Source organism: Populus trichocarpa, chromosome 2, assembly GCF_000002775.5.
Source record: "Populus trichocarpa isolate Nisqually-1 chromosome 2, P.trichocarpa_v4.1, whole genome shotgun sequence".
In the NCBI taxonomy this organism is placed as follows: domain Eukaryota; kingdom Viridiplantae; phylum Streptophyta; class Magnoliopsida; order Malpighiales; family Salicaceae; genus Populus; species Populus trichocarpa.
Genome location: NC_037286.2, coordinates 4,691,189 through 4,797,125, shown reverse-complemented (window position 1 = coordinate 4,797,125; position 105,937 = coordinate 4,691,189). Strand labels below are relative to the sequence as shown.

The following is a 105,937-nucleotide window of genomic DNA, read 5'->3' as shown; positions in this document are numbered from 1 at the left end:
TCTTCCTCGGAGAGCAAAGCGTTTTGCTTTAGTTGTCTGAAGAGAATCTTTGCCAGAATTGGAACTGGGATTTGATTAAGTGTTACGGTTGGGCAGGAAGGCTTGTATTCATGATGGATTTATAACCATCGGATGTTAGAGTGTTTGAGGACGAACGCTTGATGTTGATTGCAAGTCCTTGAGGTGGAAGAAAGTCTTTTCTTGTCAATGCGGGGCAAGAGGGATTGAGAGTAGACAATGGTAGCCTATAAAATGGATTTGAGCTTTTCTTTTTCATTTTGTAAAAGAGAAAAAGAAAAGGACGTTTAGGATGGAGAGGAGGTGGAAGAACGCACTGAAGTTGCCGCCCATGAATCATGAATGAACTCTGTCTGTCCATTTTAATAAAAGCCCACGCACAAGATCTTTCACATGCTGCTGCAAGTCGCCCTCTCAGGCGAAACGTTATGGCTAGGCATATTGATGATGGATCTGCTATTGTTAGCCATCCTTTTGATCCAGTAATCCAATCCGACCCCGCCCAGACCACTAGGACAAGCTCTGAAATAGCGTTTTTGCTGTGAACAATATTTATATATATATATAGATCACCCTAGCTACAGGCCGGTACAAATTTTTTTAATAAAAAAAATAATATTCATCATATGAAACAAATTAAATTAAATTTACTAGGTTATAAAACTAAAACAATCTGTAAAAAAAATATATATATATATATATAAAATTTAAAATCTAATAACTTAATGTCAAAGATGAAAAAAATCAAAAAATATAATGTTGAATAAGAAAACTCAAGTCAACTCAACGTAACTTGACAAACCCACAGTTCATTATATGAGATTAGGATAAAAAAAAATCAAAAGAAGTACCTAGTAAGAAAAAAAAACAAAGTCCAACAAAAAAAAACTTCAAAAAAAATCCTTGCTAACCCAAGTCAATAAAAATTAATTTAAAAAAAATCAAGTCAACCTAAATTAAACTCAACTAATTTGCAATCCGATATATGAGATAATGATAACCTAGTAAAAAAAAAGCAGAACAAATCATGAAACTCAAGACTCAATAATTCAATGTTAAATGATAAAAAAATTTAAAATTTTAAAAATTTAAAAACTGAATTTAAACTAAATTTATCATCAAATTGATAGACCGAATCATGAAAAAAAATGAGAACCAACAATGGAAACCAAATAAAATTCAATTCGACTTTACCTCGCTGGCAGGACAATTAGGAAATGTAATAAAGGGTAAAACGGCTAATATGCTGTCTGAATGTTTTCACTCAGAAAGCATAGGAAATAACTGGGCTCATTTAGTTTTTTTTTTTTTTTTTGTAATAATCTTGATTTTGCTATTGCTGAAAACACGATCACAGTTATGACTTGCCAAAATCTTCGCAAACAGCAATTTAATACCAATATTTGAATCAGTATATTTATTCTCTTTGGTGACCGCCAATTGAGAATATTTATGCTTAAAAGCTAAATACATAAACAGAATTTGTTTGGAAAATACAGCTATTTGTAACTCTCTAAATTTAATTAAATTCAAAAGTTTAAATGAAGTTTCATGTTTGTAATCATTTTAAATGTCAATAATTAAATTTTAAATGAGATTCAATCTAAAAAAATAATATAAAAGTAAATTAAAAACCAACCCCTCTAATTTACTACACTAAATATAATAAATTAATATTAAAAATAAATTCTTCTAAGTATCCATCTACTCATCTTTTCTTTTATTTTTCACTTTTATCCTTCTTGACGATATTACATGTGCACCACCATTAAAACTCAACTACACCATCAGCAAGACACTATTTACTTCTCTTCTCGTCACATTCTTTGTGCTCAATTTTGTAACTTGTATGGTCTTGAGAAAATAAGACCTTAGGAAAAGGTATGTGAATTTAATTTTTTGGGTTATTTGTGGTGATTGTAGTGGAATAGATTTGGAATAAAAATGAATGTGATAAAGTAATATAAAAAATAAAACGAATTAAATTTGGTAATATAGTATTTCTTTAGATTTATTTACTGATGAATTCAATTTTAATGCTATAATTTAATTTAATTACAGTAGATAATTAGTTAGAGGCTGACGAAAGTTTGTTTTGAATTTGAATTTTTCTTTTGAAATAATAACCTTTGGCATGTATTGCACTGCCATGTTATGGCATACTATCATCCCCTTTCTCATTTTCTTATAAGCATGTATTTTTTCAACTCTCGTGACCATGGGTCAACGGTTGTGCCTTAAAACGTTGGAAAATTTGAGAAAAATATCAAAGAATATCGATATAAAGGGGTTGAAAATTTAAGATCAAATTGATAGAAATTGTAGATTTAGAATTAAATTAAAAATAAATATATAAGTTTGGAACTAAAACAAGTTTTTTTTTTCAAATATTAAAATAAGCAAAGTATGTCAACATTTAACATGTTATCAATGCAATGAGGTGACATTCACCTTCACTATGAAATAAAAGGAGCGACGCGAGTATGAAAATATAAGCACGCCAAGTTCTTGTGCGTGGTTGATTCTTAAGAGTTAAGGAATGGTAAACGCGTATGGTCTCCTTTATTTTTCCATGACGACGCAAATGACATCTGACTTATGAATGTATACTTGCTCCTTGTTTCTTTTAATGAAATATGTGAATTTCTCATGACAAATCAAAGATTTTTTTTTAAAAAATCCATGTTCTTGTATTTAAATTAAAATAATTTAGAATTCTAGTTATGGTGAATCCCATTTATAGTGTTCCAATCACATAAAAGCAATTCAGTAGTAAACTATTAAAAAAAACTAAAAAAACATGATAATTTACCATTCGTTGTTATAGCTCCTCTTTCGGATTCATCTAGCCAATCTCCCACCTGCAATCTCTTGTTTTTGTTTGGTTTTGCTCTGAGCTAATCGGTGAGGGTAGGTTGTAATTGTTGGGCTGGATGGGAAATTTGCCTTGTTCTAGGATTTCAAATTCCTTGTATTATTATAATTATAAAGAAATCTAAAAGATAAATGAGTGGATTACGTGTTAATTTTGTTGTTGATTTTTTTTTTTATTGAATTCACGAGGAATGATTGGCTATATGTTGTGCTTTTTTTGTTGTTGTTGTTAAGGTTTTCTACCCAGTGGCGTAACTAGGGGTGGCTAGAAGGGGCCGGGCACCTGGAAAAAAAAAATTCAATGTTTTGACTTTTGAGACCCTGTAAGAGTGAGACCCGGCGGGTTTTTTTTTTTTTTCTTAGGAAAACATCGACGTTTTCCATTAGGGATAAAAATCCCTGCTTCAAGATACAACAGTCACGCCCACGCCAAACAACAAGTTTCACTTCAACTCTGTTCCTGTCCCTCTCTCTGTCGAAGGACAAGAGATAATTTCTTACAAGAAATAGACGATAGTACTGAAAAGGAAGCTAGAGAGAGAGAGAGAGAGAGAGTGGACAGTGGAGGGTTTGTGTCTGAAAATTCAAGTGATAGTAATGCAAAGAGAAGTGCTTGTGGTGGGAGTTTGTAGTTCATAAGTTCTTCTTGGTTTGCATCAAAACTGGTGCGATGCATTTTTATTTTAGTTCTTAACTTGTAGTATATCTTCTGTTTGTTCTTGATCAACTGATTTCAATGATTGTTTATTCTTTTATATAGAATTTGATTAATGAGTAATCTTGAAATTAATTTGTAGGGTTAAGACTTCTGATAATAGAAGCAATAAAAAGGATAGATCACTAGATATTTTTATGTGTGAAAAAAAAAAAAGCAATGAAGAAAATATATAACTTCGGCCTTCGGGTTCGCAAACAAAAACCTTTGATGACTGCATGAAAAATTACTTACAGTGGTTTGGCTCCTTAGTTCACCCAGGCAGAATCTTTTTCAAGCCTGCACTCTATACGGTCATGAATGTCCAATAATCAATCTGTCTCCCTCTGGTACCTTGCTGGTCATCTGCATTTTCATGAACTACTGTAGGTTGTTAGCTTCCCAGATCATGCAAGATGTTTTGGCTCCTTACTATATATTACTATTGTTACTCTTATCTTCATTGTCGTTATTATTATTGGTATATTATTATGACCATCGTTACTAGTTTTATTAACATTACTATTATTACCTTTATAATAACATATTACTTCATACTATTATTATCATTATTATTGTTATTGGTATTGCTATTACTGCTGCTACTATTATTACTTTTATTTATATTTATATTTTTATTATTGTTATTATTATTATTATCATAATTGCAATTACTGTTATTATTACAATTATTATCTTTATTATTAGTATTATTATTGTCGTCGTCATTGTCACAATTACTATTACTATAACTATTACCATCGGTGATATAATTTCTATTATAATTTCTATTATTTTTACTACTGTTGCTGTCGCCGCCGCCGCCGCTACTAATATCATTACCGTCATCATAGCAGTTGTTGTTTTTATTATCACCATCCTATCCTCAGCAATAGCATCATCATTAGCATTGTTATTATTATTATTATCATAATTAATATCATTATTAGCATTGTTATTATTACTATTACTATAATTAACATCATTATTAACATGTATGAACATTATTATATATGACAAATAAAAATAAAAATAAAAATAAATAAAATTTTAATACAGGATAAAAAATGATTAAAATAAAAAATCAAAACCAAAATAATGGAACATCAATAATAACGAGGATCAACATTAAATTTTCAGGTAGGAAAGAGAAGTAAAGAAAAATAAATTAAAATAAAATCTCATGTGTTAACCAGACATTTTAAGCTTATACGCGTCATCCATAAAAGGAGAAGGAGATGCTGGAGAATCAAATGAGACGATAAAAGTTTATTTTCCACTACTAGAAGGTGCCGTGCGCAACTTCTCCTACTTAACATCAGCTTTTCTAATTTAAATAATATTAATGAAATATATAATGCCATTATTACCTTGACCAAATGATAATTATAAAAAAACTCGAGGTAAAAAGATTCATCTACGGATGATTACATGGCCAATATTTTTTGCCTTAAGGATATATTTGTAATTTTATTGCATGTAAAAAAGAAAAAAAAACTACTTACACTTGCCTATCAGTGTTGGATTTTTTTTTGGCCAGGGAGGCATTTTTATTATTTTACTGTTTATTAAAAAATTTAAAGTAAAAAATACCTTTAAATAAACCTATAATAATTAACAATGCGTCGAGTGAAAAAAAACAACAAAAATATCCACGATTTAAAGACAATCAAATTTTTTTAAGAAGGCTATAGACATCATTTTAATTGTAGTGAGTAGTAAAATGATTCTGTTTCAGTAAATTTCTTTTCCCCTTTAGCTTTTTTTACTACCACGTAAAAAAAGGCAGTTCAGTTGACAGGAAATATAAAAATAAAAGAAAATGAAATAGGAGTACGAGTACGGAAGCTAAAAACGACCTCCAAGTGCACCACGACCTCGTCATCCTCAAAACACAGACGAAACAAAAACCTCATCACCGTCGAAATCAGAGATAGACGACGAAAGGTGTTATCTGCAGTGACGGCCACACACTCAGTCCCTCACGCTCCTGTCTCCACGTGTCATCCGAAACTTCCGCTTACTCCAGATAGCCCCATCCCAGTCCCCTCTCTCTCCTCGCTCTGATCATGCATGTTTATCTCCTCGCCCCACATGCACTCGCACAGGTATATATAATCCCCCTCGAACTATAATAAAAGACGGGTTTGTTCAAGTTAGAGAGAGAAAGATAAGTAAAGAGAGAAAGAGAGATGGATCACTCAGCAGATGCTCACAGAACGGATTTGATGACCATAACGAGGTTCGTGTTGAACGAGCAATCCAAGTATCCTGAGTCTCTTGGTGATTTCTCTATTTTGCTCAATCACATTGTTCTTGGCTGCAAGTTCGTTTGCTCTGCTGTTAATAAGGTAGGTCCCTTTCAGCGTGTTCGATTCTTTTTAACCGAACACGTAAACGTGACTTCTTCTTTAGCCACCTTTGATCGCCGGCGAAATGGAAATGAAATGAAATGAGAATTCTTTTTCTTCTGATTCTGCGCCCCTACCAATACCAGTTAGTGGATTTAATTTTTTAAATGGAAGTAAAATTTGAGTTTTATTTGGAATCAGAATCAAAATCTTTTTAAAAAAAAAAAACAATTCTATCACCCGTGGTGGCTGAATAAATTATTGAAGAAAAAATGAAATGCTTGTCTATGAATTTATAAGTCCTATAAGTAAGATTTATTCATCTCCAATTTTTTACTCGTGCAGGCGGGTCTAGCCAAACTTATTGGACTTGCTGGGGAGACCAATGTTCAGGCAAGTTGTTGAGGGCCGGGTCCAAACTCAAAACTCCAAGCTATTTGTTGTTATATAAATACAATGGCTAATTCGATTATATTTCACTTTTTTGGAAAAAGGGCGAAGAGCAAAAGAAGCTTGATGTTCTGTCAAATGAAGTGTTCATTAAGGCCCTAGTAAGCAGTGGCCGAACAGTAAGTAATGGAGTAATCTACTTGTATCTATGAACTGAATTTGTTGGAATTCGTGTAAGATTTTGGATCTTGGGGCAGTGCATCCTTGTCTCGGAAGAAGATGATGAAGCAACATTTGTGGAGCCTTCAAGGCGCGGGAGGTATGCAACTATATATTCTCCTTTCTTCGCTATTTGTTACAGCCTGTTCTGTTTGGATTGTTAGACTAACACATGGTATCGGTTTTGATATATGAGCAGGTACTGTGTTGTATTTGATCCATTGGATGGATCCTCCAACATTGATTGTGGTGTTTCTATTGGAACGGTATCATGTCTAATTCTGAAACATGACATTGTTCTATTTTTTGAATTCAAATACTTAACTGACAAGATGAAGAGTGATTGTTGTTACAGAATAACTGGATATTGCAGTTATATATTGAATGCCTTCTCCTTCATCTAGATTTTTGGGATTTACATGGTGAAAGATGGCCATGAACCAACTCTAAATGATGTGTTGCAACCTGGGAAGAACATGCTTGCAGCCGGCTATTGCATGTATGGAAGCTCTTGCATGGTATTATAAATCACCTTTCGTATAGTTAAAAGGCTATTCTTCTTCTTCTTCTTCTTTTTCTTCTTTTTTGTTTTTTTCTTAAATGTCATTTGGGATTTTCAAGACGACAGGTCGTATATCCCTTTACATCACCTTATTGATTTGAGAAGTTTCTTTATGTATAATTAGAAATTTGAATTCTTTTGATTAGGGTATGATGATGATGGTTCACGAGGTTCTTTGTCTGCCACCATGACTTGCACTTTGATATGTCATCTACTGATTAATCATCGTATGATTTGGCAGCTTGTCTTGAGCACCGGATCTGGTGTTAATGGTTTCACCCTGGATCCATTCCTTAGGGAGTTCATACTTACTCACCCTGAAATAAAGGTAAATCCTGTTTTCATCAGTAAATTGCGGAATTGCAATCAGTTTAATTACGTGTTATAGTTAGCTGCACATGCCAAGAGTTCAATCCATCCTCTTTAATTACAAGAACCGCATGTTTATCCTTAACCAAAACTGCAGTTAAGTGTATCTTTAGGTAGTGTTTGATTTCTGTTTTAAAATAAAAAAGATAGAGATAATGAAAATAAAAGATACAAGATAAAAAAAAATCAAAGACAAAATTAAAATTATATAAAATAAAACAATTTATTTTTATATCTTGTTTTATTATAATATATAAAGTAAAATAAAATATAAAAAATTTATTTTATCTTTAATATGTATTATAATCAAATTTATATATTTTAAAAAATAATTAGATTTTTTTTCAGTTTATATTGTTAAAATATAATAACTCTAGTTTTATAACGTAGACTGATCCGATGAATTGACTCGGAGTCTAAACTAGTTCAGGTTTTAGAAAAATAAATGGAAGATTGACCTCACCTAATTCAGTAAAAAAACCTGAGTTAATTCACACAGGGATAAAACAAGAGTTAAAAAAAAACTAATTTTTTTTGAAGTTTTTATTTTTGTCAAAATAAGGTTATTTTAATTTATTTTTTTTTAAAAAAAATTTAAGGTCAACTCGTGGCCCGAACCTTGTCTCGGGTAAACTCCCGAGTCAGGTTTTAAAATTATAATAATAATAATTTTTTATCTATAAATATTATTTTTAAAATATAATCTTGAAAGTATAAAAATCAACTTTAAAATTATTCAGGAATAATTTTTTTTTTTAAATCCTTGTACTTTCAAGAAACTATCTCCATCGTGAAATAACAACCAAACGTTAATTCTTTAGAGGCTGCTACCGTTATATCTTCTTTTTAAATAGTAGAAAACTGGTATTTAAAATAACACCGATTCAGTTTATTATGGAGGTATTTGTTTCTCACATTTCTTTCTGGACAGATTCCAAAGAAGGGAAAGATTTATTCAGTGAATGAAGGAAATGCAATTAATTGGGATGGTCCAACAGCCAAGTATGTAGTATTCATTATGATCATCTATTACATTTCCGGTGATTATATGCTGTTGTTCACCGGTATTTTACAACTCTAGGTATGTTGAAAAATGCAAGTTCCCCGAGGATGGATCCTCAGCAAAATCTCTAAGATACGTTGGAAGGTATCCTTGATTATTCTCTTTCTAGCAACTACAATTTTATGTTATTTTGATCAGTCAGTCATTTAATTACTGCAGTTACCTTTTGAGGCTATCTACTCCCCAACAAAATGCACACTTGATTGTTGAACGAAAAATATAAGTAAAATGAATCACATGCCTTTCTACTTAGAAATCTTTTCAGTCCAACCCGAATCTGAATTTCATCCCATTCTGGTGCATTCAAAGCTGTAAGGAACAGGATTGAAGTTGGAAAATATTGTAGTCTCTGTATTTAGGTTATGGCTACTGCTCCAGCCTCTCTTCAGATTATTGTATCTGACTTCCGAGAACATCACCCATTTCATCCTTCTGTTTGGATACTGTCAAAAGTTAGCATATCGAAGATGTTTTATTAGCAAAGCCTCAACTCCAACTAACTAATTATTTTGTTGTTTGAATTCCTTCATGAACAATTCATTATTTGGGTCATATATTCCAGGTTATTTTTACAGGAGTATTGATACTCAGTTGACGACTACTACTGTTGGTCATGAAATCAAATATTCCAGTGTGATTATTTTCTGCATATAGAAAACCGACAATATCTGTCTCTTTTCATATGGCTTTGCTGTCTTCAATTTGAGATTCTTAGTTTGTTTATGACATTTTCGTATGATACACAGCATGGTAGCTGATGTCCATCGCACATTACTTTATGGGGGTATATTTTTGTACCCTGCGGATAAGAAGAGCCCCAATGGGAAACTGCGGTACGTTTATGCACTCTTGGTGCTGGTATTTCTCCTAAAATGTTTGATGAAGCCTCTGGTATAATGTCCTTTCGTCTCTACCTGTTCTAATTTGGGACTCATTTTGTGGATATATATGTGTAAACTAGTGTTCTATATGAAGTCTTCCCGATGTCCTTTTTGATGGAACAAGCAGGAGGGCAGGCTTTTACTGGCAAGCAACGGGTACTGACTTCGTTGTTTTTGTTGTTGAGCTGTTTCGCTACTCAGATTTATGAAAACTTAGTATTCAATGTGCTTCAACCACCACCACCACCGTTATTATTATTTAAAGATATGCTTCTATTTAAAGTTATCAAGCTGTTTCCTTGCTTGTTTGTCCTGCCCTCATGTAAAGGGACCATAGACTATATTAATTATATTGCTCTAAATTTGATGCATTGTTTTTCGAACTTGTATGAGGTTACATGGTAGTTTATAGTTGAAGCTGCATGGAATTGGTAATATATATATTAATTTCATATGTTAATATGCAGTACGATCCAAGCTAGCTTCTGCCATTCCAATAAAAAACAAAAAGAAAAAAAGTTAGTTAATAGTAATTGGGAAAAAAAAGAATGACCGGGGGTGATTGACGTTCCTTTTCTATAGCGTCTGATGTAATCATTTTCCTCGGCAGGCACTGGATTTAGTTCCAACGAAGATACATGAGCGCTCTCCTATATTTCTTGGCAGCTATGATGACGTCGAGGAAATCAAAGCACTCTATATATAATGCTGAAGAGAAGAAAGAATAAACACCTATATATACTGTGGCTATATTTGTTATGGCGCTGCACCATGCCAGAATGCTCGAAATTCCGAAGGGGGTTATTTGTTATTACTTGTATTATAGTACTCATAATATTTTCATAGCCTTTAATTGTTCTATGGGCATTTGACCTGTTTCTGATAATCTATTTCATCAGAAAAAGCGTTTTCATTTCATCTGATGTGTGTTCATTGATGGGATAAACAAACCTTTCGGCTGATACTGGAAAAATGAGGAAGGATGTGATCATACACGATTGATACATCGTGACCACATAGGAAGCTAGATCCATTAATTTCTCCATGCGGGAAAACGTTGCATGCAACTTGTTTGTCTTGGACAGCAAGTGCACATAATTAAGCACGCTCTGAAGTTTGCAGTTTTATAGATGCTTTTCAGCCTCGCAAGGGCCGGGGTACTGCTGTCCACAGGAACGTGGAGTAACGAATACACCATGGCACGCACACGGAAATGGCACGGAGTGATTTCGCTTTACTTCCGGGGCAATTGCTTGTCTTTTTCCTTTTTGTGCTTCCATGAGTGTTTCTTATCATTTTCTAATTCAAAGTTTCAAAATCTTCATGCTCCAGATGCCATGTGGCGCATCATGCAATGGGCCCTTTGCTAGCACTGCATGGTTCGTTTGATTAGTCTTTTTTATATATCATTTCATCCTGCCAAAGCTATCTGTTTCACATTCGTTCGCAATGATGACAAAAATCTGCAATCATGCTTATTTTAAACCCTTTTCTTGACGTTTGGTCGAGCAAACCGCATTACATGAGTTCTTTTCCATGTTCAATGCATGATAATGCTTATCACGGGATAAAAAGATTTATAAGAAGCAGTGTTCGGGAACATGGTTCACACCATATTTTTTTAAAAAGTTAATTTTTTTTATTTAAAATTAATTTTTTATATTTTCAAATCATTTCAATGAATTAATATTAAAAATATTTTTTAAAAAATAAAATAATATTTTAAAACAAAAAAACATTTTAAACTACAAATATTACCAGTCTTCCGATCACCATATTCGCGCGATTACAAACGCTCGTAGAAAAAGCAACGCCTTTTCATTGAATTTTCCTAGCAACAACAATGTTAAGAACTCTCGGAGAACGCGAGTTTACTTGCTAGCTCGAACGTCTAGAAGTTTAAATCCTATCCCTCCCTGTCGGCACTTTATTTTTTCTCAATCTCTTTTAATCACACCCCTACGCGCACAAAGGAAAAGAAAAGGAAAAATAAAAATGTTTACATGATCGCAATTACTCTCTCCAAAAGAGCTAACCTTTCCTAACAAACTTTTAACCATCATCATAACTCCACACTTAAAAAAGAAAAATGAAAAAATGCATTACAAAAATTAAATAATTTTAGTTAATCATGTCAATTATAGAACACCAAAAAGAGGGAAAGAAAAAGAGCTACCTAATAGAAACGGTCCTCCTACGCACCTTTCCTTCTCAAGCGCCACTTGTCTTAAAATCCACTCACTCATACCAAGCCGTAAACTACACCAGATATATTCTCCTCTTCTCCTTCTCTCTCCCCCTCGAACGTTCAATTAATACCAAATAATCAGTCATAGCAGACCAGATCTACCCCCAAACAAAAAACAAAAAACCCCTAAAACTCCATTAAATTACGAAAATGTCAAGCGATAGCGACGATGACGACGAGCTTCTCCAGATGGCATTAAAGGAACAATCTCAACGCGATCTCAACTACCAGCGCCCGCCGTCGAATCAGCGCAAGCCGGTTGTCAATTTCGTCCAGCAGCCAAGGCAACCGCCTCCCCCGCAGAGGCCGGCGCCGACGAAGAACATGGCGAATCAGACGAAGAGTAGGATAGCAGTGGAGGATGATGATGATTCGGAGGTGGAAATGCTGAGCATATCGAGCGGTGATGAGGAGGTTAGTAAGGACCGTGGCGGTGGAGGAGGTGCGGCAGCGAGAGGGAGAGGTGGACGTGGCGCCGGAGGGAGGGAGGAGGAGAGAGGGTGGGATGGCGAAGAGCCTGATTGTTGGAAAAGAGTTGACGAAGCTGAGGTATACACAGAACTCTCTTCAATTTTTATCAATGTATCTAATTTTTGAATCATAAATGTGAATGATTATAGAAACCCTTGGTAATTATACAGTGTTGAGTTGATTCTTTGTTTTGGAGAATGATATGTTAGGCATTACTGATGATGCAGGAAGAATCATAATATGTGAAATTTAGTTTAAAATGGTTAGTTTATTGAAGGTGCTGAAGCTGTGCTCTTATGACAGCTTGCTCGTAGGGTTCGTGACATGCGAGAGTCGAGAACTGCACCGGTGGCTCAAAAGTTTGAGCGGAAGCCTTCAGCATTGGCTAGAAAGGGGCTCAACACTCTGCAATCATTTCCCCGTGGCATGGAATGCATTGATCCACTTGGATTAGGGTAAGCTTCTCGCATGCAATTTTCATTGATAAGCAACATTTTTCAGTTTCTGAGGCTTGTTTTGGCTCATGGATTGCGCTAGTTGATTATTTTGAGGATTCCAAATTTCTAGACATTTGTCAAAGCTTGAAGAACAAGAGTTTATGATATTTCAAAAGTGGAAATGCTAATAGATTCCCTTTCAAACATAGAACTATAAAATCTTATCCTTTAGGAGACTGAAGTATAGGTTTCCTTGATATTTTACCTTTCAAAGTCACTTATGCTAAGTGTTATCCTGAGTTTGTTGTGAACTTACAGGATTATAGATAACAAATCATTAAGGTTGATCACTGATTCATCAGAAAGCTCTCCATCAAAATCTGATAGAGATCACTTGGACAATATCCTTCGTGGTATTCCTCTTTTCCCTTTCTCTCACTTTTCCTCCATTCAATCTTACCTATTTGGTTCATTTTATATAACTACACATCATTGCTCTCAATAATATACATTTCCGCATCACCAAATAATTTGTTCTCTCATTATAGTATCATGTACTATCATCAGGAGCTGAATACTCTTTAAATTAGAGCACAGCCATTAAGTCTGCATATTAAGCGGGTGCTCTTATGTGTAATGCTAAAAGGGATAATCATAAATACTTGTTAAATTAGGGCTATTCGCTCATCAAAACTAGCAATTGTAAGAAAGTTATTTAAATTCAGCGCTGATCTTCATGTTTTCCTCCCATCAGCAATCAATAAATGAAATGACATTCTCAAAGCCATGAGAGAAGGGGCAAGGTCTTAAGATCCTTAGAGTTTCGTTGATAGAATTTATCCTTCAGCAGTGATATTCCTATTGAATTAATCAATGGGTGTATTAGCCGCTTGCTTTTTGTCTTCGACGAAACTTTTGCTCTAAATTATGCATAAGCCTTTTTGAGAACTTGATAGATTTAATTCACAGGGCAGCAATAGATGTTTATTTTTTAGGCTATTTATTTTAGTGGTTATGATGTCCGGTTACATCTTTTTAATGTTTATATTTGCAGAGAAGTTGTTGTATTTCTCTGAAAACTTTGATGCAAAGCTATTCCTATCCCGAATACATCAAGATACAAGTGCAGCAGAGTTGGAGGCTGGTGCGCTTGCTTTAAAAACTGATCTCAAAGGGCGGACTCAACAGAGAAAGCAGTTGGTTAAAGACAATTTTGACTGCTTTGTCTCTTGCAAGACTACAATTGATGGTATGCAATCATCATGTTGCATTGCTTGCTAGATTTACTCTTAACCATGTCAAGTGAGCTGCAGATTTTTTGTCTACACCGAGCTTTCAGTGGGCATGGTTTTTGCTATGCAAGGTTATTGGAATTGTAGCCTGTAATGATATGCTGAGTGTTGTATTGATCTTGATGTTGGAATTGTTAATTCATTTACAGATATAGAATCAAAATTGAGACGGATTGAAGAAGATCCTGAAGGTTCCGGGACTTCACACCTGTATAACTGCATGCAAGGAGTAAGCTCACTTGCTAATCGTGCTTTTGAGCCTCTATTTGAGAGACAGGTTTGTGAGAAATAACATTTATAACTTGGTTGAACTAGATATCTTTTGATGCATCACAGGTCACTTAGCTTGTTTTGTTTCTAAAACTAGGCCCAAGCTGAGAAGATAAGATCTGTGCAAGGAATGCTTCAGAGATTTCGAACACTGTTTAACTTGCCTAGTACAATTCGTGGAAGCATTGGTAAGGGTGAATATGACCTAGCAGTTCGGGAATACAAGAAGGCGAAGTCAATTGCTCTACCCTCTCATGTATGCAAGAATCAAGAGTTAATTTACTGTTATATTGTTTGGTTGAGGCAGATGCATCAAAGTATAATCTTTAGGCTTCAAGGGTTTTACTGTTGAACTTTTATTGTACATGTTTATTGTTCTCCTGATTTATGGTAATGCTGAAAGCTTTACTGTTAAAAGACTTCTGTTATGGAGCATGTTCTACCATTTATATCTAATTTGACACGCGTAATCTCAGTTATTGTTGATGCATTGATCATCATACACTCCTCTTGCAATTGCCAGTCATTGTATTTTCCCATTTGGTATGGTAGAGCACAGTCATCCTCAGCCATAATCTTCATGCTGCATTTCATTCCAAACTTGATTTGTTATGAACTATGAAGCAAAAGTCAGGAAGTTTTGGTCATTTGTGAAAGATGAATGAATATTCTTCGGCTTAATCATTTCATCATTTGATCTGCTTGATAAACTGTAAGAACTATCTGATATCTAAGAGCTGTGGCCTTAGTTTTGGGAGGACCTTTTTGTGGGATAGGGTCTACAAGGTTGAGCATCTTCCGGGTGAGAAAATGAAATGAATTTGTTGAGACTGTTGTTGACATCCATGTTTAAACATGAAATGTCCTCTCCTGTTGATTTTTCACATCAATAACAGTACCTTACTCCATTATATCTAAGTATGTCCTTATATAGTTCTATTTTGCATCATCTAAAGATCTTAGATACAGCTAATTCCCATAGCATGTGTTTTTTGACAGAACATCTTTAAAACAATGTCTGAATGTCCCTATTCTTTTGAATCAGTTATAGAACATTGTTCTTTTCCTTCTCGCTTTTTTTCCCTTACAAATTCTTACTGTTTTATGTCAATTTCAGGTGAACATACTAAAACGTGTTCTAGAAGAGGTTGAAAAGGTGATGAATGAGTTCAAAGGAACACTTTACAAGTCTATGGAAGATCCACAAATAGATCTTACAAATGTAAGGTTACTAACTTTACAGTGTAAAGTCATCTTTTGTACAGGAAATTACAAAATCAACATTGATCCAAGGCTTTGCTTGTTCTAGTTTATTGATACAGTAATATGGTAATGGGATTACCCACTAACATAAACCTTTTCATATTGACGCATAAGATCATAGTTTGTTGTTTGTTTTTCGGTTTGAATAGAGGAAAAGTATAATTATATACTGGATAGTTTGTTTGCTTTGTGTCTCCCCGTGGTAACAATCATATATTGGAAAAACCATTGTGCAATAGCAGATCACATTATAATCTAGTACACAGTGATGATCACACCCTTGACCACTAAGCTTACGGACTGTACTATATGTGCTTTAATAGAAATTCATTTAAGTGAAACAATTCAAGCGGACATGTTGCCTTAGCTGTGGATACCAATTTACGTGGTTGGGTGGTATGTCTGGTCTGGTTAAGCATAACCAGTAAACAGACCATGCTGTGCCTGAGTGGAACTTCTGGTTGTATGAAATTAATTATTCCTATTTTATTTTTGTGGTTACTGAAGTATTTGTCTTGTTTATTTAGCTTGAAAACACAGTGAGGCTGTTGTTGGAGCTGGAACCTGAGTCAGATCCCGTGTGGCATTATTTGAATGTACAGGTCAGTGAATCCATAAACTAATCTTCATATGACATGCAATGCATGTAATTGAAAAGTCCGATTAACAGAAATGTACAGGTTTTGTAACTTCTAATTTAAACACAATTGGAAGGCCAATTTATGGATTCTCAAGCTTTGTCCCTTTGGCAGAATCACCGAATTCGTGGATTGCTTGAGAAGTGCACCTTAGATCATGAAGCAAGAATGGAAACCTTGCATAATGAGATGCGTGAAAGAGCTCTTTCTGATGCAAAGTGGAGGCAAATTCAACAAAATCTGAATCAATCTGTATGTGCATTCATTAGAAATTATTCTGTTACATTTGTGTATCATGTAACCCATGGGTTGGTGCTGAACAATGATTTTACTTTGTATTATCTCTTATTACTGGCAGTCAGATGTTGACCATTCTCTTATGATGGGGAACATCCCTCCACCAGTAGATTCCCAGCCAGTAGATTTGAGTGGTGAAGAAGTTGATGCTCTTAGAGGAAAGTACATCAGAAGGTTGACTGCTGTGCTTACACATCACATACCAGCCTTCTGGAAAGTTGCTCTGTCTGTTTTCAGTGGGAAATTTGCAAAGGTATTTTGGATATTGTCTTTCTTCTTGGATACTAACTTGTATCCGTGGACTTTAATTGTCTTTGATGAATGCTTTTTAAAATTAATAAAAAAATGGAACATAGAGCTTTTATGACATCTGTTTCATGCTGACACTTACATTCTACCATCTACACTTTTAACATCTCTCAGTTTTGTGTACTTTTTTTGGTACCATTATCATGAAGAATCGATTTAGATATTCTAATGTATCATCTACTGGCCATTTGTATGGACAGGGAGAAGCTGAATAAGCCAATATTTGGGTTAATAATTTTGGTTATGACATATAGTCCTTGACAGTGTCGTTAGGCTCTTTGCAACCTTATATTCAGCGTGTGCAGATCCACCATTAATAGCAGCAATTTATGTTGTAGCATCAATGTTATATCAAGAAATTATAATAATCAGATGACATTGAGGAGTCGCTCTAAACAGAAAGTAGCCTTCTTTTAGAGTCTCACTGAACATTACACCATTATAGTATTCTTCCTTGACAACCTTGATTTCTCTTACCCATATGTAAATCCAATCCGAAGTCAAACGTCATTTGATGTTTTATTTGAGAATTCATTCTTGAAATCTTTTTCAAGCTTAGTAAGGAAATTTTGAAACATGGGTACAGGACCCTTTGCATGTATTGTATGGCACCATTGATAAACACCAAAATAAGCGATATTTGACAACAAAGAAATTTATAGTAAAGAAAAATCCATGGACGTTATAAATTGCGAGGGTTCAAGTCCCTCTAACACGACAAGAGTGCCTATGCTCAGGGAAAGTAAGAAAGAAGACATGAAGCAGAATCTAATAATTCTACTGCTACTAAGACAATAGTGGTTTTGTTGCTAAGATGCAGGCATTGGCATCCCCCCCCTATTGGAATTGCTTGCTATAATTGCTTGGCTTTAAAGGTCTTAAAAATGTAAAACAAAGGAGCAAAATGATAATTTTGTTATCTCTTAGCCTTGATAAATGCAGTGACAACCTCTTCTCCAAGCCATGCATTAAAATAATTGTGTTGGTTTTTCTATCTTTTAAAGCCAGTTCTGATATCATATGAAGATCTGTTCATTTCTTCTGTAAAAGTTAATTTCAGCCTTGGTTTTGATCTTGTGGATCTTACTTTTCCAGTCTTCCCAAGTTTCTGCTGAATCAAATGTTAATGCTTCAGCAACTAAAAGCGAGGAAAAGGTTGGAGATGGGAGGTACTCTGCTCATTCTCTCGATGAAGTTGCTGGTATGATACGAGGTACCATATCTGCATATGAAACTAAGGTGAGTATGCATCATGCATTCATTTAATTTATGGTTGAACATTGTTTCTTTAAACCTTTCTAATTCAGATAGAAGTGGTTTGCATTTTATGGAAGTCATTTGTTTTTCTAATCTGATGCAAGCACGGTTTCAAATTTGTCCCAGCTATGGAATTTGATAAGGGAGCAGATTAAGATTGAAGGTTCAACTGAACTTAAATCAGGATTGCTAAGTAAAATGTATAAATATAGTGAATGTTCTATAAAATTAGAAGAAAAAAAACAGAGAGAGCTTCTTAAGCTTTTAGAGGTAACTGAGGATCGAAGTGCAAGCAATGAGGGGTATAAGTGGAGAAATTTTTCATATTTAATCCAAACTGTAACTTCACAAACGGATCACTTATTGATCTTTAACCAGATCATGGCCTGTTGCGTCTTTTTCAATCAGGTTAACTGGTTCTTCAATGTGCCTGACCACCTCTGGGTTTGAGGGGTCAGTCGGGCTGTATGCCTGTATCCAGACGTGTTCCCAGTTGGTCATGTGCCTGACCACCTCTGGGTTTGAGGGGTCAGTCAGGCTGTAGGCCTGTATCCAGACGTGTTCCCAGATGATCATGTTTAAAGCAAATCTGGTCAGGTTTTGATAACCTTGGTTTGCTGGAAAGACTTTATTTTTGAAAGTTTTATGACCCGTGTTTTAATGATACTGCTGAAATTATCTTTGGCAGATAATCAAATGAGGCATTGATAATGCATCTGCTTGGCAATTTTGACCTTTTTCTTGATTTTGTCAATTTAGACAGTTAGTTTGGCAGGTCATTTCAAATGACTTTCCTTCTGTTGCAGGTCCATAACACATTTCATGATCTTGAGGAATCAAACATTCTCCAGTCTTATATGAGTGATGCTATAAAGGAAATATCTAAAGCCTGCCAAGCTTTTGAAGTGAAAGAATCGGCTCCACCTACTGCTGGTGTGTAATCTCTTTCATTAACCATCATTTCTTCAGTTTCCAAATTCTGAGTGTTTCATCTTTTTGTGACAGTGATGGCACTTAGAACCCTTCAGGCAGAGATTACAAAGATTTACATAATTAGGCTTTGCTCTTGGATGCGGGCAATGACAGAAGAGATATCAAAAGAAGAAACTTGGATTCCAGTATCTATTCTTGAAAGGAATAAATCTCCTTACACAATTTCTTTCTTGCCTCTAGCATTCCGCTCAGTTATTGCCTCTGCAATGGATCAAATCAGTCAGTAAGTCGTGAGAGCTTACCTTTACAAAGAATTAGTTATTGTCTTTGGAATTGATTCATAGGCTAGCAGAAATTTATGGAGCTTGCCAATAGCCTCAATGTAAGGTTTGAAGTTAAGAACGTCTCGTGTATCATGCCATATTTTTAGTGTAGGTGTTTCGCACTATTTTATTGCTAGATAAAAGTTGAAAATTGTTTAACCCTTTTGCAGAGCTTGATTGCTGAAATCCTGTAATTTGTGGACAGTGGTAACATGTTTTGGGTGTGAGAGCCACATTGTCTATCAATCATATTTATTGTAATTCATGCTATTAAGTACCTTCTGCTTCTGCCTCTCTGAATTCTTGCTTTTCCTTATTTTTTTTATAAGGATATATATAGGTTTAAGACTTTTGAATGCTCCGCTCTTTAAACTATCTTGTGTTCTTAATATACGTCTTTTGAATTGTCTTTGACTCTTGGGAATATTTCTTTTCAGAATGATTCAATCCTTAAGGAGTGAGGCTGGAAGGTCAGAAGATATGTTTGCTCTGCTACAAGAAATTCAAGAATCTGTCCGACTTGCCTTCTTAAACTGTTTCCTAGATTTTGCTGGTAAAATGAATAACTTATTCCAATTTTATATTTGGAAGTAGGACTAATCCAGTTATTAATTTATAATGCTTTGTCTGTGCCCCTCATTGGCCAGGCCATTTGGAACAAATTGGGAGTGAGCTTGCCCAAAACAAATCAAGCAAAGAAAGTTTGCATTTACAGAATGGATATTCTCATGAATCAGAAGAAAAATTATCATCTAATCTCCAAGGAAGTGTTGTTGATTCACATCAACAATTGTTGTTAGTGTTGAGCAACATTGGATTTTGCAAAGATGAACTTTCATATGAGTTGTTCAACAAGTATAAAACCATTTGGTTGCAGTCCAGGTAGTGACCTCTTTTTCTCTCTTCCTCAAAAGTCAGAAATATCATGTATGTTTGAAAGTGCATATGCATTCTTTTATGCCACCTGTTGCTTACTATTATGAAGGTTCTATCTTTTATTTTCTAATCTAGGGAAAAGGATGAAGAGGGCAGTGATATTCAAGATCTTGTAATGTCTTTCTCTGGACTCGAAGAGAAGGTCCTTGCCCAGTATACTTTTGCAAAGGTATAACTTAGCATGGTTTTAATTTAGTATTTGTTCATACACGAGCACAAGGAGATTAGAACGTCTAGCTATGCTGCTGCAAGGATATTAATATAGAAGGTAGCTCTAGCTTACTCTTCCTCTGTCTCTTTTCTGGACCAGAATCACCTATTATTTGGTTAGTATACAAACACGAGTACTTCATAGCTATGCTAGTGTGAGGAAATTGATTTGGGAGTATCTCCTACTTTTTTTTCCGTGGGCCTTTTGCTGGACCAGTTACCTTTTAGGTGGTTAGTACTTAGTACAGTCGAAATATATGAACTTGGGACTCCCAAGAGTGGATGCATTTATGTTTGGTGGTACTTTATGGAATTGACTCCAAATGTGAGTGCAAGTCCTTTCATTTGTTTTGGCTTGATAAGTAGGTAATTTTGTGTCTTCCTGACAGGCAAATTTGATCAGAACAGCAGCTATGAACTATTTGCTGAACTCTGGTGTTCAATGGGGAGCAGCACCTGCAGTTAAAGTAAGAATTTATGGATTTTATAATTGGTTATTCGCTTCGCTTCTTTCCAAAATAGCTCCGGGGATAACAATTTTGTAACAACAATACATGGAATACTAATCCCTTGTAGGGTGTACGTGATGCGGCTGTGGAGTTATTGCACACTTTAGTAGCTGTGCACTCAGAGGTACATCATCTTTATCCCTGGAGTATATATGCTTTATATGTGCATCAATCTTGTTCATATTTTTCTAGCTGGATCATTGAAATTGAATTTATGGTTTTTTTAAATTGCTCATTTATATTCAACTGTGTTAAGGGGCTACACTTCCACGAAATCATGACAAGTTGACTGCTTTAGAAATCATGTACTTCGTACCCAAGACTGTATTTTGTGTTGATAAGGTTTAGGGAATGGTCTTGTTCTTGATAACTAACCTTCATTGTTATTGCCCAATCAAATGTATCCTGAGATATATTAATTTGCTCATCTCAGGTTTTTGCTGGTGCTAAGCCCCTCTTGGACAAGACGCTTGGTATTCTTGTTGAAGGTCTTATCGATACTTTTCTGAGCCTTTTCCATGAAAACAAAAGCAAGGATCTTCGGTCACTTGATGCAAATGGCTTCTGTCAGCTCATGCTTGAGGTAAAGCATAGTTTTTTTCCCAATGGCAAATTCTTGAATCCAGCAACTTTCTCTTGAAACCATATAATTGTTGCAGTTTTATGCTGTGTAATGAATGATATTTCCTTCCAAGTTCCCTTGTGGCTTTTATTTGTTGAACTTTTCTCCTCCACTAACGCATTCAGAGACACAATATATAATACCTATAATCATCTTGCTGGCCCCATAATGCCTCCCATCCCAAGAGGGAAAAGGGACTAAAAAATCACATAGGTACATGTGTATAAAAATAGAAAGAAATGATGGTTGGAGTTGTAATTTTTTTGGTGACAAAGTTTTAGGATAGACAATAGAATTGCTTAGTTCATCTACTGGCTGCAGCTTTCTCATCTAGATGTCATGTCTTGCACAACTGGGTAAACATTTGTTTCTTTGACATGTTTCTCTGGCAGCTGGAATATTTCGAGACCATATTAAATCCCTATCTCACACCCGATGCGAGGGAGTCTCTTAAGTCCTTACAAGGGGTGTTGCTGGAGAAAGCCACTGAGAATGTCACTGAAGCTGTTGAAAATCCAGGGCATCAACGCAGACCAACTCGTGGGAGTGAAGATGCACTTGCAGATGATAGGCTGCAAGGAATGACTGTGTCCCCAGATGACCTCATTGTAAGAACTGTATTTTTCGTTATACCTTTTATGCAGTGTGTTTTGCGAGTCTAAGTTTTGAAATTACACTGAATCATTTGAGTGCATTGTTATGCTTATTGGGATTGATTTGGCATGATAAAGTGATGAGCTGATGTTTGAAAGCTCCAGAGCGAAGAGCAATGGAGCAATTATATTTCATTTCAATGGAAATGGTGTCTATGCAGACTAGGAAATTGGCACTATAGGATCCTCACTGTGGGAACCCTAGTCATCCAGTCTGTTATATTTTGCTCATTCAGTTAAACTCTTCTAATTTTTTTTTTTGGGTTTTAGGCTCTTGCTGAGCAGTGCAGCTCTGAGTTGCTTCAATCGGAGCTTGAGAGGACTCGTATTAATACAGCATGTTTTATCGAGTCGATTCCCCTGGACTCGGTACCAGAATCAGCTAAAGCTGCTTATGCCTATAGAGGATCAATGGATTCCCCCAGAAGCTACATGGATTCCCCCGGAAGAAACTATAGAGGCTCACAAGCAATGGGTTCCCCTGGTTTCTCTCGCCACAGACGTCGATAACCTAGTCAGGAGTGGTTGGTGATTACAAGTTTTGTTTTTCAAATTTTCTGTGCATGTGCAATTGATGTATTGTAGTTGTAATATATTTAGTAGAAAGGAACCCTTATTCTTTCCATTTGTAAGTTCCTCATCATGAGCTTGTCTTTCCCATTTTCTTCTTTATTTCTGGGGTGGGGTGGGGTGGGGTGGGGTTGTATTGCTCTGTGAATTTTCTGACATTTCGCAACTCCTAGTTAAGTTTTGGATTATGATTCTTTACTACTATTGAAAATAAAACCATGGTTATTGCTATTTGACTTCAGAACTTAACGTTTTTAACGGAGGAGGACGGGTGTTTAGAAAGGTGGCTGAAGCCTGAAACTGAATGTCTTTTCTACCCTTTCTTTCCTTTCCTTTTTTTCTATTCCTTTATTTTCTCCTTTTTTGTTGATTGTGGAATGTCTTCCCTTCCCTGGCTTGCAAGATAGTAAAATAAGCCCTGTTGCCATTCTCTCTTATCTCGATTGAATTCTTTTAAATTGTGACCAGTGACTGAAACCCGGAGCCTTCAAGAACCACGTGTCAAAATCATCCTCCACGAATTATTTTCAAGTGAAGAAGAAAACATGTAGAAAACAGGTTGGATATGATCGAATATTCGGGGTGGATATTGTTATCAACCGGATCATAAAGGTGTTCCGACAGGGAATCAAATTAAGGATTGATTGTTGGTTTTGTATCTATAATACTCCTTGAATAGACTTATTGTTATGGACACAATCACTGTCATCGCAGTGGATTTGGAAAAATCCAGTTCAAGCTCCATTCAACAAAAACCTGAGGATCTTGCATTTTAAAATAAAAGGACGCAGCGACATTGGTGGAGACGGTTTATCTTTTTGGTCCATCTATGCTTTTTTAAAAAAAAAAAAATTAACTTTTTTTAATGTTTTTAAATCATTTTAATATATTAATATTAAAAAATAAAAAAAATATATATATATTATTTTAATACATTTCTAAATAAAAAATACTTTAAAAAACAACTACCACCTTATCACCGAACCCTACCATGGAAGTATCTCTACTTGGCTTAAAAATGCGGGTAACCGAGACCATAAACAGGAACAGAAGAAAGAAGACCAACCGTTGGGCATCTGATTCATTCAGTCTACCTGAAGTACAGTTGCGGCCCTATTCCTAAATCTTGGTAGCCAGTATGCTCGTCAGATCCACTGAATGATGGTCACTCAGCTTCGAGTCAATGGAGTTAAAACAGAGTAGCTAGATTCTGACAAAGTTGCTCCATAATATATATTTCCCTAAAACAAAGTTTCAGCTTGGCAACTCGTACAAATCAGTCCAAATTTAGAAGTCATGTCAATTACAAAACGATCTAAAATTGTAAGCTATTCCGCAATCTTTACCCCAAACAACGTTAATAATATGATGCAAACTAAGCTTGGGCAGGTTCTAAAGTACAGCAATGGCAGTGTAAACAACAGATATGAAGGTAGATTTCTCTTCCTGAAGATTGCACATTGAATTTCATCCAAGTTAAGCTGTCCTCAATGGAGGAGAGACCAATATGACACCATCTCCTCTAACGAATAGGAAAGGCACTGTGCGCCTTGTAGCCTGAAACAGAAGATAAAAGAAAAAAGGTAGGCACCTGAATAAGTATTATAATAGCAAATAGATTACTTGCAGTCAGAAGTAGTGGCCCCTCATTGCTTAGTTATACTTCATTTTATAAACAGAATCTTCATATGAAATTGTAATATCATTTTTATTTTTAACTTTGGAGCTCCAAGTTTCGCTTAGTTTCCTTTGAACCAACCCTGTTTCTACATCTTTTGTTTTCTTTAAGATATTCCAATCTTTAGCGTAGTTCCTACAATTTTTCATTCAAAAGTCAACTTTTTCCACTTCTTTGGGATGTGCGCCTAATGGAGACTTGGTGTTTCTACGATTACCCAAGGTTGCTTTCTATGATGGCTATTAAGAATACCAGTGAGCTGTAAAAGCTAATAAAGTGGTATCAAAGTGCCTGTGCATAGTAGAACAGAAAATATGAGATGCTTTCTGATGAAGAATTTGCAGGCGTCCTCCAAATACTAATAACAATTCTTCCTACAATATGAATCTGTAACTATAAGATTCATTTCATATCTGCCTTCTCACAAATCCGATAATGCATGTAAACATTTATGATATACAGGTACATGCCTCCAATCTTCAATGAAAAGATGTGATTCGAAGGAAAACTTTATTATTTGATGTAAAGGTAGCAACAGACATCGATAAACATCCAGTAGCCCAGTACCCTATATAACTTGCAAGCCTTCGAAATATTAGCCGTCGCCACCACTTAGCCAAGCCATCATCATTCATATTTAAGTGAATCCTATCATCTTTACGCAATAATAGCTGCTTCCCATAAAAGTCCTAAGTTAACAATTCGAGTTTCCAATGCTCACCATAGTAAGACCCCTTCCACTTATTCAATACTAGACACTGAGGCATGCAGGTTCTGCGTTTACTACCTAACAAACATTAAGGGGGAAAAAAAGCTTTTAAAAGTGAAATCATAGCATACCCGAACAATCTCTTCATAGGTTTCATCGTCGATTTCGACTGTAGTAACAATTTCTTCAACATCCCCAAGAATCATATTCAAATGCTGATCATACGCCTGCAAAATCAGATTAAAACATGTAGCTAAAACCCTAAGAGAAACACCACAGTCCACGCAGCAACACAAAGAGAATTGAGAATATGCCGTTGGCGTTAAAAAGAATCGAGAATCTAGGTTTCTTGTAATTAAATTCTCCAAAACGACATTGTTGTATAAAAATAAATAAATAGAAATGGGGGTACATGTAGAAGAGAGTTGAGACTCATACGTGGAGTTTTCCGCGAAGTTCACGATCAGAGCGGAGCTTGACGTAGATACGCTCGTCCAGGCTAAGTCTGATGAGATCCAATGGCTCTTTTACCGCACTCTCTTCTTCGCTTGCCATTCTTTTTCTTTCTAGCTCGCTCTGTATTTTTTTAGGTCTAGCGCTCCAATTAATGTTTGGGCGCCTACCCGTTTATTTCTTTGAAAGGTTTTTAATCCTTCTTTCTCTGGGGTTTCATTGGGTAGCCTTTCGGCCCTTCACCCACTATGCTTCCAGGTTTCTCGTTCTCCTTTTTGGGCTTATTGCCTTACAAATCGGGCCCAGTATCCTCGTAAGTAATTTTTTATTTTTAAAGAAAAGAAAAGAGGAAAGAGGAAAAAAAAGTGACAAATTGAAATGTTTTCGGTAGAATCTGATATTTTAGCAGTTATTATTTTTTTAAAGTATTTTTTATTTAAAAATATATTAAAATAATATTTTTTATTTTTTATTTTTATTTTAACATCAACCTATCAAAACAATAAAATAACAATAAAAAAATTAACTTTAAACAAAAAGGAAAAATTGCCGGTTGTTTTTTTTCCTTACTACTGAGCATGCTTCTAGTATTGGAAAAGTTATTTTGACAAGAAAACTATTAAACTTTGGCTGCTGGCTTGAAAAAAACGTGAGGGGTTGAATTCTCATTCCAATAATAGCAGCTGAATTGGAATGAAGAAATTAACAAGAAGAAGAATTATTCAAGGAGTAACCCTAATAATTTTGAGATCCCCTTACCCTTTTTTTATGCAAAGATTTTATATGAACAATGAAATACCTCATATTTTTCTGTTGATTTTTTCATATATAAAAATGATCCTTCGATTTCTTTCTCTTTCTGATTTGGTGCCTTTTTTAAACTTTTTTTTTTTTACAAACTGACTTTTTCCCCTTCTGATTTGATATTTTTAGACCTAATTGCATGAGAAAAAGATTATAATTTAATTAAAAATTATTTACTATGCTAAAATAATTATCAATCACTATATTAGAAGGGTTTGACATTGTGATAGCGGTTATTTTTTAAAGTATTTTTTAAAACTTATTTTTAATATCATCACATCAAAATGATCTAATTTAAAAAAAAAAACATTTGAAACAAGAAAAAAATCATTTTTTTTTTTACAAAAACACTTTCAACAATAAAAACAAATAGGCTTGAAAAAGTTGGGGTTTTCCCACCAGTTTCATTGTTCATAATAACTCATTTAAAAGGTCGTTTGACATTGTGATAATGGATGTTTTTAAAAATACTTTTTACTTATAAATGTATTGAAATAATATTTTTATTATTTTTAAAAGTTTATTTTTTATATTAGCACGTTAAAACAATCTAAAATTACAAAACAAAATATGAAGCAAGAAAAAAAATTATTTTACGAAAACACTTTCAACATAAAAAAATAAAAACAAATTAGGTTTTAAAAAGTTGGGTTTTTCCCACCAACTTCATTGTGATCGGAGGTGGGCTCCTCTTCTTTTTCTCTCTCTTTTGTCTCTCTTCATGGATACAAATCTATCTTCTTCTTTTTTTTCCTTTTTCTTTTTTAATTATATTTTCTAAATTTTTATTCTTTCCATTGAATGCTTATTGAATTTTTTTCCCTTTCAACTTAATCCACTAATATTTTGTTGATTTTGAATTAGCTGTTATAATTTGTTTTGCTTCGGGTTATCGCAGTCTCAAATAAATATCATGGTATTTAGTTAATATTTGATTTTACAAGAGTTTCCTTTTGTTGTCATATCATTAGAAAAAAGTAGTTTAACAAATAAAGTTTTTAAATTTAGTGGAGTACATGGTTAGGGTTGCAAATTTGACAAGCTAAACCTCAAAATTTAAGTCAATCTAATGTTATTTTCTTAATACCTGAAGAAAAAAATATATCATTTTTAAATTTTTTTAGAACCAAACTATGCTTTTAACGGTGGTCTAAGTTGCTATTGGTTATGCCATGTCACGCAAGAGCAAATCCCACGTAGTTAATTCTAAGCTCGGCTTAGGTAAGAAATCAAGTCGAAAGATTTAAAGTTCGACCTACTGGGTGGAGTTTAATAACAATGCCCAGATAATTCTTTTATTTTAAAACTTCATCTTCCTTTTTTTTTCTTTTGATTGAATTCTATTTGGGTTTTTATTTTAATTTTATCATTAAACATTTAATTGATTTCAAATTAAACTTCATAATTTGTTTTAATTTTTTATGAGGTTATTATAGTTTTTAAATAAACATCGTGATATTTGATTGATATTTAATTTTGCAAGTGTTTATCATTGTTACTATATTATTAAGTAAAAAACAATTAAAAAAATAAATTTGTTAAACCCAGTGGAATCTATAATTCGGATAACAAATTTGGTAGTTTAAGCTATGAAAATCGAGTTAATATAATATATCAATGTTTTTATAAAAAAAACGATGTTATTTTGTATTTTTTTAAATCAAATTATATTTTTTATTAATTATCCCAGTAATATTTGGAGATATAAAATCAATTAAATCATATAAAAACATATTGTAAAAACAGCAAATAGCTTATTTAATAACAAGCCAAGTAAAAAAAAAATTAAGATCGATTTCAATAAAAATAGCAAATAGCTTATTGCAGCATAAACAATATTCTTACAGTCAAACTTTTCTTGATGTGACCTTCGTACTAGCGTGGGGCAAAAACCAGGTGTTTTGAATTTTACCATAACTACTTTATTAGGACATAAATAAATAGTATATCTAAGAAACTATTTGCGAAACTCTATTTTTTTTTCTTTACATATATTGTTCATGAGTTCATCTTAAAAACTGGATGCATAAATCTCTCGTACGTCCAATAAATGTGGATGAAATATGAAGATTTGTGCAACTTTAATAAATTAAAATGTATTTGAATCAAATAAATATAAATTAATTTGAAATAAAAAATAAAAAAATTTAAAATTTTCAAAAATATTTTCAAAGATACTAATAACAGCTATTTTCCACCTTTCCAAATAGTAGAAAAGAATGGTCAATCACAAGCTGCACGTGTAATAAAATTTATAACCACACATGTAATTTCCTTGATGCGTGCTCCAGTAAATCATGGTTTGATAATATTTCTTTCCATTGCCACAGGATTACTGAGAAGACCTCTATGTATTCTTACATTTTTTGTTTTGTTTTTTTCCAGCGAAAGTAACGTATTTTGATCTTATATCTATTTTCTTGTTCTCAAGAAAAATACAAAGGAACCCACAAATCCCTCCCTCCCTCCCCTGGTAGGGTACTGGTAGTTCATCTAAAGACAAGAGTTAATCATCAATCTTTCAACACTTTTGTGTCATTTCGTATTAAAAAAGAATAGGTTGCCCCATGAATTTCTCCAAGTTGCATGTCCTCTTGTGATTAAAATATTTAGGATCCAATTATGTGGCATGGCTTACAATTTTGTTGTCTCTACTCTCTTTTTTTTTTTTTTAAATATAAAAAAGGACACATGGTTTTGGCATCGATCATCTTAGATTTTGTTTCCACTTTCTCATTTTGGGTTTAATTATAAGAATTTTTTTTTTATATAAACACGTCTTTGATGGAAAATATACGACAAGTAACAAAAACAATATACAATATACAATATACAATATACAATATACAATATATATATATATATATATATATATATATATATATATATATATATAAAAAAAAGGAACATTGCTGACTGTGACACGAATAAATAATACCCAAAGTATAATTCGGTTCTTTGAACCTGCTTAAAACTTTTTGGATGCAAACTGGACGCATAGTAGTAGCATCGTAAACAATGACACCTCGAGAAAGACAGGAGGGAGGTTTCTGAGATCTAAAGTCCTGGATTCTCGACCTGGTTTTGGGACAACATACTCTCTTGCTTCACGGTTTTTTTTTTTCCCTTATCGCAGATAAGTGGCTTTGCTTCTGATAAAACTTAAGCGTGGCTTTCTTTTTTGTCTTGTTTTGTTGTTCTTGAATGCCCCGGTGCTTTTTTATTTCATTATTTTGAAATTTGGAAGTGGTTATCTTGATGAGTATTTCAGTTTTTGTCTGAAGTTTTTGAGTTCTGGAGATGGGTTTATGATTCTGTTTGGCTTCTGCGAATTGAAGATGCGTGCTTGATGATCTAGGTAGTTAAAGAAGGCAAAAATAAGAATTGGGTTTGCTTTATTTTGGCTTCCTCTAGGTGAAAACCATTTACTGTTATCAATTATTTTTTTTGCATAGCCAAGGTGGTGATTCAAAAGGGGGCAATGGTTTTATAGTTGCGATCTAAATTGTTGTCGAAAAAAACATGGAAGGGAATTTGTCACAAGGAGGTATGATTCCAGGCGGGGCTCCTTTTGGAGGCCTTGACTTGCAAGGATCAATGAGAGTTCATCATCAAGCACAGCATCCACACACTATGCACCACCACCAGCACCCTCTCCATCGGCAAGGATCTTCAACCCTCACCTCAGTTGAAGAAGGTTTTCCACTCACGATGGGGTTCATGCACAACTCTGATCAAAACATTTCCATGAATGATTACAATAAAGGAGACAGGGGAAAAAATTCAGTCAGTGATGAAGATGAGCCAAGCTATACTGAAGAAGGAGCTGATGGTCACAATGATGCAATCACAGGGAAAAAGGGGACGCCGTGGCAGCGTGTTAAGTGGACTGATAAGATGGTTAGGCTCTTGATAACTGCCGTGTCTTATATAGGTGAGGACGGGACTTCAGATTGTGGTGGTGGGATGCGTAGGAAATTCACAGTTTTGCAGAAAAAGGGAAAGTGGAAATCAGTTTCAAAAGTCATGGCTGAAAGGGGCTTCCATGTTTCTCCACAGCAGTGTGAGGATAAATTCAATGACCTTAATAAAAGGTATAAAAGGCTCAATGATATGCTTGGGAGGGGCACTTCTTGTCAGGTTGTGGAAAACCCTGCACTTTTGGATGTTATAGATTATTTAACAGAAAAGGAGAAAGATGATGTCAGGAAGATATTAAACTCAAAGCATCTTTTCTATGAAGAAATGTGTTCCTATCACAATGGAAATAGGTTGCACCTGCCTCATGATCCAGCTTTGCAGCGTTCCTTACAGTTGGCTCTAAGAAGTAGAGATGATCATGATAATGATGATGCTAGGAGGCACCAACATGATGATCTTGATGAAGATGATCAAGAGATTGAAACTGATGATCATGATGAATTTGAGGAGAATCATGCTTCACATGGGGATTGCAGGGGCATACATGGGGTGTTAGGGGGTTCTGCAAAGAGGCCCAGACAAGGCCAGGGCCATGAAGATGCTTGTTTTTGGAATTCATCTCAGGAGCCTAATAAAGGGTCTTCTTCTTATCATCCACAGGCTGCCCAGGTTGATATGAATCAAGTCTCACCTGAAAGTTCAAAAGCAGTTTGGTTGCAGAAGCAGTGGATGGAATCCCGCACCCTTCAGTTAGAAGAACGGAAGCTACAAATTCAACAAGAGATGTTGGAATTGGAAAAACAGCGATTTAAGTGGCAAAGATTTAGCAAGAAAAGAGACCGTGAACTAGAAAAGTTGAGGATGGAAAATGAGAGGATAAAACTTGAGAATGAGCAGATGGCATTAGAGTTGAAACGCAAGGAAATGGGCGCTGATTTTAATTGATTGTCTGGTCCTGTTGATTTCGTTCATCATAACAACTGGACTTGCAAGCAAATCAATTTTGTGTTTATGGTAAGCTGCTTCTGGAACTGGTGTATCGTTTAGGAGGGGCATCTATTGAGAAATTGTTACTCTGTCTGCATATATTGTGTAAACTTAGGATAGTCACAATAATGTCTCCCATCGCTTTGTTTTGACACTGTAGAATTATCGTTGCCTATGGTTAAAGATATTGTGGCAATATTATTTTCCCCTGTCATGTATTTTGGTTTCATAGTTGAAGTTTGAATATCTAGCATCAGCTTGATGATCCAGCAACATATTTTTGCTTCAAGTGTTTACCTTTGAGTATTGGCTAATGATTGTTGCAAACCGTGTTCAATGAAGTCTAAATTCACAGGGTTTTGTTCACAATCCCAGGGTCAGAGGCTATGCAGTAGCGGGTTTTTACTTCAATAACTGTTTTTCCTTTTTTTTCCTGTTCAACTACACTTCTCTTCTCTGGTTCTCATTATGATGGACAAGTTCTTTAAGGTCCTTTCATCATGGGAGATATACAAGTAGTTGTCATTCACTAGATGTGACATGTCCTGCCTCCCCTCTTAAAAGTATTTTCTCAGCTTGCTGGGGCAGATCTTGTTACTAGAACCAAGTAGTTGTCAGTTAGGGTTTTTCCAGTGATTTGTTTAATGGGTGTGTTAACTTCTGTGAGACAACAACATTGTGCTGTCTAGTATTTTTATTTTAGTTCAGCAACTTATCCTTTCATATGCTATCCTATATCTTCTGAGAGATAATAACAGAGTTTGCAACTGATAGCTACAAATAAAAAGGCATCTGTGCTATAAGTATGCAATTATTTGGGATTTTGGTGGGATTAGACAGATAGTTGAATGGTGGAAATTTTGGCTACCACGAGGATGTTTTTACTTTTTAAAATGCTCACAAAATAGTCATTTTTTGGGCGTGATGGTGGAATACAATATTTGAACATCATCATTACCATCACTTTTGCTGTTGCTGTTACTGTTTTCAGTTCATATTCTTAGACATTGAGGCTATTATAAATGTTGTTTATTAACATGGTGTTTAAGAATATCAGCTATCAAGTTTCAGTTTAATATCATTAAGCTAAAAAACTTGCTATTGCATTAGAAACAGCGTCTTTTTATGGACAGAAGAACCAGCAGTTTTTAACACGTGTAGTATTATTAACTCTCATTCTACAAATGAAGCTCTTGGGTTCCTGAGAATTCTAAGTGAACAGTATAAACTAGGGACCATTGTTTGGTAATGGTAAAAAGTCTTTAGTTTGCTACCATAAGACTGCAGGTCTGAGTCTCAGGGACAGCCACTTGATGCAAAAATCTTGAAGGTAGGACCATAGCTGTAATGTGATTGCCTTTTAAACACAATGTGCTTCCAAGTAATAACAGTGTTCAGTGAGTAGAATTTTCTTTGGATTAATTTTTAGTAAAAGTTCGTGTTCTAAAACAATTCTGTTTTCATAGCTTCCTGGCAGGGAACTAACGCTGGGGGTTATACATCTAAACTACTGTAGAGAAATTTAGAGAATTTTCTCGTATTTTATTAAAAGTCTTAATAATGCTCTTCTCCAAATAAATTAGACATCTCTATATATATTAGACTTAAAATCCTTTATAAAAAATAATTTCTAATTAAAACTTATCTAATTAATAGAGTCCATGTATTCCTAAATACTAATTAAAAATAAATAATTAGAATCCAAAATTAATAGGAAAATAATTAAAACAACAACTTCAAGCTTCATGCATACGGGTTTCTTCATGGATTTTTCTTCAAGCTTGGTCTTGTCTATCTAGTTTATAAATATAATTGTAACAAGCTAATTAAATGTTCACATCCTTTGTTTGATGAGGAATATTTATGTATGTAAAAACTGACTGGATATGCTGAATTGACCAATATTCCTCAAAAGGTGGTTTAATACATCTCAATGTGATCAAATGCTTATTCATATTGATTTGGAGGCTGCCTTGTGTTTCTTTCTGTGACTTGATAAAATTTAGTTTCTTATCTATGTGTGTCTGCAAGCATGCAAATTCCAACTTGGATTCTAAAAATCACAACGTAAGTTGTAATCTTCTGTAATGGTGTTGCCATACTCTTTTAATGCTGGTGAAACTGTCAAAATAAAAGGGCAGTGGTAGATTGTATTTCGCCACTGTGAATTTTTGTTTGAATGATATAGAACTGAAAATTGCTGACTTGAACATGACCTTTCATAAATGAAAGAGCACCCACAGAGTTTTGTAGGTCGTTCTGTTTGAACGAAAGGGTTAGTATTGGATGGTTGTATTGTTTATACATGTGGTTTAAAAGGCGGCGACCTAAGTATGCACACAATTTAGTTAAGATACTGCATGAAATGATGATGATTGAATGATTTTAACAAAGTATGTTTAAAGTAGTGAGCTGCAATTGGTGAAGGTGCTCTGGTGTGCCCTTTAGGTTGCTTTTTGGGTAGTATATGACACATGCAGTTGAGTAACAGTAAGAATCATGCCAGATTAGTGGATGGCGAAATTTCTTAGTATTCCACATGGGACCTGATTCTGAAAACGGGACTTCAATATTAAGATGATACATTTTCTGTTTCGGCGAATGCTGGAAACTTCAGTATTTAAATTCTTAGTTAGAATCTCAGTTTGTGAATTAAAGTATTGACCTCTGGCTGGATTTATCCTTCTTTAATCATATCTAATGAAGTTTCATCCATCATGTAGAGCATGCACTTTATCTTCTTCAGGCTTAGAGAGAAAAAAGACTTTTCACTCTGGGAGAAGCCAGAGGGTGCAGGGCCTGACCTTGTTGGTGAGTAGTTGGCAAAGAGCTGCAGCTCAACTGCTTATTAGTACAAGATAAATTGTTCATTCATGGTATCTAAATTTGCCTAGTTTATTTATTTATACAGCAGATGGTGTCTAGTCTTGCTTGATACCTGCAGATTATGCTTTAATGGTTCACCAAGTGCTTGCAAGGAAGATATGTCAAATGATTCTGGAGGATTATCAAGTAAAATCTTGTTCTCGCCACATTTTTATTTCTAATGATTAACATTTTCTTATCCACATCAGGTGCCGCGTGCCTTCTTTCCGGTAGTGCCTTTCTATTCAGAGGAAAGGATATTTTGGAATGGCTTGAGGCTTTCAAATGTTTCGATACTAGAGTTCCTTAAGACCTCGAATCTTGATGTTTTTTTCTTCGCCAGATCTTTCAAACTTGGACTTTTTTCAATGCTCAACTATGGCAGAGTATTGGTTGCTTTGTAAATAGAATTAGTTTCACGGCCTTTTTCTTAATGGAAGTTTAATGGTAGCATTCCACTAGGCCAATGCAATGATAGACCATTAACTGCAGCTTTCATCTAGCTGTTTCAAATGTTCACCCGGGAAACATTACTACTATGACCCACTACTGTTTTGCTATGAACTGCAACTAGTAGTTGTATGGTCTTTTCATGGCTTAAAGATTGACAATAACTTCGGTTTATCTTGTGCAATCAGACGTATGGAGATGGACGTCTTAATGAGTTGTAAACAGATGAAAATGAATAGCAGTGCTCTTAGCATGGCAGCCAAGCTCTGCCTTTCTTCAAAATTTTCTGTAGAGCTTACGATGCTTACAATGTATTTCATTATTGTGCGTGTCTTAAAGTGCCTTTTTATATAAATCACTACTGCAACATTTCTCCTCGAATGAATTTATGGAGATTTTAAAGGCATCATGGTGTTCTCCAATCATTCTTGTGGGGAGAATATAACAAAGGGTATTGGTCTGGTTCTGGGAAATGGCACACAACCATCTTTGAGGAGCTTACTTGATCACTCAGTGCCCTGAAAAAAGCCAAGATCTTGGGTTGCGATGTTATCTGTAGTCTTTCATTTCTCTTTGGGGTGCAGAGTTGCAAACTAGTGTGAATGCTTGATGTTTTGGTGCAACGATGCTTGAACCTCTGTTTATTGACATAAAAACTTCCTGGAAATCTTAAATTTATTTACAGAGTATCTGAGACCAACAGTTGGTCGAATGACCCCCCCCTGAAATCTAGATAGATGGAGTTTGTGATCCTGGATTGGGGCCTCATGTTCAACATCAACAGGGGGTGTGGGGGATGGAGGTGTCAAAGAAAGCATGTAGGGAATAGGTTTTTTGGCAGCTACAGATCACTAGTTTGTACTCTCCTGCTTGACTTGCTATATTATCCATAGTTAAAATTTACTATATCATGAATAATAGTAGATCTTAAAACAAATTTTAAATTAAATATGTTTGTAAGAATGTAGATAATATATACTTATGGTTGAAAATACAAGTAGATGAAAGAAAGAATAAAAATGGAAGAGATGCGCAGCAGATACAGCGAATGGAAATCGTAGCGTCATGAAACAGAAAAAGCTGACGGCAGCGTGCAACGGGGATGATAAATTAACTCGATGTAAATGTAGGCTCTCGAGGTAAGTTGTTTATACGAAGCCTTCCGTCACATCGGCAAAAAGAGCTCGGATAATCTTGCATTCATGGCGCAGCTGAAGAACCCATTTTTCTTGCCTTTTTTTCTCGGTACGAATCATTCCTAGTACTAGCTAGTATTTGCAACACCATCTGGCACCTTTTGCCGTGCCAAATAATTAAGGGCAGAGCGTTAGTGCTCGCTTTTGAAATTGATGGAGAGGTAGCTACTAGCTAGGAGCCTAGGATAATATCTCGGCTTGATTGTGAGCCGTTTGGAAGTAAACCTACAGACAATTACAAAACACAGTAGTCTCTTAGCAGAGCCAAGGCTTATCCTGTTATCCAATTTGTTCTGTGTCCCCCTCTTCACGTCAGAGAGAAGTGGACGTGGGAGGAACGTGTTTTTTTGTGCTCGTACTCTTCCCCTTCTTCCTCCCCATTGGAGGTCGTTTGTGGTCACATGGGGGCCTCCACCCTGGTAAGGGCTTTTTGAGTGCTTTCTTTTTGCCTTCATGGGGCCCATCCACAGTGACTTCTTTTACAAAACAAATGTCTACTTTTCTGGTTAATTTAATTTCTTTTTTTTGGGTTAATAACCATGCTAATAATTAATGCTTTTATTTATATTATTATTGGCCTAGGGATCATTTAGGTTTTACCAGCAGATGCACATGCTTTCATGTTCCAATGATTCTACTTAAGTGGCGTCAAGTACTGAGGCATTATTGTTAACCACGATGAATATCTTTGCACATGCCAGTGAATATTGCTTGTATTTTGCTCCTCTTTTTTTTTAAATATTGGTGACGGTGTTTGTTTTTGTGATTTAACTGTATTTTTAAATAAATTTATTTATTTTTGTAATTACAAAACACTATTTTAATGTTGAGATTTACTCGGGGCGAACCCTTGTTGGCAGGTTTTCTTGGAATGAGAGGGGAAAATAAATAATGGAAAGAGGTAGATGAACATGTTAGAAGGTTCGGTTAATGCTGATTAAATAACAATAATCACCAAGTTAATTAACGAAGATGATGACCAATCAATCACTAATAAATATGATCATTGTAATGTTTTTTTTTTATTATTATTAAAACAAGTAAACCAGAGCAGTACAAGGAGGAGGAGGAGGAGGAGGAGGAGGAGGAGGAGGATGGGTAGAGGAGTCATTGTAGCATTATTTTAGAGCTTGTCGGGTGTCATTCAAGTAGTGAATATCGGCTATTAAAAGGAGGAAAAAGTTGTGAAAATGTGAAAATTCTCCCCGTGAGAATATGTGACGTGGATTACATTACTAATTGCATTTAAGGAGAAAAGGGGAGGGAGCGCGCCAAAAAAGAATCAACTTGGTGGTTGCTGAGCTGGTGACAGATAAATGGAGAGGTTAATCCACATGGTAGACAGACAGGAGATGTGAGTGTACATTCACATCACATGCCTACCCATGTGAAGTAAACCTTTTGTCTACTTGTAACTTTTTCATATGGGCCAGTAAATTAAAGTTAGCCATCTCTATCCCATTTCTTAATATCCGTGTTCGGTTCACAATCATTTTCATAAATAAAAACATTTAAATACTTATAAATTATTAACCAGTTTCGAGAGTATTTATTATCTATTAATTAATAAAAAATAAAATAGTTAATATATATTTGAAGTATAAATATGTATATTAAATATTATACATACATAGTTAATATATATTTGAAGTATAAATATGTATATTAAATATTATACATACATATATGTATGTATGTATTTTATGCTAATATTAAGATATAAATATATCATATTGTATTAAAAAAATCTTAATGTTTTACAAATATATTTATATAATATAAATATATATTTTGAGTTAGGTTTGATAATATTCATACCTTATTTATTATCCATCAAATTTAAAAAATACTTATATATAAATTTGATCAGTATTCATTAAATTCGGATAAAATCATCCTATATATTTTTTTTTTTTATGTAGACAAATGTTAGTGTATTACTGTTTTTTTCCCATCTCACTAATTGAAGTGAAAAACTTCTCAATTCTTTTTCTTTTTTAATCAAGATTTTTTCCTCTTGTTCCGTCTTATAAGAGAAATTGTGTGGACTAGGTGAGTGGTTGAATTTTGCTACCTTTCAGTGAGGATAGAATCTGATGGAATTAAGCAACAAAAACTAGGCTACATGTACATGCCCTTCGCTTTCCTATTAAGTAATATTAAGTAATTAACTAGTTTAAATATGAATAATTAATTACCATATTAATCTTCCCTTCATATTCAAACATAAGAACAGCAGCATCTCCAAACATTTTGCACCACATATATATATATACAAACATCATTTATTGATATATTCCCCTGCTTAATTAAGACAACATCGATCGATCAGATCTCTTGCTTAATTAAGAGCATGACGACGTTAAATACGCAACTTGTTACATGTCGCCCCTCTCGACTTTCATTAAATTCTAAATCACAAGCTCCACTTTGTACCATGTGGTTCTTTTTTTTTTTGTTTTTTTTTCCTAACAATTACAAGATGCGGTAGCCTGCTACGGTACCTTTTATATATATATATATATATATATATATATAAAGAGTGGATTTTAGGCTGTAAATAATAGCCGAGGGGGGGCAAATTAACATAGTGGCAGGCATCTATCCAGCTAGGGAAGTTCTACAAGGCATCTAAATCTTATTATCTATCTATCAATCTATACCATCCGAGCTAGAGAAGTTCTTGCCAGCGAAGCAATTGCAAGAAAACAAAACCAGCAAGTATAAAGTCTATCTTGTGAGATAAGCGAAAAAACTCATAAAACAATACGCACCCACCATGAAAAAAAATACAAATATACTATAATTACTTTGTACAAATTCAGCTACCGCTAATTATTAATTCGAGAGGCCATTTCTATAATCTATCTTATAATTGTAAACTTAGTGTTAGTTGTTGTTGCGGTACCTGAAACCGTATTTAAACACGTTTTAAAAGTATATTTAACTGAAAAATTATTGAGTTGATATTTTTTTAATATAAAATTATCTTGAAAGATTTTATTTTCTTGAGTTTGCATGTGGGAAGGAAAAGAATATAATATATAATTACAATTCTCACTTTTTGGAACACCATTTGATGAAAGAATAGAATTCCTGCTTTTGGGAGAGCCAAGTATACGAAGAATAATAATATAGTGTTATATATAATTAATTAATTGAAGGCGAAAAGGCAAATGTGAAAAGCAAAAACAAATTTTAAAGGATTGTGTAGTACTCCTCTCATTGTCATTTATCATGAAGATCTCTAGAATATAAATTATCAAATAAAACGGTGCCATTTTTTCTTTTCGATGCATGCCTTACCTACCTATCATATTCACCCCGTTTCCCCCTACTTCTTTTCTTATTAACTCATAGCCCCCTGTGTTTCCTTTACTATTACAACTACCGTTTATCGATTACTACATCCCTATCACTTGATTTGTGCACACGTAATGATATTGGAGTACTTTCTTTGTAAGAGATTATTATCTCAGATTTTTTATTTTTTTTTGCATTTAATGACCAATTGATTAATTGGACCCACCTCTTGCATTATGTCTTGGGCATCGCTTGTTTCTTTTGACTCAATAATTGAGTTGCTGAGTTAGATATGTAGAAGAAGAAGAAGAAGAAATCTCTCTTGTGTCTCCCCCAATTTTCTTGGTGATTAATCCTACCCTGTTTACTAGCTTTAATTATATAACACACAGAAGTTCTCCTGGGTTTGACTCTGAAGAACTTCTTCCCTCGAAATCACTAATACTGACAAGAAAAAAGCCCATGAGAGTCTGAGACCAAGGCTCTGAAGATCATTTGTGGCTGCTAATTCAATAATAAACAATCCCTCTTCCATTCGTTTTGATTCGAATACATGTTAGATAGAGATCCTAGGGATTTAATCTAAAATGCGGTTTTAAAACGAGAAAAAATAAGCACAGAGTGTGATCTTACTGCAGATTCATAACAGCAACATGGCTGCAAGATACCATGCTGAGACCAGAATTAGGCAATTAAACCACAGATCACCAGAGAGGCTAAAGGTCCCAAAATTAACCAAGCCAGTTGTTTTCCGAATCATGGGTGATTTTGTATGATCACAGTCATTAAAATCCTTGCCTCCCAATTAATACGGTTGGTTGCAAACCTAACTGAAGTGTCCACCATTTACTTCCATTCATAAATGGCCTGGCCTCATAATATGACCTCCATCGACTAGTTTAATTCAACAGTGGATCCCACTTCATAACGTCCCTTTTTCTTAAGATAAGTTTAGGGGCAACATTTTCTTTTAACAATTATGAAAACTAAAATTTGTCAAACTACACTCGTCATTATCACAATTAACAGTAGGTCCCTTGCACCACAGGCAGTGCACTGTATCACGCACAGTCTCGGCCAACAAAAGTTGAACATGAATTTTTAAACCCAGGGCGTTTCTGGCATAACAGCAAAAATCCCACCATCCGGTATAGAAAATCCTGAATTACAGAGACAAACTCAGATCACAAATCAGGTGATCGAATTAAAAATTTGAAAAATTAACTAGCCCTTCAATGATTAAAGGTCAATGGGATCCATTTTGAGGCCAATCCTAGCAATTTCACGTCAAATCTTTGCCACCAGGCACGGATCACCGAAACACCCTCCAAAAAGCAAAGCTGATATTTTTCTCAGTACACCCATAAAACAACAACAAAGGTATAATAGAGAAATAAATAATAAATACCCACGTAGCTGTGATTCACTAATTACAGAAAGAATGAGGGATAAAAAGGAAAAAAAAGCTGACCTACATGTGCCGGCTTTTAACTAAATTTAGCTCGACAGAGAAGAACCCGCTAATCATCACCGCCGTTCGTCTCCATGGGCAGCTGTTGATGAATTCCAGTAATAATATTTATTATCTCTTCCTGTAGCACTATAATGTATATCTTTCTGTGCCATCTTCGTTATTGCTGCTAGAGAACCAAGTTACACCTTCTAGCCAACTAACCCTACCACCCCACAATGGCTTAAAAAACAAAAAAAAAAAGAAAAAAGAAAAAAAGAAAACCTCAAAGATTCCAGTCCATAGCTAAAAAGCAAGAAAATAAAATTAATTACTAGTATTAAAAATAAAAAAAAAGAAACAACTTCTTGACATTGACAAGCAGATCCCACAGAAATAATTAATAAATTCACCATACCATACAAACCATCTACCATAAAACCCTTAAGAGAATTCACCTTCTCTTTTGCCTTGATGATATTTTTTTTTCTTCTATTTTTTTAGCCCGTATATTTTTTCAAGGAGCTGTAATATTGAGAGTTAGAAAGGAAAGAAAGCGAGTCCTATGCTAGGGGACTCAAGTAGTGTGCTAGCAACCACAACAACAACCCTTGCTGCTAGTGGTGGTGGAGGAGTAGGTAACAGGGAAGCTCCTCCGTTAACCGGTGGCCATCATGAAGGCAGAAACATTGATGTTGGAGGTGAAGATGATAAAGGAGTTATTGAAGGTCACCGGGGTATCGGAGGTAACCGGTGGCCAAGACAAGAGACTATGGCACTCTTAAAAATACGGTCCGATATGGATGTTGCGTTTCGTGATGCTAGTGTTAAAGGCCCTTTATGGGAGGATGTTTCCAGGTGATCATTAGAATAATTACAATTTTATTTTTTTATTTTTAATTTTTTGTGATGAGGGGAACTATACACGGTGGCTCTTTTTTTTTTTTTTGCCTTTGGAGTTCATTGATAGAGGTCTGTGCGAGTTCAATTTTCTTTTTTTGTGTTCTTTTTTCCTTTTTTGGTTAGTTTTCTTTTAGTAGTTCTTTGCAGTTTAAATCTTGAAGACTGTATTTGTGATTTTTTTTTTGCTTCGTTTTAGTGCACACTGCAATAACAATTAAGTGTTTCAGAATTTAAATTTCTGACACTTGTAAATTCGATCGATTTATGCTGTTGTTTTGCTGTTTTAATTTTCATGTTTATTTTATGTGTGAATATTCTTCAAGATCTTTTGTTTTTAATTACTGAATTCAAGATGGGATAAAACAAGAATTGGAGTTATATATGCCTTTGTTTCAACTGTTGTTATATATCAGGAAGCTAGCAGAGCTTGGTTATAATCGAAGTGCCAAGAAGTGCAAAGAGAAATTCGAGAACGTGTACAAGTACCACAAGAGAACCAAAGATGGCCGAAGTGGTAAACAAGAAGGCAAGACTTACAGGTTTTTTGATCAATTAGAAGCTTTCCAAAGTCACCCCCCTTCACTATCATCGCCGCTGCCGCCACAACCAACCAAGCCTCATATTCCACCAGCCAACACAATAGCAATGCCTGTGGTTAATCCCTCTCCTAATGTTGTTGGGACTTCTCGCAATACTGTTCCATCAACAGCAGCTGCCACCCTTGCTACAAACACGTCTCAAGGCATTGTCACTTCAGCTATAAATCTTGCAGTTCCTCCATTTCCTTCAACAGACCCTACAATCTGCCCCCCGTCACAAGCAACAAACCCTACAAATCATCCTCGAACTAATATTCCATCTTCTTTTCCAAACTTTTCCTCAGATCTCAACTCCAATTCCACTTCTTCATCAACATCCTCGGACGTGGAACTGCAAGGGCGTCGTAAGAGGAAAAGGAAATGGAAGGACTTTTTTGAAAGGCTAATGACGGAAGTGATCCAGAAGCAAGAGGAGACGCAGAATAAGTTCTTGGAAGCAATTGCGAAACGCGAAAATGAAAGAATGGTCAGAGAAGAATCCTGGAGAATGCAAGAAATGGCCAGAATCAATAGAGAGCGCGAGATCTCAGCCCAGGAAAGATCCATAGCTGCAACTAAAGATGCTGCAGTAATGGCATTTTTGCAAAAATTATCTGAACAACAAAATCCGGGTCAAGTACAAAATAATCCGCCCCCAACACAGCCGCCGCCACCAGCGCTCCCTCCGATATCACAGCAAACACCAACACCTACGCCACCGCCGCCACTGCCAGTGGCACAAGTGCCACCACCACAACCGGTGGCTAATCTGGACATAATGAAATCAGATAATGGGGATCAGAATTTTATGTCAGCAAGCTCTTCAAGATGGCCTAAAGTAGAAGTTGAAGCTTTAATCGGGCTAAGGACTAATCTTGATTGCAAGTACCAAGAAAATGGACCCAAAGGGCCACTATGGGAGGAGATCTCAGCTGGGATGAGAAAGCTTGGTTACAATCGCAATGCAAAACGATGCAAAGAGAAGTGGGAGAATATCAATAAGTACTTCAAGAAAGTGAAAGAGAGTAGCAAGAAAAGGCCTGAGGACTCGAAAACATGTCCGTACTTTCACCAACTTGATGCTTTATACAAGGAGAAAAACAAGATTGATGGTCCGTCCAATAGTACTAATCATATGAAACCTCAAAATTCAGTGCCTTTGATGGTACTCGCTGAGCAACAATGGCCTCCCGCTCAACAAGAACATAGACCTGATTCAATGATGGGGGATTTAGAAAGTGATGATAATCAAAATCAGGAGGACGGAGATGACAAGTTTATGGATGATGAAGATGAAGATGAAGCTAGTGGCTATGAAATTGTAGCAAACAAACAAACATCAATGAACACAGCCGGGTGAGAGTTTTAAGTCCACAGAAGCAAATTAACTCTTTGAGTATTCAGAGGAATACTGGCAAGAGCGTCGGATTCTGGCGTCCTTGAATCGGAATGGCGGGCTCTGAAGTCTGAATTAATTTGTAACCAAGGACACATGGTGAGTTGAGGGGCGGGGAGGGTTGTAGAATATAGTCGTGGGATCATATGTTTAATTATTTTTATAATTTATTAATTTTTTTGAAAAATTAATAAGGCTAGGGAGTGGGAAAGAAGAAGAGAGATAGGTTCAGCTTCCAAAGAATAAATAAAAGAGACCAGTACTGTTGTAGCTTTGTTCATGTTCATGGTAGTGTAAATGTCAGAAATGGTAACAGGAGTTTGCTTTATTTTCAGGTTTTTCACCAAGATATGTGTGCTATTTGATCATCGAGAAGGGCAAAAAAAAAAAACTTCATAAAAAGATATATAGGACTTTTTATTGATAGAAATATTTGGATATGAAGAAATCATTACACCTTCGTGCGTGTAAATTAATTGATATTGTAATATATAATCCTCCAAAACCAATGAAGGGAAATAAATTCCCTATTTAATCACGTCTGTTAAATAAAAAAAACATCCTCTACTGCTCAGCAAATGCTTATCGGCAGATTGAAGTAAGGGGAAAGGGCATGGACAAAAGAACAGTCGACTGTTATTTCTATCTGAGCTATGATGTATGGATAAGCAGCAACCTAAAAATGGAGGAGAAGAAAACTAAGCCCCTGGCTCCGACTGGGGACCCTTCCCACAACATGCCAACATCACCCGCTGTCATGCTGCTCGTGGACCTTCGACAGGGTCCACTGAGAGGAATCTTCTAAGTTGTTAATCTAAGGAACTAACGTAATGCACAGTTCTTAATTTCTCTGAACTTGTTCGGTTCCCGTTATATCATTGAAGTCAGTGCCGATAAAACGATCAGGAATGATTGTTTATTGTTCACTTTGTAGCTGCAAAATGAAAAAAAATAAAAAATTCTAGCTGTTCAAATATAGAGAGAAGCCATGTATAAACCTTGAATGGTGTTTAATTTACCGAATACCTAGGTTTGAAAAGTATGAACATTAATTATTATGATAACAAGCTTGCAATACATATATCCCTCCTCAATCCGGTAAAATCTGAACCCTACATGTCCCCGACTTTGGATTAACTACAAATATAATCACCCAATATTAATAAATTAAAACAAAATATAAAATAGAGAAAATATGTCAAATACGACATAATGATTTAGTACTAAAAACGCCGTCCATTGCTAAAATTAATCGATATTAGGCAATTACCAATCATATGTCGATCACATTTTTTTCTTAAATAAAAAATATTAGCATATTATAACATCTGTAAATAAAATGATTAATATATTTTACTTGAAACAAGCATCCCCAACCTTTTATTTTTACTATATAATTAACCATTCTCTAATTTCAGAATCCATTATATATATATATATATATATATATATATATATATATATATGTGTGTGTGTGTGTGTGTGTGTGTGTGTGTGTGATTTTTTTTAATGTTATCGAAAACTCAAATGTTTCAATCCTTCTTTTCCTCTTTTATTTTGTTCTACACAATCATTTTCCTTCAAATTACCGTCAACGGATTAGCCCATTGTAAATTTGTAGCAGCTTTTAATTCGCCATGCTTTTTTCTTCTTTATCCAAGGAAATAAGTTATGACAATTTTATTTTTTTGAGAAGCGGAATAAGCCTGTAAAAGGCAAACAAGAAACCACAAGGGTCTGTAAGCCAAAAAGAGCAAGAAACTACAAGAACCATGCACACAAGGCCCTGGATAGACAAGAGAAAAAATAGTCAAAGAACCTGCCCCTACCGTAGCAATCTCTGGACCCCAACATCAGTCAACTTCTTTGAGAGTTATACCACTATCTTCCACTTTTTGCAGAAGGGATTTCCATGAGGTGATGTTGGGCAAGTGCCAGTTCCACCAATGAAGTTGAAAGTCTGATGTCTGTTCTTAAGTTTTTCTCAAGTCGTTGCCATTTTCCTACTGACACCTTGTTTCGCAAGACTATCTGGAGATGAGAGACAAGTAAAGTAACCAATGAGCAACAAATAATCACAACCATGGTAATAGTTCACCATATCTACTGACACCTTGTTTCGCAAGATTATGATTAGCTTCTCGCAGAGTGTGAATATAAGTTACAGGACCCAAACATGATGAGAATCGTGAAGCAAAGGTGAAGAGATTTTGGTAAAACCATGGTCTGATAGACTTCTTTGTCATCCAATTGACTACATTAATTTCTAGAATCCGATTCCACCACCACTTCTTTTCCAAACATATCTTCCTTCAATGTTGATAACTCCAAGGCTTTAACAACAGCTAATAATTCTGCTTCATTAGAATCTTTTATTCCAACAGGGATTGAAAAGAGTCTTAACAGCAATCCATTATGATCACGTAGAACACCTCCAATACCTGCAGGACCTGGTTTACCAGGAGAAGACCGATCCACATTCCATTTCAAAACCAAAGGTTATGGAGCTGACCATATAAGTAATGGTCGTGACTTCATAGCGTTCGACCATTTTATAAAACCTTCAGCAGAAATTAGCAAGTCAAGAGCACAATAAGGGAAGTCAGGAAATAAAGCCTTGGCCCATACACATAATCTTGTTAGGATCAACAGAAAAATTATCTCATAATCAGGCTGCAAAATACTATTGAGCTGCAAATTATTTCCTCCTTCTGCAAACATTTAGGACAAACAACCTCTTATACGTCAATAATACCTCGTTTAGAAAGCATTCCTCTAGTATTAAGTCTGTTGAGTATCGCCAACCAGCAAAATACTTCCACCTTTGGAGGAACAAGACCCTTCCACAGACCGTTAAAAGAGATATTGTTATTAATCCGAAGGGATGAATTCAGGAGCCAACATAAAGACTTGACCGAGAACTCCCTAATGGAATTAGATAGAAGCTCAAACATAGAATTAAAAAGATCGATTTCCCTTCCTCTCAAAGGTCTTCTCCACCTAAAGTTCCAAATCCAAGCAAAGCCATCTCAAATGCCCATATTAGCTACTGAATAACCTTTGTCAATTGAGAGGTTGTACAAACGAGGAAACTGACTTGCAAACAATAATTACCAATGATCCATACATCATTCAAGAAGCTGGTATCACAACCATTACCAACCAATATACAACTTTCTTGATCGACAATATTCTTCAGGTTCTCATGATCCCTTGCACATGCATTAACCATTCTACTCCATGTATGTAACTAGCATTTTTAGACCTAATCTTCTTCGCAATTTTTGCCGCTACCGTCACAAGGACAGGAATAGAGAGATAATAGATTGGAAGGTTGTTTAGCACTGACTTAATTAAGCACACTCTACCCCCTGTAGATAAATGCTTTCTTTATTTTCCAAGCAGCCAACTTAGAACTTATTCTACTAATCACAGGAAGTCCACATTGAAGTACGAGAAAAAAAGCCCCAATCGGTAGACCAGGTGTTTAAAAGGAAGTCCTTCCATTCTGCACCTCAATTAGCTGTTTCAGAGACAATATCCTTCTATATTATCCTTCTCTATTCCCACACCAGTAATTGAACTCTAGAAAAAGTTGACTTTCGGCCCTGACATTAGTTCAAATTAAGCACTGCAAAAGTCTTTTAATATATTCTGCAGGGATCATGACCGAAGATATGACAATCAAAGGATATATACAGGCAACCAATTACTCTTTTCCTTTTCTTTTTAACTATGGAGATTTTATCTTGGAACAACGTGAGGGGGTTAAAATAATGCATTATTGCTGCTAATCAATGAAGGGCACCTCTTGTTTCTTCTTGGCATGCATGTAGAGGCAGATGTGCTGTGTGCTACTATTAGCACTATAATCTTAGCGCTGTTTTTTTGTTTGGATAATCAATCTTAGCGCTGTTGTGATCGTTATATTATGAGTGGATGTCCGATAGCAGGGCAATAATTTTGATTCTGAAATAATGGGCACAATATGTGTTTTCTAAAGCAAAGCATTGCTGTTCTTTGGCACTATGATGCATTTCTTTTTGACTTGTAAGCATGCCCTACAATTTTGTCCAGCTAGATGCAAAAAAAAATGCTACAAATGTTGTCCATTAAAGATGTGCCCCCACGTATTGATTGGTCTAGATATATATTTATTGATAGGAGCTGGTTTTCTGTTATACAGTTACAGTTTAAGACAGTAAAAGCTCCTTTTGCCATCACATCGTAGCCATGGTGGACTGCATCAGCTGAACTAATCACCAATATTTAGTCCAAATAAATGAAAAATCTTGTCAGACATTTAGAAGGAAATTCGACCATATATTTTGATTGCGATCACACATCGGAGTTTCACAGCACATAAGAACATGGTGTGACAAGTTTTGCAGAATCTAGCTAGCCAGGATAAAAAATGTTGAAGACGCGTAGAACACACCATGCAGCAATATATGCATGAAGTACTGTTAATTAAGGTTTAGGTGACATTTCATTGCTTTAATACTTGATAGATGCTTTTTTATTTATTGAGAAAACAGTTAATTTTATTTTTTGCATTTTTTTTTATTGATAGATCAATATATCTTCACACATCTAAATCATTAAAAAAAAAAAACATCCAGCATTATTCAATATATTCTCTATTTAAGAACATTTTTAAACATACACACACATATAGATAACAACCCTGAAATATCGATCTGTCTAGCGTAGAAAATATAGATTATAGTGGTCTCATGAGCATGCTATATTGTTAGCGTAAGTCTCAATTCTATTATATTATGGGTGATGACTCTTAAAAGATATTTGAAAATATGATAGTGGTTGTTTTTTTAAATGTATTTTGCTAGAAAATATATCAAATTAATATTTTTTTATTTTTTTAAAATTATTTTTAATATCAGCACATGAAAATAATATGAAAATATAAAAAAATTAATTTGAAGTAAAGAAAAAAAACCCACAACATCAAAAAAAAAAAAAAAAATCTTAATATATAGTAGTGACCCATGATACATCTATACCATTTCGATATATGTATTGCCTAACCGTCACAATAAAATTATCTTCACAGACCAACGGCAATTAGAGAAGTGTTGATTTGGATTAATTTATTATAACTTAGCATGCAAACGGTAGGAGAATTCGATCGGTGTATAGGATTTGGTCATTAATTGTGAAAGGAAAAAACAAACAATGACCCATTGGTGTGATCTTTTAATTTCTTAATTTGTTTGGTTGCTTAGTCTTCGAACTATAGCTAGGTTTTAAACCCTAGCTAGTTGTTCTTCTTTAATTCGCTTTAATTCAAATTAATAAAGGCTGTGATGTGAGATAAATTATTATATAAATTAAATTTATTATGTTATTCATAGATTAGATCAACAAACAGATAAGATTATGAGAAAATACATGTATCATTAGGTATTTTATCTATACATTTTGTATTTATTATTAAACTAATCCATGATAAATTTACTTCCTATATATAATAATTTCTCGTGATGTGGTGCACAGGCCAAAGAAAAATAGAAAATCCACCGGATGTGAGGTTCTTATGAACCCAATTGCCAATAATTAGTCGGAATTCAAGATTGTGGGGTCGGGGGGACATGGCCATTTCCATACACTGTACATGCGTTTTGCGCACAGTAGCCTAGCACAGTTTCCAAATCAATTTATTAGCATACTACATTCTGAATTTCATGGTAAGTTTTATAATTATTATTTTTTAAAGTGTTTTTTATTTAAAAATATATTAAAATAATATATTTTTTAAAATTTATTTTTAATATTAATATATTTATAAAAATATAAATAAATTACTCTCATGTTTGCTGTTGTGACGATCTTAATGGATGCGCAATAATTGAACTAGGTGAAAAGTTTAACTATGTATTAAGTGGATATGTCTAAGGTATTGTTGCATCAAACAATTTATATGTGAAAAAGAATATAAATTATGATTGATTAAGCTTAAATTTCATCATAAAATTCTTTAGATTTTGTTTTATAATGAGTCGGCTCTTTGTAACGATAAAGATCGAAAAGACCTTCAAATTAAATCTAGGAGGTGCTATTTATTTTTTAGTTTTAGTTTTTTATCTATTTAATTTTGAATTTTAACTTTTAATTTTTCTATCTGTTTATGATATATTTTTTCTCTTTTTATGATTGAGTAGGAAGATAGATTTATTTAAACTACAGTAGATAGATACTGACACAAAAAATTTATTTGGAAAAAAAAGTAGAGTTTCTAGGGTTCTTGTTTAGCCCTTTTTGTGAATTCTGTTTTCATATTTCATTTGATTCCTAGTTTGGTTAGACGTTCATGTTGTATTATTCCCCTCTTTTATAATTTCAACAAATAACCATTAATATATATCAAATGTTTTTTTAAAAAAATAATTGCACCAATAATATTGTATATTGGCTTTAAAAAAATCTCATTGTCAATGTTAAAAAAAGAAAAAACTGTTCATAACCATTATTAATATATTAATGAATAAAATTCATTTACATAAAAAAAAAAAAAGAATATCAAGCAATGGAAAAGTGCCGGTTGCCATAATCTTAATTCCAACACTTCTCTTTCCAGTACGATATCCTCTAACCGATGCCATTTACCATTGATTTATGATTCCATCTCCAAACACTTTTTTATATAGCCGTTCTCTGGCAAAGTCATCGGCAGCATGCGAGATTTCACTAGCTGGTGATTGAAGCCTTGAATGCCATCGACTGACATGATCTCCGTCGGCGTTACACAGGTTACATGAAGTGCATATTTCACTTAAGTACTTATCCAAATTCAAGTCTTCTAAAGCCCTATTTATTTGTTTTGCCTTGAGAATACTTAGCCGGCGAACCAAAAGAAGTATACCTTCCATAATTTCTCGTTCGAGTTCTGTCTCGATCTCCCTTGCTAGCTCCTCTCTTATTCTCATCTCTTCTTCCGTAACATTCATGCTGAAATATTCTCTCCTATTTTCTGTTGGACAGCCAGAACTGATGTTGCTACCAGTAATTGAACATTTGCCATTGTCATCGTCCGAGACAAAGGCTAAATTAGACCAAATAAAGGTGCTTTCATTTGAGAAAGCAGATGCTTTGAATTTCGGTGGGTGAGAATTGGGTTTTCTTTTAGGGAAGTTAGAGGATTTCATTCTGATAGTTTTTGTGGGGGTGTTCAAACATGTACTTAGGGCAGACATATATACATATATGTTGCCGGCATCTCTAATGCAAATTTTGCCACGGGGCAAGACTATATACCTGTACTGTGATAACATATAAGACATATATATAAACGAAACTTGCATATTGACTTCCCCGATACATGTCCTTGTCCTAGTTAACACATAAAATTATAGGAGATTAATATATTATACCTAGCTAGCTAGCTGGCCAATGGATTCGACGACTAAAATCGGCTTACATTTCAGACAGGAGTCAGTAAGCTGTATATCGACATTAAAATTAGACTATGTTGTTGTGTAAATGAATTAATATACATGATTAAAAGTATACTTGTATTTGAATAATTTATAATATCTTTAAGGCATTTTATATGTTAAAAAATTAAACAGGTAAATCTTTTTTTTTACATAATTTTTTTAATTAAACTCATTTAACAACTTAATAGTTCGCATTCATATACTTTTAAACAACTTAATATTAGATCTTAATTGACTAAATGGTAGGAGTTCAAATCTATAATCACTCCCATTCTCTCTAATAAAATAAAGTACAAAATAATTTTAAATCTGAAGTGCTTGTGATATTTACAAGATGTGTTAAAAAACAATATCAAAACTATTTCATAAGCTACAACCAACAAATTAAAACTTTTGATTTGAAATGATTTTTTTATATATAATATCATTTTTTTTAATAATTAAACAGTAAAAAATTTGAATCACACCATTCTTATGTTTATTAATTAATTGAATTGATAAAATATAAAGGTAAGGTAATCCATATAAATTTTAAGCTAAAAAATATTTTAATTTTAAACAAATAATACAAAAACGTCCATATTTTTAGATTAAAATTGTTTTTTTTTTTGGAAGAAGAATTAAAATTGTTATTTGACAAAATATACATGTAATCAATCCCACTAAGGATTATCATATTTTTACCATGAACTCTCAAGTTTATACCTGAGAATTACGTACATCCCTATATATTTCGGTCAATCTGACACCAATATTCTATTGGTCGGGTAAAGGTTAAAGGTCCATTTTTTTGTGTGGAAAAGGAGGCTAAAAAGATCCATTTGAAGGTGTAAATAGTGAAACTAGCAAAGCACCAGCAGAGTTGCAACTTCTCAGCACCAAACGATGGTGGGTTCAGTTAGCTAGATTCTCATCCTATCCATGAAGATCGATCGATGTTACTGAGGATAAAGATAGACTTGTGTCTTGTGCCTATGCAATGATAGCTACAGGAGCTTTAAAAATCTAAATACCCTAACATCTAAATTCATATAGATCATGACCACTCAATTTGTGGACCCTCACCTTTAATGGGCAGTGCAATAATCCATCCTCCAAAGAAACTGGGCAAAAAAATCATGATGCGTGCACAGGTAAAATTAAAAGGAAATGGACCATGGTAAATGGGAAATAATTACTACATCCATCTACCGTATAATGTTCAACTTTCTGATCAATGATAAGGTTTGGTTGATCATCAAGAACTATATAATAGATATGATGACTTGGTGGAATTAAAGTCAACACATGGGGATACATACATTAACAATACTATACAAAACTTAATCGATCGAAGAGATAACTTAGATTCCTTCTGGTAGGACCTTACCAGGACCTTCATGTGATGTAGGCATGTTAGGGAGGGCCCTAATTCCCAAAAGATAAGCCGATTAATTGTCCTCTTCTATATTACGGTCTCATGCACTGATTAATTATTAGCCCCTCAACAGCACCAGACGAATGCTTTCTCATTCTCATGTTGTTGGCTAAAGTTTGAAAGTGGTTTTATGAGAATATCATATCCGAAGTCACAGACTCCATTAGTACTGTGTAAATGATTTCTTTCATTTACAACCAATGAAAAGAACGAATTATTTGCTTTGTGCACGAAGCTCTCTATCTACCCAGCTAGCTATGCTGACGAACATCACGTAAAATATTTATTCTTTGCAGCCAGCCCATCTAAAAATGTTAATTATTAACTTGAATAATAAAAAAAAAAAGGAAGAAAAATGTCTTCCCACTATAAAATGGAATCCATGTGTACATATATGGGCAAAAATAAAAAAGTAGGCACCATTCATATGGCGACCAGATAACCTGTATTCTCATCGATCGGTCATGAGCAGCTTCTTCTGCTGCACCTTAATTCAGTTCTGAATGATCTACCAGGTTAATTGACAAGTACTGGTTAAGTCTGATTCATCTCCAGTAAATATTTGAATTTGAGAATTTTACCCCTTTTGTATGAACCATTACAATGAATTACTGATCACCATTGACCAAGGGAGCTGATTTGTTTGCTACTACCTCAAAGCCACCTCCCTCATCCTCTTCATCAGTATCTACATCATCATCATCAACAACAACATCATCATCATCATCATCTTCAATATTGTGATCGATGTTAATATTTCTTTCGTTATCTTCAATGATTGTCTGAGGCTGGGTTGCTTGTTGAAAAGGCCATTGTTGTTCTGGTCGTACCATTAGTGGCTGATCCATTGTGCTAGTTGGCTTGACAGCATAATCTGAGTTGACTGTAATTTCCATTTTATTTTTCTCCTTGTATAGAGCATCGAGCTGGTCGAAGTATGGACATGTTTTTGAATCTTCAGGCCTCTTCTTGTTGCTCTCTTTTACTTTCTTGAAATACTTGTTTATATTCTCCCATTTCTCTTTGCATCTCTTTGCACTCCTATTATATCCAAGCTTTTGCATTCCAGCTGAAATATCCTCCCATAAAGGCCCTTTAGCTCCATTTTCTTGATACTTAACATCAAGATTGGCTCTGAGATTAATAAGAGCTTGAACTTCTACTTTTGGCCATCTAGAAGAGCTTGATACAGTAAAATTATATCCATTATCCCTTTTTGGAACCTCCAATTTTGCAACCGGTGCGAGACTGGTGGGTGGTGGCCTAAGCTGTAATGGCTGTGGCGGAGGTGCTGTTGGAGTTGTTGTTGGTTGTGGGATTTCTTGTGTTTGAACTGAGTTTTGCTGTCCCGATATCTTTTGCAAGAAGGCAACAACTGCAGCATCTTTTGCTGCTGCCGTGGATCGTTCTTGGATTAAAGTTTCATGTTCTCTATTGATTCTTGCCATCTCTTGCATTCTCCATGCCTCTTCGCGTGCCATTCTTTCATGCTCGTATTTCTCAATCGTTTCCAAGAATTTCTCCTGCAAATCCTCTTGCTTCTTGATGACATCCCTCGTTAGCCTCTCAAAAAAGTCCTTCCAGTTGCTCTCTCTCTTTCTCTTCTTATAACTTACTTCCAACTCTTCATCTGATGCTGTTGATGATGGACTAGAACTAGCCAAAAGATGTGTAGTGAGGTTTTGCAAAGAAGATGGGTAAGCATTTTGAGAAGGATTTATGGGATTTGAAGATATTGGCATCGGACTAATTGCACGGTTGTTGGTTGGTGTAGCAATGCTTTGTGACATGATATCCATAGGGTTTGTTCTTGATGGAACAGTAGCATGAGAGACGATAGCGGTGTTGTTATTAGTCCATGGCAATGTGGTAATTGTTGCAGATGCAGTTTGAGCATTTGGTGGTGGCAGCGGCGGCGGCGTCAATGTTGGCGGTTGTGTTGAATGTGGAGGATGATTTTGGAAAGCTTCTAATTCATCAAAAAACTTGTAAGATTTTCCTTCGGATTTACCTGTTCGGCCTTCTTTGGTTCGCTTGTGGTATTTGTACACGTTCTCGAATTTCTCCTTGCATTTCTTGGCACTCCGATGATAACCAAGCTCTGCTAGTTTCCTGATAATTAAGAAGATTTCAAGAACTTCATCTCTGAATTTATCACAGAATTACAAGATCTAAAAATGCGTTGACACATAAAATTAGCATATTATAGATAGAAAAAAAGAAGAAGAAGCAAAACTAAGATGAAGGAAGAAGAAAAAAGCCCAACATATATGAGAGAAATTCTAACAAACCATGACGACAGGGAATCACAGTTACCATGTTGGAATTGACTAGGTCGATTTCCTAGTTTTTGAGAACGGTTGAAAGAACAAAAAACCTATATTAACTAAAGAAACCTTGAACTGTGTATTATTATTAACTGCAAAGAATTTCTTCGTAGAGCATCAGAATTAACATTAGTTTTTCCTCTTCTTGATACTGAATTCCCTCAAAGTGAACCAACCAACATTATCAATCTAAATCCAAATACCAAGAAAAACTGTAAGATGTCATTGTGCGAAGGATCCAAGAGAGTGCACAGAATTTAGCGAAAAGTTACTTCACAGATCTCCATGCACGAACTGATTAAACAACAGTTTTAAACTTATGCTTTAACCAGACACTTTGAAAAAAGAAAGGAGAAACAAGTCATCACCTGGAAACCTCTTCCCATAACGGACCTTTTAGACCTGAGTCACGAAACACTGCATCCATATCGGACCTTATCTTCAGTAAGGCCAAAGTCTCTTGCCTAGGCCACCGGTTTGCACCATAATTCATCCGGTTACCTTCATGATCAGCCCCCATAGTCTTATCTTCTTCAGCTGAATTTGAACCAAAACCACCTCCACCACCACCCTCACCACCTTCAGTGGCGACCCTGGTAGCTGTGGCCGCAACATCACTAGAGGTTGCTTGCACACTTGAATCACCGATCATGGAGTGATCTCCTAGCAATCACAGCTATCTGAAATAAAAGAAAAGTGGGGTGGAAAATATAGGAAAGAAGGTGAATTCTTGTAAGGATTTTATGAAGATATTCTGTGGTTAATTTGTTTATTTTAATTGGGTGGGATCGCTCTGTCAATCTACATTAAAAAAAAGTGAATATTGGGAGTAGTTTTCTTTTTTCTCCTAAAGTATTAAGCCGCAGAATCTTCAGTAATCTTTTCATTTAGCAGGTTAAAAGGAACGCAGTGAAATGGGCTCTCTCTCACACTCTCTCTCTCTCTCTATATATATACACACACACATATATATATATACATGTATAGAGAGAAAAGCATATAAATAAAATTAGAGAATTATTAGAAAAGAAAATTAAATTAGAAATAATACAGAATAGAACAGTATAAATATGAAAGCAAAATATGATCGACACCCTAAGCAAGGGGCAACAGCTAGTTGTAGATGGCGACGATGGGGATAATAAGTTGGCCCATGTAGGTCACATTTGCTTTTTGGTGCAATTTTTGGAATTCAGTGGGCAATTTGGCTATATTGAGTATGAAATGACTAAGATATCCCTGCTTAATCTTGCTCCAATGAGATATAGTGGTGATAGTAATTTTTTAAAATATTTTTTATTTAAAAAAATATTAAAAAAATATTTTTTATGTTTTAAAATTTATTTTAACTATTAGTATATATCAAATAAAACAATTAAAAAATATTAATTTGAAAAGAAAAAATATTAAAATTTTACAAAAAAAAATACATTAAATCATGAAATTAATATAAAAAATTATAGGGTATTTTTTAGCAAATAATTATTTTTTTTAATTTGCGTGTCTTGTACTTGGACGGAAATGCTGAGCATTTGAATTAAGATAAAAGAAATACCATTTGCACTTCAAATTCAACCTCACGGGGACAAAACCGTGGAACTCGTGGAGCCACGTGGGCACAAGAAGCTAGTTTTGCTGCCGACCATTACCGTTTTGACAAACTTTGCCTATAATCAAATAATTTATCCAAATTCCTACCAAATTAAAAATGAGATACCCACGCTCTAAGCTTATCTCTTGAAATGATCCTGGGAAATGTTGAATTAAATTAAACCGGCCACTGTTTAATTATCAAGAAAAATAATTGAACCACTAGTTAGTTAGGGCAGCCCATTTATGAGGTCAAATAAGTAGTGACCCATCTAGTAATTAGTTGCGACCTACCGTAATTAATTTCATGGAAAATATCATAGGATTCTTGGGTAAAAATCACCCCACGTAGCCCTTGAGTTTTAACTATAAAGTCTCCCATTTTAATTTTGCAATAGGTTTTGAGTCCCTCCACACAAATTAATAAGGTTAGACCTTGTAATAATCATATTGAATTGGACAGGTTTGGGTTGGATCATCTTAGGTTTTGAGTATTCAAGTTTGAATCACCACACACTTGATCCCAGCCTGAACTTCTCAAGTTTGTATAAACTCATGGGCCTGGAGTTAAATTTTTTTAATTAAAAAAAAAAAAAACACAAGAATCTGACTATAATATATGAACATCCCGTGACTATGAAAATTTTAGCAATGAATTAAAGTCAAAATTTAATGACATAGCTTGTTCTCTAATAATTTTTTTATCACCTTTTGATTTTTTTTTTATATAAAAAAAACAATAACATCATTCTCGTTAAAAATCACATTATTAAAACATAAAATGATAATGTTATCTTTCTTTCGTTAAGTCATATAACAATTATATTAGGAACCTATTAGAGATAACACGGAAGATACAAAGGCTTAGTATATAGAGAGTAGAAAATGAAAAAAAAATTGAATTATTTATGTATTTTTATTTTATCAATAAGAATCTACGAGGGAAGAAAAGATTAAAATACTCAAAGCCACATTTTTTTATTTATTATATCAATAAACTTAGGATTCTTTAAACTTAATGGGTCTGATCAAACACAATAAAGAAATAATTACGATTTATTTCAGGTTCATATTATGTTGGCTTTCGTAAATATTGAAAATGATGAATAGTAATCTTATTTTTTTTTTAGATTACATAGATGTCTGGATGAGTTTGTGCGCATCTTGACTAATCTTAGGTCTTAAAATTAACGACCAAATAAGTCTTCAATAACCTTAAAATTTATAAAATTTGATCTAGTAATTTTTAACAATAAATACAAAACCTGACCAGTTACATCTTATTTTTTTTATAGCATGGAAAGGTGTCGGGGACCATATATAGCAGGGTGGCTTCCCGGGTCTAAATTCTAATTATCTGTCAAGAACATGTCTTGTCACCATAAGATTCCGGCATGAGGACGTAATGGAAAATAACATGCATAGTTCACACATGTGTGGTCCTCGATGGATGAACTTGCTATACTATAAAGGATCTATATATTATTTTTAGATTCAATAATCAATATATTCTCATGTCGTTTTTCATATTTTGATTGAAATAATCTTTTCCTAACAATATTAAGAGGATAAGTTCTATATTGATTTGAAGCGTTTAGATAGATTGATTGATTGATTTCTTTGATTTTTTGTTATAAAATCAAAATTTAAGAAACCAATATAGAATAATTCTTTTTTATCACTTATTCTAAGGTTAAAGATAGCTCATAGTTTCTCATCCAAATTTCTGTTTATGTTTCTGAGCGCCTTGCAGCATCCGATTCATCCTCTACGAGATTTTAATCGAGGGAACCATGTGATGAAGAAATATTTTACACGAAGAGAAGTTATCCGAAATCGAATTGAAGGAGCGGTTAGGAGTTGGAAGATACGTAATGCTATCAACTCAATGAGCAATTATACATATTGAGCGAAGAAACAACACGGATGGGCAACACGCAACACACACACATATCTATCTATAATTATATATAATGCAAGAAATGTCAGCGAAATAAGAGATTACCATGAACTTAAACAAGTTGTAAAATGGAAATTATTTGATCCATATCAGCTGGTTGTGTCAGCGATATATGATTATACTGTGGTATAAAATAAATATAAATAAAAAAGAGAAGAGGTGGAAATGTCGGTGCGTGTTAATAAATATATATCAAATTGCAATCCAATAAAAGCAAATAAAAGCGAGTTGACCTGGCCATGTCTTAGGATTAGCTTGCACTAATAGAGGGTAGATTAGGAAGGAGAGAAGGGGTGGAGAAGGAAGGAAGGAAGGTAGGTAAACATGGAAAGGAAGAGGACACAATGTTGTTGCCATAATAGAGAAGGGGACGAAAGCTACGAGTAGTTGATGCTGAGAAGACTAGCGGTGGTCACATTTTCTTTATGTACGTATTTTGTTTTGCTTGTATTGCAAACAAGACATTATTTTTACTAGTTTGTTTTATGTCGATCCCTACTTTGCTCTGCTCGCACACAACTCCTCCTCTTGCTGCAGAGAGATGCCTTGCCCACCATGTCACCATTAATTAAAACGTATACCACACATCCACATATATATAACTACTGTGATCTTATATATATATATATATATATATATATATATATATATATATAAGATACAACACTTTGATACAGACATGAACACTTGAGGATTTTATATAACCAAAAAGATATGATCATAAGGCACAATATCTAACAATCCAAATATTGTACTTAAATATAATTAATAACATTGAACAAATAAATACAGTAATATATACAAATAATGGGGCATTTGCATCATACTTAAGAAATCTTTCTTGTCGTGGTGCTGGAAAAGAAAGAAAGAAAAGTATTTGGTCAAAAAAACAGCAAAATAATTACAGAAATGCTGATGGAAATAATAAAAAATTAAAAAACCAATCAGGAATTTCATCAGGAATTTTACATGTCCATATTGTGTTAAACAAATTAAAACTCCACACTTCTCTCTTTCCCTCATTTCTTACTGTTTCGATTGCTAAAAAAATACAGCAATAGTCCCCTCTTCAAATTCTAGTGGTCCTCTTGTGAATCCGGCCACCCAACCCGTTGGCATAGACCAACATTTGTCAATAGAATCAACTTTAATCTATTGGTTTTATATATTTTTATTTTTTTGTTAAGTTTAACATCATCAAGTTAGTAAATCTATCTTTTTTTTATTATCTATTTATGTTTTAACTTAATTTTATTGAAATTTGTTTGTAGTATTTGTTAGTTGTTTGTATATTGAAGTGTTTTATAACTTTTCCCAGATAATTTGTTGTATTAATTCATGATTTCTAAGTTAGGAGTTTGTTTGAGATTTTAAAAAAATTGATTTTATTTGTCATTTAATAAAATTAAATTTAATTTTGTAACTTAGTTGTGTTATAATTGAATAAATAATGTGTAATTTAATGGGTACCAGTTATATTTTATCAATTTTATTGTTAAGTTTGAAATTTAAAATTTAAAGAAAATTGATTATTGTGGAATTGATAATAATTAAAATGTATTAATTTAGGTTGAATAAGTTGAATAGAGTAAGTTATGGATAATTAAAATTGATTTTTGTATAATTAATAATAATTAAAATATATTAATTTAGGTATCTTTAGTTGCAGCACAAACGTGATTCTAAAAATCAAAATGAAAGTTGTCATGGCTATCAACAATATTACTTTAATGAGCTGATCTGGAAACCCTTGAATCTTACATGGAGACTCCTCCAGAGGTATAATCACCTTAGGTCTATGAATGGAGTTAATTAGGATATCAAAAAGTCATGTTTCTTAAAAATCGATCGTCGTCCCCGCCTTTGTTTCAGCATGGAAAAGCCAGCATAGGAGACCTCATCTATCGATATATTTCTTCAGATCAATTGTATCCAGAATGTCTCCTTGATTGGCTAGATTTATCTTTCTAACATTAAGTTATAGAACCTGCGAATCGAGTGGAAGCCTCAATCTACATATGACTTAAAAAAACCAGTTATAAACCTCCTAATAGTACAAATCGACCCAGTTAAGGAGCTGATGATCATTGATGCAGACACGAGGGGATTGCTTGGTGGTCCAGTAAAAGCTACCTCCTGCTTCGTCTAAAACAGTGATTCTCTGGTCATCCATGCATAGACACCTTTGGATACGAGCAAAATCCAATACAGCGAGGTTTTGATTTCTTAGCCCAATAAAATTTATATTATTATTGTGAATGTTTTGTAATATCAATTTCATAATCAGTTTAGTAGTTTGTGGAACAGATAATAATTAACCTTTTTCTTGTCACAGTTGATGGCTTGCTTTTCCACTAATGGATTCCACACAATATCAAGCAAAACCACCATTGAGTTAAAGTTCAGTTGGAAATAGTGAGGTAAAAGTGTTGCTAGTATCAACTAGGTCTTGCTCTAAAAGGATCGATCTTGTTGGACCATTGAAGCGCTAAGAAAGGAACAAGCCCTGGTTGATGCATGCAACACTTTTGCTTTATTATTTACATTGTTAAAATGTTTGGTGACTTAAATTAGGTTAAGACAACATAAATTGAAAGTTTGGTGACTTAATTAAACTTTGAATTAGTTTAATTAATCAAATCAAGAGCTTAATTGAAGATTTGGGACTTAATTGAACTTGAAATTAGTTTAATTAATGAAATCAAGAGCTTAATTGAATAGATATTAAAGTTTGGGGCTGATTCAGGTCAACATTGCAATAAACTAAAGTCCAAGAACCAAAGTGAAACATCGGGGGTACTATATGGAGGTTAATTACTTTTTCCAGGGGTAATTTTGAAAGAATTAAAAGTCGAGGAGCCAATTAAGGACTGAATTGCTTAAATTAGAAAACAATGATCATTTTGTAAATATCACCTAAATGAAGGGGTCCAATTGCAATTTATCCAGGGGCGAAATTAAAAACACAAAAACGGATTTTCCTGAATAAGGGGCTTGATTAAAACATTTCAAAACTTCAGTGACCACAATGACAATGGCCATTCCCGTACCAAAACGGCGCCGTTTCAAAGAAAACTGTTCATCACCTTCATAACGATTCAGCGGAAACGGCAGCAGACCGTGGTAGCATCCCTCTCGCCCCCACATTGCATGCCATTACTGAGGCACGAACGCATGGCATTCTCTGGCTTTATAAAAGCCACGACAGCGGGGGGGAAGCACAAGACAGAGAGAACGAAGAGGGGAGAGAAAAACAGAAACACCAAGAACGAGAGACAAGAAGGAACAGAAAAACCCAGGAAAAACAGAGACGAGCAAACAGAGAAAAAACCAGGGAGGAACGAACAGAGAAAAATACAGGGAGACAGAGGAAGAAAATAAGGAAGAGAGGGAAAGACAGACATTACAGAGAGGGAGAGACAGACACAGAGACGAAAAAAAAAACAGAAAGAAAGACAAGAGAGGACGAAGAAGAAAAACAAGACGAAGCAGAGGAGAGCGTCCGATTCGACCAGCAACTTCACGTCTTCATCGCCATCGTCTTCGTCTCAGAACCAGAGCTTGTCAGGAAGACGCCACAGCAAAAGAGACGAAGAAGGAATCCAGAAAGCAAGAAAAAGAGGAAAACCAGAGAAAGAACATAGGAGAAGACGGTTAGCCAGCACACCTTCGCCATCGCCTTCGACGTCTCCAGACCAGGTAAGTTCTGCATTTCCATCTTGCAATTATATTCACGTAGTTACTGTACATAGGCAATTTTAATTCACCTCTTACTGTTCATTGTTTAATTCACTGCTTGTGTATGCATGCGTGAATCAGATCACGCGTGCTGCCCCCCAGCCGGTCACTCGTTTGGACAGACCTAGCTTAAAAAAAATATATAGTGAGGCCGGGTTGGGCCTGGGTCTCAACCCAGTCTGCCTAATTTGTTTTGGGCAAAGGAAGTATTTAGCAAAACACACTTTTATGTTAATTCTCTTTATTTTATTCTCCTTTATTTTGATATTTGATAAAACAAATTTTTTTTATATCAAAAAATTCATGGATCCGTTTGAATTTATTTGTGGATCCCTTGAGCTTCTTTTTTTAATGATTTCATGTATATTTAATTTGTGAATTTTCACCGTGAAATGCGAATCTGGTATATCTTTTTTTATATATAAAAAATAACAAAAAATGTATGTTTTGCTTTTAATTCAAATTTTACTAGTTTATTCACTAGCGCTAGAATTAGGAATATCATGTCTTTTTGTGTTATGTAATATTTATCAACGCCAGAGTTAGAAGTATTCGTATCCGAATATTCACTGGCGCTATCTAACAAACTCTTAGTAATTTAAGGTAAAATCAGCAATACAGTCTACCTCGGGTAATACGTTTAAGGGTGCAAATTTTTTTCCTTTTATGTAATCAGTCTCGTACTATAGAATCTCTGTTAACCAATTAGGGTTTTGAATGACCATAATATTAGAAGACAACTCCTTAAATAAGATATTTTTCATTTAAAAATAAAATATAAAAAAAAATTTGACAATTTAATTTTTAAATATCATTATGATGTCTGCGAGACACACACACACGAGTGTGTGTTTTCTTTGTCCCTCTCTTCCTTTTCTTTTGTTTTTTAAACACCGTTTTAGCTTTGATGAGACGAGTACATTTATTCTGAGAAAAGTTAGCAGGAAACAAAAGCAAGGTTTCTTAACATGGAGGGCATGTGAATGAACGCTCATCACATGTCATCCATGTGAATGAACCCTTCTCTAAGCAATCGAGCCCAAATGGATTCTGTTTTATGCCTAACCCTTCTTCTTTACTATCTCTTAATTAGGAGGCATAGACGTCATACTTTCTTAAAGACCCCCCCGCCCACCGAGGAGAAATCGTGACTCAAACCTATCCAGTAAGATCAAAGCTTGTGATCAATTCAACCGGTTTTACTTGTAAGTTATCTATTCTTAATATATATATATACACACACACACACGCACCAACAAATTAATAGATATGTCCATGCAAAGTTAGGATGATCAATGTACTTTTCACCTATTGTTTTTAATTACTCCAACAGGTCACTATGAAAGTTTTCCGAGTTCTAGGTTTTTTTTTATAGTATAGATCGATAATGTTGATTATAAGAAATTTATCAGTTTATTAGTTTATAATAATATAAAAGATAAATTATTCAAAAAATAATAACATATAGAATATTATACTTACCAAATAAAAGATCCTACGAAATAAAACTCGGTCGGATACGAAATATGAAGACTATCATCATCTTCTTCCTTGCCAGGAAAACAAGCAGGACTCTTCAGGATAGGGCTGATTCATTGGCATCCTTTTCTCTTGCTGCGACTTGCTTAAAGGGCTTATCTCTCTTTTATGTTTTTTTTCAGAGGTTCCTTGTAAGCCCAACTGCGGCTAGATAATGAATCAAGGGCATGAGGTCAGGGTTTGTCAATTCAAGTCGTAGGCCGACCAGCGGTATTGGGCTTTATGTCTTCTTCTAACTCAAGAGTTCTCGTTGAGATTGGCGATTTAATTCCTCTCCTTTTCCTTTTCTATTCATTCATACAATTTGCCTCTTCGGATTATTTCAAAAAAGAATTCAGGAAATAAAAACAGGCCTAGACTGAGGGCCGAGGAATAGTTTTATTCGAACGGATCTTGACTAAATAGTGTAAAGCATTATCAAAATATATTTAATACTATTCGATTTCTTGTTAGATTTAGTGGCAAATGATGTAAAATCGACGTTAGATGAAATCCTTAATTCAATTTTTATAGGACAGGAATAATTTTAATGATTTGCTCTTACTGTTTCTAGAAAACAAAGAAAAACTACTCTTTTATTATCTGGAACAAGAGCACTCTCCATCATCCCCGTTATAAGAAGAATGACTGTGATATTACATTTGAGGCAATCATGCTAGATTTCTTACACTTGTTCCAAGGAACAGTTGTTGAGATGGGCTGGGGGACTTTGTCAAACCTATCACCATCACGGTGACCAAACGCCACATCGCCAACCAGCCAACCAATTATCACCGATAATAAAACTTGATTCTTACTGGTTCGACCCTCAAAATTATCAATTACGAAAACACAAGGTCGATCCTAGTTCGTGCTTTCCCTCTTATTGACTGGTCGACCAAATGATATCGCTTCCCTTTCATGAGGCGGGGCGGGGACGCCACTAGCCCCATTGGCAACCTTCTGAACCAGATATCTCGGGTTCACTCCTCGAACTCGTCACTGTCGGAGCACACCGATAGACCAGGGAACGAAGGCTATAACATAGGAATTAGGTTGCTTGTAAGACTTCCCCTTCCTCCTGCTTAAATCCTTAATTCAATTTTTATAGGACAGGAATAAGTTTAATGATTTGCTCTTACTGTTTCTAGAAAACAAAGAAAAACTACTTTTTTATTATCTGAAACAAGAACACCCTCTGCCACGTTTTCAAATAGATTCACTTGAAATTGAAATTCGAGTGCCCAAATAGAAACTAATCAAGGGTAGTCGATGGTGCTGGATGCCATCGATGGCATCGAGGTTCATGTGGAATAGCCTAAAAGAGGCCCACTTTTTTAGTAAATGATGTGACAGAATTTAAGATTCACAGCAAAACCCATTACGCTTGTCGCCGCACAAGATAAATCGGGAACAAGCACGGACCACTCTCATTGGATAAGTCCCCTCAAGGACCGGGTCCTCTCCCTTCCCAGTCAAGTGTCTCCCTTAGCTAGTCGTGCAAGTCATGTTTGTTTTTGAAAAATTTTAATAACTTTTTATTTATTTATTTATTTATTTTAAATTAATATATTTTTAGTATTTTTAAAATTATTTTAATACAATAATATCAAAAATAACTTTTAAAAAATAAAAAAATATTATTTTAATATATTTTTAAATAAAAAATATTTTAAAAAACAACCATAACCACCCTCCATCTAACCTTATTCAACTTGTTACCCTCCATCTAACCTTATTCAACTTGTTACCCAACCCTCGTCCACGGACTCACCACACGTCCTATAAAATAAAGCTTGAACTGGCTACAAATCTTCGTACAGTGGACTGGTCATGTGTTCGCAAACTACTCTCTAGACTGACCCTTTATGTCCCTTTTGCTGGACCATCGTCACATCCATATGTAGTACTGGTCAGATGTCCCTCGTAGGACTGGTCGTGCATCCTCGTGTTTTATACACCTAATTACCATAAACATGCTAGATGTACAACATATACTGGATAGATATATATATTTCAAGAGTGTATTTTTAGTAACTCACCACAGTTTAAAAAAATATTTTGGTAAAAATAACAAAGGCAGAAAAGGCTGTAATTGACACATCCATGACACTTGAGTTGTAGAGATTATCTACGACTCCATTATTATAAATTCTATATATAAGTTGATTGTTGATTATAATTAATTTAGTTTTATTTTATTATTATTTAGAATTAATAAATAGTGATTTATGAGTAACAATATCAAATATATTAATTATTATCTCAGCTCTCTAGATATCCACTGTAGATATGCTTTCATGAACATAGCTATATTAATTAATATTAAAAATTATAAATTAGTGTCTAAAATGCCACCTCAAGTGGAAAGTGAGGGCCGCTATAATAGAACGTGCCCCTATCTGTGTATCCCTCTCGCAATTGACCTGGGGTGTCAATATTCCTAAGGTCTTACGTGAGAAGAGGATTCCACTATCTGCTTTTTCGAAACCCTCGAAAGCTCTCGGAGCCACCTGATTTTGACTTACCATGAGAGCGTTTCGGAAGAGAGATTCTCATGATTTTGCTGGAGTACAATCATCATCTTTATCAACTATTTTTATACTAGTAAAATTCGTAGAAATCATCATTAATTAAATACCAAATTTACAATTTTCTCTAAATCTATATCTAACATGTTCTTGTAGATTTAATTATCTGAGTCCAAAAATATTTGCTTTCTAATTTAATTGCTATATAGTATCAATTAAAACTCTTATAGATTGAAACTAGTCCATTGGCACAAATTTTTTAAAATGTTAAAAGAATGTTAAAAGCACAAAAAAAATTTTAACTATATTATTAAATCTGACTTAATGGGTCAATCTTAAAATCTCGCAACCTAACTATTTATCTAATTTGATTTTTGAACTAAATCGTGCAGGATTTAGGCCAGGCCTAGCGCCTAGCTCATGCATTAGAAAAATAGATTGACACGTCGTCTGTTCATCTCCAGAATTCGACCACCACGGGGTCCTTTTTTTTTAACCACAGACCCATTTTCAACCTTTTTTTTCTTAAAAATACATAGAAAACACAATAGAGATATTGTTAAACCAATTCATAGCCACGAAAATATAAAAAACTGCCCTAAAACCAGAAATCTACCAAAAACAAAAAAACTTCACGAGCTCATATATGATTTTTTATGTGTTTTCAAAGTTAAAAAAAAAACATATAATCTTAACTCACCTCGTCATATAGAACCATTTGGCATAAAAACGATCGTTTTGGTGGTCGGATTCCTCATCAACATACACTCTCTCTCTAAGTCGGAATCTGACTATTTCCTCTCTCTTCTCCAACCAAAAAAGAACTGAAAATGAGTAAAATAAAGTTTGGTATCAAAATTGAATTTTGTAAAATACAGGGAACCGATTATCTAATAGCTAAAAAAATAAGGGACTCAAATGAATTTTTAACAAAAGTTTTCAATCCTCCGCTTATGGTACCCTTTTTTTTCACTTCACTCGCTCTTTCTTTCAATTCAACCCTTCCTTCTAAAAAATACATATAATTGGGCTCTAGCTTGATTTTAAAAGGGTTCAATTGTATAAAAAAAAATTAAAAATTAAATTGAAATTTTTTAAAAATTACAATATTATAATCCAATAAAATGCGAGAAGATGATAATATATTTTCAAGCATTAAAAACAACATGTTTTTGCTTTATGTATAATTCAACTGCAGAATAGTTGAATAGAGCGTGGATTGGCGGTTCTAGTAATGTGCTATGCGTACAATAGAGACGGGTCATAAGCCTTCAATTCTGCTAGGGTCGCAATCCAGTCCTGAGGCATGCGTGAGTATGTATGTATAAATGCACGACAGACTCTTTTGATAAAATCCTTTTTCTCATCGTGCGTTTGCAATTTGATCTTTCTTAAAAAGCCCTCAGCAGCACCTGGAGGCACAGCAATATTGAGAGAGGAAATGTTACATTATTTGAACAAGGACATGTCCATGAGCTTGCATATCATATGTAATATCGACAGTCAATTGTCGAAGAAATAGTTGCAGTGGTAGGGTTACAATCTTGCAATTGCCAAGCACTCATGAAGTTAAGCTGCTATCACAGCTCAATTACTAAACAGAGCATGTTTATCATGTTGGAATACGTTTATATCATATCTTTTATTTTTTTGATTCGAGGAAATCCCACCTCCCGAAAAGCGTACTTTGTGGGTCCAGAAGCGTACTTTGTGGGTCCAGGTGAGCGAGTAAAACTCCGGCTATCCCAGGCTCTTACAAGAGGTGCACGTCCTGACTTGAACTCGAGACCTGCTATGCAGATCTCAAACCCTTTGCCATTACGCTACGTTTTTTGAGGACAATTTTTTGAAGTATCACGCATGCCTATTATCCATTTATGCATGAGAAATTTTTTATATTTATGACGACCAACTTGGTCTAGATGGATCGGATATATATATGCTCAGCTTTGGTGACCATTTCTTTAATTTGAAGAAAATTCACTTCAGACACAACTACTGAACCACTATCAATTAATTAGCGTTTGTATCATTAGCAAAAAAAATATATATACAATCTACTTCCTTTTGTCTCCGTTTCATGGGCACTTTTGACTACTCAAAAGTCAATATAATATATGTTTTTTTAAAAGAAATTCCATACAATTTCCATCAAAACCCCAGTCTCAATATAATTTCAAAAATACATCCACACGTAAAGAAATATCACTTGCATATTGCAAATAATTCAACACAACTCAATTAATACAAACAAATATAATGAAAAAAAAATCCATACACATCACAAATTATTCTGAACAAAAAAAATAATGACAAAATACAACACACATGTCGCAAATAATTCTAAACACATATCGGGTTCAAAATTGACCTTTGCGAGTCGTGGAAGTCAACTGTAACTGCAACAAAGCTGCTGGAGGAAAGAGAGCAGTGTTGGCGCGTGGGTGGTGCATGCCGGGGAACAAGCTAGGCTGGGGAGCGTCTCTGCACGCGCAGGTGATGCGGAGAGGCGCGTGGTTAGCAGATCGAACGCTTATCCTCGTCTTCTTACTGCCTAGGTCGGAGGTGTAAACCGCTTCCACGTGCACAGGGAGATCTAGGCGGAGAAAGGCAATTGTTGTTGTGTGTATGGAGATCGGTTTCCTGCAGTGTTTATGGAGACTGGTTTGCTGCAATGTTTCACTGCTGGGATGGTATGACCAGAGGTAGGGGTTGTTGTTGGTGTGCTTAGCAGATTTGGTGGCACTCGCTGGTCGAAAGTGGTTGTTTTCGGTCGTAATCTGAGTTAGGAGTGACTGTCAGTAGTTGCAATTTTGGGTGGCTAGGTTTTGGTTCTTCTTTTCCTTGTCGACAGTTCCCTTCTCTCTTTTTTTTTGTATGGGTTTTTTTTACTTTGGCAGTGGTCGATTTTTTTTTAAGAGCCCTCTTTCAGTCTTTGTGGAGTCCTTAGTAGTGTTCGTGCTCTCCTTTTTTTCTTTTTATTATTTTTATTTACCTATCTTATTGCATAATATAAAATGAACGGAAGTTCAGAAAGTAATGAAAGTTAATTGAACTTCATTAAAAATATATTTTTTAGAAATTTTTTATTTTTAAAAATACAGGAAAAGGTTGAGGATGGAAATGTATTACGAGAAATAACTTGAAATTGTTTGGCGAAATGATGGAAAGAGACATGTGATAAAGTGAATAGGCAAATGCCACAAGAAACAAAATAAAAAAAGTGTTCGGAAACATGATAATTTTTGTTTCTTTATGTTTTAAAAATATATTTTATTTAAAAAAATATTAAATTAATATTTTTTATGATTTTAATATATTAATATAAAAAAATCTAAAAAACTTATCTTGATATTTTCAAGTGAATTTTTTTATAAAAAAACACTCCTCACCGTAATAGCATAGAATCAACAATAATCTTGTGATTAAAACCTGCAAAACATGATTATTAGATAAATTAAAACCTCTATAGTGTGTGTGTGTGTGTCTATATATATATATATATATATGAAAGTTGTAGATGGGGCTTGTGTGTGTAGATTTAACCCAGATATCATGAACAAAAGATCTTAACGTGATCATCTTAATGATTAATTAAAAAGACCCAGCACGAAATGCATCCATACATCTGATAACTTTCTGCCCATTACGAATTCGACTGAGATTGAATGGCTGGTAACTTTCCATCACAGGCCACAGCAAATTGGCCAGATCTTCTGTCACAGTCGGCCATGATGTAAGTGCAACACCACAAGGAGTGGCCACGTGTATATTCACTGTTGCCAGTGACGATAAATAGTAAATTAACACTTTGCGTGCTCAAATCAGGAGGCAGTGCGCCGGTCGTGGCATGTCTTTGTAGCCTCCATGTCCATGATGCTCGGTTCGGTTTCCAATTCCAAATTCCATTCCTCCTTCCAGCTTTTCAATCAGCACGTGCTGATTTCTCAAGGAAAAGGACAGGCATATGTAAACCTTCTTTTTCAAAATCCTTGCCTAATAATAGATCGGTTGAGCAAAAGCAGATAAACTTCAAATGCTGTTGGTGTAACAGTATTGACTGATATAATACATGTAAAGACCAGTTATCATGCCCGCTATTGGCTGATTCAAAGTTGATTTAACTCTAGCATAATTAAAATAATATTTTAATCATTAAAGTTCTAGAACAAAATATTTTCTTAGACAAGATTCTCATCTTTTATTATGCGTTCTTTTTTTATTAAATGTGGAGAAGAAAAAGAAGAAGAAAACTCCATGATCTACAGAGGACGCTAGACTCTCTTGACTGCAGAAGGGGACATGCATGTTTTGGCTGGAAATCCATGTAGTCTTCTATCCAAAGAGAACAAAGAAATTAGGTGAGAGGTGAATTAATTGGTCGGGTCTTGGATTTGTTTTTTAATGATCATGAGTTTAAATCCTCTTAGAGTTATTAGAGGATTACATGGTCGTTAACTTCATGATTCGTGGGATTAGTCAATATGTATGCAAGCAGGTTCGGACATCCACGTTAATAAAAAAAAAAACAACAAACAACAAAATTTTAATTTTTTAAAAACATATCACCACAACACAGCCTCATTCAAACACGAACCCCTCACACCCATGAAAAATTACGAGCACTCTGAAACCCAAACAATCCCATCATGTCACAACCCAATGCTCAACCTTAATGTAACAAAAAAACATGATATGTTTTAGTAAAATTAAGATTAATCCATGTAAATCCAACAAACCCATCAGAGTTGAGTTGATGTCATTGTTTTAGTGCATATCCACTTAAAAACAATGCTAGTGGTCTCTAATAATAGCACTCAATGGTGGGTAGTCCAGTTGTCATAATTGCACCAGGGACAACATGGCTTGTTTTTTTTTTTTTTTTCATTGTGAGACGTATAGTATAGTTAGACTAGTTTTCCAATCCTTGACTTGACTTGCTGTGGATTGTAATTCTACTTTTTAATATCAAGTATATAGGTTATTTTGATGTTTATTTTATATAAAAAATTTAAAGTGTAAATTAAAAAATATATACAACCATCTAATTAAATAAATTAATAATCATCTATATAAATAAAATTATCTATAATAACAGAAAAAAATTAAAAAAAAAACATTGAGAGATAAATGTAGATCAAGATATTTAATCACATAAAATGAGACATTCACATGATTGTGTTTATTAAACTTGTTTATTTAAATCAATAAAAAATAAACTTACACCTAAAAAAACTCGTGACCTAAAAGATAAATATAAATAAAATTGATTGAATAAACCCACACCCTAAAATAAAATCACGCAAGGCCGAACATATCAAAAGTATTATCTTAAAATGCGTATTTTTTATTTTGAAAAATAAATTTCATTCGTGTAAAAAAAATAAAAATTATAGATGAATTATAATAGTATCTTGAAAAATCAAACACAAACAAAATAATTTAGAAAAAAAACTCATATTGAAAAAGGCATGCAAAACTTGTGACTTGGGTCATGGGACTAGAATAAACACATAGAAAATAAATTGAAGATAATCACAAAACCAATATTAAAAAAAAAAAACCAATGCAAAATGATAAGATTGTACAAAGTTAGATCCCTGCAAATCAAATATCAAGCTAAAACTAGGAAAAAAAAATCAATTACATAAAATATTCTAAAAAAAATAAGGGTGAAAATAAATAAAAAAATAATTAGAGGGCAAACAAGAATTTTCAATTGGAGGGTTAAATGAAATTTAAAAATAACTTTAACAAAAGGGAAAACAAATGAAAAGAATGAGGGTTAAATTGAAAAAAAAAACAATAAAAACTTTGATTGAATGATGAAATTAAAAACAAAAAAAACTTTAATAAAAGGTCAAGAAAACAAATCAAAAATCAAAAGAATAAAGATCGAAATGAAAAATAAAATATGAGAAATTGTAATTAAATGACTAAATTAAAAAAAATAAATTCTATAAAAATAATAAGAACAAAATAAAAAATCAAAATAATGAGGACTAAAATTGAAAAACTAAAAAGAAATAGGACAATTGTGCACTTTATCTAGCAGGAGAGAGAAAAGAAGAGGGAAAAAAACGACCACCAACCACAATCCGATCATCATACATCATCACGCTCCACACCGAGTTTAAGAGGACATGGTGACGCATCTAAAAATATTGTGGCAAGCTAAGTTTGGATATTAAGTGGTGTTGAACACACTACCCACTTTTTAGCATGTGTTGAGCATGCGCGAACAACTCTTTTTATTAAAAAATAAATAAATAAAACTCAACATGAAAAATATCAAAACACCCCCATAACCCTGATAATTATCCAAAACTCGTGTAAAAATACAAAAATACTCCTCAACGCAAACCTTATTTTTTATTTTTTCTGAAATCAAATATGTATTTTAACCATACATGAAGAATGAGAAAACTACAAAATCCCTTGTTTCAATAGCCCAACATGTTTTTTTTACCTTAGAGGTAAAAAAGTATCTTGACTGTTTAAAAATTTATAAAAAGTCAAAAAAGCTCATGGATCAACAACTCTAAATTTTATTGATTTTGAGAACAAAATAGTATTTTTATTGTCAAAAAAATAGAAAAAACTTAGATGCACTCAAACAATTTTATAATGATCAACGAGTTAATGAAAAAGACCGAAGCTCCCCACCTTTAAGGCTCTTTTTTTTTGCCATCAAAAGGTAAAATATTAATTTTATTGTAATAATCTATAGTAAATTATTTATAGTGTTTGAGTGAAACACTCACACCTTATAAATTTTGTTCAATATTATGTGTGAATAACTTTAAAAATCCAAAAAAGAAAAGAAAAGAAAGGGCAAACACAATTAGAATGTTAATTTTTTTTTTCAAAATCTGATTTTAATTTAGAATTAATTCAATAACCTTGGGCTACAATGATGCATAATATATATATATATAAAAAACACCTGTAAGTAATTTGATCTATCGGTGGTCCTCGGTAGTAAACGAGTCTCTACTTCGTCGGTGGTCCTCGGTAGTAAATGAGTGTCCGGTTTTTTATTGAATCTTGTTAAGAATCTATTGCCTGAAATTGTTTATGGAAGTAACTTTGGTATAAGTGATATACATCATAGTAGCTTTCTTGATTATTTGGAGTACTTCAAGGCATTCTAAATAGGAAAGCAATTAGATATTATTTTAATGTTTCTTCTTGCTGATGAATCGTTTTTCCTTTATCGTTAACCAGTGAAAGCTTAAATATATAAATATACGAAGGGAGTTTGTGCTTTTAGTTTTGCGCCATCCACCCAGGAAGAATTATCAGGATTCTTGTTCATTTTATGTACTTTATATTCTTTTTATTATTTTGCCAATTGTTCATTGTCATACTAAAAAATTCGATGTTAGCTTGAAGATGTATCTTTGAGTGTTTAGTGGGCTGTTGAGATTTTTCAACATTTTCCAAGGCGCCCACAGTTTTTTTAAATTTAAAAATATTATTTAAATATTAAATTACATTATCACCCTCAATTAAAACTATAATTAAAAAAATAAGATGTTAAAAGATCCTAATATCTCTTACCCCAGTTACTTACATTTATTGTATTCAATGACGCATGTGTAATTTACTGTTTATAAAAAATAAAAATACTAAAATATCCTTGTCCTTGTCATGTTGATTCTTTTATCATCAGAGATATTTTTGTTGTTTTACTGTTATTAAAAATATTGAATATACAAAAATATCTCTAGCTAAATATACGATGACTAATAAGCCGTGTGAAAATACAAAAATACTCTTAGCTATTATTTGTAAAAATATTGAATGGATAAAAATACCATAAATAAATCTACAATGACTAATGCATTTCATGAAAATATAAAAATACCCCTAGTTTAAAGATAAATAATTTTTTTGATGAAGGACAAAGAAGTCGTGATACTATGTTGAATATGAAAATGCGAGGGCATGCATTGTTTTTGCTTTTTTTTAGTTGTTTATATAATTTTTTTATTTATTTATGTGGGTGTCCGGGCCAGCTTGCGTGCACCACGACTAATCCCACAGGCCACTAAACATCCTGCAAACCCAGTGAGCATGTAAGACACCGCGGGAATAACAGACATGCACAGAAAGGTTCGAACCCGGATACAAAAAAAAAAAAATCTTTTCCACCGTTAGACCAATACCTCAAGGGCGTTGTTTATATAATTTTGATGCAAGCGATATTGGCCATAGCAAAAATTATTTTTATGTTTTTTCATTTTGTCTGTAGATGATGGGGATGTGAAAGTATATACATCAGTGCTTCTAGTTTTGGTCGCCGATAAGATTTATCAGTTATTTTGCAGAAGCGTCATCTTATACATAATAATTTGGTTATTTTAATTAAGTTGAGAGTTTTTTTTTTAACTTAAGAGGTTTATTCGAGAGTTTTAATTATTATTATTATTTTGGTTCCGTAAATTGTCTGCTGTCATGTCAAGGAACTCAATAATAGCTTTGAATACATCTTTGACTGCTAGTGGAGGTTTGAGATTTTTCAGTATTATTTCTAAAGGTTTTTGAGGGATTGTGAGTTGTTTTTTTTAATATTTGAAAACAAATTAAAATATTTTATTATTTTTAAAAAAATTATTTTTAACATAACATGTAAAAAAAAATTAAAAATATATAAAAAATTAATTTTAATAAAAAAATATTTTAAAAAAAAACTCTTTTCACATGTGTTTCTCATTATACTTTCTATATTTATCCCTTAATTTATAATAGAAATGACAAATTTATAATTTCTTTGTTTTTTTTAAAAAAAAATTGCCAAGATTTCCCTCATGTGTTTCTTATTATACTTGATATATTTATCACTATTTTTTATTTATATTTCTATTTTTCTGTAAGGTTTTTTAGTTTTTTTCATATTTTTTTTATATTTGTTAGAAAAAATATTATTTTTTTATTATTTATACTTTGAATGTTTATCGTTCCACACTTGATCTATTTATACCAAATTTTTTTGTTACCATCACCATTCTTTTGTATTTGTAATTTGTAATTTTTTCTTTATTTATACCACATGTTTATATTAATGTATATGATTTTTGCTTTATTATATTATATTTAAGTATCGATCTTTTGATTCACAGTTAGATTTTTACTCAATTTACAAAAAATACATTAATAATACCTAAGTATCTATTCATTTGCATTAGAAAAAAAATTATTTGACTCACAGCGAGATGAATTGAATAGACACATTAATATTTTTTTTGTATTTATTGATACAAATAGTTTTTAATTTATTTAATTAAATGCACGAATATTTTTTTATTTATAATATGATTTAAAAAACATTAAAAAATCTGTATATTTATTTTTTATTGTAAAAGAAATATTACTCAACCAACCAACGATGAAGCGTGCCAAAAAAATCGAGGCTCAAACCTAGCCAAACTTAAAAAATCAAGCCAAAAACCGAGCAAAAAACGATGATTATAAATTAATGATACTCTCAGTGCTGGATTTTGTTAATTACTTTAGATTGACGGTTTGAGGCTGTTTTTTTGTGTTTTAAAAAATAATCGTTATTATATTTTTAAATAACCCAAAAATAGCCCTCTAGGACACACAGTCGAGTGCTTTGTTATCTTAATTTACGCACTTAAGTAAGATTTTATGAGAGGTTTGCAGGGAAAGAATTGATCATTCGTAGAATCCGAGCTACTTATGTTATCTGAAAGATGAAGTTAAGATGCTCTTTTAAGCTCAATCTGGGGAAAAAAAACATGTTTTCACGACACCACCTGCCCAATTTGTTGTTCTCGTACACTTGGGTTTCTACCTTGTATGTTTCAAGGTTCAAGCCCTGTAACTGGATTGTTCCATGCATTAATCGAATTATACAACACTAGACTAAATTAGCCTCCATATATAAAACGAGGCTCGTAAGTCGAATTGAGTAGTCTTTTTTTTTTAAAAAAAACGAATCAACTTATATTAATGACCATTAAAAGACAAAAATAGGACCTCATATAGCAAGTTTCAATAAATTAAGAAAATGCCTTGTAACAATTTTGATTCCAAAAGAACACTGTTTTTGGATGATCTTGTTATTTGTTTAACTCATAATAATATATTTTGTGCGCGCGCGCGTGAGGTTTTATCCATTTTTCTTTATTTTTTTATTATTTTTTTCCTTATTATTCCCTAGGGTGGAGCTAGAATTTTATAAGTGGGTGTGCTAATTAATATAAAAAAAAGGGTAAAAAAACAAAAAGGTAAATTTGTAGTTATAATTATAATAAATGAAAGGTCATACGGATCGATGACACATAATTCAGGGAGATGCAAAATTCGGGTTTCTATGGCACAAGTCTCTAAGGATATGATTAAAAATATCAGGACAAAAATGTAAATTACAAGTAATTTTGCCCCCGCTGTCTGGGGCATAGCCTCCTCCGTGCTCGACCACTAGCATGGTTCATCTGGACTATACAACAAACCTGTTGTATGCCAACCCCACATTTTTGCTTTATTTATCCAGAGAAAATTTTGAATTATGAAAGTAAAGATTGATTCCACTGCAACGCTTCTCCCTATATATTGAAGGGCTTCCCAGACCAAATTAATCCTCCCAAAACAGACCAAAGATATATAGTGCGCCATGAAGAGTTTGCGTGGTAGTCTAAATGCCGTGGAGAACTATAAGCCTTACGTTGCAATGCTCTTTGTACAATTTGTGTATGCAGGCATGGCTTTGTTCTCCAAGGCTGCAATTTCTAAAGGGATGAATTCTCATGTCTTTGTCGTTTATCGCCAAGCTTTCGCCTCGGTTTCTTTGGCTCCATTAGCTTTCTTTCTTGAAAGGTCTTCTATATATGAACACTTTAATCTTGAATCACTCCCCCAGTTACTTCATAATTAATAAAATATAGCCTCCCAACTGATTCTTTTCTTTATTATTATTATTATTATTATTCATGGTCTTCTGCTGATTCTGCAGAAAGGAGGGTGCTCCCCTGTCGTGGAGCTTACTTTTCAAGATTTTTTTGGTTTCCTTGTGTGGGTATGGACTTCGTATTTTGGTTTCTAGCTATGAAGATTGTCTTATTTATCACTCTTGTATTACAAAATCTGCTTCCGATTACCACTAAGTCATGTATACAAAATTTTCAGAGTTACTATGAGCTTGAACCTCTACTATATTGCAATCAGCTATACCACTGCAACATTTGCTGCTGCAACTACTAACACAATTCCTGCCATTACATTTGTCATGGCAGCCTTATTGAGGTACCCTGTTTTCTATATCATAATTAGTCTTGTGTGCATAATTTAGCCAAACATAGATACAATAACATGTGATTTTTAAATATTTCAGGATGGAAAGCATTTCCATAAAACATTTGCATGGAATTGCCAAGGTGCTGGGTTCTGTTATATGTGTTTCTGGAGTGCTAGTGTTTGCTTTTGTTAAGGGGCCTCCCGTAAACTTTATGAATTGGTACCCATCCAATGATCACAAGCAAGTTCAGGATTCATCAAAAACTTGTTGCTCCAGAGAGGAGTGGATAAAAGGTTCTCTTATCATGATCTCAGCAAATACGCTTTGGTCTCTGTGGCTTGTTTTGCAGGTTAATTCTTGTTCATCCAACCTCTCAATCCTCTTATCATGATCTCCCTTTGGTCTCTTACTTCTCTGTTTTCTTCTTCTTTTCTTTTACGTACTTCACTCTGTTTATTTTTCTTCTCTGTTGTAACTCTTGGTGTTGTGGGCATTAGGGTCCCATTGTCAAGCAATATCCAGCAAAACTACGCCTTACCACTCTACAATGCGTGTTTAGCTGCATACAGTCAGCCTTTTGGGCCATTGCGGTAGAGAGGAACCCTTCAGCCTGGAAGCTCGGCTGGGATCTTAAACTTCTGTCGGTTGCCTACTGTGTACGTCTATTTCATCATCAAACTTAAAGACACGTGATCGTGGCAATTACAAAATGAAAAGGATAAAAAACATAAATTTAAATTTGTCTACGACCCTAAACATTCCATTTTTTCTCATCTTTCTTTTTACCAGACAGAACCATGTGGCATGCATACTAGAGGGCCTTGTGGTTCGATGTGTTCATACTATTGATACATGCTATTAATTAGATATGGTTAAAATCAAAATAACCTTGTCGTTAGTAATATTATTCGATTTGAAAACTGGGAAAACACTAGGCAATATTAATGATGCCCTAAACTTTAGAGATCCTGTGGTCCAATTTTTGTCAACTTCCTCCATTACAAAACATCTACTTCATAAGCAGTATGTTTCAATGTGCAACACAGTAAATATATAATTTTTAAGTTTTTTTACTAAAACCTAGAAAAACACTCTATGCTTTCATTTATGGTTGGAGTTGTTAGTTATAGCTAGGGTTATAAAGTATTTGTGTTAAGTAATACTCAAACACCTGGAAGTGTTTCTATGTTTATGGTTTTTGGCTTCTGACTTTCATTATAGTTTTAGAAGTAGCTTCTGAATTTTCACCAAATACCTTTTCAACACTTTTCTCATAATAATTGTCCGCCTTTTTTTTTTGCCTTCTCACCAGTTTCAAATATCCCACCTGATATGCTTCTTACTTTCTCCAACAATCTGCTCCAATTTGATAAAAATCTAAACCTGTCAAATCAGATCCTTTCTTCTCAGCTGCAAATATCCAATTACGTTATTTCGAAATGTAAAGTCGAAGAATTCTGCTCCAAATATGTCTGTGCAGTTTCCTCCTGAGTAATATCGGAATGTGTTTCTATCTCTGTTTTTCCTTTTTTTTTTTTTTTTTTGAGAATAGAATGTCGCATTCAATCACCCATCATGGTGCAATATTTGGTGTGATGTCAATTGAAATATTGCTCCCAATCATATCATAAATGATGGTATATGCGCGTGTAAAAATGCGCTACGCACAAAAACCTGACTATCAAGTGAAAATGGCACAGGGTATAATTGTCACTGGAATTTCTTTCTGGCTGCAAGTATGGGTGATAGAGAAGAAAGGACCACTTTTCACATCAATGTTCACTCCGTTGGCACTGATTATAACAGCAATTTTCTCAGCATTCTTGTGGAAAGAAACCCTTCATTGGGGAAGGTCTAACCCTTTTACTTTTTCTGGACACTATTATTTTTAGTTTTTTTTATATAATCTAGAGACTATTTCCTTACCAAACAAATTAGTACAGGACACGATCAAAGTTTTTTATTATATGATTGTTACCCTCTCTCTCTTGCCCCCTTATTGGAGTGCAATGAGATCATATCGATTAGCCCGTGACAATTGACAAGGTCCTTGTTCTTTATGGCAGTGCTGGTGGGGATGTTTTGTTGATGGGTGGGCTTTATTGTGTATTATGGGGCAAGAAGAGAGAAGAAGATAGGAAAAGCGTAACAACAGATGAACAGAATACAGAAACTAAAGAGAAAATCACTCTGGAGTGCATTACAAGTCACTGAGTGATGGGATGTTCATGTTGCATGTGAATTTCAAGCATAGGATTCCCAGTTCCCACGGTGAGGTTTTGATCCAGAAACATCTGAATCCGAAAAGATCATCATCCCATTGGAGTTTCCCTTTATAAAGACCGAGTTTATGGCTTGTATACCGGTTTTTGTTTTTTCATTTTCTGTTTTTCGTTTCTTGCAATCATGCGTATATATTTTATTATGCTGAGAAAAGTAGCCCGTAATTCCGATGATTTTATTGGATCAGTGCCCAATTTCTAAAACAAATGAGGTTTTAAATAGGAAATGTTCACTTATCTCTGGAGTGGCCAATCCCTTGTCAAGTAATACAATGGCCAAGCCAAAAAAGGAGAGGCAGTCGGAGAAAAAGTTGCCAATGCGATGATGACTGAGAAAATCACGTTTGTAAAAGAGAGGAACAGTAATATTTTGGGCTGATTCCGAGATATGAATGTCCTTGATTATGGTTTCCACGTCCACCACCTATCCTTAAGAGAGGGCAATGTCAAATACTATTCTCAGCTGATTTAATATATTGTCTTATAAAATATTTTTTATTTAAAAATATATTAAAATAATATTTTTTTACTTTTTAAAATTTATTTTTATATCATGTCAAAACAACATCACAACAAAATTTAATTTAAAATAAAAGGTTAAAAAAGTTATTTTTTTATTAAAAATACTTTTAAAATAAACAAACAAATAAAGTATTTATCTTTGCATGCAGGGAGGATTCGGATTTGTGTTGATGACATCCATCGGCTATGCACTTTTTGTGGTAAGATGATAGGATTGAAATAAATGTATATTAAGACTGTGGCCTCACGGACGGAGATTTTAGCCAGGAAACGTACTGATTTTCGTCAGGAGAAACTTTTCCGACCACATTTTGTCGAGAAAACTTCATTGTCTTGGTAGGATTCGTAGAAATTTTCCAACGAAATTAAATCTTTCGTCGGGAAAGCTGACTACCTTTTCTGATGATAATTCATCGCCAAACACAATGCCATCTCTGATGCCGGACTCCGATTACATATTTTCCGACAAAATTTTGTCATGAAAGCTTCTTTTACCGATTAACTTTCGTCATTAAAGCCTCCTTATTTAATTTTCCAACATAAATTCTTTGGAAAAGTGGACAGTAATTTTCAAATTATGTTTTTTTACGAGAAATTAATAGTTTGTGGGACAAAATCTCATAAAAAAAAGAGTCTACCATGTTAAAAGAAAAAATTAAAGGCATTAATGGGGGCATTTTGTCCTCCCGCGAGCACTCTTTGTGTCCAATTATCTAAAATTTCAATATGGTGCTATAAAATAAAATTAGTAAAATATAATACTCTAAAAACAAATAAGTTTACTTTTATTAATATAGTTAGCAAAATTCTTACAAAAACATTATGTATCCAACGTAATGTAAGAGAGGAGAACCTAAAAGCAATTCAGCTTACCAAAAAGTTTGTCAACGGTTACCAAACTCCCATCTGCATTAGTCTTAACAATTTAGTCTTTAAACCTTCTTTGAAAACTAGAACTGAAGTCATTGTCTTTATCTACTCATTTACTGTATAAATTAAACAAGATCGATAGTCTCCAACTCTGGATCCCAGAGCCTTCATAATTGCTTGAAACCAGTATGCAGCCACCCAGAGGAAGTCCAGTTTTGCCCACTATCAGCAAATAATCCCATTTCCTGTCATTACTGGATATCAAATCTCTTAATCATAACAATAATCTGTGAATATCTCTCATATTTATTGTGTAAATATGTAAGTTGCTTGGATTTAATTATAGCTATTGTTAGTGGGGTTTTTTTTTCAAGGAAAAGAAAAGAAAGTCGACTCGGGCGTGCTGGTCAATAACTATTTCAGTGCATTTCGACGCAATGTAGACCCCAAATGGCATGAATTTCAAAAACTCCATTAGGCATTCAAGAGCCATATAGACTTTTGGCAATTCGATAGCTACAAAGTACCAACACTTGTGCTCGATTCCAATAATCCATTCTTCTTAAATTATATATAGTGATTAGAATTCAGATCTTCTATTAAACATATATTAAATGAATCTGGACCACCACCAATCACAGAACACTTTAAGTCAAGGCATCTCGCAACAACTCGAAGCACTCTATCATAAATCATCCTCGAGAGTTAAAATTCGTAGCCAAAACTGTCTTGTTCAGGATCGGAGATTTTAATATTTTTACCCTGTTTTTTTTTTTTTTGATTTTTTCTCAGTAAGGCAAACTCTTCTTGCTAGCCAGCATTATTGGCACGCATCTTCTTGTGTATGTAGCAAGTCCCATGCCAGTGAAATTCTATGCTGAGAACTAGAAATGCAACCCCCGCAACTACTACATGTCTGCATGCATGTGGAGCTATATATCTTCACGCTGCAAGGACAAGACCGGGCTGCAAGGTTTGAAGACATAGCATCATTAAATTGATCAATTCCGAAGTACGAAAAGATACATAAACGTGTAATTGACAAGCAAGTGCCATAAGCATGCTTTGTTTCTTTCTTTCCTTAGCCTAACCACGACAATCACAAGTGAAAAAACGCAACTCGTCATAGCATTCAATATAGATATGATTAAAGGGCTTTTGTGCTCATTTTTTTTTTTTTTTATCTTCATTGATTGAAGAATGGCATGGAGAAATCTACAATCTTGACAGCCACACTTACTTTAACTCCAATGATAGTTTAATAATTAATACCCCATCCACCGTCACTTGTGGGGTCATAATTAATATCACTAGCTCCTTCAAAGGCAAGATACAATCCACTTCCTTGCAATGAATAATGGTTGATTTCATGCATAGATTTCTACCACAAGATAACATAATTTTAGTTAAACTTCTATCCACTTGTCACTCGCTGTTCTCCAATCAACACCGCTTCTAAATATTTTTTTTGTCTCCCCTTCCTGGCATCGCATCTACCAAGTCACCTGCCAGTTTACCCATCATCTGTTTTATTTCCTTTTCTCGAATTAACTGCTGCCAAGTGTGAATATATTCCACGTGTCAGTCTTGTTGTAGATAAAATCGACCTAACCTGCAATCTATGACTTTTATGATAAGGTTCACGGATTTTTCTCAGAAATCATATGCAAAGCACTCGTGTTTATCGCATATCGTCATTGGTGTTAGTTTTTTAATCACCACTATCCAGTCTATAAATTCCCTCTGTCCTTTATTATCATTATCATTTAGTTGTCTGGCCAAATCTATAATTACAACTGTTCATGTGATATCACAAAGAGTAAGTTGCCTTATAAGGGTCGCTGGGGCGACCCCAATTGACACCTCCACCTTATTTTCTTCATAAATCATAAATAATCTGTGTGATTAAAACAGGCTTCCATAATCATCAACTTATTTTCTTCAGTCAAGGGCATTGGAAATGAGACAGACTCAAAATACAAAAACATTTCTTCTGTTATTTTACTCCAAGTCCCCAGATTTTGTTAGGATCTTGATCCTGTTAAGACAAAAGTGGCCCCTCGAATTAATCAAGTCGCGATAGCATGGCATGCTTTTGCACTGTATAAAAAAGTCAGATAATTCACTGCTTCGTTTTTTTTTGTCTCTATATAGTTGACGCGCATTCATCTTGGCAAGGAAAATAACTAGCAAATCTTACAGCAATTCGCTTGATTGATCATCTCGCTAGTACAAGTTCTTGTCTGGTTTATTATTCTTATTTCTGCCAAATAAAAAAACCTTTTTCTCCTTTTTTTTAAAATGACAGAAATAAAATATGATTTCAGCCGACTCTGGTTTTCCTACTGGCCAGTGATAGTACTAGCGTGCAGAATTAATGTATTTGGTTTAATTTTTTTTCCTAACAATACCAAGTTTCTGATGTCGTTGCGGGTAAAACATTGCTGCTATTGCAGGTACAGATTAATAAGAGATCTTATAATAGTGACCGGTATATATAAGATCTCAACGCAATCTGCAGCCTATCATTTGGCCGGCGATTTAAAGGGGTCCATCAGTGACATTACTGATTATTTAAGTATTGCAAGTTTGTGTTCGTGAAGGGATCTTTTTTCTCAGCACAGATTCTTTTATTATATATGGATAAGATAGAGGCATGTTTATACAAAACCATGACATGACATTAAGAGTAACTGCATACTTATTTTTACATTTTAAAAGTAATTTTAAAAAGATTAGAATTTTTTTTATTTTAAATTAATATTTTTTTAGTATTTTTATATTATTTTGATATATTAATGTTAAAAATAATTTTTTTAAAAAAATATATTATTTTGATATATTTCTAAGCGAAAAATACTTTAAAAAGTAATTACTACCATACTTACAAATACCCTCTAAATATAATTTTGTTTTTGAAAATATAGACATTGAATTCATAATTTTTTAATATTTTTTAATAATTTTAATGTATTAATATAAAAAAATATTTTAATATATCTTAAAAATTACACATTAAAACTTCCTGGTATTCATAAATTCTTTTTGCACTCGGAGATTTGCTGTATATATTACTGACTTTCCTAGCAATCTCAAGTAGAGAAATGGTAACCCCCTCTCTTTTTTCTCCTTTTCCTGTATGCATTTTCTCATGTAAAATAAGAATCAATAAGTATTCTTGAAACAAGGTAATTTATCATTAGTTTCTTCCAGTTCAGCTATATAAAATGACGGGTAATCTTTTATACCAATCCGAATTCACCATAATATGCATACGATATATATCACAGTAAAAGAAAAACCTTAAACAACATCGATAGAGTTGTTAATCTAGAGTATTTTTCTGCTATAACATAGGTGAAACAAGCTAAAATCAAGCCGGGAATAAAACAAATATCAAGGCATGGATTTTGATAGTTGCGTAGGGGGTAAAATATACTTGCCATGACTGTATCAAGACTCAAAAGCAAAACAAATGTGTTCACACTTCAGATGTAAAAAGATTCTAGTTTTCATCGGATCCGTCATCTCCAAGATCCCAACACTCTCCAAGTCAAAAAAGGCAGCCACAAATGTCAATGGTTTGCCTTCAATGTGTTCATAACGGACGGGACTGGTTTGTTCTGGAACAAATAATTAGAATCCGAATTCTTCAACGATGTATTTCCTGCTAATTAGGTTTGTTTGAAAAAAGAAAAGAAACTCTCAGAAAAAAACGAACGCTCACCAAAGACGTTCAGGCATTGAAAGCATAGCTGCAAATAAAATCCTTACGAGAGTTTACGTTACAGGGTACCGTTCTCCCGGGTTCCAAACTCCCAACCATGTCTCAAGAGCTAATATATATATATATATATGTATTCTAGGATTATGAGCCAAAATAATTATTACTCTTCTTTTTCCTTCTTTTTTTTGTAGCAAGCAAGCAAAATAAATAAAAAATCAAGCATAGCTTGCAAATAATACAAATAAAAAAATATATAATCTACGCATACAGGTTTTGCAATAACTACATTAATACGTCTATAAAACTTGCAACCATTCTCATTCTCAAAGACAATTATTTATTTCATATAAACATGATTGTATTTTATTTTCAAGTTTCTATGTTTCAAATGCTTAGATTTTTTTAGTTGTAAGAAAATAAAATCAAATAAAAAAAGATATATATATTTTAATAATTCTCCCGTCGCTTTATCTTTCATTTTCTAAACTAGTGATTTATTTGTTATTCATTATTTTAAACACCAAGCATGATGAACAAGAACTGGATAAAGCAAGTGACATCCATGCCTTATCCCTCTGTTCATCATATAAAAATATTTTCAAAGCACATATAAAGAAATATAATAACATGGTTAAATTTCATTGATATTTCATCTGGGCCGCATTGACCAAGACATCAGCACATGAATCTAATCAACATCCTTAAACAAATACAGGGACGAAGGAATAGATTTGGTCGAAAGCTAAAGGTCAACTGTTATCGAGGACCAAAACTATAGTTTCGCAAAAGAAAAAAAGCCACAGCATTATACAAATAATATACAGAGCTAAATCAAATAAAGGTGCTCCTCAACATTCAACAACGAGGAAACATTATAAAAAGAATAGTGAAGCCAACTCTGTTTTTTACGCAAGTTCTTGTGAACTTCATTTAATCAAATTTCAGGTCCGCCCTAGAGAGAGAAACAAGATAGATGGAGAGAGAACGTGTTGTAAAGCGAAGGATCTGACACAGAAGTGGAAGAGCAGTGAGCTATCATGCTCCACAGCCTGCACTTCTACTTCTCTGTCTCCTTTTCTTCTCCAAGATCTGTTTCTTAGATTCGGAGATTTTTCTGTTTGTTTCTTGTTAAAGTCCCCAATAAAAGTCCAAATTCCGAGTCTTTGACAGGAATTATTAGGACCCATTTCCTCTTCCTGTCTTTATAGCTGGTGAAGGGTTGGGATAGTCAATTTTTTTTTTGCTGTGATTTTTTAACTTTTTAGGTTAGTGGATTGTTGAATTTTGAACTTTTTTTTATGATTTAAACATTTGGAAATTTGGTGAAGGGGTGAGGTTAAAGGGTTGTTTCTGTTGCAGAGTTTGTGTGAAAAAGTCCTGATCTTTGCTGATCGGTGAAGATGAAGATGAAAAGTGGAAGAATGGATACTTGATTGTGGTATAAAAGGTTAGATTTTTTTTTTCAACTGAAATGTCTAGCGTCAGTTCAGACACGTTAGAATTTCAGTCCTATAATATTCATTTCATATTTATAAAACAAATTAAGACAAAAGGATGAAGCTAAGAAGTTAAAGACATCATTCCTCAGCGTATTGCAAAATATTCGATAAACTGATAAACTATAGTATTTTTTTTTCTATCATTTGTTTTTTAAGAATATTTTCTGTTTTTTTTTTTCAGCAGATAAACTTTAGAAGCTTGGGTTGAGACTTGGTTCTTGTTGTAGATAATATCTAGAAGAACTTAACCAAGAAAAAATGGTTGAACTAAGCTTAAGACCCGGTTGAAGGGTTTTTTATATATATAAATATGGTGTTGGAGTTATGGTTCACTCTTTTCTTATAAGATTCTTTATTTGAAGAATTTTTCATAATGCAGAAGGTTAGAATATGAATTAATTGGAAAATGGGTTTGCTTCCTTTTTATGAGATTCTTAATGTGTGCAAGAGTGTCATGAATAGTAAATTAAATTCGAACCGATTGCAATTTTGATTTAAAGATTAGTTTAAAACCCGGAAAAGATGTCTGGTAGTTTAGGTGCTTTTGGTGAGTCTTTTCTTTTATAGGAATCTGCTTAACTTGCTTTGTGCTTTTCCCTTGTCTGTCTTCTTTTTCCATCCTTTTTTGGTGATATGCATTGCTGTTATAGCTGGAATGTAAAACAGTTTTTGTTGCTTTGCAGTTCTGCACGCGTGCTATGGTTTGTGGTCATTCATAGACTGGAGTGTAAATATATTTTATGCAACCACATTGAAGTGAATATTAACTTAAGTCTGCAAGTGTATTAGATAAAATGTCATTCCGAAGTATAGTTCGTGACATGAGGGATGGGTTTGGGAGTTTGTCAAGGCGGAGTTTTGAGGTGAGGCTGCCAGGTCATCTCAGAGGGAAATCTCATGGCTCAGCTTGTGAGTTGCAAGACCAGCCTGTGGTCATCCAGAATAGTCGTTGGGCTGGTCTTCCTCCTGAGTTACTACAGGATGTGATCAAGAGGTTGGAGGCTAGCGAGAGCACATGGCCATCTCGCAAGCATGTTGTTGCTTGTGCTTCCGTGTGCAGGGCTTGGAGGGAAATGTGTAAAGAAATTGTTAGAAGTCCAGAGTTCAGTGGGAAGATCACTTTCCCAGTTTCCCTAAAGCAGGTGAGATCCTTGCTTGCTTTTTTTTTTCCTGTCTATAATAAACTTTTGGGTTGAACTTCCATTCCATTATCTTTATCTCTTATCAATATTTGAAGAAATTTTTATAATGTTCAGTGCATGTAATAGGTTTCCATATCTGCAAGACGTTCACCTGAGCGTTAACTCGTGGATGTAAATATTTATTGGCATCAAGAAAGGATTTTGTATGTTTCAAAATGATAATTGATAAAATTCTCTTTTGTTATCCATTTACAGCCAGGGTCCAGGGATGGAACTATCCAGTGCTTCATAAAGAGGGACAAATCAAACTTAACTTACCATCTTTTCCTTTGCCTTAGCCCTGGTGAGCTTCTTTCACTGACATTTTCGCTGATTGTCACTTATTTTTGTAGGACCTGCTTTATTTCTAATGCCAATGTAAATGGATAATTTACTGTCTCCAGTTTCTTTTCATCAAAGTATTTCTCTGCTGTAATGCATAGCTCTGCTGTTTATTCTTCCTGAGAATGAATATTATGTTTCGTGCAGTTTTCCAAATTGACCAGCTAGAAGGATGGTTCTTTCTGTTTTTTAGTATTTTATTTTCTATATCGGGAAGAAACCGGCATGGTTGTTGCAAGTTTTATCAGCAATCCAAATGTTTTCTGATGTGCATTTGATGTCTACTCTCTCTCTCTCTCTCTCTCTCTCTCTCTCTCACACACACACACACACACAGGCTCGCACTCACTGACACTCATATATACATGTCCAAGAGCTCACTGTAATTATGTGTTCAAGCACATTGTAAATCTTCTTAATTGAATGTTTGTGACAAAGTAATATCATTGTGTATTATCTCTGTTAAACGTGTCTTACATCTCTGAAAGTTTTTTATGGAATGACCAGTTGCTCTTATTTACGATGAGTTTGTGCATGTAACTCGCACTTTGATCTTTTGAAAAGGAAGTTTCTTATTGCCAAAAGATGCAATTAGGTCTTCCTGGGAAGCACATTTCTATCTTAATGGATACGAATGAGTTTGTTCCTTGAAATAGCTGTTCAACAAACTTCTTGTGAATCTCATATCTTTTGGAAGCTATGTCCACTGTGAATGCTGTTGTAAACATCCCTTTGAGCTTTCTTGGATAGTTTCTTTTTTCTTTTCTCTTTTACCAGTTATTTCATATTCAATCCAAGTTATCAGTTCCTAAAGATGATATTTTTCTACAGTTTTCCCAATTTTCTATATTGTCCTATACAATACGAATATGTTGGTGATTAGTGACATGCCTATGCAGCTTTGCTTGTTGAAAATGGGAAATTTCTTCTGTCTGCAAAACGCAAACGGAGAACTGCATGCACGGAGTATGTTATCTCTATGGATGCAGATAATGTATCAAGATCAAGTAGCACATATATTGGAAAACTGAGGTGAGAGTTGATTTCATGACCAATATTTACTTGCTGAAGTCCTGAACTTGGGACAATTTCCTTTTCTGACATGAAGACTGAATATACCTAAACATTTCATATGAGTGCCAATGAGCTGTAGCTCAGTTGGCACAAGTGTCCCCCTACCTTGGGAGATCTAGAGTTTGAACCTCTCCTTTGTAACTAAAAAAACAATTCATGGGTTCCAAGCTCTCTTCATTCAAGCATAGCAATCCCTCAAGAGCTGATATAGTATATCATTAATGACTACCTCTCATTATCTACTAGACAAGGTGTACTTGTTGCCCAGTCATGTGATCCAAACCTTTATATATATATATATATATCTGAAAACTTTTCATTATTTTAATTGAAATATACTATGTGTTTATGTTATAGGAGTTAGTGTTTGTGTCCCGCATTCTAGCTGTGTGGACTAAATATTTATATGGTATTATAAAATTAGCAATGTCATTCTTCTGTCCTCGCATAAGTAACTGGAACTAGGTTACAAATTAGGGTGGTAGTTTTTATCTAGTCTGGTTAGAGCTCTGTTTCTTCATTTGAAGGTGTGATGCTTGTTTTCTCTTCTGATGCCAGAAGGATGTAATGGTGCTGGTGATGGTTTTTCATGTATCATTTACTGCTATAGCTTGGTCAATGATTTTCAAGATGAAGAGTTGTGAACTTGTACTGTTCTTAGGAGGTCATGGTAGTGTGTTTTTGATGGTTGATATTAATTGCGTGATGTGAGTCATATGCAAGGGCTTGTTAGGCATTCAAGGTGGTGTTTTTAACGCTTCCATTCTATGGATATCTTTATGGCGAGTTTTGCAATGACTGCACTGTTGGAACATTGATATGTGATTGCTGATGTCAGATGAACTTAGATGAGATAGTTGGTTTGCAATTTTTTGTTGTGTCAGAAGATGTGTTTGAGATGCTAATTGTTTTTGTTTCAGGTCAAATTTTTTGGGTACAAAGTTCATAATTTATGACACACAGCCTCCATACAACAATGCTCAGCTTGCACCACCTGGTCGAAGCCGCAGGTTCTACTCAAAGAAGGTTTCTCCAAAGGTCCCTACAGGCAGCTATAACATTGCTCAGGTTACATATGAGCTGAATGTGCTTGGCACCAGGGGTCCACGGAGGATGCACTGCACCATGCACTCAATCCCTGCGTTGTCCCTTGAGCCAGGTGGTTCTGTCCCAGGCCAGCCTGAGCTCCTCCCACGCTGCCTTGAAGACTCTTTTAGGAGCATTTCCTTTTCTAAATCAATTGACAATTCAACTGAGTTTAGCAGTTCACGTTTTTCTGACATTGTTGGTCCTCGAGAAGAAGATGAAGAGGGAAAGGAGAGACCACTTGTTCTCCGAAACAAGGCCCCAAGATGGCACGAACAGTTGCAGTGTTGGTGCCTGAATTTCCGTGGGAGAGTGACAGTTGCCTCAGTCAAGAATTTCCAGCTTATCGCTGCAACACAACCTGCTGCTGGTGCACCAACACCATCACAGCCTGCTCAGTCTGATCATGACAAGATCATTCTTCAATTTGGTAAGGTTGGCAAGGATATGTTCACCATGGATTACCGGTATCCTTTGTCTGCATTTCAGGCTTTTGCAATCTGCTTGAGCAGCTTTGACACTAAATTGGCTTGTGAATAAAAAAAGAAAATGGTATCAACTATAGAACATTTAATTGGTAAGGTATCTCTTTTAGGGCTTTCTAGGATGGTGGTTGTAGTTGTTGTATGCAGTCACTGTACACAAGTCCTAGTCGACTGGAAAGTGCAGAACGTCTGCTCTCATTGGAGGGGTCTTTCCTTTGTCACCCTTCTCTTTGTTTCAGTTGGATTGGTCTGCTTTGAATGATTCCATCATGTTTCTGTCTGCTATTGTTAAACTCTGTTGTAATATGACAAAAAAAATATGTTTGAACATGTCTAATCATCAAAGGAATTCGACTATCGAGGGCATGCATTCTGGGATGAGATGCTAGGGTATCTTGGTCACCCAAATTTATGTACTGCATTTATAATGGAATTAAATGAAGTTCCATGAATTAAAGCTCATCAATGCCCAGTACTGAAACACTGTTCTCCGCCAAATGAAACGAGCAGTTAGGGTTAGGCTAACATGGCCAGGCGACGAGCCAGATAGTGGCGTAGTGTACCAGCTCCGAGCAGCAGCTGCTTTTGTAAGGGCTGGCTGCTACCACCGCAAACTGCAGCTAGTAAATGATGGTTAAATTTGTCACTTGCCGGTGTCTTTCTTTGCCCGAACCAGGGTACGCGAGAACCACATCTGTACTTTCGGCTGCCTGCCAGCCTTTTTACCCATACTGTGCGGTGGCGACTGATATTCGTCCTGAAAACTCAAGTTAAATGGATGAGACTAGCAATTTGTCCCGGAAACGGACAACCTGCCTGCTTTTCTGCTATTGTAGCTTCACGGACATCCATTTGGCTGTACACGACGACAAATACCTAGCAGTTGAATAGATCAGTATGGTATGTTAAGCCTGGCAGGTCGAACTCGAGACCGAAATCCTGGCTCATGACAATTGACTTAATAAAACCTGGTTAATTTAGTTAATTTGATTTATGATTTGATTGACTCCCTAAATCTAATTATGACTCATATTAATATTAAAAAAATTATATAAAAGAGAAAAAACAAAATGAGGTCTTAATAAATAAGTTGATATAGTAATTCAATGATTCCAACTCTTTCAAATTAGTTTCTAAACCGAGTTTAACATGTTTACAACTATATTTTTAAACCAACCATAATTGGACTGCGGTTTTAATAAGCTTCCTGGTTCAAGACATTACAGACCATCAATATCATATATGTTAAAAAAAACTTGACATTCCGAGGATATATATATTTTCCATTTTAAACGAGCTTCAAGAATCTTCAGATCATCTCTATCAAAAACGGGGGGGCGGGGGGGGTGGTTTAATCTTCAGATCATCATACTAAAATTGTTGGTTAAGGTTTGCAAGTAAAAATATGAAGATCGAAACAAAACACGATCCTGTTAGTAGTCATCGATTACTAGGTGGAGTCATATTTTTGTTATTCTTCGTGCTATCTTATATGAATTATTCAAACACTGGTAATTTTCCATGTCAGAGAGAAAAGGGAAGAACGGAGCTACATTTATATACGGTAGCCGTATCTTGACATTAATCTGAACCAGGACCACCATCGGCATGGTTAAAGCCCACTGGCTACACACCATTAGCCATTAGGCAATTAACAAGTGTCTATACAGCCTATTAGCTGAAGGAGTTGCGATGCCTTCCATTCCTATACGAAAAATGCCCTTTTGGGCGAGTGGCGTGGGTAGGGCTCGGTTTTTGTGGCTGATGGTCCAGTGTTTTTTTGTTATTTTGGTTATAGGGGCTTGCTTTTAATCTCTTTCACTCCCTCTCTATTATGATATCCTCATGATTGAATTCTGATCTGTATAAATATATGCATGATCCATGAGGATTCGGTCTCCTAGCTAGCCTGACTTAATTGTGCATGCATAGCTCAAGCCAATTGCGGCATCGACTTGTAAAGAAAAAAGTAAAAGAAAAGGAAAAGGAGCAATTACGGCATTGACTGTAACACAAAACTTAACCTTCAAGTACCCTTGGCTAGATAAACATACACGTTCCCATTTTATGGAAGATTTCACTCTTTCATTTCTTTCAGGAAAAGAAAAAAACACCATCATCGATCATCATTATTGTTATTATTGTTATATATCTTTTGCATGTGAATTATTATTAATTATACCAAAACTCAAAAGGGAAGAGAGGGAGGGAGGGAAAAGTGATCAAGAAACTAATGAAAAAAGAAAAGAGAAAACGGAGGCCGGGAGAAACTGAAACAAAGGAAAAGAGGATGTTTAATTTAACCTTAGTTTGTCAAACATGAGATGACAGTACTTTGTATAATAACAACAATGACTATAGGGCTTTATAATATGTGTCATTGCATGTCTTACATGGATGAAAACAAAAGGGAAAAAAGAAATTACATACCACACAAAGATATATATATATATATATATATATATATCCTTGCAAACACAGAAACACATGGTTCATCAGGAGTTGGGAATATCTAGTACTGTGAAATCAGCTCACCTGATTGATCTGAGAGCCAGGTAGCCCTGAGCCAACAACGCAGACAAAGAATCCAGAACACAACAAAAAAGACATCCTTGATTCTATAAACATTCACTGACTTCAAATTAAGAGCCATGGAGCCCGATACTTCAACTGATTGACAGATTCTGGGAAGTGAGCACGCATAACTTGCCATCATATATACATATACTTTTAAACTGAAGCGCGAATATTATTAGTACTCAATAGCTAGCTCTGCACTTCAGCTTTTGCAACAGGATTCTTACGGTGGCATATACATTCTCATCAAACTCTGTCTGTGCTCCCATGGACGACCTAGGTTTGGGCCACCCGTGACTATTATTGAGTCGGACATCAAATAGTTAGCCAGAGATGAGGATCGATCTGAAGGATCTCTCTCTCTCTCTCTCTCTCTCTCTCTCTCCAGCTATTTCTAGTTCACAGAGAATAAATGGACCCTCCCATATATAATAAATACATGCCCATCTCACGCATGCTATTATATACAATTACCACTGGATAGTGGCCCATGCTTCGCCACGGCCTATCCAAAAACTTTTCACCATTAAAAAAAATATCAAGTTGACACAAGTGTTCTCAAAGATGTAAAAACAAATAAAAACAGTAATTGTATAGTAATTAGACCGAGTTTAATGAACTTGTATAATTTCAATAATATAAAAAAATGTAATAATAATAAAGAAACTAACTGAAAAAATCAGCAAAAATTAAAAGTGAAAAAATGAACCCGAGTCCATCCTAGTTAACCCGTTGACCTCACAACCATGGGTATAAAATTGAGATAACCCCATAAAAAGAAAAGCAAATAAAAAAAAGCATCAAGACCAATTCTCAATAAATCAAATGTTGAATGATAAAATTAAAAAAAATCAAGTTTAATAAAAAACATAAAAAAAACTGAAGTCAACATGTGTTAATATTCAAAATTTGTGCTATGGTCTTGAGCCTGAAACTAACCCCATAAAAGACAAACCCTAAAAAATAATGAAGTAAAACTCTCAATCACGAAATAACTAGGGATGAAATTGGGAAAGAAAACACTATAAAAAAAGATATAAAACAAAACAAATAGCAATAAAAAGAAATGATGATTAAATTTGACATAAAAATAAATCTAAAAATCAAATGTTGAGAGATTAAATTTAAAACAAAATTCAATTATGAAAAGGATAATAAAAAGGTGAAAATGAAAAAAAAAATAACCCAATTATAAAAAAAGTATAATAAATAAATAAATAAAAATTAAAATAATAAGGACCAAATTCGATATAAAAACTAAATGAAATCAAATGATGATAGACGAAATTGAAGAAATAAATTAATATATAAAAGATAAAAAAAATTAACAATTAAAAAAATGATGATCAGATTGTATAAAAAAACGCAAATGAATGAAAACTTTTGTATTTTACCAAAAGAAAGAGAGAGAAAAAGGGGGCAGAAAAAAAGTTCATCGAAGCCACACCATTGGTCTGCTACTGACACACGCCCCGTCACTTATAAGATCTCGATGCGTCACTCCTAGCATCATTGTGGAAGGCAGTGTTTGACTATCAGAAAAGCCTGCATATGCCCTCTAAAAGACGGGAGCTCCTTCCACTTGTTGGAGCATGCAACCTTTTGGACGTAATTGCTTCTGAGTCTATTTGACAATTACAATAAAAAAAAATCATAATAAGATGATTAAAGTACCATTAGGCACAAGTTCAAGAAAATAAAATTTTAAGTACAGCTAGGTAATTATATTATGCAAAAAAAAATAAAAAGTAAAAAAACCCCATTGCTCTCTAAATTATTTTTTTAATTTTAAAGATAAATAATTAAGTAATTTTATTATGCAACAAAAAAAATAAAAAAAAATTTACTCACATTCAATTTGATAATGCCAATTAAAACTCGTATAAAATTTATTTTACTTCTCGATTTGAGCTTTCTTAACTTGTACTAACTTGTACTGTTAAGAAAAAAAAAATCATTACATTATAGCAATATATAATACAATAAATCTTGCTCCATAGTATTTTATTTGATTGATAACTCTTAGTTTTATTTTATATAACACTCAAAAATAGGACAGAGGAAAATATGCAAATCATTTCCATATTTTTTTTCTTTTATCGTATCACGGAAGTCATTACATTGCTGAGAGTTGAAAATTTTATTTCGCTAGAATTGTGCCCTCCATATTCCTCGAGCTTTTGCTCATAGTTTTTATTTTTTTTAAGTATATAATGTTATCTATTTTGACCTAGAAAGCAACAACCTATCGTTCTCTCATCTCAACCAATCAACCATCATTTTTCAAATTAGGTAGTCTTTGTCGTTTTCTTCTTCTCCCGACTCCCGCTTGTTTTTTATTTTTATTTTTTAATCTCATTAAAAATGGAGAGATCATTAATTTATGAAACAACTCCCATGGTTTTCTCAGTATATAAGATGTGCTATATGCGGAACGTGTACACGGTTTAGTTAATTACCATGATGTTACAAGTGGCTAAATAAATCACTTAGCCTAGTTTCCTATTATGAACATAATTGACTTAGCATTAACATGTATTTTTCTTTTCATTGATAAGACATAAAGCTTTTTTTATTATTATTAACGTGACTGTCCGGGTCAGCTTGCGCGTATCTCGACTAATTCCACGAGTCCTGAAGTTAACGATCATTTAAGTCTTCAATGATCATCATATTAGCAACCACAAAACTCGGACTTAATATTACAAGAAAAGCAAATCCTTTAATCTCAAGTTTTTACCACTGGATCACCTACTAGAAGATTACACATAAAGAATTTAATTTCGTGGTTGCTTGAAACCCAATTGGATAGAGTATTTTGCCAACTCATGTAATTATGACCAATTATGAGCTTTTGACAGAGTAGATCATAAGATTTATGCTGTTAAATATCTAATACGAGATGATTAAGGGAAGATTTTTGTGCCTGCATTAGCGAACATGTATATAATGCGGATGATGAGAGATCGAGCGAGGTAGAGCACTGAATTGAAAGCTTGCCTGGAATTAATTAATTAGTAGGTTAATCTTAATTTCTTTTCTGGTCATTGATGGATTGATTGCAACTGGGATTAGATAGTGGTCACTAGCTCATCCAACTTTTTATAAGATAACAGCAAGCACTATATATGGACTCCTTTTGCTGCGGTATATGTATTCCTGTTTCCGAGCTGTGATTAGCCAGAAATTCAGACATCCACGACTGGGATCTCCTTTTGTTCATCCCTGTCATATGAACACCACTTTGGCTAATAAGAACACAATATTAATTCATTAATTATGAGCACATTCAACAGCACAGTTGCTCGCAAAAAGCATTGATCACAAATCAATGAGCCGAAAAGTGTGACGGCTAGTCTGCCATGAACCAAGTTTTTTTATTAGTTCATAAATCTATCATCACATGACAGCACGGCTACATACCAAACTATCTATTGTGGGAAGCTGTTGACATGCTCCCGGGTCTGTTATCTGCACAGCACACACGGATTATCCATAAATCTGTAGTGCAATGGCTTTCTTACAAAATAAAAATATTAATAAATTTTCCTGCGGGCCTTATCTGCCGACGATAGTAGGATTCTAGCGAGCTATTCAGAAACCGGAACGTAGCCATTATTAGCCCGCTGTCAGCGGATTGTAACCAGGTAGCCCATAGGCTTAGCTTGATCAGCCCAGATGAGATTTGAGCCTTCGCTTTCATACAGAAACGGGGGATTTCCCCTCGCATCTTAAAATAATAATAATAAAAAACCCTGGCCACCAAACTAATCTCACAAATATTTTCTAAACTGAGAAATTGCAAGCAATTTCAATTCATTTTAAAGGCAGCTGTACTTTTTTCTCTATTCAGATTTTTCTTGATAAAGTTTTTAAAATGCCGAATAAGGGGAAAAAAATAGAAAATAGGAAAACTAGCAAAATGCACCAACTGGTAGTCGAAGCCCTTATGGTCATGGAAGGGGATAATGTTATGGCGGAGCTAGGCTGTTTGGTGGAGAAGGAGGTGAAGGGCAGCTATGTTTGGTGAAGGAGAGAGATAAGGGCTTGATAGTGGCAACGACCAGGATTTGATTGGTTGTGGAGTGGTAGATGGTGGTTAGGGTTTGGTGAGAGAGATGGGAAAGAGAGAGAGTGAGAATTTCTGATATAATATATGTAGAGGTACTTTGTTCTTTTTATTGAATTTAAAGATTTGTGTTGACCATGCAAAGTAGTGTGAAGGGTAATTTTCCCTAAATAAATTAAAAACGAAAGGAAATATAACATTGTTGGTACGTCAGATAATGACAGTTGAATAAATGAAAAGGATAGTAAAGTGAACCGTCGAGGAGGGCAAAAATAATATATATATATATATATATATATATATATATAAATGAAAGTTCTCTTCCGGCTATGTAATCCGGTAGCTGTTTATTTTATGTTTTTAGATTATTTTAGTTTGTTGTTATTAAAAATAAAATTTTAAAAATAAAAATATTTTTTTTAATATATTTTTAAAACACATTATATAATACCAAACAGACTATACTTCTATTTAGGTAACGTTTGGGAACGCATTTGAACCTGCGTTCCCTAAAAATTTGAAAAAAAAAATTTTTTGCTAAAATTTAATATGGTTTATACGTTTTAAATTGTTTTGATGTGCTGATGTCAAAAATAATTTTTAAAAAATAAAAAAACATCATTAGCATGTATTTTGACACGAAAAGTTATTTGAAAAGCACCCGTAACCACACTGCCAAACATACTCTTAGAAGGAGAGGTTAATACTAATACAATAAAATGAAGATAATTATTTGTTTTTTTATGCATATTATTTCTTTTTTATTTTTCTGAGCTGGGATAGTCTAGCTTGTGTATTTCTTTTGGTTTTTGAACTCCCTGAAATTCTTCCTTGTGTGGGCTGCTAAACATTTTAGATTTTGGTGCATTGGTTGTTTTTTCCCCGCAGAGTTTATGGGAAAAGTTGTGGCTTTTATTCATGATTTGTTGATCGGTGATGTTTGAGAGTTGAAGAATATATATTTGATCAATTTGGGGTGCAAAAGGTTGTTTTTTTTTTCCTTTCTAAAACGGAAACGTATTGTTCGGACACTGGCTAGAATTCCAGTCCTGTAATGTTTAACAAAATTTTAGTTGCCGAAAGTAAATTTGGTAATAAAAGTAGATAGGCTAGAACTCCTCTTACTGTTCATCATGTCTGTCGGATAAAATGATAAACTCTAGCATCTTCATATATTGTGATGTTTTTTCTAGTTTTTAAGAAAATACTTGATAGCGTTATCTACGAACTCAATTTTAGCCCGAGTCCAGGTCTTTTACGTTAAAAAAAATATTAATGTAATCAAATTCACAATTCACATGTACTAAATTTTCTCCTTTTTTTGCAATTAAAAATAAGGTTAATTAATCAATAAACTAAACAAGTAATCATAATAATTCAATATAAAAATTTTATGTGAAAAACATCTCTATATAGAAAACAACTATGGGACCATAGTCCTATTACAAATTTTCACTATTAATGATGATACTCGGTACACCAGAGTTCTTCTTTGGTTAAGAGACTCAAAATTAAAAACCACAAACATAAATCATCAAGAACAAAATATTATTGGAATACATCAACATTAAAAAGAAAAAATTAAAAAGAATATCATAAAATTGATAGTCATGTTTACATGAAGATTATGCTAACTTAAACACCTCTAATATTCTATCCAACCAACAAAATGAAGAGTTATGTATTCGAGACTTGCTATAAAAAAATCTAGCTTGATCCAACGATGAATCGATTGCGTTGTCAAAGTTTGAATAAAGACTATTTAAATTACTATCTTCTTATTTTTTTTCTATTTTGTACATGTTGGCTCACACAAATAAACACAAGCTAAACTTGGTGTTTTACATCTTGTCACCATTATAATGTAAAAGGTTTTAAGCCTTTGTCCTTGTTTTTTTTAATTTATTTGGGTTATGGCCCAAAAGAGTTTGGATCCAACTAAAAAATTCCCTCTCTTCCAACTCACGTGGAGAACTCTAGCAAACTCGCCTAACTTCTACAAAAGTAAAAAAAAATTTCTTGGTAAAGCTTGATCATCATATCCAATATATTATCATTGGTATGATTATTCTAGAAAAAAAAAAACTTCATCTTCATAGCATCTTGAGTCCATTGATATATAGCCTAAATGTGTTTTGATAAAGATTGAGAAGTAGGATGCTTACTAAGATGGATTGCAGTAAAACTATCATAGTGCGGCTCAAAATTCTATTGCACATGAATAAGATCATATAAGAACTTTGTCATACATAAGAACTCATTTTTTCTTTATTAAAAGCAATGTATTTAACCTCTGCAGTGAATGATGTAACATATTTTTGCAATTTTGATTGTCATAAAACTGCTCATCGAGTAAAGGTCATTGAGTATTCCAATATGGATTTTCTAGAATAAACATGATTAACCATATTTGCTTTTATGTATTGCACAGGTTTATCATTTCCAAAACATAAACTATATTGAGTTTGGTCCTTTTTTTTTAGGCCATAACCTCGTATAAACTATGAAAATAAAAGACAAAGGCTTAAAACTTTTTAAGTGATATAAGTGATTAGGTATGAAAAGTTAACTTTAACCTATTTTCATTGTGAGCCAACAAATACAAAACGAAAGGGGGGGGGGCCTTTTGGTAGAAAAATAAGAAAGAGTGAAGAAAAAATGTGTTTTCATCTTCGTACTTTAATCGGATGGTAATTAAGATGAGATTTTGAAATTCCCAGCAACAATCTCTTAAACTTAGATGGTGTTGATCATTAAGAAATTTTTACTTTTAGGTATTTTAAAAAGACCTAATTGATGAGATTTGACCTATTTTTTTCTTTGTTGTTATTGATGGAATCCATCCTTGTGATGATGGATTTAGTAATTTGATGTATATATTTTAGTTGATTTAGGGAAGAATTTTGTGGTCCTATTATTTTAATTATTAGAAGAGTTTAAGTGGACTATAATCTAGTTGTTTTTCAAAAAAAAATTATGCTGTGTTGTTATTGAATTTCTATTATTATTTTTGTTGACCGATGGATTTTATTTTTAATTACATAAAAATAAGATTTAGGCTAGATAAAACTCACTTCCTCTAATTGATTGTGACACGTATAAAATTTATGTTATTTTTTTTTATAGACAGGGCTGGAACTAGGGGTGTTCACGGTTCGGTTCGGTTCGGTTCGGTTTTTATAAAAAAAAGTAACCAAACTGAATTTTTTTTTTAAAAAAAAACCGAAACCGAACCAAAACGTGGAACCATCTGGTGCTTCATAAAAAGGGGCAAATCAAAATTAACTGACCATCTTTTCCTTTGTTGGAGGCTTGGAGCCCTGGTGACTGGTGAGTGAGCTTTTCTCTTGACTTTTGCATTGGTTGTCGTGGCTCTTTTGTGACCAAGTTAACTACATCATGCTTTGCTAGTCTGCTGTTTATTAACTCGATGCTTTGCGGCTTTGCTTCTTGAAAACGGAAAAATTCATAGGAGCTGTTGTCAGGCACCCTTGCCCTCGGTTTTTGCAACAATGATGTTTAGAAGTGTTGTGATAGTTTTTGATTTGAAAATATATTAAAATAATATTTTTTATTTTTAAAAATTATTTTTAATATTAATATATTAAAATGTTCTGAAAATATAAAAAAATTAATTAAAATAAAAAGATTAATTTTTTAAAACTATTTTTAAAACTCAAAAATAAATATCGCGATGTTGAGGATGGTTCGGTATCGTTAAAGGACAACAAAAGAAGCGGGCGGGCCCCAGTCTTGCTTCTATGGCTAGTTACCCTGAAGCTGAAGCCGAAGACAAGACTGCTCCAGACTGGTACTTGAATCTTGTGCTTGTATTTTAAGAAAGGAAACTCATTAAAAAAAAAATAGTACACGACATTACCGTAACTTTTAAAATTCAAACTTTTCTGAGTTATTAGGAGTTTAACAGATTATTGTGTTGAGATAATGTCAAAAATTTACAATTTTTTTTTTGTGATAATAGAAAAATAGTCTTAAAAAATAATCCACGCATGAGCTATTAGGAGTTTAGATTAAGATTTACAAGTAACTACGTTGTCTATTTACTGAAAATAAGATTAAATTTTAAAGACTCTGTTAATGAGGCAATCTCAATGAACTTTCTACCTTTTTTCCAGGAATTTCAGAGACTGCTATTTTCCACACACAAAAAAAAAAAAAAAACTCTAATCCATTTCCCATAAGATCGGGGGTCGCTGTATCCAACGGTAATGAGCTAATTTCATCGGTGCATGCACTCTCGACTGACCCGTAAGATGATAAGATCTCTACTCCTGTGGGCGGCCTGCCAGCTAGCATTTGCCTTCAGCCTTTCCTTGTCCAGTTCTTTTTCGCTGTCACGATTGGAGCCACAAATGCAACCCTTTGACTGGTGAATCTCCTGAAATCTTCTGTCAAGTGGAAGGGATCAGGTGGTTGTTTCCGCCCAGACAAGCAACTTGTGTGTGCTGGGGGTTCCATTTTTCCCGTGCCACGGAAAAGAATGTTTTTTTCTTTTTATTTTTTTTAAATAAAAATATTAATATATAAAAATAATATTTTTATTTTTAAAAATTTATTTTTGATACCACCTTTTAACAAATTCAAAAACATTAAAAAAATTAATTTTTTCATTCTCTAAATTTTTATTTTTATTCTAAGTTATTTTGTTAATTTAATTTTTCTTTTCAATTTTGGCCTTCAACTCAAAACTTAATGATATTTAATGTTTGATCCTAAATGTTTTGATTTTTAATTTTGATTCCTAATTCTTTATCAAATTCTAGTTTGTTTTTAATTTCATTATTAGATCTATAGTCTTAATTTTTTAATTTTTTTAATTCGATCCTTATTCTCTTAATTTTTTTTGTTTTGGATTAATTTGTTAATTTTGATCTCTCTCTCCTTTCCTTCTAAGTTTCCCTTCAATTCAAAATTGTAGGTACTCCTTTCATTTTTTTTTCTCGAATAAAGTTTTCATTCTCTTCATTGTTATTTCTTTAATTTCTTTATTTATTTTATTATTCGACATTTTATTTTTTTTATTTGATCTACTTGGTTTTTCTCATTGTTTTAGGGCTTACCTTGGAGTCAATTCAAAACAAGTATTGGGTTATAGGTTGAGTGGGTTGACCTGAGTGAACCCAAGTCAACCAAATCTTTTTGCTTTATAAAAAAAACTAAAAAAGATACCATTTTGAAAGAAAAAAAACCAAAATAAGCAATGGGTTTTAACCCCGTTAATTGGATTTTTCCAGGGTTGACCCTCTCCCAATTTCTTTTGAAATCCTCTTCGGTCTAAACCACATGTCACTTAGATCACAAGTCAACCTATCAGGTCGAGTTGAGTTTAAGAGTTTTAAAATAGTGGCTTTTCACATGCGGTTCTTCCAGTTTTGTCACTAGCTAAGGCCATAAGTTTGAGAAGTTAACATGAATTGACATCGTTTTCTTTCCCGATTATGTTATTTGAAGTTGTTCGTTTTGAAAAATAAAGTTCATTATTTCATTCAATTTCATTTTGAATCAACTTATTACTATCTCATTATCCATATAGGAGGTTTGTCATAGTGGTTATAAGGTTTTTTAAGTCAGTTTTTTTATCCTTTTTTATTGTCCTTTAAAATTTGATTTTTTTTATAATTAAATTGTCTTTTTACTTGTTTTACTTTTAATTAGATTATCTCATTCGCATGATTTCACTCGTAAATTTTGACATTCTCATCAAAATTTGTTGGTGCTTTATTTTTCAAGATTTGGTTTTCATTATTTTTTTTCAATTTTTTCTTCTATATTTTCGTTTTCATTCTTGTGAACTTACAATCGTTTTTTTTTTTTAATGATATTGAGTCATTATTATTATTATTATTTTTAAAATACACTTACAATGCTTGAGTATCATTTTTTTACACTGCAAAAAAAATCAACCCGGCCCGCGGACTATCCGGTCTGGAGTAGCTCAAATTTCCAGACAAAACACTAGAGGACTGGGGCGATTGACCATTGGCTCAAAATTGAAGTGCAAGTTCCTTTCATTCCTAAACACACATGCCCTGATCTGCCGTGGGTGGTCTCCATCTACTTCTACTACGGTAGTACTTCGAGAGATTGGCTGATGATTCTATTCCTGTACTGGGGATCGTCTTCATTCTTGTTCGCTTCTCTCTTGGTTGCCATCATTTCCTTGTCACCGAAATCCTATTTTATCCAATATAGAAAGCCAACAAAGAAAACTCTTGAACGGTAAAACGAAAGTGGTCCTCGCCTGCCTCGTCCACTTCTTTTGAGCATAATTCAATATGTTTCTTTGTTTATTAAGGTAATTTCAGCTCTGCCCCTAACCCAAAGGCCAGGCATCCATGTTATAGCTGATTCTAAAAATTAACTCTGTATCCTTCAACACCATAAGGTTTTCTTTCAGCAAAATAAATCATATATTTAATCTCATTCAATGATTTTTCTTTATCCTCATAAGTTGAACGAGAATCAGAGTGAAAGAAAGGAAAGGGGAAAAAGCGATAGGAAAAAGACCTGTGATCGCTGTTAACTATTTATTAACAGATAGATATACAGAGATTAACAAGAAAGAAAGAAGAAATTAACAAGAGAAAGGGGTGGTTTTTTTTTCACTCGGATTGTCAAACATGAGATGACAGAAATTTGTACGGTTACATGGGTGAGAAGATTTTGCATTCATCATATACAATCTACAAAAGATCATTAATTCTACCACAATTCACAGCTACTGGAACTAGCTACTGGAAGTCTAAAGAAATTAGTTTAAAGACACAGTACTGCCCTGTGTTGATTCTTGAAAGAAGAAAGAAGGCAAGCCCCCTTTGCAGAAACACACCAGACCATTTACTCATCAGGCAGGCAAACACTTGAGATCTCACCTGATTGATGTTCAAAAGCAAGCCAGCCAGCCAGCCATGCAAGACAATTTCAGGCGGGCTCAACCAAATTGACAGATTTAGAGAAGTGAGCACAACTTCCATCATATTTAGACTGAAGTGCCAATAATTAGCTGCACTTCAGCGGTATTCATAATTTTGGGTCTTAATTAAGGAGGCATATATATACTGATCAAACTCTCCTTCTGGCGCCATAGATGATGACCTAGGCTTAGGCCACCCGTTACCATTAATGGGTCAGACATCAGAGATAAGGATCGATCTGAACTGGAAGATCCCTGTCTCTCCGTCTCTCTCTCTCTCTCTCTCTCTCTACCTCTGCTGCGCCTTCTGAGAATAAATGAACACATAAATATATGTGCAGGCCCATGCCACGCAATACGCCTGCTGTTGATTTTATATATCGTATATCGTGAGCGGACTCATCATTTATAGGACACAAGGAAAAGGTGCAATGGAATCTTTTTAATTGTTCAGAATTGTATTTCACTAGTATCGTTTGTTTAATGTAAAGTGATTTTTTAAGTATTATTTTATGAATTTTTCTGTATTTTTTTAATGTTATTTAATGAAAAATATTTTTTAAAAATGATGAAAAATTCAAAAATATCTTGTTAATTGATAATTATATCAAATCTAGTCTTTTATCTTTTGATTGCTGTTTTTTTTATTTTGAACCTTTTTTATTTTATTGTTTATAATTTGATTTAATTTTATTTTTATATCAAATTTAATCATTATTCTTTTAATTGTCATTTGTTTTTATCCTATCATTTTTTTAATTGAAATTTTTATCAACTAGATTTGGTCTCAATTCTTTTGATTGCTATTTATTTTACTTGAAATAATTTAAGAAAATAAATTTTTTTACAATTTCATTATTTTTCAACTTCTTTATCTGTCAGATTTGGTTCCTATCAACTTGAAAAAATTAATAAAAAAATTAATGAGTTATTTTACATCTAATTAAAAATATTTTTTAATTTATTTTTAATAACACTATCAAATATATAAAAAAAAATCACTTTTAAAGAATCAACTTTTCATAAAAATAACTTTGGAAAAATTATTTCCCGACAAACAAATCTGTGCATAGATATTCCACTTCTCCACGCTATCCTGCGAGCAGCTATTTTTGCCCATGGTTTTTTACATGTTTTCCCCATCGATCAGTCTAATTTGTTGGAACCAGAGCTTGTTAATTCTTATGATCTTGGGAATTTTGCAGTATAATATCAATAATAAAATGGCACCCTGCCATAGAAACTTCTCATGAGAGAATTGATCCAAGGGCTGCTAAGTATTAATTTGTCTTCTTGATAATTTTTTGTTTGACGTAATTTCCTTGGATTTATGCTTTGTAGGAGTTTCTGCTCTCACCATTTTCTGAAGCAGGTATGAAAATGCCAATCCTAAACATCACTACCTAATCATTAACCTGTTTTTGTCATTGTCCTCACAGAATTTTGCTGAGATTTTGAACATGAAGTTGCACGCCAATTCATAATTTCATATGAGTGACTGCTTGTTTATCATCTCTATTCTCCAAATAATTTGTTTAATTTTCCGACCACCATAAAATATTTACCAAAAGTTCATTTTCTTCTTTTTTTCTTCCCCTGCTGCTGCTGCAGCTGCTGCTGCAGCAGCAGCAGCAGCAGCAGAGCACACACATGTATAATGGTACTGATAAGAGAGTTTGCTGATGCACTGAACAAATTAAAAGCTAGCTAGAATTAGGTTTTGTGGTCATGGATAGCAATTGGAGTTCCATAGTGGTCACGACACTATTGCCACTTTTTGTAAGATAAAACCTGCAGCGGCAGCACTGGGGCCTCCTCCTATTGGGCCATTTCATCTTTCAAGTCAGACTCTAGTGCAAGTGGTCATGCGGTGCCTAGGTGATGATCTTTTGAGTTAACAAATTAATTTTTATATTAGATTATGATATTATGATAATTTTATAAAAAAATAAATTATAAAATTTAATTTTTAATAAATTTAATGTTAAAAGATGAAATTAAAAATAAAATAACCTGAATCAACTCGATTTATCCTATCAAACTCGCGATCTGGGTTATGAGACCAATATTCCCCAATAAAAAATATATTAAAATAAATTATAAAACTTAATTCCCAATAATCAAGAGTTGAAAGAT

The 105,937-nt window shown here is 33.9% G+C and overlaps 8 protein-coding genes and 1 long non-coding RNA gene across 15 annotated transcripts; 7 read left to right on the top strand and 2 right to left on the bottom strand.

Annotated features, from left to right (window-relative positions):
• Nucleotides 1-5,685: 5,685 nt before the first annotated feature.
• On the top strand, nt 5,686-10,339 carry LOC7467822 (fructose-1,6-bisphosphatase, cytosolic). Its single transcript, XM_002302147.4, has 12 exons — nt 5,686-5,937; nt 6,283-6,330; nt 6,432-6,506; nt 6,585-6,646; nt 6,746-6,812; nt 6,951-7,064; nt 7,350-7,436; nt 8,409-8,479; nt 8,559-8,624; nt 9,287-9,373; nt 9,502-9,577; nt 10,032-10,339. The coding sequence occupies exons 1-12, from the start codon at nt 5,779-5,781 to the stop codon at nt 10,125-10,127; spliced, it is 1,008 nt and encodes a 335-aa protein (XP_002302183.3). The 5' UTR covers nt 5,686-5,778; the 3' UTR covers nt 10,128-10,339.
• A 1,359-nt stretch (nt 10,340-11,698) lies between these two features.
• Nucleotides 11,699-22,890, top strand: LOC7468781 (exocyst complex component SEC5B). Its single transcript, XM_002302146.4, has 21 exons — nt 11,699-12,218; nt 12,444-12,595; nt 12,896-12,990; nt 13,632-13,826; nt 14,019-14,146; nt 14,237-14,395; nt 15,257-15,361; nt 15,930-16,004; nt 16,155-16,292; nt 16,399-16,590; nt 17,742-17,885; nt 18,710-18,836; nt 18,909-19,119; nt 19,597-19,712; nt 19,807-20,041; nt 20,171-20,264; nt 20,695-20,772; nt 20,882-20,938; nt 21,248-21,397; nt 21,829-22,044; nt 22,360-22,890. Exons 1-21 carry the CDS (start codon nt 11,820-11,822, stop codon nt 22,597-22,599), a joined length of 3,306 nt encoding a protein of 1,101 aa, XP_002302182.3. The 5' UTR covers nt 11,699-11,819; the 3' UTR covers nt 22,600-22,890.
• Nucleotides 22,891-23,867: 977 nt separating this feature from the next.
• Nucleotides 23,868-25,692, bottom strand: LOC7467821 (sm-like protein LSM3B). The gene is made up of 3 exons (XM_024594807.2): nt 25,485-25,692; nt 25,178-25,273; nt 23,868-24,216 (listed from the first exon to the last, which is right to left on the bottom strand). The coding sequence occupies exons 1-3, from the start codon at nt 25,599-25,601 to the stop codon at nt 24,136-24,138; spliced, it is 294 nt and encodes a 97-aa protein (XP_024450575.1). The 5' UTR covers nt 25,602-25,692; the 3' UTR covers nt 23,868-24,135.
• A 3,550-nt stretch (nt 25,693-29,242) lies between these two features.
• LOC7467820 (uncharacterized) lies at nt 29,243-34,808 on the top strand. Of its 3 annotated transcripts, none has more exons than XR_008058528.1 (3): nt 29,243-31,238; nt 33,935-34,022; nt 34,126-34,808. XR_008058528.1 is itself a non-coding variant. In XM_024595516.2 (2 exons), exon 2 carries the CDS (start codon nt 29,826-29,828, stop codon nt 31,167-31,169), a length of 1,344 nt encoding a protein of 447 aa, XP_024451284.2. In that variant the 5' UTR covers nt 29,244-29,661; nt 29,759-29,825; the 3' UTR covers nt 31,170-31,486. The 3 variants fall into 3 exon arrangements, 1 of the variants encoding a protein (XP_024451284.2); XR_008058527.1 differs by having other exon boundaries at nt 34,123-34,808; XM_024595516.2 differs by lacking the exons at nt 33,935-34,022; nt 34,126-34,808 and having other exon boundaries at nt 29,244-29,661; nt 29,759-31,486.
• Nucleotides 34,809-40,893: 6,085 nt separating this feature from the next.
• Nucleotides 40,894-43,680, top strand: LOC7468780 (trihelix transcription factor DF1). Its single transcript, XM_002302144.4, has 2 exons — nt 40,894-41,333; nt 41,792-43,680. The coding sequence occupies exons 1-2, from the start codon at nt 41,041-41,043 to the stop codon at nt 43,314-43,316; spliced, it is 1,818 nt and encodes a 605-aa protein (XP_002302180.3). The 5' UTR covers nt 40,894-41,040; the 3' UTR covers nt 43,317-43,680.
• Nucleotides 43,681-52,530: 8,850 nt separating this feature from the next.
• On the bottom strand, nt 52,531-55,481 carry LOC7468778 (trihelix transcription factor GT-2). Its single transcript, XM_002300884.4, has 2 exons — nt 54,922-55,481; nt 52,531-54,338 (listed from the first exon to the last, which is right to left on the bottom strand). The coding sequence occupies exons 1-2, from the start codon at nt 55,203-55,205 to the stop codon at nt 52,835-52,837; spliced, it is 1,788 nt and encodes a 595-aa protein (XP_002300920.3). The 5' UTR covers nt 55,206-55,481; the 3' UTR covers nt 52,531-52,834.
• A 4,946-nt stretch (nt 55,482-60,427) lies between these two features.
• LOC112326618 (uncharacterized) lies at nt 60,428-63,923 on the top strand. The gene is made up of 3 exons (XR_002980388.2): nt 60,428-61,802; nt 62,935-63,046; nt 63,503-63,923. It is a non-coding gene; the product is annotated as an uncharacterized LOC112326618 (long non-coding RNA).
• Nucleotides 63,924-76,407: 12,484 nt separating this feature from the next.
• LOC7467818 (WAT1-related protein At1g43650) lies at nt 76,408-79,614 on the top strand. 2 transcript variants are annotated; one of them, XM_002302143.4, is made up of 7 exons: nt 76,408-76,735; nt 76,872-76,934; nt 77,045-77,161; nt 77,250-77,502; nt 77,651-77,809; nt 78,854-79,005; nt 79,220-79,614. In XM_002302143.4, the coding sequence occupies exons 1-7, from the start codon at nt 76,533-76,535 to the stop codon at nt 79,365-79,367; spliced, it is 1,095 nt and encodes a 364-aa protein (XP_002302179.1). In that variant the 5' UTR covers nt 76,408-76,532; the 3' UTR covers nt 79,368-79,614. The 2 variants fall into 2 exon arrangements, with proteins under 2 accessions (XP_002302179.1, XP_052306245.1); XM_052450285.1 differs by lacking the exon at nt 78,854-79,005.
• Nucleotides 79,615-85,388: 5,774 nt separating this feature from the next.
• LOC7468777 (tubby-like F-box protein 8) lies at nt 85,389-90,578 on the top strand. 4 transcript variants are annotated; one of them, XM_052450463.1, is made up of 6 exons: nt 85,389-85,819; nt 85,914-86,001; nt 86,843-87,195; nt 87,451-87,538; nt 88,476-88,608; nt 89,571-90,578. In XM_052450463.1, the coding sequence occupies exons 3-6, from the start codon at nt 86,848-86,850 to the stop codon at nt 90,274-90,276; spliced, it is 1,275 nt and encodes a 424-aa protein (XP_052306423.1). In that variant the 5' UTR covers nt 85,389-85,819; nt 85,914-86,001; nt 86,843-86,847; the 3' UTR covers nt 90,277-90,578. The 4 variants fall into 4 exon arrangements, with proteins under 4 accessions (XP_052306423.1, XP_052306424.1, XP_024450931.1 ...); XM_024595163.2 differs by having other exon boundaries at nt 85,390-85,819; nt 86,737-87,195; XM_052450464.1 differs by having other exon boundaries at nt 85,389-86,001.
• The last annotated feature ends 15,359 nt before the right edge of the window (nt 90,579-105,937 follow it).

Bases quoted from the DNA above. Each gene is read 5' to 3' on its own strand.
- LOC7468781 (XM_002302146.4), top strand. From the start codon at position 11,820: ATGTCAAGCGATAGCGACGATGACGACGAGCTTCTCCAGATGGCATTA. The intron at 15,362-15,929 runs GTAAGGTTACTA...TTGTTTATTTAG, and splicing joins CACAAATAGATCTTACAAAT to CTTGAAAACACAGTGAGGCT. The intron at 20,773-20,881 runs GTAAGAATTTAT...AATCCCTTGTAG, and splicing joins GAGCAGCACCTGCAGTTAAA to GGTGTACGTGATGCGGCTGT.
- LOC7467820 (XM_024595516.2), top strand. From the start codon at position 29,826: ATGGAAGGGAATTTGTCACAAGGAGGTATGATTCCAGGCGGGGCTCCT.
- LOC7467818 (XM_002302143.4), top strand. From the start codon at position 76,533: ATGAAGAGTTTGCGTGGTAGTCTAAATGCCGTGGAGAACTATAAGCCT. The intron at 77,810-78,853 runs GTACGTCTATTT...AAAATGGCACAG, and splicing joins TTCTGTCGGTTGCCTACTGT to GGTATAATTGTCACTGGAAT. The intron at 79,006-79,219 runs GTCTAACCCTTT...TCTTTATGGCAG, and splicing joins GAAACCCTTCATTGGGGAAG to TGCTGGTGGGGATGTTTTGT.
- LOC7468780 (XM_002302144.4), top strand. From the start codon at position 41,041: ATGCTAGGGGACTCAAGTAGTGTGCTAGCAACCACAACAACAACCCTT. The intron at 41,334-41,791 runs GTGATCATTAGA...GTTATATATCAG, and splicing joins TTATGGGAGGATGTTTCCAG to GAAGCTAGCAGAGCTTGGTT.
- LOC7467822 (XM_002302147.4), top strand. From the start codon at position 5,779: ATGGATCACTCAGCAGATGCTCACAGAACGGATTTGATGACCATAACG. The intron at 5,938-6,282 runs GTAGGTCCCTTT...TTACTCGTGCAG, and splicing joins TTTGCTCTGCTGTTAATAAG to GCGGGTCTAGCCAAACTTAT. The intron at 6,813-6,950 runs GTATCATGTCTA...TCCTTCATCTAG, and splicing joins GTGGTGTTTCTATTGGAACG to ATTTTTGGGATTTACATGGT.
- LOC7467821 (XM_024594807.2), bottom strand. From the start codon at position 25,601: ATGGCAAGCGAAGAAGAGAGTGCGGTAAAAGAGCCATTGGATCTCATC. The intron at 25,274-25,484 runs GTATGAGTCTCA...CTGATTTTGCAG, and splicing joins AACTTCGCGGAAAACTCCAC to GCGTATGATCAGCATTTGAA. The intron at 24,217-25,177 runs GTATGCTATGAT...CTTCTGTTTCAG, and splicing joins CCTATGAAGAGATTGTTCGG to GCTACAAGGCGCACAGTGCC.
- LOC7468778 (XM_002300884.4), bottom strand. From the start codon at position 55,205: ATGATCGGTGATTCAAGTGTGCAAGCAACCTCTAGTGATGTTGCGGCC. The intron at 54,339-54,921 runs GTGATGACTTGT...CTTAATTATCAG, and splicing joins TTATGGGAAGAGGTTTCCAG to GAAACTAGCAGAGCTTGGTT.
- LOC7468777 (XM_052450463.1), top strand. From the start codon at position 86,848: ATGTCATTCCGAAGTATAGTTCGTGACATGAGGGATGGGTTTGGGAGT. The intron at 87,196-87,450 runs GTGAGATCCTTG...ATCCATTTACAG, and splicing joins TCCCAGTTTCCCTAAAGCAG to CCAGGGTCCAGGGATGGAAC. The intron at 87,539-88,475 runs GTGAGCTTCTTT...ATGCCTATGCAG, and splicing joins TTTCCTTTGCCTTAGCCCTG to CTTTGCTTGTTGAAAATGGG.